The sequence below is a fragment of the Hypanus sabinus genome, chromosome 29, assembly GCF_030144855.1.
Source record: "Hypanus sabinus isolate sHypSab1 chromosome 29, sHypSab1.hap1, whole genome shotgun sequence".
NCBI classification, from domain to species: Eukaryota; Metazoa; Chordata; class Chondrichthyes; order Myliobatiformes; family Dasyatidae; genus Hypanus; species Hypanus sabinus.
The window spans coordinates 27,870,724-28,014,902 of record NC_082734.1 but is presented as its reverse complement, the minus strand read 5'-3'; the positions used below and the strand labels follow the sequence as shown (position 1 = coordinate 28,014,902).

Below are 144,179 nucleotides of genomic sequence, written 5' to 3'. Positions count from 1 at the left end.
CAAGAAATCGATGTTCATGCCATCAGGTTGGAGAATACCCAGACAGAATACAAGGTGTTTCTCCTCCATCCTGAGTGTGGCCTCATCATGGCAGGAGACTGAAATATTGGAATGGGAATGGGAAATTAAATTGAAATGGATGGCCACTGGGAGATCCCGCTTTTACTGATCCTCGGTGGATTGGAAGATTGCCTGCTTGCAGACCAGAGAACCTGCTATCTTCTCCAACACTGGCAGCCATGGATTTCCCCAGACCACGATCCCTGCTGCCGACCTCAACGGTTCTAACAATCTCAAGCTGATTTAGAACCTGGACTAGACGACCCCAGACATCTCGAAAGAACGTCCAACTCCAGCCTGGTCCTTCACAGAGAGCACATCCAGGCTGGGACTTTACACACTGCCACTGGAATCCCTCCACCCTCCCCCCCTCCACCACCACCACTCTGCGATCCCATGTCTCTCAGGTCCCACCACCAGCTCTTGGGGCCTCGGAGACTCCACCTTCCTTTCAACCCAATCCTCTCATCCTTAACTCTTCCACCCTCTGATTCCAGCTCTTAGTCACGCTGGGTCTTCACCATCTCCCTGACCTTTCCCTCTGTGAGGCAGAACATTCTGTCTGCAGTGAAGGCCTCACTTTTGTACCCCTGTGCCCACACCTCAGTGAGTTCTGCGCCCATCATGATTCTGAGCTCTTCTGCTGCTCCCTCTATCTCTGTGCCTACTTCTTTAGCAAGGACTCTCCAACCCACACTGCCGACCCCTTCTTCCATCTACAACCCTCCTCCTCTTCCTGGAAACCCCACTCTGATCTTCTGCCTGCTCTGGATCTTTTCATTGGTAACTCCTGACGAAACAATAACTGTCTCAACTCCACCATTCCTCTCTTCAGTTCCAACCTCATTCCTTCCAAACGCTCTACTCTCCATATTAATCCTAACCTTACCATCAAGCCTGCAGATAAAGGGACACTGTGGTACTGACCTCTACCTTGCTGAGGCCAGGTGACAGCTCTCAGACACCTCCTCTTACTTACCCCTCGAACAGGACCTCACTGAACAGCAGCAGGCGATGTCTCCCACACCATCACCAACCTTATTAGCTCTAAAGATCTCCCATCCACTGCCACAAACCTCATAGTTCCCTCACCCCGCACCTCCCATTTCTAACTCTTACCCAAGATGCACAAACTTTCCTGTCCTCGTAGACCCATTGTTCCTGCATGTTCCTGCCCCACCAAACTTATTTCTGCATATCTCAACTCAGTTTTATCCCTCCTGGTTCAGTCCCTTCCTGTCCACATCTATGAAATTCGCATGCTCTTGAGTTTTTTGAAGATATCAAGTTCCCTGGCCCTGATCATCTTATTTTCACTATGGATGTCTAACCCTATACACCTCCATCCTTCATCAGGAAGGCCTCAAAGCTTTCTGTTTCTTTTTGGATACCAGACCCAAAGTTCCTCTCCACCACCACTCTCCTCTGTCTAGCAATACTGGTCCTCACTCTCAATAGTTTCTCTTCAGCACCTCCCACTTCCTTCAAACAAGAAGTACAGCCATGGGCACTCGCATAGGTCCATGTCAGTCTACTGCCGTGATGAGGCCACATTGAAGTTAGAGGAGCAACACGTTATATAATGTCTGGGTAGCCTTCAACCTGATGGCATGAACATCGATTTCTTGAATTTCCGGTAATGCCCCCCCCCCCCATCATTCCCCATTCCCATTTTCCTCGCACATTATCTCTTCACCTGCCCTACACCTTCCCCTGGTGATCTTCCTCCTTCTGGTTCTTCCATGGCCTTCAGCCCTCTCCTATCAGATTCCCTCTTCTCCAGCCCTTCATTGACTTCTCAGTTCTCTACTTCACCACTCCCCTTCCTACTTTCACCTACTACCTTGTACTTCTTCCACCCTTACCCTCTCATCATTTTCTCCAGTCCTGATGAAGGTCTCTGCCCGATACATTGACTGCTTACTCTTTTCCATACATGCTGCCTGACCAGCTGAGTTCCTCCAGCATTTTGTGTGTGCTGCTAAGCCTAATTTATTATCAAAAAGTAGAAAGCACAGATAAACCACACAAAATACTATGTAGTCAGTTACAATGATGCCAGGGCTCACGGCTCTTGGTCTTGGTCACCACTTGATTGTTGCTGTCGTCGGGGGTATTCCGAATTCCAGCTCACTTGTGAAACCACAAGTTGGCTCCCAGGCACTGACCACCATTTCTAGTTTAGGCAAAGTCCGATGAACCCAGGGAAGGTACCCCAAAAATACAAGTTCCACATGTGAAGCTCTTTGTTCTTTTTCCTCATTTTACTCAGCCTGGTTTCTTTCATTCAAACCACAGTTGTTGATTAACACAGTGAGTAGTTGCTTTCCACTTGGTACTGTGTTTTCCAAACTCATTCCTACTGGGAATGTCGGTGTCCTTGGCGAGCTGAGAAAGCTTTAGGTAGTAAATAAAGTTCTGGGATTTCACATATTTTTGACCTTTAATACTGATGCTTGGCTTCAAGCCATTTTCACCATTGTGTAAAAAGGGAAGAAAAACTCCAAAGAAGCATCTATTATAGATTGGGCTGACATTTAGATAGAACATAAAGCACTTGAAAGATAGATGTACCATGGAGAGCATTCTGACAGCCGGCATCACTGTCTAGCATGGTGGGAGGGAGGGGTCTACTGCACAGGATCGAAAGAAGTTACAAAGAGTTGTAAAATTAGTCAGCTCCATGTTGGGTACTAACCTCTGTAATATCCAAAACATCTTCAAGCAGTGATGCCTCAGAAAGGCAATGTCCATTATTAAGCATCCCATCGCCCAGGACATGTCCTCTTCTCATTGTTATCACCAGGAAGGAAATACAGAAGCCTGAAGGCACACACTCAGTAAGTCAGGAACAACTTCTTCCTCTCTGCCATCTGATTGGACATTGAACCCATGAACATTAACTCGCTTTTTAAAAATATGTATAATTTCTGTTCTTGCAATATGTTTTACTATTTTTAATCTAACATACATATACATACACACTTACCGTAACTGATTTACTTATTTATTTCTTTTTATATTATCATGTATTGCATTGCACTGCTGCTGCTAAGTTAACAAATTGCAGAACACATGCCGGTGATAATAAACCTGATTCTGAGTTCTGTGAACAGCACAGTGCAGGCCCTTTGGTCCACGATATGCCACCAACCTTTTAACCATCTCTAGGATCAGTCTAATGCTTCCAATCATTTTTATCTTTCATCCATGCGCCTAATATTGTCTCAAAAGTCCTAATGTATCTCCTTCTAACATGTGTTCCACTCACCCACCACTCTCAATGTAAAAAAAACTACCTCTGACATTCCCTCTGTATTCTCCTCCAATTACCAGAGAATTATGCCCTCTCATATTAGCCATTTCTGCCCTGGGAGAACTGTATCAAAGCCTCTTTCTCCACAGGAACACAAACTGCCTTCAAAGGGAGGCACAGGTCCTAATGTCTACCCCTCTTCCTCGACAAATCTTGCCTGGCCCATTGTTTTCTTTGCTTCAAAAGGACCAACTCCCACTCTCTGTTTTCTGTATGGTTCTGTTCTATGTTCACACATCTTTCTTTCCACATGGCCTAAACTGTAGCTGGTTGCACTGAGCTTCACCTCTCTTTTTCTGCAGATTCCCCCATCTCCGGAACATCTGATATCTCTTCCCCCTCCTCCGCCCAGAATGTCACCTGCTTGTTAAATACACCACGGCAGAATTATCACAGCGAGCCGCCTCATTCTGTTTTGTTTTGCCTGCTGCACACCCTGTCAAACGGGACAGTGTGAAGTACAACTCACCCATGGCTGCCGATGTCTGTGACTTGGAGTTACAACCACGCATCAGTGCATTGCAGGAGGCATTTCTCATTTTTAAAAAACATTTGCAAGTAAAACAGGAGCGGGAAGCCCCTCAAGATTGTCCTGCTTTTCAATCTGATCACTGCTGATCTGCTGCTCTGTGCCAGTTCCATCACCTTTGATTCCCCAATTTCAAAAAAAAATTTAACTCCTCTTTAAAAACCTCTAATGATCAGGCTTCACAATTAAAAACTGAGCAATTCAAGCTAAAGGTTAGTGCATGAAAAATATGACACTTGAACTGACAGCATACTGTCCTGGTGAGGAAGTTTAACCATGTCACTGCCCAAACTGAACTTAAGACTTCATTTTCCTTGTCCTAGTTTCACCATTCCAACTGGGCAATTTTTTTTTAAGTGAACAGTATGGCCACCAAAACCCCTACCCCCCTCAGCCTAGAAGAAGCAAGAGGGGTGTTATCCATTCCCACAACCCCAGTCATTGTCGTCTGCTGTCATCAGGCAGAACAAGTGGATCAACTCGTCTCCACTGAAGGACTGACCGAGGGTGCAACTTTCCACAACCACTGAAGAAGTCACAGCACGTCAGCAGCAGCTCTGAATTGGTGCCAATCTCCAGCTTGGGTTTTTTTGAACGAAAGTGATGAAAGTGGGTACATTTATTATCAAAGTATGTAAACCAAATAAAATGGTTAAGATGGTGCTGGTGATCATGTGCGACAGCTTTCTGATGTCAAAAAGCTAAAAAGTCTGACTAAAAACATTACCTAAAGTACCTTTTTCTGAGGTAAATTGTGTTAAATTATCACCACAAACAGTGAAGGGGCAGAGATGGCAAGGTGAGTTCCAGGGATGGGCAGAGATGGTGTGTTGCAGAAACGTTGCAGATGGAGTTCCGATGCCCATACAGCTGGGCTGGGAGCGAGGTTGGATCAGCCTGGGCAGAGGAGATTCAGTGCCTGCACAACTGGCCCGTGTACGGGGTTGGATCGCTCTGGGCACTGAGCAGATATGAAGAGCTTGAGAGCAGCTTCAGGCTGGGTGGCAAAATATGGGCCCAGAGCAAGTTGCTGGGTGGTGTGATCTAGGCCCAGAGCCTTTCACAGCAGTGGTGCCCTGGTCCTAGTGCGCTGTTCAGACAATTTAAACACCAGCACATATCAGAGGCAAGAGCCAATTTTGCTCACTCTGTGCGACGTTCACCCTTCCCCAGGGCGCTGAAGCCTTTTGCTGTTCTGTTGATCAGTCAATTTAAACCTTGACTCAGACAGACTGAAAAGACAGGGGGTCAGTCCGGGTGAGAGCAGATTTCACTTGTTCCTCCCGATGGCCCTCTCCATGGCGCTGAGACTATGAAGACCACCTCAGCTGCTGTGCTCTGTGCCCACTAATATGATATAATGAGAAGCGACGCTTTGGGCCTACTCCAAGGTTTGGATCTGAGGCCTGTTTTGGTTTGGAACGCTATTGTTCGTTTCAATTGTTTGCACGATTTGTGGGGGTTTTTTGTTCTCTGTACATCAGATGTTGGTGGTTTGGTTTCATTTTTATTTTTCTTTAATTGGGTTCTTTCAGGCTGTTTGCTTTGTGGCTACCTGTGAGCAAGCAAATCTTTGACAGTACATGTACTTGAATCTTGAGAATACAACTCTTGAGATTTGTCCTCCAGCAGGCAGCCACTAAACAAAGAAACACTATGGAACCCATTGAAGAAAACATCAGACACCTAGTGAATGAAAAAACAGTAAGTTACACAGAAAATAAATTCATCGAACTCTCTTGGAGACAGCAAAGTACCAGATCGCTCAATCGGCCTGAAAACACACTATCAAAATGTAACTCACAGGTTCCAATCGCACACAGCTTACTGGTAGAATCATATTTCCAACTTGTGCAGAGAGCTTATGAAATAAGAGTTGGATGTTATGCTGCAACTTCACAAAAGGATGATTAGACTGAACAGGGAGCATTGAGTGCAGGTCCGGAAGTAGGTGGCTGTACAGGAAAAAATGCAGGGATATCCCAGGGTATTGCTTGGGCTGGAGGATTCCAGTTATAGAGAAAAATTGGATAGATCATATTTATTCCCTCTGCGGCAATGGAGGCTGAATTGTGACCTGATAGAAGTAGATAGAGTTATAAGATGCATAGTCAAGTATTTTTTTCAATATTGGGCATAGCAAGAGAAAAAGATGGCATGGGTTTGGTGTAAAGTTTTAAAAGAGATGTGAGGAGTAATATATTTAACACAGAATATTTTAGCACATTGAAATTTGCAGATGATACAAAGCCAGCTGGGATAGGGTGATGGAACATTACAGAATATGGACAACTAAGAGCAGAAAGGAGGCAGATAGTTTCTTTTAGGAAATGGTTATGTCACTGTTTTTACCAAGTGTGGTCAATCTCCGGCATTCTCGGCCCTCGGGGATTGTGGTGATGAAATCACGAGGTACCTGAAGAGAAGGTTAGACAATTTTTTCCCCCAGAGTTTAGAGAACTGAGGGCTATTGATCACATTGAGTGGGGGAGAACCTACTCTTGCTCCTACGTACATTTGTTTGAATGGTGGGCAACATTTTTCTAAAACATTGAGTACATATTGTTAGGGGATGAGGTCTTGGGATGCACAGCAGAAAATAAGAATAAAGATACACCAAGCAATGAGGAAAGAAAATGTTATGTAAGTCTTAATAAGGAAACCAGATGAATAAAGTCTTCTTGGGCTTCTAGCCAGGTACAGGTATTGATTTTAACTGATGTTTCAGTGATAAACTCTGCCATCTTCATCACGCATGTCTATATATACCCCTGTCGTCAACCAATCAGGTTTCTGCTGTCACAGCTTATTTACATTCGAATGCCAGTTCTGAATTAGAGCAAGACCTTCAACTTTGTTAAAATTCCTTTCCTCTAGTTTTATGTCAATGGCTTGCATCACCAGGCAGTCCCGAAAGCCATTGGAGGCCATTGCAAATGCAGTGTTGCATTGCTACCAAAGAAGAACTGGAATTCGATTATAAACAAGGTGGGACAGCAGAAACCTGTTTGGTTGAGGACTAACCAATCAGGAGGGAGGGACAACAGTGGTAAAAATGCCACCGTACTAGACGTGCATAGGCATCATCCCTGATGAAGATGGCAGAGCTAGTCACTGAAACGTCAGTTAAAATTGATACCTGTGCCCAGCCGGAAACCTTATAAGAGTTTCCTCATCATAAATGCTGGGAAAGCACTCGATCCCTTTCCAAGGAAATTGGATTTTGCATAAGGATACCCTTTTAGAGCTTTCATGAGGAAGCTATTAGTCACACTGCAGGTGTCCACAGACAAGGAATGGTACACATGTACTGGAGTCAGTGCAGTGTCTGAGTCCCAGGAAAGAGGATAGTTTCATGAAAATGTACATCTATGCTGACTAGAGTTTAGTAGAAATGGGACTTTATCTGAAAGGAGAAGATAGATAATTGAGTTGTCCACTTGGACTGAAACAAAAGGATCCCAATGCTGAATGGAAAATTTTTAGCAGATGCTCTGCAGGACTGTGCTATCGAGGATCAGATCTGCAAATAAAGGGATAGAGGGATATAGGGATTGTGCTCAAGATATTATGAGCATGGCTCATCAGAACAAGCCTGAGGGGCTACAATATCTGATCCTCATGTTACCTTCTGTCCCAAGTACCACAGACATTGCCAGCTTTACCCCTCCCTCTGTCCACCAGCCCGCTGCCCACCTCCCCCCACTTCATTCATCAGCACACTGCCCAGCTCCTCCTCCCCAACTCCCTTCCACCCACAAGCCCCCTCCCCACCTGGTCCATCAGCCCATCACCCCCTTGTTCAATCACTACACAGCAACAGAAAACAATGCTGAAATGGAAATCCACAAAGATGCTGGACTCTGGTCAAATTTCAAAAAATAACCAAATGGTAAACACTTTATTACGGCACATCAGGTTGATCGTAAATGTGGAAACCAAAGAAAATAGGTTGCCTGAATATAAAAGCTTTGCAAGAAAATTAACTGACTGCACATTGCCCCTGACACTCATCTCCTGAGATTCGACACACACACACACACATTTGTGTAGGCTCTCTTCAAGAATGATGTGATTCAACAAAAGTGCATCATAATGGCCACTTGCATAGAAGTTATTTTACAAGATTTCATTTTTAGCCATGCTAGAAGCTGAACATCTTTACACCATGGACTCCACAGGTTCCCTCCCCATGAGCAAGTGAAATCTTGTGGTAGAGACAAGCTCACAAGATAGTTGCAGGGATAATGGAAGTTCCTTAGGCACTCCTACAGAGACAGGGAACACTAATGAAGAGATACGACAGCGGCTTCTGATACTGTGTCACACTTGCTCAGTCACTTCCAAGCTCAACCAGTGGGTTGTTGATATCGAGGATATAACAACAGATTTGCTTCAAGTACATTCTTTTGAACGATAGACAAACTGAAGGCAAACTACCTGTTCACCTTATGGTTCAAACACTGCTGAAAATTCTCTCCATCATCTTGCGTCGCTCGGTTTTTAATGTTTCAGTCAGTGAGCAACAAGCTGGGTGTTGATAATATACAGCACTGAGCAGGGATGCCCAGCCAGTGGGCAGGAACATGCACAGGAGTCTGCAGTCTTCTGGGAGCAGCCCAGCAAAATGACTCGGGCCTTCAAGCTGCCTTCAAGCTCTCCTGCACACCTTCCACCGCAAGCAGCAATTGAACACTAAAAGAAAACTCCTACAATTCTGTCTGGAGAGGCCGAGGGCAGGGTCTGCAATGCGTGGGGGGAGTCAGGTTTGCAGAACCAACTCCAGGGTAGCAGAACTGGGCTGAAAGGGTGCAGACCTAGTATAGACAACGCCATGGCACGTCTTAACCAGGCAACGCCGGGAGTTACACTCGTCACAGCCTGGGATTCACTTGCTACTTGTACGTCCTTGTCAGCGATTCATTGATTCAATAGCAGCCAAAGCACAACATTGAGGAGTGACCACATCATGTGAATGGAGTTAGAGATGGGAGTAGAATTAGAACAAGCTATTGCAATGTAACCCAGGCCAACTTTATTTTATTCTCATATTTATTAAACTCTGTCCCTTTTTACCATGGAATCTAGCCACATAAGCAAGTCACGCTGTAATGACACTGTCTTAGCAGTGGTGGCCCTGTACCAGGACAATACAATGGATCGGTACACTCCATAATCAACATTGGCAGAAGAATGTACAAAGGACAAAGTTGACAAAGTGAAGAGTGAGCTGAGATTTTTAATTGCACATAGAATGTCATTTCCAGTCACCCCACTGGAACAGGATTAGATGCACCAGCATTAGGTTGGAACCGCTCTTTCTTTGGGTCTAGTGCTCACCTCACGGCATACAAATCTCCTCGGAACTAAGTGATTTTTAAAAATAATCAGTCAGCCTTAATGCCCGAGTGACCGGGTGGGCTACAACGTCCCTCTACACCTTCTCCCAGCCGAGATGAGTAGTTGGCATGGGTCCAAGTGCTGATGTATTTTTACTGGAGTTAGAGGAGGTGCAGTCCTGTGTACGACCAAGAGTGGGAATATACATAGTCCACGTTGAGCCAGTGGCCATAAAGCTCAACGTGAATCGGCACAAGCCAGTCCCAATAGTGTTACAACCACCAAGAAATTTGTGTTCACCCTCACGTTCCTCCAGCCTCTGCAACGAAACGAATTTGCTCATCTCCCTCCAAAGGATCCAAAATCACAGGTGCTTTTTAAATACTTCCTTTAAAGTGTTGGTGGGGAGGAGGTGGGTTTGAATTTGGAGTGCTCCTCGCCCGAAACTTTGGTGAGCATTAATACAACACTGGTAAAGGATGATTAAAGAAAAATAAAGACTTGGGAATAATAGACACTGGCAACCAACAAGGCTCCAACTCTCTCTGCCACTGACTCCCAGCTATAGTGGATTCACTTAGATTTCCTCGTTCTTAAGTTGGTGTGTCCTGCCCATTGCTACCCCCTCCCTCCCCAGATGTACCAACTTGGCGATCACTCCCACAAACCAAAAGAAATACCAAATCACAATCGCTCCGTGCAGTCTATATTATACAGCTAATTTAAATTTTTAAAACAACCACGTGGCGACCCACTCAGTCCTTGCGGAGGTTTTTCAGCCGTTTCTCCAGGTCAGCATCTGCGTCTTCCAAGACAGCCGGCTCTGCCTTTTTCCCGGCAGCGACACTGAGTGATGCTCCAGTGCTTGGCAGATCTAGAAGGCGAAAGGAACATCCTGGGGTTAGCTGCCTGGGGAATGGACCAGGCAAAAGACCTCTGACTGCTACAGCTGGAGATGACCTTTCCACTGTGATCAAAGAGCTCCAGAGACCAGAACTCTTACCCATCACACCCGCACTGGATACAATCCCAACTGCAGAGAGTTGACGCAACATTTAACCTGATATGCTGCTCTCCAAGAAAAATCCACGCTGCAATAGGTAATGGCTTTCAGATGAGACAACTGTCTGCTACCTCAGGTGGACATGGAGACCCTGGGGCTGCACTCAGAGGCATGGTCAGTAATTACTTCTCACAACCTATCTCACATTTACCCGTCTGATTCCCACACCTGGCTACTGTTTTAGTTATATTATCAGACAGAGCTTAACAAATGTTCACCAAAAGCAACCACAAGAGCTTAGACCTGCTATGCACTATTCAATAAGATCAAAGCTTATCTGCTGTTGGCCATGATACTTGCTGTCCATTATGCTTATGGTGTTTAGGGCAGCAATGAAGGATGCAGTCCATTTGGAAGGATTCTTCATTGCTGTTTCCATAAAAATTGTTTTTGGGCCAGTCTGGGTCATTCGCCCTGAGCCGAACCCACAAACCTGGCAGTGGACCACTCTTAGTCTAGCTTCTACCCTTTGACCTGTTTGGCATGGGTGACCCAACCAAGAGCCAAATCACAAGGTCCTGACTCTAGCCAACAAAGCTCTCCAGGTCATTGAGGCACACAAGTCTCCAAAACCCACGATAAGGTTGTGGTCCTCTTGGAGGGGTGCCCACAATATTTTCCTACTGAGTCCCATAACCCTAAATTCCTTTGACATCACTGGATATAAAGCACTCAGGCATATCCAGCAGTCTTGAAAGGGTTAGGGTTCAGGTGAGGGTTTTAATGCAGGTGCTCCTTCCCCACACCCCTCCCCCAGGGTCTCACTAATACACTGGACCTTCCTGCCTGTCAGGTAGACTTCACTGAACTGTGTATGGCTGTAGGGTACTCAAAAAGCAGGGAAGCAGACCGTTTCACCCAACTCCATGCCAAAAGGGTTGCCCAGTGAGCCATCCCATCCCGAGTTTGTCCTACAGCCCTCCATAAGGAGACAATAAATTTCAAGAGCTTCCGATAGAGAGAAGAAAACGGGTACAGTCTGCTCATTAGCTCGCCGGTTCAATGTGTCGGCTGCATGCTACAACATTATTCAGCTGGCTGAACCCACCTTTCACCCCTGTGATACTTACTAGACAGCTCATCAGTCAGGGTCAGTCCAAGTTCATCCAGGACCTGAGACACGATAGCATCACTGAAATACAAGAGAGATACACATGTACTAGTTTATTCTTGGTGTTCACTGTGGTGGGAGCAGAGATGTGGAGCCTGATGCCAAGATTTCTCTCTCTGCGGATTTGAGTTGAGAAACAACACTCAGTCCCTGAAAGAATGATGGTCATGCCCTCCTGCAGCTTCACCCAACTCCCCAGACAGGCATGCAGGCTGTTTAATCCCATCTGCACACAGGAACAGGAGATTCCATTCAGATCTCCAGCTTGTTCCCTCATCCCGCTGCAGCACGGCCGACTCAAATCCCTACGAAATGCTGGAGGAACTCAGCAGAGTCTATGGAAAAGAGTACACAGTCGACATCTTGTGTGTGTTGCTTTAGATTTCCAGCATCTGCTTGTGACAATCAAACTCCTTTCCTTTTACATTCCCCAGTACTCAGAGCCAGCAACCAAATCCACTAACAACAGACTCCCATTACCAACCTGCACACTGCACTGGAATCCATGGATCCCGCACCAGCCTCCACAACCCCCTCGACTTGAGATATGGAACTCCTCATGACCAGTCTCCAGCCTCAGATTTTGAGGAGGGGGGGGTAGGAAAGAGTACTATGTTTTCCTCCATCCAGCCTGTGTGAAATGTTTCCAGAAATTGCCCAGCCTAATGTTAATGATTTGCCTCTAAACTCCTCTCAATTACAATTTCCCACTATCCGAAAGTAGAGTGTTCCTATGAAACCTTTCATAAGCCGAAATGGCATAAAGCGAAGAAGCAATTACCATTAGTTTATATGGGAAAAAGTTTTAAGTGTTCCCAGACCCACAAAATACCCTACCAAATCATACCAAATAACACATAAAACCTAAAATAACACTAACATATAGTAAAAGCAGGAATGATATGCTGCTAGCAGAACCAATAGTAACATTGGCAGCTTTCAAGATTCTTTCTCTCAGTGTGTAAATAGTATGAATGGTGGACGCAGGCAAGTTCAACGCACAATGTCTTTATTTTGTTCACTATGATTGAAACACTTAATTACATCCAGCTTTATGCTAGCATAACACCCTTACGAGCTCTCTTAGGCTTTTCTGATACCTTAGGACACATCTTGCTTTCGTAAAAGCGAACATTCCTCTTCAGATTTCTTTTGGTTAGCGAAAACAGGTACTAATGTAGGTCTTTCGTAAAAGTGAAGTGGCGTAAAGCGAAGTTTCGACAAGTGGAGGATACTTGTACTGTAAACACCATTAGAAAGTACACAACTTACACAAGCTTAATATCTTTTGATCTTTCTGTATTATTGAATTGACTCTGTGTCCAAGTCAAGGATAATACATCCCTCTGACGCAACCACAGCCAAGTGCAGACTTAACCAAATTTCCACTGTTTTGGTTGCTGGTGATCTGGAGTTTCCTGTTTAACGAATTGCTGATGTCCAGCGTCTCACCCTATTCCAGGAGGCAGTAGCACACTCTGCCTGTTCCACTACTTTGTACTTGGGGCCTCAAAATAAAAGCTTTGTATTGCTAGGTGAATGTCTTTGATGATTAAGATTCATCCGCCACTGTCAGTAAAGTGGTGACAAACTTTTCATGGCCCGAAGCCACCGCAGTTCAATGCATGATGCAACAGAGAAAGCCCTGCAGCTTGGAAGGAACACAGCGATATGCTACACACACAGCTTTTCTGTGGGCATGGACATGCTTAAATCACCTTTCACTTCCCTGGGCATCAGCAACCCAGTCAGCTCTTGTTTTCCCCAGGCAGCTGATAACCCAACACTGACTCTCCAGGGAGACTGAATTTGAATCACAGTTGAAGGATAGAGGGATATTTCTGCCTCTATCACAAACAAACCCCTGCATTCATGGATCCAGTGCTATTGCAGAGCACCAGGTATTAGCAGAGTGACCTAGCTCCGAGCTTGCCTGCTGAGTACATGTGCACACAATGCCTTCTGTCAGTACTTTGACGAAGAAGAAAAAACTATTTCCAAGTCTGCTAACCAAGAGACAAGTTTAACAGAATCCTTTCAAAGAAGGATGGATGCATGGAGAGTGAATCTCTGTTGAACTGCCAGGAACAGGCAGAGCGGTATACTGTCCTCTGGAGCAGGGTGAAGCACTGGACATCAGTAGTTCTTAAAAAAGGGAACCAAAGTAGTGAACCACCACCACTGCTGGGAGTTTGACACATCTCAGAGCTCAAGTCCTGGCCAAGAGTGAAAGTAATCCAACAGCCAAAATCACCATCCAGAGGACCATGGCTGGCAGCTGTGTGGGAGCACAGTTCCCTAAGAAACATCAAAGAGTTCCCCAAGAAACACCACCCCAATTTGGAAATACATCCACATTCTATCATTGTAAATCCTCACAGCCATACCCAAAATTGCTGTGGGAACAGTTGCACAGGTTCTAAAAGGTGGGCTTACAACTGACTTCTCTATACCAGCTTTGTCAACATTACATCCAGAGATGAATAATAAAGAATCCCAAATTATGAAGCGGATTGCGCCTGCTCCCTGGACTCAAAAGTCACAACCCATGAGATACTCTACACTTACCTCTCTTCTTCGTCATCTTCATCGCCCATGGCATCATCAATGGCGTCATTCATCATTTCCTCTTTCATGTCCATGATCTCTGTCTGCTTCTCAAATTCCATCATGATCTTCTGAATCTGAGGCAACTTCAGCTGCAAGGAGAAGGAAAGGTCAGGACTTTGAGTGCAAGAAGACTCTCACCACCAGCTACAATTAATCCAAACCTTCAACAACGTTTCTCTGCAGTGACACGGAGATCAGGTTTGGATGAACAGGTCATTGAAACTGGAAGAGTTTTGATGATGATCGATCATAAAGAAAAAAATTAAGAAGGTGCCCGAGGATCAAAGAGAAGCTGGTGCTTAACGTGGGTGGAATTTGCCAGCACCCAGATGCCAGTTATGGTCACTGTTATAGAAAAGACATGGTCAAAATGGAAAGAATACAGAGAAGATTTACGAGGTTGTTGCCAAGACACAAGGGCCTGAGATATAGGGAGAGGTTGGCCTGGCTGGGTCTTTATTCCTTGGAATGTAGGAGAATGAACTTTATGGAAATGTTAGAGTGAAAGATAAGTGGATGATAAGTCTATCACAGGGTAGGAATGTCAAAAACTAGGAGGCATAGATTTAGCTTGAGAGGGGAAAGATTTTAAAGTGTTCTGAGAGGCAACTTTTTCCATGCAGAGGGTGGCGAGGATACGGAATGAGCGCAGGAAGTGGTTGGGTCAGGTACAACAGAGTCACTACAGCAGCAGCTACATGGAGGATGGGACCTGGAAGAATGCAGAAATTGGGACTAGCTAGCTAGGTATCATGATTCAGCACATAGCGCTCTCCCTCTTCCAAAATAACTCATCTCCTGCTCCTCACAGCTGTTGATGAATTATATTTTTAGCATTTTTTGAGGCTGTCAGGGGCTCAATGAACAGCCGCCAGTTAACTCTGCACTGCTACACTGTGCTACTTGTATGAGCAACCACGAAAGCCCTGCTCTCTGCATTCCTTTCCTCACGTTCTTCATCCACCCCTCACGACTCTTGTTGTCTTCAGTCACCAAACCCATTCCTCAACACACCAAAGAAAACCAGGAAATAGGAGAAGGACCTCCAAGCTGAGCCACCATTCCATATGACACCCACCCCCCCCCCCCACCCCCGTTGACCTACCCAGGTCTCGGTTCCTTCTCTCTGCCTGGTCCCCAATGTCCTCAATTGCCTGGTCTTTCAGAAGCTTGGCTGCTTCCTCTTTCAACAGGCCCAGTGATCCAGCCTCCACAGCCCACCAGGGTAGATATTTCCAGAAATTCATCACTCTCCAAGATAAAATTCCAACCTGCCCCCTAATTTTGTAACCATGACCCCTCATTCGAGACACTCCCAGTTACAGAGACATCTTTGCATAATCCTGCTGTGCCACTCCCCCCACCCAGGAGATTATGCACTTCAATAAAATCCTCATTGTTTCTAAAATCAGAAAAATATAGATCTAATTTCCCAAGCCACCCATGATAGGACAACCCTCTCATCCCAGGAATTGCCTGGTGAATTATTCATGGAACATCCCCAATGCCAGTTAATGCCTTCTTCAATAAGGAACTGATTCAGCTGTTTTCCTCGTCTTTACTACAGTATTTCACGACACACCCAACTCGCTTCACAAGCAAAACCTTACCTGTTGATTCATGGTAGCCATGGCCTTGGTGACTCCTTTCATGGCCTGGGCCATGGTGTTGTTTGATTTCAGAGTCTGGATCTTCAGTGACACGGCCTGGATGTTTGCCTTCATCATAATGAACTTCTTCACATAGCGACGCGTTCGCACCAAGTCTTTTGCCATTATTTTCACTGCATCCTAGGGTTTGGCAAAAGAATACCATTCATAGGTACTGTCGAGATATTCAGTCCAGAAACAAGCTGCCATTTCTTTCCCCACAACAAGACTTTTTTAAAAAATACTGTTGAATTTTAAGCTAAGTGGATAAAAGGAAAAACTTAGAGCACAAAACGAGACCCACGAAATCCAGCTCCTTCCTCCACTTTATTCGAGTCACTACTCCACAGCTCCAGTGACCCGCCCTTCAATCCCATACCGTTTGTAAGCTTTCCTTGTGACTCTGGCTTCCCCCACATCCCAAAGATTTAATTAAGTGGTAGAATGTGGGGAACACAAATTGGCATTGGCATTAATGTAATTGGGAGCTTGAAAGTCAGCACAGACTTGGTGGGCTGAAAGGCCTTGGTATGAGACTCCAAATCAAATCCCTTCACTGCACCCTGGTTTTCCTCAGTTACTCATTCAACCCCCTCTTACATGTTCCTCAGTTACTCATTCAACCCCCCTTACATGTTCCTCAGTTACTCATTCAATCCCCTCTTACGTGTTCCTCTACTACTTGTTTCAATTCTTCCCCAGTTCCACTTTGTCCACACTCAGTAGAGGACTTTCTCCTGACCTTTAAGTCAGATCTCATGGTAGCTACTACACTTAACACTCCTGGCTGTAGACTCCTCCACAGAACCACACCTTCATCAGCCTGCTGGGAGACCTAGCAAGGGTTTTACCACATCGTCCTTCAGCTCTCCCTTTTCCAGCCTGCATGGTCCACTAAGCGCTTAGTGCACGGACTGCACACCATCAGTACTGGATCCATAGCCACACAGAATGGAAACAGGCTCTTCAGCCCAACTGCTCCATGCTGACCACATTTCCAATCCAACCTAGACCCATTTGGCCCACATCGCACTGAACTTTTCTTATCCATGTACTTACCCAAGTGACTTTTAAATGTTGTTAATGTACCTGCCTCAAACTCATTCCCTCTATAGAATATCCTCCCAGGTTCCTCTTAATTGCTCCCCTCTCACACTAAACCCATGCCTTCGCTAATCTGGGCGAGAAACAAGAGTGACATGAGCAAAAGGGTTTTTGTTTTACACACTAGAGTGGTTCTGCTCAGTAAGGGAAGTTGTGGCAGTCAAAACGCACTGAGGTACTACTCCATCTTATTGGTCTCCAACCTGATTTCATCAATATTGATTTCTTCATCATCTGGTAACAATTCCTCTCTGTTCCTCCAATCCTTCTGACCCCTTTACCCCTTCATTCTCCACTCCTGCATCTTCAAGAACTGCCTGTCACCTTCACCTTCCTCTCTCTGGTTGTCCACCTCCTTCCCTTTATTCCAAAATCTACTAGAGCCATGGATTCCTTCTTCAGCCCTTCGCTGACACCAGGGCAGCATGGAGACGTAGTGGTTAGCTTTACAGTACCAGTAACCCAGGTTCAAATCCTGCCACTGCCTGTAAGGAGTTTGTACGTTCTCCCCTGTGACTCCGTGGGTTTCCTCTGGGGGCTCCGGTTTCCTCCCATAGTCCAAACACATACCAGTTAGTGGAAATCGGTCATTGTAAGTTGACCTGTGATTAGGCTGGAATTAAAATCAGGGCATTGCTAGACAGTGTGGTTCAAACAACTGGAAGGGCCTATTCTATGCTGTATTTCCATAAATAAAACTATCACCTCCCAGATTCACACAACACTCACCAGCTCATGCCCATCCCCCTCCTCCTACCCCTTTCATTCTGGCTTCTGCCCTCTTCCTTTCCAGACCTCATGAGGGGTCTCAGCTACTGTTCAGTTCCCTCCACAGCTGCTGCCTGACCTGCTGAGACCCTCCAACTGTGTTGCTCTTGATAATAAAGGATGTAATGTGTGAAAGAATGAGGAAGAATGGGACCAGATGGTCTCCGTCACGATGGGTGATGCTGCAATCACAAGGGCAGTCCTGCTGAAGGGTCTCAGCCTGAAACGCGACTGTCCTCTATTCCATTGATGCTGCCCAGTCTGTTGAGTTCCTCCAACATTTTGTGTGCGTCTCTTGTTTGCACACTGAATACATTTTCAAACTTCAGCAAATGTTTTTCCTCACACTTCTCTTCCGTGTCACCGACCCTTTCACTGCTCACACAGGCCTAACGATGAAGCCAAGATATCAGCTTCATCGTTATCCAATGGTTAAGTTCCCAAAGACTGGAAGGTCACCAATGCCTTTGCTTTGTTTAAGAAGAGTAGCAAGGACAAGCCAGGAAGCCACAGGCTGGCCAGCCTGCCATCAGTCATGGGAAAGTCACTGGGGGGAATTCTGAGGGGCAGTATCTTCTAGCATATGGATAGGCGGAGGCTGATTAGGAGTCAGCATGGCTTTGTGTCTGCAGTAAGTCATGTTTGATAATGTTTTTTTTAATTTTTGAACAGATAACTGAAAGGTTAAGGTAATGCATGTAATCCATTTGAACTTCAGTAAGGCCTTAGATTAAGTCCTGCATGCTAGGTTGGTCGGGAGGGTTAGGTTCCACAGAATCCTGGATAAGCTAGTTAGAGGGATTCACAACGGCTCGGAGGTAGGAAGGTGGTGGCACTGAAGGCTGTTTCACAGAATGGAGGCCAGTGACTAGTGTAATGACATAGGGAACCCTTATTACTCATTATTTCAATGATTTTGGATGTGAATGCTCAAGGTTAGATCAGTAAGCTTATGTATAATACCAAGCTAGGTATTGTTGATAGTGGAGGCTATAACAGATCACAGCGGGGTCTTGATCTGTTAGGGAAGAGGTTGAGGAGCAGCAAATGGATTTCAGTACAGGCAAGTGTGAGTTAGTGCAAGTTAGAAAGTCAAACCATTGTAGGACTTAGACGATGAATGGCTGAGTACTAGAAATGTGAGCAATAGAGTGTAATGGAATAGAGGGACCTGGAGCACAAGTGCACAGTTTGTTGAAAGTGGTATCACAGGTAGACGGTGGTGAAAAAGGCATTTAGCACCCTGGTTTTCATCAGTCAGAGCAATGAGTACAGGAGCTGGACATTACGTTGCTGGTGACGTTGCACTTGGGGAGGATTGTTTTCCTTAGTTTGTTATCGGAAAGACATGGTTAAACTGGAAAGAGTGCAGGAAAGATCTACCAGAGCATTGCCAGGACTAGCGCATCAGGGTTATGGGAAAGGTTAGCTGGGGTGGGTCCTTATTCCTCGGAGCGTAGGGGAACGAGGGGTCACCTTATAGAAATGTTTACAATCACGAGAGACATAGATGAATAGTAGAAGTCTTTCCCTAGGGCAGGAGAGTCCAAAACTGGAGAAGGGGACATAAGTTAATGATGAGAGAGAAAAGATTTTATAGGGTCCTTTTTCACATAGAGAATGGTGAGTACATGGAATGAGCTGCCAGAGGAAGAGAGTGAGACAGGTAGAACAGTATCATTTATAAGCATCTTGGATAAATACATCGGGGGGCAAGACTTAGGCAGACATGGGTCAAGTCCAAGAAAATGGGGCTAGCTGGTTGGACACTGGGGTCATTATAGACTCACTGGGCCAAAGGGCCTGTATCACACAGACACACATAATTCATGAAAACATAGTGGACTGAATTCGAAACTGGCTTGGCCATTTAAGTCAGAGTGTAGTGCAGGAGTGCAGGCTGCTATTCTCACTGAGGACCTGTGACCACTCGTGTTCCACAAGGATGAACACCAGGAGATTTTTTGTTTGTGAATGACCAGGATGAAAATGAAGATGGAGATCTGTGACCACTCGTGTTCCACAAGGATCAATGCGTAGAGTTTTTTGTTTGTGAACCACCAGTGTGAAAATGATTAGTAAGTTAGCAGCGACACAAAAATTGGCAGAGTTGTGGATAGCAGTCAAAGGATACAGCAGCATATAGACCAGTTGGAAATGGCAGATGAGGTGTATTCTGATGGAGGTCAAATGCGGTAAATGACAGGACCCTGAGGCATAGGTGCAAGCAGATGCTCAGTTTAATTCATCATCTTGGTTGGAGCAGACACCGTGGGCTGAAAGGCTTGTCCTTGTGCTTTTGTGTCTCTCTTACAGAGACATAGCTATTGATTACAACATCTGACAATATTAATGGCACCATGGTTTAGCTGGTAATGCAGAGGCTTGAACTCAAGTACTGTTGGGCCAAGAATCGTGATTTAAACCTGTGCATTGATGAAGCATTGCTGATGTTTCTCAATCACGATGACTTGAAGGGGTACTATTATTAGTAGAGCTCCCCAACACTCTCTGGATCTTACAGGGGTTCCCAAACTGGGGCCCACGGGCACCTCAGTTAGTGGGACGGGTCTATGGCATAAAAAGGATGGCAAGGTGCCCTGAAAGGTGGGCAAGGTATGCGTCTTGAGAGTGAGCATTTGACAGCTGTGGGCCTGTATTCACTGGAATTCCAAAGGATGAGAGGTGACCTATTGAATGGTGAAAGGCCTTGATAGAGTGGACATGAAGAGGATGTTTCTTATGGTGGGGGAGTCCAAGACCAGGAGGCACAGCCTTAGAGTAGAGGGATGTCCTTTCAGAATGGAGTTGAGGAGGAATTTCTTTAGCCAGAGAGTAGTGAATCTGTGGATTTCTTTGTCAAAGGCAGATTTGGAGGCCAAGCCTTTACGTATATTTAAGACAGAGGTTGAAAGATTATTGATTGGTCTGGACATGAAGGGATACAGGGAGAAAGCAAGAGACTGGGGCTGAGAGGAAAATTGGATCAGCCATGATGAAATGGCAGATCAGAGTTGATGGGCCAATTGGCCTAATTCTACTCCTGTATCTTATCAGATGTGTTCTTGATAGGTTTAGTGGGCTCAATTTTGCCCATTGTGTCCTCCCTTTTACCTCCAGATTTCACCACTGGTCCACACACCAGGTGCAATTTACAGTGACCCTCTGGACTGTGAGAGGAAACCCGAGCACCTGGAGGAAACTGACACAATTACAGGCAAATTCCACACACTCAGGTCACCGGGAGAGAGTGGCTCTCCCAGACGCAGCACTGCGCCTTCTGTCAGGAAGAGGAACACAAATCTTTTTATTCTGATCTCTGTTCTAAGTGATCCAGCCCGTCAGTTTACTCTCCTCTGGAAGAATTAGCTCCTGAAAAGGCTTTGCGCGCACATACCATCTGCCCCTGTTTGGCCATTTTCTTGATGTCCGCAATGATCTTCTTCTCCTGCTGCTCCAGCTTCGTTCGCTCGCGGTCCAGCTCCCTCATGGCCCGGTTCAGTGCCCGCTGGTTCTGCCGGAGCATCTCCTCCGGGGTCTTTCTTCTTCCGAATATGGCATTCATGGTGCTTCACTGAACTCTGGCAGAGGAAAGCAAAGAATATCAGGCTCGGCGTAGCTTACAACTCTAATCCCTCTTTTTCCACCAACAGCAGATTTCCAAGCCTGGTTACAAGTTTTCAAAGATAGCTACAAGCCCAGAAGCCCCAAAGGCTACCACCAGCCTTCCACAGAGCCTTGGAGGACCCCTATCACAGACTTCATTAAAATAGCAGCTGCAATACTACAAATCTTAAAAGCATCCATGTTGTTGATAATTATCTACCTTCCTTCACTTTATTTTTATTCCAATTATGCTTTATTTTTCCAGATTTTGAGCAGAATGAAGATATTATTAATACTTTAAGCTATGACCAGTCCTAAAGCAGCTGTTTTCTTTATCTTTCCAGGTGCATTTATTCTCAGCAAGTTCAAAGTAAATTTATTATCAAATAAACATACGTCACCATATACAATCCCGAGAGTCATTTTCTTGTAGGCATTCAAAGTAAATTCAAGAACCATATCAGAATCAATGAAAGATCAAATCACACCCAAGAGAACAGAGAAACACCAATGTACAAGACAACAAACTGTGCAAATAGAGTTTTTAAAAAAAACTTAAATAAACAATAAATATCAAGAACGTCAGTTAAAGAGCTCTTGACAGTGAGCCCATAGGTTGTGGAAACAGTTCAGTGAAGGGGTGAGTGCAGTTATTTCAGGAGCCTATTTTCAGGAGCCTGATGGTTCAGGGGTAAAAACGATTCCTGAACCTGGTAGCATGGATCCTGAGGCTCCTGTACCTCCTTCCTGGTGATAGCAGTGAGAAGGGCGCCCACCTGGATGGTGGGCGCCCTTGATGATGATGTGCTTTCCTGCGAGTGTTTCATGTAGATACGCTCAAAGGTGAGAAGGGTTGTACCTGTGATGGACTGGGCCAGATCCACTACTTTTTGTAGCTTTTTCTATTCAAAAAGGCATTGGTGTTTCTATACCAGGCCGTGACGCAGCCTGTTGAAATACTCTTCCCCACACATCTAGAGAAGTTTGTCAAAGTTTTAGACGACATGCCGAATCTTCGCAAACATCTAAAAAACGTAGAGGCGCTGTTGTGCTTTCTTTGTAACGGCACTTGCATGCTGGACTCCGGAGAGATCCTCTGAAGTGTTAACACTGGGGAGCTGCTGACCCTCTCCGCCGTTCAACCCCCATGAGAGGTTAAAAATATTGGTCAGAACAATATTGGTCAATTGATCAGAACAAGTCTTTAGTACTCGGCCATGTACCCTGCCTGGGCCGGAAGCTTTCCATGAGTTCAGCCTCCTGAAGGATACACTCAAGTCGGATCGGAGACTGAAAGCACTGGCCTGTGGCAGGTCCACAATGACTCCATTTAGAAGTTTCACTAAGCCCATTTGGGACATCAGTAGTGTACAGTTCCAAGGGTCGAGTGAGCCCCAAAGAAGACCCAAAGTGCTGGTAGGTCTTGCTTGCTCCATTATAACAGGATTCAAATGAATTTTATATATCACGTGCACTTCAAAAAATATGGTGAAATTTGTCTTAATAACCGACACAGCCTGCAAGCATTGCCAGTCATCCTGTCACCAACACACAGCTTGCTGGCAATGCTCCGCAGAACACAAGTAAGAAACCAACAGCAGCAAAACAAGCTCTATTCTTCCCACCAACACACATACACAGTCCCCCAACCCCATCTCTGCACTCCAGTCTCCAGCAGGTTTTTACAACAGATCAGCAGACATTGACAGGATTTACTATTTACTTCTACAGTCTGAAGAAGTATTATCCAGACGCCTGTTCACTCCTATCAGGCCACATGATCATTTAACCCAATGTTTCACACTGAAGACAGCCCCTCTGAGTGTGTAGCAGACAGTTATAACTGCAGTGTGACTACTGGCCAGACTTTGGTGCCCGAGTGTCTGCAGTGGAAATTGAACTGAAAACGTTCAGCAAACGGTGCAAATACTGCCTATCAAGTCTCCTAGAGTCGGGGCTCCCAGGCCAAGGGCTCAGGCCCAGCCCAGGACACAGTGAGACTGCCAAAGGAGATTCCCAGCAGATAAACACTCCCCCTCCCACCCCTAACCACTCGCTCTCTGGCCGGCACTTCCTCACTCCCACCACCTCTCCCTCGCCCCTTCACTTGGCCCCGTGCCCGCCATCCCGGGCCTTCAGGCAACCTCCGGGTTCGCTGCCTTCCGTTCCCCCGACCCCTGTCTCCACTCCACCGAGCAGCCCCGGAAAGCCTCAGTGCCTGTGGCACAGCGCAGCAGGATTGATGTTGTGTCGATTCCACCTTTACGACTGTAACTTTGTGGAACGAAATTCCCGCTGGATTTTCGAAATCCAGAACAAGGAGGCGGGCAAGTTCAGATTTATTCTGCAACTGGATCGCCATCTTGAGCAGATATCCCAGTTTTATCAATAAAACGCCTGAAGTATAGAAGACAGCTAATTAGTTAGCCAGGTCACAAACAACAGAAAATCTGCAGATGCTGAAAATCAAACCAATACACACAAAATGCTGGAGGGACTCAGAGGCCAGGGAGCCTCTACGGAAAAGAGTAAACAGAGAACGATAGAGGCCGAGATTCTTCAGGATATCTGTCAAAAGTTTATTCTTTTTTACAGATGCTGACTAGCTGCTGAGTTCCTCCAGATTTTTGTGTGTATTAATTTACCAGGTGTCGGACACCGTCTTGTATCCATCGTTCCCGTCTAGGACCAGGTGTCGAGCACAAAGTCGTCTTCCCCCACCCCACCGCATGGAAGCCGGCATGAGATACACTCTTCTGTCCCCCACCCCTTTCTGAAATTGGGCGTCGGACACTCTGCCCCTTCATCCACACCCCCACCCCCGACACACACCTTACCCTCTGTGATCAGGCATCAGGCGCATGTTCCTTCTTCACCCTTCCATTTGGGATCGGGTTTAGGGCACACGGTCCTCTCCTCACCACTCCTACCCCCGAGACCAGGCATCGACTCACCGTCCGCTCTCCCCTCGAAGTGTTGTATACACCTACCTTGGTAAGGCAGCAGCGAGGTGTAAATTGGTGATGCATCCATGCGCACCTCTGCAGGTGATATCGAACGGGACCTGTGAGTGTAGACAGAGAACGTCATATTTTCTGGGACAGAATTCCAGATGGAGAGATGAATCAGTCTCCGACTTCCCATTCGCATCTCCCACCTAACTCCCGATGTCTTCTTGTCCAAACCTTCCTGCCTCATACCTCAAACAAAAGAAAATCTGCAGATACCAGAAATCAAAGCAACACACATAGCTCTTCATTTTTTCCATCATCCATGTACCCATCTAGCAATACCATTAATGACCCCAAAGTGTCAGACTTTACCGTCATCATGGCAATGCATCCCACACGCCCACCATTCTCTGTGTAAAAAAACAATGTGCCTCTGATATTCGCTCTGTTCTTTCAGCTAATCACCTTAAAATTATTCCAAATCTTGTCATATTGTCGCTCAGTGAAAAATGGCATTGTCTGTGCATTCCATTTCTGACTCTTATCATCTTATACAATTCTGCCAATTCCCATCTCATTCTCCTACGCTCGAAGGAGCTGCCCAGCCTTCCCATACAACGCATGCTCCCTTACCTAGGCAGCATCATGGTAAATTTCCCCGTTAGCTTTTCTAAAGCTTTCATATCCTTCCTATAATGAAATGACCAGAACAGAGAGCAATTCTCCAATACGTTAAATGCAATAGGGGAAAATTAAGAGAAGTAAGCAGTTGAAGTTACTTGCTGATAATTTTCATTAAGACTGCACAGGAAGCGGCAGAAGCCACAATAAGAAGGTGGTGGCAAATGGAGGATTATAAATTGGAAGGTGTAAAGTGAAACTGGGAGATTACATTTTACCATGGAGAATGGGGTGGAGAGGGTAACCAGAGCGAGGCGAGAGGCAGGTGAAGAGAACGGGTCAGGCTAACGACAATGGTGAAAGGGAGAAAAGACAAAGGATGGATGTTGAAGTTTTTAGAAGTTAGAGAAATCGACAAGCATGCTACTGGGAGGCTACACAGACAGAAGATGAGGTATTGCTCCTCCAATTTGTGTTTGGCCTCTTCGTAGTGGTTGAAATGACCATAGGCAGACATGTCAAAATGGAATCGGGAAACCGATCTAATTCTGCCTACTTCCTTTCCAGGCCTAACGATGAGTTTTGGCCCGAAACGTCGAGAGTTTATTCCCCTGAATAGATTGAGGGCAATGTGATAAGAAGAGTTAGATTGATCTTAGAATAGGTTAAAAGACTGGCACGTCGTTGTGAACCGAATGGCCTGTTTTGTGGTGTACTGGTCTATGCAGGAAGAGAAATGCCCAAGGTTGCAAGGATAGGATTCCCTTGTCAGAGGTCACACAGGTGTAGAGCGTGATGAAGGATCTTCGTCGTAGAGGGCACTAAGTACCAGCAGCTGGAACGTTATGTCGCGTGCAGGTCTTCCCATCCCCATTAAAACGAGGGTGTGATTAATTGGAGAGAGTTAGAAAATATTAACGGAGACCTTTCTGAGACTGGATGGCTTGAGTTATAAGCTAGGACTGTTTTCCCTGGTGCAAAGGAAGCTGTCAGGTGACATGATAAAGATATATAAAGCCAGGAGCGGTGTAGATGAGTTAGGCCATCACAATCTGCATCCTGCATGCTTGGGGAGTCCAATTCTAAAGAGCACAAAATTAAACGGAAGTTTTAAAGAACCCGGGGTGGGGGGGGGGGCAAGTTGGTAGGGTGCATTAGATGTTGCACGGTGTGCTGGTGCAGTTGGGAAATTGAGCTCAAGAGCCACGAGCTGCTCTGGTCAGCTCTCCAGCTTCGGCAACATCTGTGCTCCCTGCGGTCGAAACCCGTCTTTTGTGTAGGACAACTAGAACCACAGACATTTCTCCAAGTGCGTTCTCTCTAGCTTCTGAAACATCTACAATATAACCCAGATTCTATACTCAGAGTCCTCTCCGATGAAGTGTCTTTCCACAGCCTGTTGAACTATGTCATTACCATCGGGGAACTTGCAGGCCATGATATCTCTATTCTACAACAGAGATCCCAAATAGAAGATAAATTATGAGCCCTTCAGCTCATAATCTACAGTCGACTAAAGAAACCGACTCCACGGTCTAAACCTTCCCTCCTACACAGACCATAGTTCCAGTTGATCCAGATCCTTGTGTAACTTCTGTCAAATTTCAGAGCTGATAGGATGGGAAATTACCCAACACGAAAGTGGGCAGAGAGATGGCGGATGCAGTTTAATCCTCAGCAGTGCTGGCGCTGGAGTTTGAACGGAAGGGAATGGGAGAGGAAACGTACTGAAAATGGAAATGCTCAATCATCCGATGAAGTTGGGGTTTTTTGCTTTGCTGCGTCCTTAGTTCTGAACTTGTGTGTGTGATTTTTCTCTCTCTCTTGAAAGAAGATTACATAATAGATTTCAGTCTGCGAATCTGACGGTTGGAACATGACAGAGATGGCATTACATTCGGGCACAGAGAGGATGTCTATGTATAACCTCGGAGAGGGACGGTAATGGGGAGTATGAAGTTGGGAGGGAGCTGTACAGGAGGAGTAGTGAGCGTCATGCCGCGGGACGGGTGATGAGAAGACCATAGCAGCAGGATCAGTCAGCAGAGAGGAAGCAATGTGAGAGAGGCAGTGCGGAGAGAGCGCTTCAGAAAAGGTGTAAGGAGGAAAAGGAATTGAGAAAGGGGCCATGGTGAAGGTGCGGGGAATTAAGAGTTATGGAGAAAAGGAAGGTAGGTGGATCTGAGTCCATGGCCAGATCAGTCATAATCATATTAAATGGCAAAGCATGCTCGACGGGCCAACGGCCATTTCTGTTCCTAATTCGTAGGTTTCGGGTGGGGAGGAGTTTCTGATGGAGACACATGAGTTATGGAAAAGGGAGTATTCACTATAAAAGGTATTCGAAAGTTTACTTTTCGGCTTCCATATGAATTACCTCTTTACTTCCTCTATGTCTCTATGTCCGGGTCTGACACTGAGTTGAAGCTCCCTCCTCACCTTCCCTCCAGACACTCTTGGGGTCAGGCACAGAGTGAAGTTCCCTACACACCATTCCAACACACACTCCCGGTGTCAGACCCAGGGTGAACCTTCCTTCACACCATCCCATCACACACTCTAGGGTCAGACATATGGAGAAGCTCCCTCATTTTCTGTCATCTCATACTCTTGGTGTGATACACAGAGTGAAGCCTCCTCAGCACCACCCGGATGTGCGAATGTCCTCGGCGGCTAGTCCGAAGAGTAGGACCAGCCAGTATATCTCACTCCCCAAGACACACAATGTTGCTCCATTGCACTGGGGCCGAGGCTCAGCCATAAATTGAGGGGGCTGCTCCCTTCAGATATTCCGAAGGGGGTTGAATCCTGCTGCAAGTTACGTGCGCCTTCGAGCAGACTGAGAAAGAAAATCTGCAATTCGGTTCAACAGGCGTCGAAAGTGATAGGTTCTCGCACCTCCCGACCCTGTTCAGCATCTCCCACCACAACCCCTCACCACCCCAAACTCGGCAAGGCCCTGATGGAGCAGGGGTGGGGAAGCCTTTGGCAGCTTTAATAGCAGCAGCCTTATGGGCAGAAACTAGCAACAAATTCTGTGAAATGTCCTTGCGGCTAATGAGCAATGTCAATAAGGAAGCAAAACTCGCAAGCTTGCAAGCTGAAAGTAAACTTACGATCTAAGTACGCATACATTGCCATATACAGCTTTGAGAATTAATTTATTGCAAGCACTTACAGGGAAAGTGCAAGGGAATTTTACTTAGACGTAGTTGTACAGCTGGAGTGTGAGGTAATAAAGGCGAATGCAGTACAATGAAGATATTGAGTATGTGGCCTGACTACACAACAAAGCTATTAATAAAAGTGATGGAAACGGGAGCTAAGTTTCATGGTTCTTTACTGGCAGAACTCCGAAATGGATACACACGTACAGATCAATAGGCGTCTAGTAGCGCATGCTCAATATGCGCCAAGTAGCGCATTCAACGACGTCTTTCTAAAACATAAAGTAGTCCCTCATTATACTGTTGGCTATATGGTACACTGCTCCCCTGTTATTTTAATAGTGTATCAACTGTTTTCTTAACTGGAACACTATGCTAAACAAATATGTTTACCCTTAACATACAACGCCTACCATTGGTTTATTTAGTAACTTAATAATATCGAATTATAACAAAGTAACGTGATAATATCAAACTATAACAATCGCTTTTTTTTACTTTTGGTCTAAGACCCATTTATAACTCAAGTCGCTAGTGAGGGTGGGGTGGGTGTATTCTCTCGATTGTCCGGCACTGAAACAAACAAATAGTTCTTCACTATATTGTCTGGAATAAATTAAACAATTCACAAATTGGCAGGTTCCGGCCATAGACAGTAGTCACGTCCATGTTGCAAAGATGTCGAAAAGCGAAGTGAAATCCGTGAAAAGGTGAATGGTATTCTTAAAAATATGCACAATCATCAAAGGTGAGGGTTGCAAGGAGCCCTGACACAGAGCCTTGACACGGAGATTTGGCTCATAGACTGAACACGGAGCTTTGACTCGGAGAGACGGAGTCTCATAGATAAACCTTGAAAATGGAGCTAAACATAGAACAAATGTTTCTAAGCGGTCGGGAAATGTAGTTATGTCACAGGAAAAAGACAAACGAACTGGCAACAAGTGGTTGTGACGCCGAGGTTCTTATACTGCGGTTCTTGATGGAAACCAGGTGTGACACCGAGATGGCATTGGAAAGTGTCTTCAAATAGTTTGGTCTTCAAGTCTATAAAGTGTTTGTTTTAATACAGATTTCCTTATTAAAGTCATGAAAATTTGACTTCTGAGGCTGGAGAGTTACGAAGATTTGTGCCTCCAAATTGCTAAGTGTTCTTGGCAGCATTTCGCCTCCGTATAATGAAGACTCCTCTGTGTAGCTGTCCTAGATATGTATGCATCTTGGTGTTATCACTTGTATTCATTACCCATATATCATTTGTTCCAACTGAGCTAATTACACAGCCAATCTTCGTATTCTCCTTAGATTCCAGATAGATAACCTGACTTTTATGATACCATCTCTTACAGTAATATACCTTTCCATCTTTTATTCGTGCTTCATAACTTTGTGCTGGCGATTCACCAGGACTGCTGGGAAGATGCTCAGGAGAAGGCGGAAATGCTGGTCTTTTCAAAGATTTAAGTTATTAAGAGTTCGCAGGTCTTCCATTATCTGTTCATTTGTTAACTAGCAATTTTACTGCGCAGGTGCAGGTTTTCGTCTTTTGTCTGGAATTGAAACAGGGTCATTGGGTCTCCTCTTTAGTATCCTAGTCATTATTGGTTTTACTTCTATTGAATATCCCGTGAGTTCCATTGTTAGCCTCTCATTCTCAATCATCTTTTTGCTTTCATTCTAACTCAATCTTTTTATATTCAAATTCTTTCACTGCTGCTTTCTTCTCTTTAATATAATTCCTTTCCATTTGTTCTATCCCCAGTTGCAGAAAAACCTCTGCATTTCGTATTGTTTCCTTGTACTTTTGATCTGGTTTATTCATCCCCTTTTCTGATACTTCTGCAAAGTGCCTTCCTGTAACTGCTGTAGCTGTTTTTTGAGAGATGTCAATTTCTCCTGGTACATCTGCTCTTTTACTTCCAGGTAGTCTTCATCACCTTGCTTATTGGCAATACCTGTCTCACTAGCATCCCACATATCTTCATCAGAGTCGTGGCCATGGATATTCCTTTTGTCCTCATTGTCGACGCTATCTCGCTCCTTCTCTTCATTATAATAGTTGACAATGGGTGAGAGGAGAGCTGCGGACATGCCCTCCCCCCGAGCAGCCCTCCTTTGTGACACAACTAATGCCTTGATGGTATACCAATTCAACTGGATTTTCCTTAGCCAGTCACGTCCCAGCAACGGTGGTCTTCCATTTCTAAGTATAGAGGTTCAGCTGCTGTGTTTTCTCCTTTAGGTCACTGTCACTTTAATTTTAACTTTGGGATGCACTCTCTGTCCTGTGTAAGTCTTTGGCAGTACTTCAGTTCGCTTCAGAGGTAAGTGCAAAATCAGTCGTTTATAGTCGTGTCCAAATACATTTTCAGTCTCACGCCTGCCATTGGAGGAGTGATGCATATTACTCTTCGATCATTGGTCTCTTTCACACTATGAAGATGGAGACAAGTCAGTTCACTTTGGTCTGAGTCGTTTTCATCAGAACTGCTTTCATTCTTTTTGTGTACATTGTTGTATTTTCCTTTCTAGGGTTTCTTTTTTTCTCTGTACTTTGTCCTTTTTTTGCTGTTTAAAAGCTTTGTACACTCCGCCAATCTAGCCCTGTATGCCACCATATCTGCATTCTTTGTCTTCAAAGCCACAATCATGAGGGTCATGTGATCTGTTCACACAACGGTAACATTTCTTTCCTTCACTTCTGTTCTGTGATATTTTATTTGTAGCATATAGCAGAGATTTTTGTTGTATCTCTGAAGCGCCCCGTGCTGCTGTTTCCCATGATATTGCAATGTTCAGCACCTCCTCTAATGCAAGGTCTTTTTCACTCAGGATCTTCTTCTGTATGCTTTCACAGTGCATGCCATACACTAACCTATCCCTCAATGCGTCCAATAGACCTGCTCCAGATTTACAAGGTTCTGATAGTTTGCGCAATTCAGCACAATATTCAGAAATGCTTTCATTTTTGCTCTCACTCCGTTTGTGAAATTTAAATATTTCATCAATGACCAGTGGTTTGAAGAGAATGGGTGAGGCTAACCAGAACAATAAATGAGAGAAAAGACAAAGGGTTGGTGTTGAAATTTTCAGAAGTTAAATATAATCGATGGGCATGTTGTTAGGCAGCTACACAGACAGAATATGAGGTTCTGCACCTGCAGTTTGCATTTGGCCTCATCGTAGCAGTAGAGGCAGCCATAGGCAGGCATATCAAAATAGGATCGGGAAACCAAACTGCCTCTGTTTCCATCCTCCAGACCTAACTAGTGTTTTGGCCTGAAACGTCGAGTGTTTATTCCGCTTAATAGACTGAGGACAATGTGATGGGAAGAGTTAATTGTTCTTAGTAAATGTTGTGAACCAAAGGGCCTGTATTGTGCTCTTCTGATCTATGAAGGGACATGTCCAAGGCTGCAGGGATATAATTCCCTGTCAGGAGTCGCACTGGTCTGGAGCGTGATGGAGCCACTACATCGTAGAGGATATGAAGTCCCAGGCTTTGTACAATACCGTGATGCGGCCACACTTGGAGTATCGTGTGCAGTTCTTGCCATCCCGATTACGAGTTCAGAAACTGTCTCCGAGATAGTGGTGGTGGGCGGAGGAGTTGGTGGACTTCCACCATGCAGAGGACGGAAGATGCTTGGACTTCCTGAAGAGGAACCGCGTTGTGAAGTGTGTAGAAGGCTGCAGTAGGTTACAATGGGACATTGACAGGGTGCAGAGCTGGGCTGAGAAGAGGCAGGTGGTGCTCAGTCTGTGAAAGTATGATGTGATACACCTTGGAAGGTGAAACTTAAAGGCGGAATACAGAATTAATAACAGGATTCTTAGTCATGTGGATGAACAGGGGCATCTTGGGGTCCACTTCCCTATATTGCTCAAAGATAGGGTGCTAGGAAGCTGTATGGTATGTTAGCCTTCATTTTTGAGGGAATGAGTTCAAGTGTTGTGAGGTGATTTTGCAGCTGTATAACACAGTAGTTCTATCATTCTTGGAGTATTACGTTCAGTCTGATATCCTTATTACGAGAAAGATGTACCTTGGTTTTTGTAAGTTGTATGACACGGTTTGCCGGGGAAGGCTCATTCAGAAAGCTGGTAGTAGTGAGATCCATGGAAACGTGGCTACGTATAAATCAAAATTGGTTTGTCAAAGGCAGTGAGTGATAGTAGATGGAGCGTATTCTGTGCGGAGGTCTGTGATCAGTGGTGTTCCGTTAGGGATTTGTTCTGCAAACACTGCTGTTTGGAATTTTTTTAAATGACTTCGATGAGCAAGAAGAAGAGCAGATTAGAAAGTCTGTGGACGAGATAAATGTTGACGGAGGCGTGGAGAGTGTATAAGGTTATCGTAGGTTATAATGGGACATTGACAGGATGCAGAGCTGGGCTGAGAAGTGGCAGAAGAATTTCAGTCCGGAAAAATGTCATTCTTCATTTTGGAAAGTCAATCTTAAGACAGAATACAAGGATAATACCAGGATCCTTAGCAATGTGGAGGAACAGAGAGATCTTGGGGTACACCCCACAGATTGCTCAAGTTTTTGTGCAATTTAAGACAGCGTATTACAAGTTATTCATCTTTAATCGGAGTTTGATTTCAAGAGCCACGGAGCAAAGTTGCAACTCTACTGTGTTTAGTTCTTTTTCTTCTTCTTCTTCTCCTCCTCCTCCTCCTCCTCCTCCTCCTCCTCCTCCTCCTCCTCCTCCTCCTCCTCCTCCTCCTCCTCCTCCTCCTCCTCCTCCTCCTCCTCCTCCTCCTCCTCCTCCTCCTCCTTCTTCTTCTTCTTCTTCTTCTTCTTCTTCTTCTTCTTCTTCTTCTTCTTCTTCTTCTTCTTCTTCCTCCATCATCCTCCATCATCCTCCTGTTCTTTCTCTACTTCTTTACCTCCTTCTCCTCATCCATCACCAACTGGGGCATAGGCCGCCGTCTACAACTCGCCAGATCCTGGGCCAATAGAAGGTTGATTGTCTATATGGCATCCGCTTTCAGTACAAGACTTCATACATCGTTGAGGTGAAGATCCTTCTTCTCCCTAGGCTGAGGCCTTTGGAGCTTCTGCTGGCGTTCCTGCACCTCTGTGTTTTAATGAGATAGGGTTGCTATACCCATATCCATGAAACATTGTCTGGAAAGAGCCTTCGTCATGGTCCTGATGATGCACGGAAGGACCCTTCGGCAGTTTAAGACGCAGCCGGTTTATGAACAAAAATAACCAACAACAAAATATGCGAAATTCTCCCGAGATGGTTGATCAAGTGCACCCTGGCTGTAAACAAGGAAGGGGAAATCCATCGCAGCTGGCTGGAAGTGCTCGCAAGCTTACTAGGTTAAAAAAATATTATGAATAGCCTCCTATGTTACCATATGCTGCGTTAAGATCCACTTTCTTGCAAGGATTTACAGGGAGAATGTAAAAGAGATTTGCATAGACATAGTTGTACAATTGTAATCTACAGTAATAAAGAGTATAGCACAATACATGCCATTATACCCACAATTTCCATTTAGCCGAACGATTCTCGTACTCCACGAACAATGTAAGCCTTCTCTCCCACATCGCTCTTCATTTTTTCCATCATCCATTTACCGATCTAGCAGTACCAATAATGACCCCAATGTATCAGACTTTACCATCAGCCCGGCAGTATGTCCCTCACACTCCCCACTCTGTAGGTAAAACAAATCTGCCTCTGATATTCTCCCTGTTCTGTTGTCTAATCACCTTAAGATTATTCAACTCGTATTAAATTGTGACTCTTATCATCTTATACAACTCTATAAATTCCCATTTCGTTCTCCTTCGCTCCAAAGAGAAAATTCTTAGTTCGTTTAGCCTTCACTAATCTAGGCAGCATCCTATGGATTTTCTGAAGCTTTCATATTCTTCCTATAATGAGATGACCGGAACGGAACATAATTCTCCAATACACTAAATGCTTTCTTATTTTTGCAGGCTTTCTTAGGTTTACGAGGTCGATATGCTAGCTCGACGCTCAACCCAGCACGGACGTCAAGCGTGCTAGGGAGTCGGCCCAATTCGAACTCTGAAGCCTTCACTCCGAACTCCGGTGCTGATGCCACCAGCAGTTGAAGTTCCTGGCTAATAATTTTCATTAAAACTGGAAAGGAAGCAGGAGGAGCCAGAATAAGAAGGTGGTGGAAACTGGAGGATTATAAGCTGGAAGGTGTGAAGTGAGAGTAGGAGATTACATTTGACCATGGGAGAATGGGGTGGAGAGGGTAACCGGAGGGAGCCGATGGGCAGGTGAAGAGAATTGATGAGGCTAACCAGAACGGTGAAAGGGAGACAAGACAAAGGGTGGATGTTGAAATTAGTGGGAGCTACAGAAATCAATAGGCATGCCATTAGGAGGCTACACACACACACACAGATAGGAGGCAATCTGTCCATTGTTGCTCCTCCAATTTGAATTTGGCTTCATCATAGCAGTAGAGGGGTCATAGGAAGAAGTATCAAAATGGGATCCGGAAAAGGAACTGCTTCTGCCTCCTTCCTTTCCAGGTCTAATGATGAGGTTTGACCTGAAACGTTGAGTGTTCATTCCCCTGAATAGGCTGAAGGCAATGTGGGGGGAAGAGTTAGGTTAAAAGACTGGCATGACATTGTTAACTGAAGGGCCCATATTATGTTGTACTGATCCATGTAGGAAGAGAAATGCACAAGGCTGCCGGGACATGATTCTGTGTCAGAGGTCACACAGGTCTAGAGGGTTCCTAAGTGTATTTGTCATAGAGGGAACCAGAAGTTGGAACATTTTGTCACCTTATACTATACCTCATGTTGCCGCACTTATGTGCAGGTCTTGCCATCTGCATTACAACAAGGCTGTGATTAATTGGAAAGATTTAAGAAAATATTAACGGAGATCTTAGTGGGACTGGAGGGCTTGAGTTATAAGGTAGGACTGAAAATGCAGGGACTGTTTTCCCTGGTGCGAAGGAAGCTGTCGGGTGACATGACAGAGGTTATTATAACCACGAGGAGCGTAGATAAGGTGGGCCATCACAGCCTATTTCCTGCATGCTTGTGGAATCCAATCCTGAAGAGCACAAACTTAAGGGAAGTTTTGAGCCCTTCTGCTCATAATCTCCTGCCGACCAAAGAAACCGACTCCACGGTCTAAACCTTCTTCAAACCATAGTTCCAGTTGATTCAGCTCCTTTGGACAATTTGGAGAAGGAAGTCTGAGAATCAGAACGGGAGTGCGGCGGGAGCCATTTTGATTTTTTCTTCTTCTCACCGGAGTTAAGAGAGGCGGGACTGCTCAGGCGTGTGACGTCGGGCAGTGAAGCGCGGAAGATTTAACAGGAAAAAAGTCTTTTACAGCGGGCAGCGTCGTTTTGCGGACAGCGGTGTGAGCCGGGAGCAGAGTGAAGGCTTAAAGGCTTTGGCTCAACGGACTTAGACAGAAACGGGAGAGGCAAGGTAGGTTTAGTTTTCAATTTTTCCTGTTATTTGAGGAAAGTGGGGATTATGAGTGTGAGGGCAGCTTGTTGTTCTCGGTGTCGAATGTGGGAGGTACTGGAGTCTCCTAGCCTCCCGGATGTCCATATCTGTGTAAGGTTCGCCGAGCTGCAGCAAACTGGAGCTGCAGCTCGATTACCTTCGTCTGGTCCGGGAGAGCGAGGAGTTTGTAGAGAGGAGTTACAGACAGGTGGTCACACCAGGGCCACAGGAGGCAGACAAGTGGGTCATGGTTAGTAGAGGGAAGGGGAAGATTCAGATACTAGTACCCCAGTGGCTGGACCCTTGACAATACTCCTGTCTGAGTACTGTTGGGGGGAACAGCCTGCCTAACAGAGGCCATGCCTCCGGCCCTGTAGCTCAGAAGGGTAGGGAAAGGAAGAGGAAGACAGTAGTAATAGGGGACTCGATAGTTAAGGGATCAGATAAGGGATTATGTGGACGCATTCAGGAGACCCGGATGATAGTTTGCCTCCTGGCGCCAGGGTCCGGAATGTTTCTGATCACGTCCAAGATATCCTGAAGTGGGAAAGTGAAGAGCCAGAGGTTGTGGTACATATAGGTACCAATGACATAAGTAGGAAAAGGGAAGAAGTCCTGAAAGGAGAATGTAGGGTGTTAGGAAGAGAGCTGAGAAGAAGGACCACAAAGGTAGTCATCTCGGGGTTACTGCCTGTGCCATGCGACAGAGAGAGTAGAAATGGAATAAGATAGAGGTTAAATGCGTGGCTGAAGGATTGGAGCAGGGGACAGGGATTCAATTTTCTGGGTCATTTTGGGGCAGGTGTGACCAGTACAAAAAGGATGGGTTGCACTTGAATCCCAGGGGAACCAATATCCTGGCGGGAAGATTTGCTAAGGTTACTGTGGAGATTTAAACCAGAATGTTTGGGGGGGGATGAAATTGAAGTGACTAGGAGAGAGGAGGTTAGTTCACAATTAAGAGGAAGCGAGTAGACAGTGTGTGAGGGAGGATAGGCAGATGATAGAGCAGGGGAGTGCTCAGACGGAAGATGTAGGGGAGAAGGAAGAAAAAGAAGATAGTGAAGTTGTTTGTGCCGTTAAAGATAAACAGATAGTAAGAGGTGGAGAATTTCGTAAATGCATCTATTTTAATGCTAGGAGCATTGTAAGAAAGGTGGATGAGCTTAGAGCATGGATTGATACCTGCAAATATGATGTGGTAGCTAATAGTGAAACATGGTTGCGGGGGGGGGGGGGGGGATGTGATTGGCAACTAAATATTCCTGGATTTCGTTGCTTCAGGTGTGATAGAATCGGAGGGGCAAGACGGGGAGGTTTTGCATTGCTTGTCATGGGAAATATTACAGCGATGCTTTGGCAGGATAGATTAGAGGGCTCGTCTAGGGAGGCTATCTGAGTGGAATTCAGGAATGGGAAAGGTGTAGTAACAATTATAGGGGTGCATTATAGACCACCTAATGGTGAGCGAGAATTGGACGAGCAAATTTGTAAGGAGATAGCAGATATTTGTAGTAAGCACAAGGTTGTGAATGTGGGAGATTTTAATTTTCCACACATAGACTGGGAAGCCCATTCTGTAAAAGGGCTGGATGTTTTGGAGTATGAAAAATGTGTGCAGGATAGTTTTTTACAACAATACATAGAGGTACAAACTAGAGAAGGGGCAGTGTTAGAACTCCTGTTTGGGAATGAGTTAGGTCAGGTGATGGAGATATGTGTTGGGGAGCACTTCAGGTCCAGTGATCACAATGCCATTCGTTTCAATATAATTCTGGAGAAGGATAGGACTGGACCCAGGGTTCAGGTTTCTGATTGGAGAAATTCTAACTTTGAGGAGATGCGAAAGGATTTAGAAGGTGTGGATTGGGACAATTTGTTTTATGGAACGATGTAATAGAGAAATGGAGGTCACTTAAAAGTGAAATTTTGAGTGTACAGAATCTTTATGTTACTGTTAGGTTGAAAGGAAAGGTTAAAAGTTTGAGAGAGCCATAGATTTCAAGGGATATTGGAAACTTGGTACAGAAAAAGAGAGAGATCTACAATTAATATAGGCAGCATGGAGTAAATCAGGTGCTCGAGGAATATAAAGAATGTAAAAAGAATCTTAAGAAAGAAATTAGAAAAGTTAAAGGAAGTTAAGAGGTTGTTGTGGTAAGTATGGTGAAAATAAATCCAAAGGGGTTCTACAGTTATATTAATAACAAAAGGATAGTGAGGGATTAAATTTATCCCTTAGAGAATCAGAGTAGGCAACAATGTGTGGAACCAAAAGAGATGGGGGAGATTTTGAACATTTTTTTTCTTCGGTATTCTCGAAGGAGAAGGATACTGAACTGTGTAAGATAAGGGAAACAAGTATTGTAGCTATGGAAACTATGATGAATAAAGAAGAGGAAGCATTGGCGCTTTTAAAGAATATAAAAGTTGATAAGTCTCCGGGTCCTGACAGGATGTTCCCTAGGACCTTAAGGGAAGTTAGTGTAGAAACAGCAGGAGCTCTGACAGAAATATTTCAAATGTCATTAGATACAGGGATGGTGCTGGAGGATTGGCGTATTGCTCGTGTGGTTCTATTGTTTAAGAAACGGTCCTAAGAGTAAACCTAGCAATTATCGGCCTGTAAGTTTGACGTCAATGGTGGGTAAATTAATGGAAAATATTCTTAGAGATGGTATATATAATTATCTGGATAGACAGGGTATGGTTAGGAACAGTCAACATGGTTTTGTGCGTGGGGTCATGTTTGACAAATCTTATTGAATTTTTTGAAAAGGTTACGAGGGAAGTTGACGAGGGTAAAGCAGTGGATGTTGTCTATATGGACTTCAGTTATGCCTTTGACAAGGTTCCACACGGAAGGTCAGTTTGGATGGTTCAGTCGTTAAGTATTAATATTGAAGTAATAAAATTGTTTCAACAGTGGCTGGATGGGAGACGACAGAGAGTAATGGTGGATAACTGTTAGTCAGGTTGGAGGCCAGTGACTAGTGGTGTGCCTCAGGGAACTGTACTGTGTCCAATGTTGTTTGTCATATACATTAATGATCTGGATGATGGGGTGGTAAATTGGATTAGTAAGTGTGCAGATGATACTAAGATAGGTGTCGTTGTGGATAATGAAGTAGTTTTTCAAAGCTTGCAGAGAGATTTAGGCCAGTTAGAAGAGAGGGCTGAAAGATGGCAGATGGAGTTTAATGCTGATAAGTGTGAGGTGCTACATTTTGGTAGGAATAATCAAAATAGGACATACATGGTAAATGGAAGGGCATTGAGGAATGCAGTAGAACAGAGTGATCTAGGAATAATCATGCATAGTTCCCTGAAGGTGGAATCTCATGTGGATAGGGTGGTGAAGAAAGCTTTTGGTATGCTGGCCTTTATAAATCAGAGCATTGAGTATCGGAGTTGGGATGTAATGTTAAAATTGTACAAGACATTGGTGAGGCCAAATTTGGAGTATTATGTACAGTTCTGGTCACCGAATTATAGGAAATATGTCAACAAAATAGAGAGAGTACAGAGGAGATTTACGAGACTGTTACCTCGGTTTCAGCACCTAAGTTACAGGGAAAGGTTGAACAAATCAGGTCTTTATTCTTTGGAGCGTAAAAGGTTGAATGGGGACTTGATAGAGGTATTTAAAATTATGAGGGGGATAGATAGAGTTGACGTGGATAGGCTTTTTCCAATTGGAGTAGGGGAGATTCAACCAAGAGGACATGAGTTGAGAGTTAAGGAGCAAATGTTTAGGGGTAACACGAGGGGGAACTTCTTTACTCAGAGAATGGTGGCTGTGTGGAACGAGCTTCCAGTAGAACTGGTGGAGACAGTTTCGATTTTGTCATTTAAAAAAGCAATTTGAACAGGTATACATAGAGGAAAGGAATGGAGGGTTATGGACTGAGTGCAGATAGGTGGAACTAGGTGAGAGTAAGCGTTCGGCACGGAGCAGAAGGGCCGAGATGGCCTGTTTCCATGCTGTAATTGTTATTTGATTATATTCTTGTTTAACTGTTGTCAACTTTCAGAGATGACGAGATGGGAAATGACCCATCATGAAAGTGGCCAACGAGATGATGGATGCTGTTTAATCCTCAGCAGTGTGGGCGCTGGGCCTTGGACAGAAGGGATAGGAGGAGAAACCATACTGAAGATGGAAGTGCTAGATCAGCCGATGAAGTGAGGATTTTTGGTTTTGCTGTGTCCTCAGTTCAGATCTTGTGTGTGTGTGAATTTTCTCTTTCTCTCGAAAGAAGATTACAGAATGGATATCAATATGTGAATCTGACAGCTAAAACATGACAGAAATGGCATTACATTCGGGCACTGAGAGGATGTCTACGTAGAGCCTCGGAGAGGGCCGGAGATGGGGGAGCAGGTAGCAGGGAGGAAGTGAGGAAGGAGAACTACAGGAGTAGTGTGCATCATGCCGGGGGATGGGTGGTGAGATGACCACAGCAGCAGGATCAGTCAGGAGAGAGGAAGCAATATGGGACAAGCAGCGCGCAGAGAACGCTTCAAAAGGGGAGTAAAGACAGAAGGGTATTGAGAAAGGGACCATTATGAGGGTGCGGGAAATTAAGGGTTATGGAGGAAAGGAAGGTAGGTGGATCTGAGTCCATAGGCAGATCAGCCATAATCATATTAAATGGCAAAGCATGCTCGACGGGCCGACTGCCACTCCTGTTTCTAGTTCGTAGGTTTCGGGTAGGGAGGGATGTGGAAACATGAGTTATGGAAAAGGGAGGGTTCACTGTAAACGGTATCAGAATTTTTTATTTTCGGCTTCAAACTGAATTAGCTCTTTACTTCCTTTATGTCATCCTATTGCAAACCTACGGATCAGACACTGAATTTAAGCTCCATCCCCCCCCCCTCATCCCATCACACACTCTTGGGATTAGACACAGATCGAAGCTTGCTCCACCCCATCCTGTCACACACTCCCGGTATCAGGCACAGAATGAACCTCCCTTCACACCATCCCATAACACACAACTGAGGTCAGACATAGAGTGAACCTCATTAATTTTCTGTCATCTCATACTCTTGGTGTGATACACAGAGTGAAGCCTCCTCAGCACCACCTGGACGTGTGAACATCCTTGCGGCTAGTCCGAAGGGTAGGACCAGCCAGGATTTTTCACTCCCCAAGGCACACAATGTCCCTCCATCGCGCTTGGGGCTAAGACTCATCCATACATTGAGGTGGCAGCTCCCTTCAGATACTCCGACGGGGGCTGAGTCTCGTTGAAAGTTCCGGGCTCCTTCGAGCAGACTGGGAACGAAAACCTGCAATTCGGTTCAACCAGCGTCGAATGTAAAATGTTCACGCACCTCCGCACACTGATCAGCATCTCCCACCACTACTCCTCGCATCCCCGAACTCGGCAGAGCCCTGATGGAGCAGGGGAGGTACCTTTGGCAGCTTCAACAACAGCAGGCTTATGGACAAAAACTAACAACGAATTCTGCGAAATGTTCTTGCGGCTAATGAGCAATGTCACGGGAAGCATCGATAAGGAAGTGAAACTCGCAAGCTTGCAAGTTCAAAGTAAACTTATGATCAAAGTTGGCATAATTACCATATACTGCCTTGAGATTTACTTTCTTGCAAGCATTTACAGGGAAAGTACAAAGCCAATGTGGTCCTGTTTGCCACAGTTTCTGCATCCTTTGTCTTTAAACCAACACTCTTCAGGGTCATGTGACCTGTTCCCACAACGGTAACATTTCTTTCCTTCATTTCTGTTCAGTGACATTTTATTTGTAGCATATTCCAGAGATTTTTGTTGTATCTCTGAAGTGGGTTTGATAATACTCTCAATCTTGAATGGTCCCAGGCAGCGAGGGGCGAGTTTCCTGGGTTCACTCTTGAGGAATGAGAGAAGGCGCGTAAATGGGAGGAGAACGAGTAGAGGGAAGGAGGAAGGGAGAGTAGAGATGGAGAAGGGAGACTGCAGGAAAAAAGTGGAAGAGAAGTGTGAGAGAATGGGGACACCGAATGAGGGAGGGTGGTGGTGGAGAGAGTAAGGGAGAGGAGTGGAAGAAAGTAGGTGTGAAGGAGATACGGAGGAGAAGCAGGGGACGGCTGAGGAGGGGTAGGTAGGGTGCACATAAGGGACAGACGGATAGAGAGAGTAAGATAGAGTGCCGGGAGAAATAAGGAGGAGAGTGGGGTGGGGAAGAGATGGAGAGAGAAGTGAGGAGTGGGAGAGACAGAGCGCAGAGAAAGGCACGGAAACAGGGGAAGGATATACCAGAGATTGAGAGAAATCGTACTAGGGGACCATTCAATAATCTTATAACAACGTGAGAGAAGCTGACCTTGAGCCTGGTGGGATGGGTCAATTGTAACTTCTGTACCATGGGCGGGGGGGTGGGGGGCAGAAGACAAAATGTACGGTATGGGTCGGGATTGTGATAGTACTGTAGATAGAATCCGTGGAGGTGGCACTGTTTTCACAATGTGCTGAATTATGTCCACGACATAATGTCCATTATGTCCATGACCTTCTGCGAAATGTTCTTGCGGCTAATGAGCAATGTCACGGGAAGCATCGATAAGGAAGTGAAACTCGCAAGCTTGCAAGTTCAAAGTAAACTTATGATGATCAAAGTTGGCATAATTACCATATACTGCCTTGAGATTTACTTTCTTGCAAGCATTTACAGGGAAAGTACAAAGCCAATGTGGTCCTGTTTGCCACAGTTTCTGCATTCTTTGTCTTTAAACCAACACTCATCAGGGTCATGTGACCTGTTCCCACAACGGTCACATTTCTTTCCTTCATTTCTGTTCAGTGACATTTTATTTGTAGCATATTCCAGAGATTTTTGTTGTATCTCTGAAGTGGGTTTGATAATACTCTCAATCTTGAATGGTCCCAGGCAGCGAGGGGCGAGTTTCCTGGGTTCACTCTTGAGGAATGAGAGAAGGCGCGTAAATGGGAGGAGAACGAGTAGAGGGAAGGAGGAAGGGAGAGTAGAGATGGAGAAGGGAGACTGCAGGAAAAAACTGGAAGAGAAGAGTGAGAGAATGGGGACACCGAATGAGGGAGGGTGGTGGTGGAGAGAGTAAGGGAGAGGAGTGGAAGAAAGTAGGTGTGAAGGAGATACGGAGGAGAAGCAGGGGACGGCTGAGGAGGGGTAGGTAGGGTGCACATAAGGGACGGATAGAGAGAGTAAGATAGAGTGCCGGGAGAAATAAGGAGGAGAGTGGGGTGGGGAAGAGATGGAGAGAGAAGTGAGGAGTGGGAGAGACAGAGCGCAGAGAAAGGCACGGAAACAGGGGAAGGATATACCAGAGATTGAGAGAAATCGTACTAGGGGACCATTCAATAATCTTATAACAACGTGAGAGAAGCTGACCTTGAGCCTGGTGGGATGGGTCAATTGTAACTTCTGTACCATGGGCGGGGGGGTAGGGGGCAGAAGACAAAATGTACGGTATGGGTCGGGATTGTGATAGTACTGTAGATAGAATCCGTGGAGGTGGCACTGTTTTCACAATGTGCTGAATTATGTCCACGACCTTCTGCAGTTTTAGGTGCAGAGCAGTTGCGCACCAAGCCGCCATGCGTCCCGATGCGCTGCACGTGACCAGTGATGGATTATGGGAAGGATAGGGAGGTTACAGACAGACCAGGGAGGGGTGTTCTATGTAAATAGTACACTAACGTGACCTGTTCCCACCTACAGAATCAGAATCTGAAGAGTAGGGACCCCATGGAGTATCCGAAAGACGCCATCCAGGATCTCCTCAAGGAAGAGGTTAGTGGGAGCAAGTGCGGGGCAGCAAGGAAAGAGAGAGGGTTCGGGGCGAGACAACGGGAGAGTGAGGAGGTAGAGCCGCGGAAATGGCGGAGGGTGAGGAGGAGAGGCAACGAAGGAGGTGGGAGCACCGAAACGCCTCTCTCCTCCCTCTCCGCCCAACCTGCGAGCTCCTCCTTCCCTGATCATTCAGCCTCTCCCTCCCTCAATACTCCTACAACCCCCTCCCCCACTCCTTTATCCATCACTCTCTATTTATGCTCCACACTCTCCCCCGATCCTCGTACCCGGCCCTCCGAATCCCCACCTCTCTCCAGCCCCGACAAGTAATCCATCTACATTTGTCCCCAGAACCCACTCTTCCCCCAACCGCCACAGCCCCTCCTATCCTGGCTATATTAGCCCTTCCCTCTGCAGCTCGATTTCCCTTCACTTTCCATTCCTCCCAGACTACCCGCCGAATCCTTCCCGCCCCCCCGTACTTCACCCCACTGACCCCTCCCGACAATACACTTATCTGCCGCTTCCTTCCCCATCCCCATCTCTCCTTCTCTCCCCTGTGCACATTGTCCCCGTAACTCGACCGGCCCACCAGCACCCAGTGCTCCCTTGGACAACACCCTCCCTCGGACCATAATGCAGGGAACTGTAGGTAGCTCTGGAGCGCAGCTCGGACAGTAGGAAGTGTTTGGGAGGTTTCTTCTGTTGCTTTTGCTGACCGCAGACCCTCCTCTTCCCCCCATCTCCGCAGGAGATACCCGGGATTCAGGTCCAGACGGCCGTCTGCAACTTTCGCTCAATCCCCAAGATGACCGCATTCCACCTGAAGGGCTTCACACAGCTGCTGGTACTGAGGGGATGGGGAAAAGGGGGTGGAGTGGGGACGGGAAGGACGTAGGAATGTCACGGTGACGGGGAGGTGCTGGGGGAATGGTGGGGGTCACGGAGAAGGATGGGGTGCTGGGGGAGGAGAAGGGCCACAGACGGGCTTAGAAGAAGGGGTTTCTGGGAGGCGGAGCTGGAGAGCCTAGGGGGACACGCCCATGATGACGCTGTTGAGATCGGCTCTCCTCTCTGTGAACAGCTGTGAACACGCCAGCCAGAATGGAGAACTCAGCCACAAGGCGATGGTATAGAACCCGGCCTGATCCTGGGCATGGCGAGGGTGTGAGAATGTTCAAGAATCCGACCCACCAGTCTCTGATACATTCATCAAAAAATCTCCCCATAGATCACTCATTCAAACATTCCCGCCTCTTCCTATTTACTCCCATCGTCCGCACTCCCAGGAGGACCCCACACTCTCACATTCACTCATTCATTCCGCCCTTCCGACGGGAGTCCGCCCTTTCACGTTGATCTCTAGTCTCCGCTCAGCGTTGGGATTTGTGTAACTCCCCACGCAGGGACAGACGGAGGTGCAAATCGACCCAAAGAACAAAAGGACCCTGATGGTCATCGGTAGCGTGTGTGGGCTGTTTATACTCCTCGTTCTCGTCCTCATCCGCTGAAAGTTTAGGGCGCTACGTCTCTGGGATGGAAGGAAGGAAGAGGAGGAGCGAGCGAGTGCTGCTGAAGGGGGCAACGAGAAAGGAGAGTTGCGCTGGGAGCGTCAAGCTGAGTGGGAGCACCGTCGGGATGTAACAGTGTAGGAGAGAGTAACGCAGGAAGGGCGGAAAGGAGGGAGTGTGGGATGGGTGATAAGGGGCAAGAAAGGATGAGCTAAGAGGTGGATTGAGGAGTGGATAGATCAAAAAGGGACGCTAGGAAAGACAGAATAGAGGGGCGGCAAGAAGGGAGAAAGGGCCGCCGGCGGGATTGCTTGGGCGTATGGAGCCCCTTATTGAATGTTTGTTTTGGAGGTAGGCTGGGATTGAATGCGCTCCCTCTGGGTCAGATCCTCACCCCCTGATTCCAGTCCTTCTCCTTGGTTCCCAGTGTAGATTCTTCAAGCGGACTTCCCCAGAAAGTTATGGCGGCGGGGTGCAAGCAGCCGGGAATCAGAAAATGATAAAGATGGATGGGAAGGTAGAGGCTTCGGCAATGGCCAATAACAACAAGGGACCGGCAAACTGCAGCTCTCCATCGCCCAGTGACAAGATGACACCACCTAATGGCGACGCACCGTTGACCAATACGGAAGCCTCCCTGTCTCTTTGATCCCCTTCCCATGCCCGTCCCTCTCTCTGTTAACCCTTACAATACTCCCGCGTCGTGCAACCCTTTTTCCCTTGCCCACTCCTCGGTTCCGTGTCCCCCCGCCCCCGTCTCGTTCTTCCTTACTGCATCCACACAATGGACTAGGGTCATATTGTCTTTGATCTGATAACTCAGCCATTCCACTTGAAGGGTGGGGGAGGAGAGGGGTTTGCCTGTTCTGTCAGGCAAAAGCGAACGAGTGGAGTGATGGAAACGGTCTCAGATAGGGGTAGAGGGGGCGGGCGGTTATCCTCAGTCTTATGAAGGCATGGCCGGTGAGAACCAGCTGGATGGGATGGAGAAATCAATGCCGAATGGGGCGGAGGAGGCCGCTCTCTGCTGTTCTAGAGGCTAAAAACAGTCCGTTGAGGGGCATCCTGTGGTAGTCCGAAAGAATCCTTCTGGACAGAACTGTGGAATATATCGTCGAGCCCCGGCTTCCATTTTCTCTGCCAGCCCTCCTACTTTCCCTTCATCCCTTCCTGTCTGTGAAGCCACTTCCACTTTCCAGTCCTCCCGTCTCCGTGACTCTCGCTTTTCCGGACTTTCCTCCTCACTGCCGTGACCACCATTATCAATCTATGCGCAACACTGCCACCTAGTGGTGCCTATTTTAATAATAGTGAGTGAAACGGCTGGGAAGATAAAGGGCGTGAGGTGTCGGGGTCGAGGATGCAGAAAAGATTTGTAACCAAGGGACATAGAGACCTTTGTGGAAAGAGATAAAATGAGTAGTATTTCAAGCATGAAGGACCCTGTAGCATTGGAATTGCCTTATAATTATTGATAGAGTAAAAAATTGACTCGCATACAGTCCATACAGATTAGATCATTACACAGTCGATTGAGGTAGAACTAGGTAATAACAGAATGCAGAATAAAGTGCAACAGTTACAGAAAAAGTTCAGTGCAGGCACAGAATAAGGTGCAAGGACCAAGCCGTGGTACTTTCCGAGATCAATTGTCCATCTTAATGCACTTGGGAACCAATTGATAATCATAACAGCGAGGTAGAAAGCAGAAGAAATTCTGCAAATGCTGAAAACTTCCAGCGATACACAGAAAATGTTGGAGAAACTCGGCAGGTCAGGCAATATCTATGGAGAGGAATAAACATTTAACTTCTCCGGCAGAGATTCTCCATTGATGTTGTCCTACGTGTCTTCAGTTGGAAGCTGTCCTCAGTATGGTGGGGCGTGATTCTGTATTTTCTGCCGGTGGGGAGGGGGAAAGGATGAAGTGAAAAATAGATTATTTTTCTTATTCTCACATGTGCCAAGCTGCAGCGAAAAGCTCATCTTGCATACTGTTTAGACAAATTCCTTGGCTGCAGCGAACACGTGGCTGGACTGGTATAGGATAGGAACTTGAGGCTCTGAACCCTCTGGACCGCTGATGTAAACAGAAGCCTGTGTATCGATCCCGTTTCTGAAGTCAATGACCAGCTCTTTTGTCTTGCTGACATCGAGGCAAAGCGTGTTGTTACAGCACCACTCATCTTTCAGAAGATGGCGTCAGCGGACCAATGGCGACATCCTCAGATAGTTCAAGAAACGAGTTCCTTTAACTTCTTTTGCGTCCTCTTTCGCGTCTTCTTTCAAATTTGGTTCTGCTATTGTTGGCGCCTGTGATCTACAGTTTAATAGTTTGTTTTCGGGCCGAATGAGCGATCCGGAGCCTTGTCTCCTTCCCCTTCTCCGATAGTCCGCTCTCTTCGCCAATCAGATTGCTTCCTCTCCAGCTCTTGACCTTCTTTACCCACCTGCATTCACTTATCATCTTCCAACTAGTATCTTTCCCCTTTCCGCACCTTTTTATTCTGGGATCTTCCAACTTCCTCCTCAGTCCTGAAATACAGACTCAGGTGAAATGTTGACTGTCTGTTCATTTCCATAGATGCTGCCTGACTGGCTGAGTTCCTCCAGCGTTTTCTGTGTGTTGTCTTAGATTGAACAGTGAGTGAAGCTCCCTCTCAATGTCTTGTCACACCTCGAGAAATGACCCCTTCACCACTCTCTGCATGGACTAACCAATTCATCCTCTGCCCCTTTTGTCAGCTTTGGAAGAGGAGCTCTCAAGAGTGAAACATGAGAGGGAGAAGATGGAGGAGAAGAGGAAGGCATTTGAGGAATGCAGGAATAAGGAGATCATGGAGCAGATCAAGAAAAGGTTTGAGGATGGTAAAATGTGCAGCTTGGAGGAGCTGAAGGAAGCCATGGAGCATATGAGGAGTGAGATGAAGAAATATAAAGTTGAAGGCAGGAACGAGGATGCAGAAAGGGCTCGACAGAGGTACGAATACCTGAAGAAGAAATATGAAGAAGCAACAGAATGGAGTTTCATGAAATTCATAAGGAGACTGCAGAGATTATTTCAGAGCAGGTAACTGTGGTAGGCGCTGTGGCAAAATTGTATCCATCGCAGGAAAGCAGTCAAAAAATGCATACATTTAGAAATGTGACCACAACACCAATCCTCCGACACCCCAGCAGCTTCCAACCACTCCCCTCCACAGTCTGATCAGTGAACTGGACCCCAAGTATTGTCCACCACACACATTCCACATCCATTCCCTAGCCGGATATCAGAGGCACATGCTGGAACATTTAAAGTGGGGTCAGATTCCAGATGGTGAATCTCAAAACCCCAGGGATGTGACTGAGCCAGCGAAAATATGTCCCACTCACTAAATCTCCTCACACAGCCGACGGACACTCTCACCCATGACTGACTCTCCTCACTGACTTAATCCCCTACCACAGTCCATGCACACTCACCCCCCTCACTAAATCCCCTCCCACACCCCACAGACACTCTCTCCCATCACTGACTCCTCCCCCCATCAAATCTCCTCCCACAGCTCATGGACAATATCACCAATTACCAACTCCCCACCTCCCACTGAATCACTTTGCACATTCCATGTACGCTCTCTGTCATCACCAACTCTTCCCCCCAACTCATTGAATCCTCTCACAGACTGTCTCCCTCATCACCAACTCTCCGACCTACTGTATCCCCTCACACAGCCCACAGACTCTTCTCAATTAGCAACACTCCCCACACACAGAATCCCCTCCTGCAGCCCACAGACACTCCCCCATCACCAGCATTTCCGCACCTACTGTAGCCCACGGCCACTCTTCCCCCCCCATAGAATTCCCTCCCAGAACCTATCTACATTCTCCCACACCAGCTATTTCCTCCACCCCAACCACTGAATACCTTCCCACAGCCCATGGACATAAAGCTCGCTCGTGCCCATTTCTTATCCATGTGTTTTCAATCCTCTTATATGCCTGTCCGCACTGTCCAAATTACCTGTACTATCAATTATAAGGAGCTGTGTTTGTCATTCATGGCACAGAATGTCAGCTCCCACGTCCTCCTTAACTGCTGGTTCGGTGTTCTGGGTCAACGGTCAGATCTATTCAATACTGACACTGTGTTGATAATGTGGCCTTCCTCCACTCTGCTCTGTGTTCTGTGGATCCCTCTTCACCAGCAGAGTTTCCTCCCAGAGCCTGATGGGAACCTTGTCAACTCCCTCTGGCTGCTACATTCTGACCACCAGCAATGAACAACTGGAAGATGAAAAGCAAGAATGGATAAACATTCAGCAGAGATGCGTGATACTGCAGGTGCTGGAATCTGGAACAAGCAGGAAGATGGAGGAATTCTTAGTGGGTTGAGTAGCATCTGTTCGTGGGGATGGGGGAGAAGGGATTATTGGTGCTGGGTCAAGATCATGTATTAGAACTGATGGAGGTGTCCTCAGCACAGAGTCTCAATCCAAAATGTAGAGAATTCCTTTCCTCCCACAGATGCTGTTTGACCCACTGAGTTCCTCCAGCAGGTTATTGCTGTATATAATTTAAGTGAATAGTTTTAGCTGATAGATTTGTTAAGTAACGTAGATGCTGCATTTAACCACAACATAAATGCATCAATAAATCAGTAATCTTTCCAATTAGCCAAACCAATGTAACTGCAATAATAAGAATCAGGATTATATATGTGTGGATGAATGTAGATATTGGATCCTCATCCCACCACTTGCAAGTGTGGATTTAAATACTAGCAGTTTGTATATACTGGTAAATCTATGAAACTTTTATAAAGGTTTGCTATGAAGCAAAAAGTTGCTCTCTATTGCATTTAGGGAGTAGAAGAATATGATGGCCATATCTTTGTAGGCAAGATTAGAGATTATTGGTTCAAGGCTTCAACTCTGAGATTCTTATTCTCCAGGTAACCATGAAACAAACCGAAATGCATGACCATACACTTCCCAGCACTATATCCCATCTGCCAATACAAACCCCATTTCCAGAAAAGTTGGGATATTTTCCAAAATGCAACAAAAACAAAAATCTGTGATGTGTTAATTTACGTGAACCTTTATTTAACTGACAAAAGTACAAAGAAAAGATTTTCAATAGTTTTACTGACCAACTTAATTGTATTTTGTAAATATACACAAATTTAGAATTTGATGGCTGCAACACACTCAACAAAAGTTGGGACAGAGTTAAAATAAGATTGAAAAGTGCACAAAATATTCAAGTAACACCAGTTTGGAAGACTCCACATTAAGCAGGCTAATTGGTAGCAGGTGAGGTATCATGACTGGGTATAAAAGTAGCGTCCATCAAAGGCTAAGTCTTTGCAAGCAAGGATGGGTCGTGGTTCACCCCTTTGTGCCAAAATTAGTGAGAGAATTGTTAGTCAGTTCAAAAGGAACATTTCCCAATGCAAGATTGCAGAAGATTTAGGTCTTTCAACATCTACAGTACATAATATTGCAAAAAGATTCAGAGAATTCAGAGGCATCTCAGTGTGTAAAGGGCAAGCGCAGAAACCACTGTTGACTGCGCGTTATCTTTGAGCCCTCAGGCGGCACTGCCTAAGAAACCGTCATGCTACTGTGACAATTATAGCCACCTGGGCTCGGGAGTACTTCAGAAAACCATTGTCACTTAACACAGTCCGTCGCTGGATCCAGATATGCAATTTGAAACTGCATTACACAAGAGATAGCCATACATCAACTCTATGCAGAAACACTGGCGAGTTCTCTGGGCCCGAGCTCATCTCAGATGGACTGAAAGACTGTGGAACCATGTGCTGTGGTCAGATGAGTCCACATTTCAGCTAGTTTTTGAAAAAACGGGCGTCGAGTTCTCCGTGCCAAAGATGAAAACGACCATCCCAATTGTTATCAGCGAAAGGTGCAAAAGCCAGCATCTGTGATGGCATGGGGGTGCATCAGTGCCCACAGCATGGGTGAGTTGCATGTATGTGAAGTTACCATGGACTCTGAGGTGTATAATTAGGCTTTTAGACAGATATATGTTGCCATCAAGGCGATATCTCTTCCCGGGACGTCCATGCTTATTTCAGCAGAACAATGCCAGACCACTTTCTGCGCAGGCTACAACAGCGTGGCTTTGTAGACACAGAGTGTGTGTGCTTGACTGGCCTGCTGCCAGTCCAGATCTATCTCCTATTGAAAATGTATGACGCACCATGAAGAGGAGAATCAGACAATGGAGACCATGGACTGCTGAGCAGCTGAAAGTCTTGTATCAAGCAAGAATGGACAAAATTTCCAATTGCAAATCTACTACAATTAGTATCCTCAGTTCCAAAATGATTAAAAAGTGCCATTAAAAGGAAAGGTGATGTAACACAATGGTAAACATGCCTCTGTCCCAACTTTTGTTGAGTGTTTTCCAGCCATCAAATTTTAAATTTGTGTATATTTACAAATTACAATTAAATTGGTCAGTAAAACTACTGAAAATCTTTTCTTTGTAATTTTGTCAGTTAAATAAAGGTTCATGTGAAGTAACATATCACAGATTTTTGTTTTTATTACATTTTGGAAAATATCCCAACTTTTCTGGAAATGAGGTTTGTACTTTGCCCATTTCTCTCATCTAAGTCTTTCTGCAAACTCCCTTCCTTCCTCATTTCAACCAGCCCTCCACTTATCTTTGTATTTTCTGCAAACCTGGCCACAAAACCAGCAATTCCGTCATCCAAATCATTGACATATAACTTGAAAAGAAGCAGTCCCAACATCAACCTGTGCAGAACACCACTAGTCATCGGATCATTACAAATACCTCCACAATCTGTTCAGCTACCTCTTTCAGAACACTGAGCTGTCGTCCATCTGGTAGAGGTGACTGATGCACCTACAGACCTTTCAGCTTCTCAAGCAACTTCTCCTAATTAATAGCAACTACACACATTTCTGCCACCGACACTCTCCAATTTCTAGCACAGTGAAGACAGACACAAAGCATTTGGTAAATATGTCCATCATTTCTTTGATCCCATTACTACATCCTCAGTGTCGCTTTCCAGTGGTCCGATATCCACTCTCTGCTCTCTTTTACTCTTTATACAATATATGTGAAAAAAATTGATATCCCCTTTTATATTATTGGCTAGCTTACTTTCATATTTTATCTTTTCACTCCTTATGGCTTCTTCAGTTCCCTTCTATTAGTTTTTAAAAGCTTCCCAGTCCTCTAGAATCACACTAGTTTTTATTATATGCCATCTCATTTACTTTTATTCTGTCTTTGACTTCCCTTGTCAGCCTCAGATGTGTCACCCTCCCTTTAGAATACTTCATCTTTGGTCTGCATCTGTCTGTACTATTACAAGGATCACCCCCTGTAATAATGATCAGAGAAGCACAGAAAGAATCTGTGATTGCCAACAAGTACCTTCATTGTCTAAACTGACAAGTACATGAAAACTAACAAATGAACAAGTGCCTGCTTGCACACACACTCAGTTTCCTGACTCTCCTGAATAGCCAAACAGTAGAAAGGGTCTACGCCGGACAGGTGTTCCTTGTAATCCCAATCCACTCTCCATGTGTTCCATGTAGGGTCTCTCACCCTTGTTCTGTGCTGGTTAATCTTCAAAGTTATCGCTGTTTTGCCTTTGAAAGCCTCTGCTTTTATATTCAATCCTTATCAGATGTTGCATTTCAGTGTCATTTGCTATTAATCATCTGACTGACCATCAACATCTTCTTATTGGTTCAGTATCTATTTCAAAGATTCAAAGAGCATTTATTATCAAAGAATGTATAAATTATACACCTTGAGATTTGATTGCTTACAGGCAGACACAAAGCAAGAAAACTGAAGAAAATAATTTTTTTTAAAGGCCATAACTACTGTGGTGAGAACAAGAAAATAAAACATACACGTACACACACCATGCAAACAATCGGAGCAAACGACGGCATTCCAACCCAGATTGAGTCCTCCTCCAGGTCCTCATGCCTCGATCGAGACAGAGCGTCCGCATCGACATTCCAGCTCCCAAGCCAGTACTTCAGGCTAAAATCATATGCAGCCAGGGCGGCTAACCACTGATGACCGGTGGCGTCCAGTTTCACCGAGGTCAGGATGAGGGTAAGCAGGTTGTTGTCCATCTGTACCTCAAACGTGGCCCCGTGGAGATAGTCACTCAGCTTATCCACCACCACCCTTTTCAATGCCAGAAACTCCGACTTGTAGGTGAGGTAGTTCCTCTCGGAGGGTGCCCTGATCCTGATGCAATTAGGCCCCTAACCTGTCCCGACTGGCATTGGTGTGTAGCACATAGGGCAATCAGGAGTCTGCAAAGCTAGCACCGGCATCTGAGTCAGCATCTCCTTCAGTGACTGAAAAGCTGCTTCACATTGGTCACCCCATCTCTTTCCAGAGGGCTCTGTCAGATTGAAATATTCTCCAACCTCCCATCCTTTCCTCCCTTTCCTTTCTGTCCCAGTGGAGGGTAGCCACGCAAAAGCTGGTTCGAGGGATGGCTCACCTTTGCATAGCCCTTCATAAATCTCCAGTAGTATCCACAGAACCCCAAGAATGAGTGCAGACCGCTCACAGTCTGGGGCCTCGGCCAGGTGGTCACAGCTGCGATCTTAGTCGGGTCTGTAACTACTCCATTCTGCGAGATTATATGTCCAACATAGCTAACAGACGTCTGGCAAAACTAGCACTTGTCCAGGGAAAATTTTAACCCTTCATCCTTCAGCCGGTTGAGCACCTTCATTAGCCTCGCTTCATGTTCTTCCAAGGTGGATCCAAATACTATCAGGTCATCCAAATATACCAGCACTTCAAGCAGGTTCATATCTCCCAAGGTTTTTCCATGACCCTCTGGAAGGTGGCAGGGCCCACCGATATGCACTGGGACATCCTTTCGAACTGGTAAAATCCCAAAGGGCATATAAAGGCCGTCTTCTCCTTATCCGCCTCACTCATCAGGATCTGGTAATATCCACTCCTCTAATCCAACACACTGAACCATTTCGCCCCACTCAGACAGGCCAGCACACCTTTGACCCTGGGGACTGTACACTGATCAACGACCGTGCAACTATTCAGGGTCCTATAGTCCACACACATGGGAATCTTCCCATTTTTCTTCCTGGCCATGACTATCAGGGATGCATAAGGGCTGCAGGACTCTGTAATGATCCCAGCTTCCTTCAACTTACACAAATGCTGCCGCACACGCTCCACATCTGCAGGGGCCAGTCGCCGTGTCTTTTCTTGAAATGGGGTGTCTTCAGTCACCAGGTTGGTGTGGCAAGTGCTTCTGGAACAGCCCATGTCAAACTCATCTAGGAAAAAACATCCTTCATCATCAACATCTTTTCAACCATCCTCTGCTTCCAACTCTCCAGCACAGGCAAGGCCCCAAAGTTAAACACCCCAGTGGTCAACTTATCCCTGTTTTCCAATGGCCCTCCCCCAGCGAGGCTCACGGGGGCACTATGCATCACTGTCACCGGGAACAAATGCGCCAGGGGCATCCCTTGTTTAAAAGTGACCTCACATTGTGGGGTGTTCCTGACGTTCACCACAACCTGGCATGCTTGTTCCACCTAGAGCTTCCGCAGCTCGGGTCTCACCAGCACCACAGCCGGGAATCTCAACTGCCCCTCGAGATCTTCCCAGGTTGTCCACTAAACAGGCTTCATGCTCAAGCACTCCAGAGTATCTGGGGATGCCCATCACTCTCGCTACTTCACCGGGTTGTACCACCCTGGGCTTCGACCGGGCACACCATACAGTTCCTCTTTCCAATGTCATGTCCCACCCGGTGCGACCACACACCTCCTTAAAGGCAGCTTGAAACACTGGGTGCACAGACAGGGTCTCCAAAAAGTCCTCACCCACCTTCTCCTTGCAGGCCGCCAGGAGGCTCCGCACAATAGAGGTGTTGGTCCCTACCAGAATTGACACACCTCCAGTCGCAACTGGGTCCAGGCAAACCAGCACCAAGGCCTCACGAGCCTCAGACACTTCCACCTCAGCCTCAAGGAACTCCAGCCTCACGGACAATAACCATCATATGGGTAATCACCAGCATTGATACCCCAAATTTCCAGGGCACTGAAGGGCATCAAGGGTAAATGGGACAAATACTGATCGTAGAATGACTGGTACAATAGCGTATCATAAACACGTAGTACACTGCAGATGTTGGGGTCAAAGCAACACGCTGGAGGAACTGAGCAGGTCGGGCAGCATCCGTGGAAATGAGCAGTCAACGTTTCAGGCCGAGACCCTTCGTCAAGACTGTAGAGGGAGGGGGCAGGGGCCCTATGAAGATGGTGGGGGGAGAGTGGGAAGGAGAAGTGCTTTCCATAGTGCTTTCCCTTTACATTCCTTCTTCAGCTTTCCTGCCTGTCCCCTCCCCCACCCCTTGATCTTTCCTCTTACAGGTTATTCACCTGGCAGCTACCAGCCTTCTCCTTAAGGCTCTGAAGGTCCCCTAAAAGTTCCACCGTGTCCCCCCTCAGACCAAACTCCTCCAATGCTTCTAGATACTTCTTCCAGGTGCCTCTCAGGCCTTTTACTACTTCAGCTGCCACCCCTCTCAAACTATCTCCGCCGCTTCTCTTCCTCAGGACACTGCCATTCACCCAGCAGCCGAGTGACATGTTCCATCGAGGTCTTATGATCATCCTCCCCTTCAGGGTGAGAGTCCACCCTGAGGAAATTCTTAACTTCTGGCGAGGGCCCACCGCTTTGTTCACCAAGGCTGACGCCAACTCCGAACATCCCCTTTCCATGGGAAAGGGGAACTAATTAGATTTTCCAAATCTGACCGCTCTCTTCCTTCATCCTTCAAAAACGATAGGACCCGCTCTCGAAAATCTCCGCGCCCAGCGGCTGGCAACTCCTCTGGTGACCCATCAGACCCTTCAAACCTTTCCTCCGTGACAATGTGCGCGCCCCATGGCCCCGCGTCAATGAGGTCACCGATAGACAGTGACAGTCCCAACGTCAGCACCAATCTGCGCTAACACAGAGCCTAAATCTCCCATTTTACCAATCGTTCTGCTTACGATTTTGACCTTATCGATAGCTCCAACCGTACTCAAACATCGAATTAACACTTCGTCTGAGGTACGCATATCCACCCCACTTAATACGCAGGCATGATTAACCGGTAATCCCTCGATCTCAGACCAGAATTCAATCTTATCCAAATCCATCTCCCCTCGTTTAAACCGGGGCAAATTACACCGTATCTGACAAATTCAAATTCAGATCCCGGACGAGAAACCCGACAAATGTAGCATCCGTGCCCCCAATTTACCCCCGTTCGCCTAGGGTGAACCGCCGTCGCCCCGCCAATAGTGCGATACTTCAGTGTAAATACGGTGTAATACCCCCCCCCCCACCAGTACACGCTCGCAACACAAATACCAGACAACACACCAAAGGCGAGTAAATAATTGCAACTTTATAGTTATTTCTTAGTGATGGGTTAGTAGAAACATAACCTAAAGGCGCCAAATCAGTAAGTTTATCAGTTTGTGCACATAATACGTTGACGCTCACGCATCCGGTTCCATCTACAACGACCTTCCGACCCTTCGCCCACCGTCCGAACGGCCGATGTCCAGTATCCGCCACCCTGAAACCGCTGTCCGCTCCTCACACGTCCGTCCTCCTCGCTCACCTCCCGAAAAGGACCACGAACTCCCGCTCAGCTCACACATACAAAATAGCATAACAATTCTCCATTGGTTAGTTACCCCCTTATCTGCCATCATAACCCAAACATTCCAGACACAGAAACCCATTACAGCATTGAGTAACGTTACAGAGAAGCTATTTCATTTATAACAATACAGAGAGGCCATTTTGTTAGCCTAAACTGTTAACACCACAGTTAATGGTACTGAGAGCCCATCGTTGCCTACGTGCAGGACAGGGGGATGGACGCCTGCCTGGTCAGCTTGAACCTGGAGAAAGCCTTTGACAAGATATCGCACACGTACATGGTGGACGAAAATGGGATTTAGAGAGGGAATCCGGAATTGAATCAGACTGCTCTAAACAGACATCTGTAGTGCAGTCCAGGTCAACGGGTGGGAAACAGACAGCTTCCCCATCAGGTCTAGAGTCAGGTCTGGCTGCCCTCTCTCCCCTGTCTTGTTTGTGTGCTGGATAGCACCCTTTGCCAAAGCCATCAGGAGGGATTAGGGCATAAAAGGGGTGACACTACCACGCTGTGGAGGGACCCAAGTCAAGACCTCCCTGTACATGGACGACGTCAGCGTCTTCTACTCTGATCCGAGGTCAGTTCGCAGGCTGTTCAGCATCTACGAACAGTTCGAGCAGACGTCGGGGGCCAGGGTCAACCACACGAAGAGTGAAGCCACGCTCTTCGGCAACTGGCCTGTCCGATCCAGCGTTCCCTTCACCATCAGGTCTGTTCACGTCGTCTCCACTCCCCGCTGCCCACGGGAGGACTGCAGTGAGGAGGAGTCAGTGACCACCACTTTGCACACTGTGGGTTCACGGAGAAAGTGTAGAGGAGGATGGAAGGGACGGTGTCGAGATTCATGCCCGCAGCTGCGAAACCGAGGACTCTCTGATCTACGGGCTGTTCCCGGGGACGCAAACGGAGGCCAACATCCGGTGCTGCTGGCAGATCATCAGCTCGGTGAAAGACGTTCTTTGGTCGGCCCGAAACTTGATGGTCTTCCAGCACATGGAGATGTCCGTGGCAGAATGCTGCCGATTGGCACATTCTTGGCTGCAGGAGTATGTGCTGAGGGACGCACTGAAACTTGGTGCAGCCACCACAAAGGCCCGGTGGTGAAGGACCACAGTTTAGAGTTCTTCTCCCACGGGAGTGGGAGCGGTAGGGTGGCGGGTAGTTTACCCCTCAACAATAGTATTTAAAGATGAACCAACATAGTGCCACCTGAGTGGCTGAAAGTGTGGAAATGTACAGAATTTAGAGGAAATGACTGTAACAGATTGAATGTCATTGAATGGTTTATTGTAAATAATTTTATTTTTGAATAAAGTGTATTTTGCTTAAAAAATTTCTGGCCACAGAACTGCCATTCAAAATAACATTCCCTTTAAATTCTAGAGACTGTTGTGTGTGAAAAGCCTAGGAGATCAGCAGTTTCTAACACACTGAAATCATTCTGTCTGGCACCAACAAGCATTCTCTGATAAAAGTCTTTTACATTAGTTCACATTTCTGACGTTTTCACTGAACAACAACTTGACCATGTCTGACCATTCTCTTGACCATGTCCGCATGCTTTTAAGCATTGAGCTGCTGCCACGTAATTGGTTGTTTATATATTCTTCGTATTATGTGGGTTTCCAGACCAACTGTACAGCCAAGGGCTTCAGTTTCCCCAGGAACTGACTGGAAAACTTGACCCATCAGGTCTGGGAGGTTCAAAATCAGTGATCAGCCCCATTGGTGGCCTGGTTCCTCACTGATTCAGTGACTGAAATATCGTGGAAGACTGAAACATTGAGACTGGAACCCAGTGACAGCAGATGGTGTCTTTGCTGACAGCCAGCTGCTGTCAGAGGAAGGTCCCTGTCCTCGAGTGATCCCTCTCTCTCTTGAAATGGGGGTTTTGGAGTAGCAACGAGGAAGACTGTAACATCGGAACAATGAGTTGCCTTTCTCTACTCTCGTTGTTGCAGGAGCAACTGCTCTCTCTCTCCCTGACTGGAGAGTGAGCCTGTCTGAGATACTAAAGTTCTGCCTTGTGAACTGTAGTTTGATGGAATCTGGATCCAAGGACTCTTTGGGTACTTCAGCTACTGCTTGTATAGTAGACGGACTAGGGGTGTCGGTGCTTCTGCTGGTGCTGTTGGTTGTGGGAGGGAAGCTTCAATTATTTTGCTGCTGTTTGTGTGAATGGAGTGGGAGGGGAGTTGCGGGATTGATATTTCTATCATTCTATGGGTCTTTATTTTTGTTTTGTGGATGTCTCTGAAGAGGACAAATTTCAGGTGATACACTGTATACGTACTCTGATATTAAATGTATTTTGAAATTTTGAACTTTATTTGCGTTAATAGACAAGTGTACCTGATAAATTGGCAGAAGATCAAGGAATGGCCCAGCCCCACCCATCTTCTAACCATCAATGTCAAGATCCTGGAAATTAACAACAACGTCTGTCATGCCCAGTCAGAAATTAGTTTTTTCTGAACTTGAGTCTATGAGGTCTTGGAAATGAAGTCAATTCTCAAGTGTGAGACTTACCATTCCCAGAACCAGCCAATAAACCTTCAGGGCAGTCCACCTTTGGTAAGAATATAAGGACCTGCCTTAAAACTTTCACTGTAACCTAATCAGTCCCCTTTCGCTGTAACCTTCTCAGGCCCTTTTTCTTCTTCCTATCATTGTAACCACCCAGACGAACACTCTCTCTGAAGGTAACATAATGCCCTCAGGTGCTAAGACTCCTCCATAACTCTATAAACACGTCAAGCCCTGTCACATCCCCCAGTGCCCTACCCCAATGGTTCTCAACCTTTCTCTGTTCATGGCCCACTTGTGACTTTCATTTATGTCTGTGCCCCTCCAAACCTGACAGTCTTCATTAGGTGCTTAAGTTTTTTAAAGTCAATTGAACTAATTTTTCATATGTCATCATATAACCATATAACAATCACAGCATGGAAACAGGCCATCTCGGCCCTCCTAGTCCGTGCCAAACTCTTAATCTCACGTAGTCCCACCTACCTGCACTCAGCCCATAACCCTCCACTCCTTTCCTGTCCATATACCTATCCAATTTTACCTTAAATGACACAACTGAACTGGCCTCTACTACTTCCACAGGAAGCTCATTCCACACAGCTATCACTCTCTGAGTAAAGAAATACCCCCTCGTGTTTCCCTTAAACTTTTGCCCCTAACTCTCAAATCATGTCCTCTCGTTTGAATCTCCCCTACTCTCAATGGAAACAGCCTATTCACGTCAACTCTAACTATTCCTCTCAAAATTTTAAATACCTTGATCAAATCCCCCCTCAACCTTCTACACTCCAATGAATAGAGACCTAACTTGTTCCACCTTTCTCTGTAACTTAAGTGCTGAAACCCTGGTAACATCCTAGTAAATCGTCTCTGCACTCTCTCTAATTTATTGATATCTTTCCTATAATTCGGTGACCAGAACTGTACACAATATTCCAAATTTGGCCTTACCAATGCCTTGTACAATTTTAACATTACATCCCAACTTCTGTACTCAATGCTCTGATTTATAAAGGCCAGCGTTCCAAAAGCCTTCTTCACCACCCTACCTAGATGAGACTCCACCTTCAGGGAACTATGCACTGTTATTCCTAAATCTCTCTGTTCCACTGCATTCCTCAATGCCCTGTATGTTCTATTTGGATTATTCCAGGCAAAATGTAGTACCTCACAGTTCTCAGCATTAAACTCCATCTGCCAACGTTCAGCCCATTCTTCTAACCGGCATAAGTCTCCCTGCAAGCTTTGAAAACCCACTTCATTATCCACAACACCTCCTACCTTAGTATCATCGGCATACTTACTAATCCAATTTACCACCCCATCATCCAGATCATTTATGTATATTACAAACAACATTGGGTCCAAAACAGATTCCTGAGGCACCCCGCTAGTCACCGGCCTCCATCCCGATAAACAATTATCCACCACTACTCTCTGGCATCTCCCATCTAGCCACTGTTGAATCCATTTTATTACTCCAGCATTAATACCTAACGAATGAACCTTCTTAACTAACCTTCCATGTGGAACTTTGTCAAAGGCCTTGCATACACTTTCACAGTGGTATCCTTTGTCCTGCGGGCATGGAATGAAACCATGGCCGAGTTACTTAATGCAATATTGCTGATGGTTTTTTTTTTTGTTGCGGTAGCTATCTGTTGTAAAAAATTAAAAAAATAAAAGTATATACGTGTGTTTGTGAGAGTGAAAGAGAGAGAGAAATGTTAAGAACAATACCATTTTTTGAGGAGGCGCTATACAAAATTAGTAAATGTTGAAGAATTATAATAAGTGTTATCTTAGATGAAAAGGCATCAGTATTGTTAGATCCCTGTAGATCTCAATTCCTGGTTCTTTATGGAGTTCAGTAATCAGCAAGAAATTTTAATTCAGTGATTCTTCGCTATTATTCATTTTTAAGTTTAAAAAAGATGCAGACTCAGTAGCAAGGCCCATGAGAGACAAGAGAAATTGAACCGATCCAGTAGCTTCAATGACAAGATGACACCTTTGAATAATTTATCACCTTTATACTTGAGATAATTGAAATTCCACAGATAACAGAATCCAATCAAAAGGAAATTTAAAAAATTATACTGTGTAGAATGTGCTAATGCATAGGCAACTAAAAATAAAAATGGTAAACCATTTGTAACAGATATAGGTAGCTGGTTTGTAACTGATATACTGCTTTCTGCCAGTAAGTACAGATGAACAACCACATACTCTGACAAATACATGAGTTTGTTAAAAATATAAATTGTTACAAGTACAAAGTATGGTCTCTTTTTAATGTCATAAATATTTTTAACATGCTACTACTTATGCAGATTTCTGGTGGGAATAAAGGTTGTGTACTCACCAAGAACAGTGCATCAAACTTCCGTTGAAAATATAGTTAAGTATTGGGGATTTAATGTAGTGATAGGTAGTGATGCAGTGGTGGACTTCATGTATTCTCGCCTCTCTGTAGTTTGGCTGTTTTTGACAGAATACTTGAGTACAGTAACTGCAGCCTTCATGTCACAGTTTAGAAGTATAATACACATGTTTAGAGGAAGGCAACCATGCTGACAGTGCATTCCTTTTTTGGTAAAGCCTCTACCCACCGGGTGAAGAGATCCATGATCATCAGACAGTCTCTGCTCTCCCTGCTTTTTGACGAGGGCCCCATGAAGTCCATCTGGATGTTTTGCCAGGGCCACCCCAGCAGTAGCTGGTTTGCTAGCCTTGCTTTTATGCCCTCCACAGGGTTATGCTGAGCACAAATATACAACAACAGAATTTCTCAATATCCCCATCCATCTCTAGCCAACACCAGTCCTGCCAGAAGATCATGATCCTGCTCTGCCTTCCCTGATGCAACACCCCTTGATATAACTTCAGTAGTATCCAGCACAGCGATTCCTGCTTCCCCTTAAGTCCAGCTCCAATGTGAACCTTCCTTTGCTCCCTTTCTCCTCTGCTTCCACCTCTTCGTGTAAGTTTACTAAACTGCCTTCAGTAGTTCCTTCCTGCACCCTTGCAATTTCAGTTGCTTCATGTTTGACTGCTGCCACCTTCACACTGATGTCTGCCCACTCATTTCCTTTCTGCTCCTTACTCTTCCCTTTCTGGTGACAGTTCAAGTCCTGCTGTCAGCCTCATGGATTCAAGCAATTCTTGTATTAAGTGCTCATACCAAATACCTGCCCCTGTTGATGTTACAAATCCTCGTCGTGCCCACACCATCAGATAATCATGCACCACCCCAAAGAAATACCATCTGCCTGTATATATATTTACTTGTCTGCCTTTACAGTAGCAGAGTGCTTTTGTCAGGGCCATCTGACTGCACCTGAGCTGACGAGCCTCCTGGCAATTCTCCTACAGCTAATTTCTCACGTTTCCTTCACCACATCCCATCCAGTCCATGGCTTCCCTTCTACAGTATGTACCTCTGAGACCCATCTAATAAAAAAATTCCTCTGCACCACCACTGTGTTGTAATTCCCTCCCTCATTGCTCCAGTGGAGGTGAGAGGGATGAACCACATCTGGTTACTCAAGTGCTGGTGCAGAAACAAGGGCTTTTGTGATCACTGTACCTTTTTCCTCATCTGGCCCCCATCTTACATCCTCCAGAGGGGAATTCCCTCCCTTAATTCAGGCCTGGATCAGTGCCACTAGTGCTGGGAACTCTGGTAAAGCGGCATGTTATTATGTGTGTACATGTAGAGCTTCAGATCCCAATGGCAATGCAGGCGGTTCACCCAGAACCAGAGGTGATGTTGGTGGACTGGGAGCATGGACCAAAAGTGTAGAGCTAGATGCCATGATGGTCTCCAGTTAATAAATCTGTTACTGTTTAAACCCATGCAAGATTTGTCTTTCTTAAAGAACAAATGTAACATGGTGTCAGAAGTCGGCGTGAGGTCTAAATCCGAAGTGTAACTGAATACCATGAGGGACTAAGAATCAGACATTAGATCATTAGAAAGTTTTTGACAAAATCAGGCCATTCAACCCAAAGCCTGTTCACATAGTGTGTTGAAATAACTATCAAGTTTAGATTTGAACGTCTCTAAGCGATTACTCACTGTGTAAAGAAATGTTTCCTGATGATGTCTGAAATCTCCCTTCAACCAGTCTCTACCTATGGCCCCATGACCTTGATGATAGATTAATTTTGAAGAGTAGCTGGATCCACCTTATTTATACACATAATGATTTTGAACACATCTATCATGTCTCCTCTCATACTTAGGCTGAAAAGATTTAATTATTTCAATTTTTCTTCATGGTTCATAACTTTCAGACCTGGAATGAGTCCAGTTGCCATTCTCTGAATGATGTCTAGTGTCTTCATATCCCTCACACAATACAGAGATCAAAATTGTACACCATATTCCAGGAGTGGCCACAAAAGCAACCTAAGGAGAACATTTCAAGATTTGAAACTCCACTGAGTGCATTATATAGCTTAGCATTCTATTAGCCTTCGTAATCACTTCTGTGCATTGTCTGGATGTTGATAGTGATGAGTCTACCAAGATGCCCAAATGCTTCTCATATCGTGCATTTTCTAACTCAAGACCCCCATTGTACATTTATATCCAATATTTCTACTTCCTATATTTCATACCTTAAACAACAACACACACAAAATGCTGGTGGAACACAGCAGGCCAGGCAGCATCTATAGGGAGAAGCGCTGTCGACGTTTCGGGCCGAGACCCTTCGTCAGGACCCGAAACGTCAACAGCACTTCTACTTATAGATGCTGCCTGGCCTGCTGTGTTCCACCAGCATTTTGTGTGTGTTGTTGTTTGAATTTCCAGCATCTGCAGATTTCCTCGTGTTTGTCATACCTTAAATTTCATCTGCCATTTAACTGCTGACATCTGGATTTTGATTACATCTAACTGAATTGATTCTCCTGCCTGAACATGATCAATGGCAAATAATTTTGTGTAATTGGCAAACCCTACCAGTTTATTTTTTATGTTTCTCCAAATCATTACTGTAAATTAAAAACAGCAGTGACCCCAAAACTGGTCCTGCGGAATCCAACTTTTATTGTCTTTTAGTTGTGAAAATGATCCTCTCACCGTACCTTGTTTTCTGTTTTTGAGCCAATTCTGTGCCCATTCTCACACCTTATCCTGAAGCCCTATCTCCTGTAATTTGATTATTAACCCCCAAAAAGCCTTTTGAAAGTCAAAGTAAATATATCAACTGCTCTATTGTTGTCATAAACTTTAATTGTATCTTCATAGAAGTTCAGCGTATTGGTAAAACATGATTTTCCTTTTCTGAACCCATGCTGGCTTTCTGCTAACATGCTTGTTCTTATCATCTGCTTTCCCAACTCATTCATTGTTATTATTTCCATTATTCTACCTACAATTATTCTACCTTACTGGTTTATAGTTACTAGTGTCAGTCCGATCACCTTTCTCGTATACCGGAACAGTGTTATCCCATTTCTGGTCCTTAGGGATTTAACCAGTCTTCGCTGTTTTTTGAAAAATATGTGGTAGAGCTTTGTACATATAATCACAAACCTCTTTAAGTACCCTTGGATATATGTTGTCTGGCCCTGGAGATTTATTAAGTTTCAGCCTTTTCAGTTGAAGTAAGATCTCACTTTCTAAGATCTCTAAGTCACTTAAAACAACCTTTTTTTTTCTACCCTAACTGGCATATTGTGAATAACTTTTCAGGTGAGTACTTCCACAAAATATGAGTTAAGAGAATCTGCTACATCCTTCTCTGCATAATGCATCACTCCACTATTATTCCTAATGCACTTAATTTCCCCCTTGACATTTCTTTTACTACAAATATTGAAAACAAAATCCCTTGGGGTAACTTCAGCATTGTCAGCGATATGTTTCTCAGCCTTCCTTTTGACAATCTGGATTTCCCTCTTGACCATAGCTCTCATATTTTCATATGCCCTGCAATTAACATCATTACTATATTTTTTCTATTCCTTCTATAGCTGTCTTTCCTTCAATAATTTTGAATCATCCATGTAGTTGATCTATTGTTTTTATTGCTTCCTCTGACCTTGGGTGTGAACATTTCCTGCACTGCATGTATTATCTCTCTAAATTGACCGCATTGTTTTTCAACTGACTCAACATCAACACTTCCTTCCAGTTTACTTTCTGAAGGCTTTGTCACATCTGCGCACACTTTGCCTTTCTGAAATTCAATTTAATGGCTTTTGTTGCTAATGATATACCCTCTCGAAAAGCTTGAGACTAATAATATTATGATCATTTGTCCTTAAAGGCTCGACAACTTCTGTACTCAAAATTCTATCCTGAATGTTATAGAATAGCAAATCAAGACAGGCCTCTCCTCTTGTTGGAGCATTAACATACTGGGTCAAAAAAACTAACTTTCAATAACTCAATGAATTCACTTTCCTGTAATCCCTGTGTTCTCCCACTCAATTTTTACAAAATTTAAATCTCCATAACATCATTCACAGAATTTTCTTTTTCTACTATTCTGCCAACCACCCTGAGACCAGACATTGTCCTTGTGTCTGAGTCTACGAAGCAGGTGGTGACGCTGGAGCTGACAGACCCATGGGAAGATCACTTGGCAGCAACTGCCAGCAGGCTGGATGGAGAGTGAGGTGTCTCCCAGTGGAAGTCAGTTATAGGGGACTTGCAGCCTGTTCCTTAGCAAGAGCCTTCAGCGATTTGGGCATCGAGGTAGAGGGGAAGAGGAGAGAACAATACCACCAATGCAACAGAGAGGGCCTCAAGATGGCTGTCACTCAAAAAAGGGGAGCAATGGAGTCATAAGTAGCTAGCCAGCTGGACATAACCTGGGGTCTGATCAGCCCTGGCTGGGTCACCTGGAGGAATGTGTGTGATGTTGAAAGACCTGAGACACCAGATGATTCCAGGAACATCACTGAAGATGTGTCCAGAGGCATCAGTAAATATATGCACACAGCAGATAGAGTTGTTTACTAAAATCACTATCAGCATTTGGGCATCTATAACAATGTTATCCATTTACCCTTACAGCTTTCAATTCTCCCCCAGATATCTTCACTGAGAGATCACTGGGTGCAAAGAAAAGGCTGGGAATATCAATAACTGTAGCGCTTCTCTTCCTGATGAACTTAACGTATTCTACGCAAGATTCGAACAGAAGAGGAGCAACCCGCCCCCTCCGGGTGAACCGGACATGGTGGCATCAAGATTCATCATCATTGAGGAAGACATTAGAAGAGCCTTCCTGAAGATAAATCCAAGGAAGGCAATGGGCCCAGATGGCATCCCAGGACGGGTTCTCCGGGCCTGTGCAAGCGAGCTAGCTGGAGTGTTTGCTGACATCTTCAACTGCTCCCTGCTTCAGTCTAAGATCCCCTCGTGTTTTAAGAAAGCAACGATAATCCCGGTGCCAAAGAAAAGCAAGGTGGCATGCCTGAATGACTACCAACCTGTGGCTCTGACATCAATTGCTATGAAGCGCTTTGAGCGATTGGTTATGGCACACATCAGCCATAACCTACCGGTCAACCTCGACGCTTTGCAACTCGCCTACCGGAGCAACAGGTCTGGTCCAGGTGTTCCTCCTTAGAACACCTGGATAATAAAGACCTATATGTAAGGCTCCTTTTCATTGACTACAGCTCTGCTTTTAGTACCAATCTTCCGAATCAACTGATTCCTAAGCTCCAGAAACTGGGTCTCAGCACTCAGATATGCAGCTGAATCTTCAACTTCCTCACAGACAGGATCCAGGCTGTAAAAATAGGGGACAAGCTCTTCTCTACAATGACTCTGAGCACCGGTGCCCCACAAGGCTGTGTACTCAGCCCCCTGCTGTACTCACTGTACACCCATGATTGTGTAGCCAAATTTCCATCAAACTCAATAGTTAAGTTTGCTGATGACACCACAATTGCAGGCCACATCTTAGTTAATGATGAGTCTGAGTACAGAGAGGCAATTAAGAACCTGTTCGCATGGTGCAAAGACAATACCCTATCCCTTAATGTCAGCAAGACAAAGGAATTGGTTGTTGACTTCAGAAGGAGTAGCGGACCGCATGACCCCATCTACATCGGTGATGCACAGGTGGAACAGGTCAAAACCTTTAAGTTCCTTGGGGTGAATATCACAAATGACCTGACTTGGTCTAACCAAGCAGAATCCACTGCCAAGAAGGCCCACCTGTGCCTTTACTTCCTGAGAAAGCTGAAGAAATTTGTCCTGTCCCCTAAAACCCTCACTAATTTTTATAGATGCACCGTAGAAAGCATTCTTCTAGGGTGCATCACAACCTGGTATGGAAGTTCTCCTGTCCAAGACCAGAAGAAACTGCAGAAGATTGTGAACATAGCCCAGCACATCACACAAACCAATCTTCCATCCTTGGACTCACTTTACACCACACACTGTCGGAGCAGTACTGCCAGGATGATCAAGGACAAGGCTCACCCAGCCAATATGCTTTTTGTTCTACTTCCCTCCAGAAGAAGGTTCATGAGCATGAAGATTCATACAGCCAGATTTGGGAACAGCTTCTTTCCAACTGTTATAAGACTGCAGAACAGATCCTGACCCAGATCTGGGCTGTACCTTCCAAATATCTGGACCTGACTTGGACTACCTTACTTTCCCCTTTCTATTTTCTAATTATGATTTATAATTTGAATTTTTGTTATATTTACTTCGATTTGTACTTCAGGAAGTGTGAAGCACAGAATCAAATATCACTGTGATGACTGTACGCTCTGGTATCAATTGTTTGGTGACAATAAAATATAATGGTAATGGTTTTGATTCATCTATCACAAGCTGCCTCATGTTTAAATTCTCTCTTACATATATGACTACTCCTCCACCTTTACGATCTTGCCTATCTTTACTAAGTACAGTATATCCTTGAATACTATATGCATCAGCATCCTTTGAGGTCAGCCAGGTTTCAGTTATTGTTATTATGTCATACTTATACACATACTATGAGCTCATTTATTTTATTCTTAGTGCTTTTTTGCAATTATACAGGCCAATCTTAATCTATTACTAGTGTGTCCCTTCTCGCAGAATACTGGCCACCTACAGCCTTCTGCATCGTCCATCCCCTGAGGTGGTCTGACTCTCCATCAGTTCCATCATACGGGTGGCACACCCACTGATAAAAACTGGGACATCTCAGTTCTCAACTCTACCATGATCTCTTTTACCACACCCTGGGTTGTACTCTCCATGGTCTCTTCAACACAAGGGGCTACTACCGAGGACTGTACCCTGCTGATGGAGCCCTCCCGCACCTTTGATGTGTTCTCCTCCTTCTCCTGACGCATGTTCTGAAACCCCATCATGAGCTCCTTTGGGCTTCCTGTCATCCCAAACGCATTTCCCAGTGCTTGCATGTAAGCAGCAGCAGTGGTAACAGGGTACTGGGACTTTACAGCTCTCAAAACGTCAGCAGCCCACCCGCTCAAACTCTCAAACAATCTCTGTCTTTTTACATTATCAGAGCACTGCCATTCATATAACAACTGACTGGTCTGCTCTGCCCAAGTCTCATATTCCTCTTCCCCCTTACTCCTCAGAAATGAGAACCTGGTCTTTGAAGTCTCCAACCCCAGCTAACGGAGACTCGACTTGCGATTCAGCCCGCTCTACTACACTCTTCTCCTCCTGGAGAGTATGGACAGCCCACGGCACTCCTCTCCTGAGGCCCCAATAGTATGCGACAGTTCCACTGCTCAGTGGTAGTCTGAACTAAAACAAAGTCTGTGCTAGCCATTTTATCAAATCTCTGGCCCACAATCGTAACTTTGCCTACAGCTTTAATAGTACTTCAAAATCGAATTAACAATTCTTCAGGAGTACAAATATCTACCCCACTCGACGCGCCTGCATTTGTTATTAGTAACCTCGTGGATGCACACCACCGCTCAACCCTGGCAGCAGCCATACCCACGTATGGTACTCACTTTACTGGACAATAGCTCAGCACTGACTTAAACTCACAAACCACTGGTTCAATGCTCAGGGCATCCAACAAAATCAATCCTGGATGAGCCCCCACAATTGTATCCCTCAGGTTTAGCTGGTGGCATTAGTCTAGGGAAGACAGTCTCTGGCCCCGCCAAATGTCTGAAATCTGGGATGCAAAACCTCCTTTTCCTTCCCTTCCGCTGGTCCTCCATTAAATTTCCCAGGGTTCATCGACTCCTGGCCCCATTCCAAGTCCACTCCTTCCTAGTATCTGTGACCTCTCCTTTCTGGCATCTTCTCTCTTCATCTTCCGCCAAACAAAAGATCCAGATCACCTTGGTCGCAGGCACACATCAGGGGAAAAAACACTCACTTCATTGGACGATGGACATTCCAAAGCCCTCCTTATCTGTAGCTATAACCCAAACATTGATGATACAGGGAAAAAAAACACATTACATTAGCAGTGAAACATTTCCCGGGGAATGCACCAGTCCCACCCTATTTCCTAGTTGAAGCAGTCCTCAATTCACTGAAGCATAAGCCTACCCAGTACATTAGTGTCCCTCCGGTTCAAATGCAACCCATCCCATTGGTACAGATTCCATCTGCTTCAAATGGCACCCCAATATCCCATAAACCTATGCCCCTCTAACATACATCATGATTTGAGCCACACGTTAAATCTTCTAATCTCCTCCATTTTACCTGGCATTGCACAGGAAGAACTTCTGAGAAGACCACCTTGTCAGTTCTGTCCCTAAGCTTCCCAACTAACTCTTTAAATTTGCCTGCCCTTCCCCATGTCATTTGTTCCGATGTTGACAATGACAACTGGATCCACCCCAGCTCTGGTCAGGAGCTTATCTACACATCCAGAGAGGTTTCTTACTTGGGCTCCAGGTAGGCATCAGACCATGTGAGACTCCATGTCAGTACACACCTGATTCTTCACCCCGCTGACAATTGAGTCCCCTGCTATCACAACTATCTATTTACGAGGTTTTGGTTTACGATTAGGAGCCTGTTGGGCTCCTCTGTTCTGCCTACCATCTCAGAGATTTCATGTTCTTTGCCCGGCATTGATAGATGTTCTAAATGGTTGAACACTTCCAAGTCTAGAGATGATGCACCCGGACAGTGTGCAGTTTATACCCTGCGCTTCCTTCCCACGGTCACCTACCTCTCTTTCTGGTCTGGAGTCTCAACCCGTGGTTCTCTTGGGGTGCACACTACCTCCCTACAGGACATCTGCCAATTCTCTACAACATCGCAGGTCAGCAACCCCCTTCTCACGTTCAAACAAACCTTGTTCCCGAGGTATCGGCTTAGCTGGCATTTCTAGCATATAAACTCTTCAGGGAGCAACTGTCCGCGAGTCCAAACACAAGGCAAGACTGGCATTGCAGAGGCTACATTATTATACCTCCGGGGGGGGGGGGGGGCGAGCGGGAGGGAGGGAATAACTACTGAAGATTAATGGTGTATCTGTTTTAATTCTTAAAAGTAAACTACTGTTTATACTACTACTTTGTTCCCTGGGTACCAGATAATGCCGCACAATTAGTGTGTGCTTGGACCTTCTAGATATGCGTCCCCTGATCGATTAGCATTTTCCGCCTGAAAACTATACCGCGAAGAGATTCTTCGTGCCGCCATGTTAGGCTTACAACAACTTCCCTACTATATAATTATATATAGTATAGTATATAGTAATTATAGGGGGATATCCTTTGCGACGCATGTAAGGCAACGAAACACAAGTTATAAAAGTAGCTGCGTTCAAAATTTAAAACTTAACAAACGAAAACGGAACAAACAAACGCTACAACCAAACTCTTTCTTACACTCTCACACTCAACCAATCAGCGCACACAGTATGCCAACACGAATAGCAGCACAACACGGAAGTTTCGGGAGAGAGAATTTCAGCAGTAAATTCCCCTTTCGATTGACTTTCGATTCTAGGTTCCGACGGAGAGAAGCTGCCGGCAAGAGAGCGAGTTGCTTCGATGTTCCGTGTACTCAGGTGAGAGAAGCATGAAATATTTTCTTACGGAAAATCTAAGTCAATGTTTCCTAACCTTTACTAGCCCATCTCCGCTCTAAAGCACTTTCATACTTGCCAACGTCCCTCTTTCCGGGCCCCAATAATGTAAAAACATGTTTTCCATATGCCAGCATGAGAAAAATTATTCTGCTTTAATTTTTTTTTATCTTTAAACCGAGATTACACAGAAACTATGCGCGGTACAGCAACATCAACATCAATATGATCCTTGAGCTTCATGGTTTTTAGTAAAATTTGAAATATCTGGTTCAAGCTGTGACAACAAAGCTTTAAATCCCCACGCCTAACAATGTCCAAGCGGTTTCTGTTTTTGTTTTGTGAGAGTATGCGGTTCACTACACTGAACTAACTCACTTTCAACAGGGTAGGAGGATGGAAATACAATAAAGAGCAGTTTGGCTCTTCTCCAAAGACCAGAAAACTTCCTGTCACAGTGAAACCACACAGCACAAAAGCCGATATTTTTGAAAAACATTTTTGCTTCTTCATCATTCCGGATTCCGATGGTATAGTGCAGTACAGGAGCGGTACAGTATAGGGACTCAAGTGATCCGAAGGTGCCTAGAGCAGGGATCCAAGTGAGGACTGGCAGGAAGTGAAGGGCAGGGGAGCTGTTCAGGAAGCAGAGGCGAGGCTGGTGGGAGTGGTCACATGATGCCGAGCTGGGTTAGGATCATTTCCAACTCCCAAATGGACACCATCAGAGGGAAGGAAAGGCGCCATCTAGTTCAGGAGGAGGTAAGAGCAGCAGTGGAGGAGACGAAAACGTGCAAGGCGGTGGGAATGAAGCAACAGGGAGCTTGGACAAGATGAGAGAATGTGGTTGAGAGGAAAGTGACATGGGCTGAGCTTTGGAAAGCCGAGCCACACTGCATCCAATTTCTCATCCAGGCAGTGTACGATGTGATTCCAAGCCCATCAAACCTGAACAGATGGGGCAAAAAAGAGTCATCTGCATGCCCACTGTGCTCCAAGAGAGGAACCTTGGAACACATCCTCAGCGGCTGCACAAAGTCGCTTGGTGAGGGACGGTACCGATGAAGGCATGATCAGGTCCTGAAGACCATCGCTGAAGTCATCAGTGCAGGAGTTGAGTGGGCGAAGTGGTCTTGACCCTCCAAGCAGGCCATTCCCTTTGTCAGAGCTGGGGAGCAGCCAATACCCACCAAAAGGGGTTCAGACAGGCGGTTCTGTGAAGGTGATCAGGAGTCCCGGATGGTAATTTGCCTCCCTGGTGCCAGGGTTCGGGACATTTCTGATCGCGTCCAAGATATCCTGAAGTGGGAGGGTGAGGAGCCAGAGGTCGTGGTACATGTAGGTACCAGTGACATAGGTAGGAAAGGGGAAGAGGTCCTGAAGCGAGAGTATAGGGAGTTAGGAAGGCAGTTAAGAAGAAGGACCGCAAAGGTAGTAATCTCGGGATTACTGCCTGTGCCACGCGACAGTGAGAGTAGGAATGGAATTAGGTGGAGGATGAATGCGTGGCTGTGGGATTGGAGCAGGGGGCAGGGATTCAAGTTTCTGGATCATTGGGACCTCTTCTGGGGCAGGCGTGACCTGTTCAAGAAGGACGGGTTACACTTGAATCCTGGGGGGGGACCAATATCCTAGTGGGGAGGTTTCCTAGGGCTACAGGGAAGACTTTAAACTAGTAAGATGGGGGGGGGGGGGCAGGAATCAATTTGAGGAAACTATGGGAGAGGAGGTTAGTTCACCAGTAGAGCAAGTAAGTAGACAGTGTGTGAGGGTGGAAAGGCAGGTGATGGAGAAGGGATGCGCTCAGCCCGAAGATGTAGGGGAGAAGAAAGAAAAGGATAATAAATTTGAAGGCATTGTTAGGGATGAAAAGAGAGGAGGAGGTGGAGAGTATCTTAAATGTATCTATTTTAATGCTAGGAGCATTGCAAGAAAGGTGGATGAGCTTCAAGCGTGGATTGATACCTGGAATTATGATGTTGTAGCTATTAGTGAAACATGGTTGCAGGAGGGGTGTGATTGGCAACTAAATATGGATTTAGTTGCTTCAGGTGTGATAGAGTAGGAGGGGCCAGAGGAGGAGGTGTTGCATTGCTTGTCCGAGAAAATCTTATGGCGGTGCTTTGGAAGGATAGATTAGAGAGTTCCTCTAGGGAGGCTATTTGGGTGGAATTGAGGAATGGGAAAGGTGTAGTAACACTGATAGGAGTGTATTATAGGCCACCTAATGGGGAGCATGAGTTGGAAGAGCAAATGTGTAAGGAGATAGCAGATATTTGTAGTAAACACAAGGTGGTGATTGTGGGAGATTTTAATTTTCCACACGTAGACTGGGAAGCTCATTCTGTAAAAGGGCTGGATGGTTTAGAGTTTGTGAAATGTGTGCAGGATAGTTTTTTGCAACAATACGTAGAAGTACCAACTAGAGATGGGGCAGTGTTGGATCTCCTGTTAGGGAATGCGATAGGTCAGCTGACAGATGTATGTGTTGGGGAGCACTTCGGGTCCAGTGATCACAATAGCATTAGCTTCAATATAATTATGGAGAAGGACAGGACTGGACCTAGAGTTGAGATTTTTGATTGGAGAAAGGCTAACTTTGAGGAGATGCAAAGGGATTTAGAGAGAGTGGATTGGGTCAAGTTGTTTTATGGGAAGGATGTAATAGAGAAATGGAGGTCATTTAAGGGTGAAATTATGAGGGTACAGAATCTTTATGTTCCTGTTAGGTTGAAAGGAATGGTTAAAGGTTTGAAAGCACCATGGTTTTCAAGGGATATTAGAAACTTGGTTCAGAAAAAGAGGGATGTCAACAATAGATATAGGCAGCATGGAGTAAAGGAATTGCTCGAGGAATATAAAGAATGTAAAAGGAATCTTAAGAAAGAGATTAGAAAAGCTAAAAGAAGATACGAGGTTGGTTTGGCAAATAGGGTAAAGGTGAATCCGAAAGGTTTCTACAGTTAAACTAAAAGCAAAAGGATAGTGAGAGATAAAATTGGCCCCTTAGAGAATCAGAGTGGTCAGCTATGTGTGGAGCTGAGGGAGATGGGAGAGATTTTGAATGATTTCTGCTCTTCGGTATTCACTAAGGAGAAGGATATTGAATGGTGTAAGGTGTGTGAAACAAGTAAGGAGGTTATGGAACCTATGACAATTAAAGAGGTGGAAGTACCGGCACTTTTAAGAAATTTAAAAGTAGATAAGTCTCCAGGTCCTGACAGGATATTCCCCAGGACCTTGAGGGAAGTTTGTGTACAGATAGCAGGAGCTCTGACGGAGATCTTTAAGATGTCATTAGAAACAGGGATTGTGCCGGAGGATTGGTGTATTGCTCATGTGGTTCCATTGTTTAAAAAGGGTTCTAGAAGTAAGCCTAGCAATTATAGACCTGTCAGTTTGACATCAGTGGTGGGTAAATTAATGGAAAATATTCTTAGAGATAGTATTAATAATTATCTGGATAGACAGGATCTGATTAGGAGTAGCCAGCATGGATTTGTGCGTGAAAGGTCATGTTTGACAAACCTTATTGAATTTTTTGAAGAAGTTACGAGCAATGTTGATGAGGATAAGGCAGTGGATGTAGTTTATATGGACTTCAGCAAGGCCTTTGACAAAATTCCACATGGAAGGTTAGTTAAGAAGGTTCAGTCGTTAGGTATTAATGCTGGAGTAATAAAATGGATTCAACAGTGGCTAGATGGGAGATGCCAGAGAGTAGTGGTGGATAATTATTTATCGGGTTGGAGGCCGGTGACTAGCGGGGTGCCTCAGGGATCTGATTTGGGCCCAACGTTGTTTGTAATATACATAAATGATCTGGATGATGGGCTGGTAAATTGGATTAGTAAGTATGCCGATGATACTAAGGTAGGAGGTGTTGTGGATAATGAGGTGGATTTTCAAAGCTTGCAGGGAGATTTATGCTGGTTAGAAGAATGGGCTGAACTTTGTCAGATGGAGTTTAATGCTGAGAAGTGCGAGGTTCTACATTTTGGCAGGAATAATCCAAATAGAACATACAGGGTAAATGGTAGGGCATTGAAGAATGCAGTGGAACAGAGAGATCTAGGAATAACAGTGCATAGTTCCCTGAAGTTGGAGTCTCATGTAGATAGGGTGGTGAAGAAGGCTTTTGGAACACTGGCCTTTATAAATCAAAGCACTGAGTACAGAAGTTGGGATGTAATGTTAAAATTGTACAAGGCATTGGTAAGGCCAAATTTGGAATATTGTGTACAGTTCTGGTCACCGAATTATAGGAAAGATATCAATAAATTAGAGAGAGTGCAGAGACGACTTACTAGGATGTTACCTGGGTTTCAGCACTTAAGTTACAGAGAAAGGTTGAACAAGTTAGGTCTCTATTCATTGGAGCATAGAAGGTTGAGGGGGGATTTGATCAAGGTATTTAAAATTTTGAGAGGGATAGATAGAGTTGACGTGAATAGGCTGTTTCCATTGAGAGTAGGGGAGATTCAAACGAGAGGACATGATTTGAGAGTTAGGGGGCAAAAGTTTAAGGGAAACACGAGGGGGTATTTCTTTACTCAGAGAGTGATAGCTGTGTGTAATTAGCTTCCTGTAGAAGTAGTAGAGGCCAGTTCAGTTGTGTCATTTAAGGTAAAATTGGATAGGTATATGGACAGGAAAGGAGTGGAGTGTTATGGGCTGAGTGCGGGTAGGTGGGACTAGGTGAGATTAAGAGTTCGGCACAGACTAGGAGTGCCGAGATGGCCTGTTTCCGTGCTGTGATTGTTATATTGTTATATGGTTTATTTGGTTAAAAGAACATCTGCAGGTATCCTGACCTCTGCAAGGGACTGGCAGCTGTTGATGAACCTCAAACGCAGCTGAAGTCCCCCAACCATATCGCAGCCACCACCCTGTGACCAGACATTGTCCTTGAGTCTGAGTCTACCAAGCAAGTGGTGCTGCTGGAGCTGACAGTCCCATGGGAAGATCGCTAGGAAGAGGCCTTTGAAAGGTAGCTCTCCAACTATGCAGGACTGGTCAGCAACTGTCAGCAGGCTGGGTGGGGAGCAAGGTGTTTCCCAATGGAGGTTGGATGTAGGAGATTCACAGCCCGTTCTTTGGCTAGAGCCCTCAGCAATTTGGTCATCGAGGGAGAGAGGAAGTGGAGAGCCATTTGACCTTATCCAGCTCTCCCGCATCTTCCACTGGGGAGAAAGTTACAACACGTACAAAGGCATACCTGATTGGCTGACACAACATTCCTAAGTTGGACAACATGGCTCTTTATCGTTAGCTAAAACAAAAAATACTATTATTAACAGGACACTCTGCTTTTGCAGAAAAGTGCTGAAATAAAACCTTGAGAACATGCCTCAAGTATGGCTCCAGCATCGACACCTTCAATCAGAATGGATGCATCAGAGATTGGTTCCAGAATCCTTCAGGAATAGCGTTTTGCCTTTAATACACTGATTGGAATGTCAGGCCAGTCTTTTACTAGGTCCCACCATATTGCTTCTTCTCCTCTGTTTGATTGAACGCTGACTTACTTTCCAAAGATTTTCCTGTCCCACACAGTCTTGCATGAAGTATCAATCTTTTCTATGGTCGTAAGGGTCCGGTCCGGTCCGGAATCCATGTTCCAGGTCTCAATCCAGTCCGAGTGCTCCAGACACTGGGTCCTGCAGTTGTCCCTCCCATCACCCGTGAACTAGTTAGGACCCTCCTGGCTCAAGGAGGCACACCTGTGACTCATTGAGCTGCAGTTGTTTATAAGGGGCCTTGGGACTGGGACCAGGTGGGTGGTCATTTTGTCCTGTATCCTGTTCTGCCCTGGTTGCCACCCAGCTTGAAATCCTGTTCTGCCCTGGTTGCTGGACTGTTCTGTATATGCTCCATCTGGTTGGTCTTGTTCCCCTGCTTCTCTTGCGATGGTCCTGCGTTTCTGCCTTATTCTCCTTGCTTGCACTGCCACGCTGTTGGTTGCCTTTCCCAATTTACCAGTGTATCACAGTACTCCTGCTGTTCACCTTGGACCCAGTGTCCTACCTGTTGCCTCCGTCGGGCAGGTCCAGCCAGACTGCCGCTGCCCGGCGGGGGTTCTGCACCCTCCTACCCGTTGCTTCCATCCGGCAGTTCCGGTCAGATTGCCACTGCCCGGCAGGGGTTCTGCCCCTTCCACCTATTGCTCCCTAAGCATTGTGCCCCGCACCTGCCCAGGTGTCCGCGTCTGGCCCAGGCCTCCATGTTTTCCGCCTGGCAGGCAGCCCTGCCTGGGATCCATGCGGCCTGTCGTAGGGACTCTTACCTTTGACTCCCTTCGATTCCCATGGACTGTGCCCCACACCTGCCCAGGTGTCCGCGACTGGCCCAGGCTTCTGTGTTCCTGCCTGGGAGGTGGCCCTGCCCGGGATCCCTGTGGCCCATCATAAGGAATCTACCTGCCTGCCTGCCCCGAACTGTAGGACCAGCCTGCCTGCCCGAACTCCGGGAGCCCGCACCGCTCTGTCTGCCTGACTCTCTATCTACCTGAACCCCAGCTCTACCCTTACATACCATGGCATCCCCATCCTGTCCTCCCCCTAGTACCTCAGTGTCTGCGTCCTGCGTTTGGGTCCATCCGGCCCCCATTCCTGACAACGGTTGCAGTAGAAAGTACTGGTCGCTCTATTGCCAAAACACCCTTTTCAGCAGCATTGCAGGTCCAACAGGTGGGTCATGGTTCCCAACATAGGTGTCATGTTTAGCTGAAACATTATCCAGTCAGATCAGCTTGAATGGTTTTCACCTTATTCCTCAAAATCTCTGTCTGTGGCATCAGGGGTCACTTTAGCCTCAGAAGCTACCTCTGAAGACATTACATAAGGAAATCTGCAGATGCTGGAAATTCAAACGCACACAAAATGCTGGTGGAACACAGCAGGCCAGGCAGCATCTATAAGGAGAAGCACTGTCGACGTTTCGGGCTGAGACCTATCATCAGGACTAACTGAAAGGAAAGATAGTAAGAGATTTGAAATCTCTTACTATCTTTCCTTTCAGTTAGTCCTGATGAAGAGTCTCGGCCCGAAACGTCGACAGTGCTTCTCTTTATAGATGCTACCTGGCCTGCTGTGCTCTGAAGACATTACTCAGCTTTCGGAAATGTTTCATTTCTCAGTCGTGTTTCCCCCTCTCTAACTTCTCTGAGTAACTCGGTAAAATATGGAGGAGGGTGCATCTTGTGGGTCATTCGAATACATGCAGCAATCATGTCACGTGACAGCGCTCCCTTCACAACTTCGTACACCCTCTAACAATTTCTCTCAGACAGTTGAATGCCCCTTTTGTGATACAAGCAGTGCAGCCAAAGCCCCATATTTGTCTTCCCCATCAGTTGCAGGCGTAACTCCAGAAAACATTTTCAGCCAATGAGAACTTCTCACATCGGACAACCCCTTTCCCTCACTTCACAGAAATGAGAACAACTTGACTTTAAAATCTTCACCATCAGCCACATTCCCCCGCCTCTCCAGAGATATGAACTGACCATGGCCCCGTCCCTACCCCACTGGGCAGCGCGACTTCAATCACGTCACTGGTAATCTTGTTGCAAGGGGGGGCACTGGGAGCAGACTCAAATGCAAGACACACACATTGAAGTACTGGGAACAGTACTAAGATGATCCAGAAAGCAAGAGAAGTCGAGTGGAAACGACGCTGGACATGGACATGGGCCCTGAACAAGACATGGACACCCGGCCTGGGCTAGGACTCAAACTAGGAAAGTGGGACCTGGACAAGAAACTCGTAACTAGGAGCCTGGACTAGGACTCCAAGCCAGAGACTGGACAGGGATCCAGAGCATGGGTCTTGACTCAGGCTCGGAACCCAGATACAGGCGAGGACTCAGGACTAGGATCAGACTAGACACAAGATAGTACTGGGAATACAAAGCCTTGGCTTGGACTGGACAAGGTTCTTGGATGTGGCTTGCAGCACAGAACGAGGAATCTCCAGCACCGGTCTGGGCAAGGAACTCCCGGGCTGGGTGAAGAACATGGACCGGATAAGGACACGAAGCTCTGACTTGGACAGGGCTGAAACACGATGCCTAGACTAGGTCTTGGAACAGAGGAACACAGCCTTGGACTTGAGCACAGGAACACAGAGCCGGGACCCTTTCTTGGAAACAGGACATACGGCCTGGACTTGTACACGGAACACAGAGCCAGGATCCCTTCTTCAGAACAGGACTTAGGGCTGGGGCTCCACACAGAGTCAGGAACCCTCCTTGGGGACAGGACGTAGAGCCGGGACTCTTCTTTGACACGGATGCTAAACACAGGGACACAAAGAGACAGTTCCAAACTCAATGGTAGATAGTTCCTTATCTTGGTGTGGCAAGGCTCTGGACTCACTCAGGTGGTTGAATTTGATGATGATACAGGCGAGGACACAGGCAAGGTTGCAGGCAAGATAGCGGGCAACAGTAACAGATGAAGGTTAGTGCCGAAGTAACTGTCAAGATACACTGCTGAAGTAATTGCCAGAGATTCAGAAGGGAGGGGAGAGAGATAAACCAGGGAATCCCTGGTTTGCAGAGGTATTTATGTGCCAGTCCAAATTGCAAATCAGGTGCCTCAATTAAGGCACCCAACAGAACAAGGGAAAAAACAGAAGACCTGGAATACGGATGAAATGGACCGGATCTGAACTGGAATACAGATTTCACGGACCGGACCATGACAAGTCTGGACTAACGCGACATCCATACCAGCCGATTGGTAAAAATACCATTCAATCAGTGTAACTTTCCCTACTTTTACAGAACACAGCACTCTAAGTAGCAGTTCATTGGGAATTTGAATATCGACCCTGCACACAACAAAAGCATTGCTTGAGGATATATTCTTTGAATTGCATCAAAAATTAAGCCCCGCAGCAACCATAATAAAGTACTTTAATTAAGATGCACCTCACTTTCCACAAGCACCAGTTTAAACACTGGCTTAGCACACAAATAAAGCACTTAATGAATCCTTATACAGTATTCAAGCATTCACACAGCATCCGAATGCCTGAAGACCCCTACAACTGTAACCCTCTCACCGGGTCTCGAACACAAACTTATAGAAAAGGAAAAGAAAATTAACTGGGCTGATTACAGTTCATCCAGTGCAATGTGCACGTAAACGGTGGAGCTCATTTCCAGAGAAGTCAGGGGTATTACTTTACTCATGCGCCAAAGACAAAACACTATTATTAACAGGACACAGTGATTTTGCAGAAAATTACTTAAATAAAAATACCTCACAGCACAGCAGTACAAATCTTAACCAGAGCATTACAATTAAATAATTTAGGACTGTGCAGATAGAAGATAGATAGACATAGAAAACAGAGAGAAGATTTGAAAGAGGTTTGTAAAATCTGCAAGGCTTTTTCCACTGAGGTTGGGTGGGACAACAACTAGAGGACATGGCTTAAGGGTGAAAGGTAAGCTTTCAGGGGAACATAAGAGGAAGCTTCTACACTCAGAGGGTTGTGAGAGTGTGGAATGAACTACCTGACCAAGGGGTACATGCAAGCTTGATTTCAAAGATTAAGAGAAGTTTGGATTTGTACATTGATAGTAAGGAGATGGAGGGCAATAATCCCAGTTAGGTTGATAGGAGTAGGCAATTTAAATGTCTTCTGCATGGACTAGGAGGGTCTACTCTGTGCAGTACTTCTCTATGACTCTATAACAGGAAACGCTTCAAACAAAAATTCAGTATATATTTAGGGGCGAGTAGAGTCAGAGGGGAAGAGGAAAAATGGAAAGCATCTATCTTTCGACATATAATTGTTAAAGATATTTTGGACATCTACAACAGCTTTCGAGTTGATGAGGCAAACTTTAAATCGGACACTCTGATGACAAAATTTGGGGAGAATTTTGTCCCAAGTAAAAAAATTATGTTTGAGAGATACATGTTCTTCTCCTATGAAAAGAAAGAAAATATTAGCTTTGACCAATATTTAGCTGGGCTTCACACACTGAGTTAGTCCTGTGACTTTGGAAACTTGAGAGACTCACTAGTCAGAGACAAAATAGTTTGTGGAATCCCAATAATAGGCTCAAAGAAAGCAATCGATATTCATGCCATCAGGATGGAGGATACCCAGATGAAAAAAAGTATTTGCTCCTCCACCCTGAGGGTGGCCTCATCTTGGCACAAGAGCATGTCCTGGATGGATTTGTCAGAACAGGAATGGGAATTGGAATTTAAATGTTTGGCCGCCAGAAAGTACCACATCTGGCATATGGTGTAGAGGTGCTCAATGAAGTCATCATCATATTTACAATGGGTCTCACCAGCAGAGAGGAGTCCACACCGGGAGCAGTGGACACAATTTACAAACTCAACAGATTTGCAGGTGAAGTGTTGTCTCACCTGGAAGGACTGTTTATGGCCCTGAATGACAGACAGACAGACAGACAAACATACTTTATTGATCCCAAGGGAAATTGGGTTTCATTACAGCCACACCAACCAAGAATAGTCTAGAAATATAGCAATATAAAACCATAAATAATTAAATAATAATAATAGGTAAATTATGCCAAGTGGAAATAAGTCCAGGACCAGCCTATTGGCTTAGGGTGTCTGACACTCTGAGGGAGGAGTTGTAAAGTTTGATGGCCACAGGCAGGAATGACTTCCTATAACGCTCAGTGTTACATCTCGGTGGAATGAGTCTCTGGCTGAATGTACTCCTGTGCCTAACTGGTACATTATGGAGTGGATGGGAGACATTGTCCAAGATGGCATGCAACTTGGACAGCATCCTCTTTTCAGACACCACTGTCAGAAAGTCCAGTTCCATCCCCCACAACATCACTGGCCTTACAAATGAGTTTATTGATTTTGTTGGTGTCTGCTACCCTCCCTCAACCTGCTGCCCCATCACACAACAGCAAACATGATGGCTCTGGCCACCACAGACAGAAGTGAGGGCAGAGATGTTTGGGCATGTGTAGCACTTGGGCCACTTGCAGGGAAACAAAATGCATTCAGGGAGATTGCTGGGGAGGGAGGAATAGACAAGGGAATCACAGAGGGAGTGATCCTGCAGAAATTGAAGGGGAGAAGATAAAGATATGTTTAGTGGTAGGATCCCTTTGAAGTTAGTAGAGGTTGCAGTGGATAATGTGTTGGATACTCTGGCTGATGGGGTGGTACGCAAGGACAAGAGGAATTCTGTCACTATTAGGGCAGTGGGAAAATGGGGTGAGCTTGGATGAAAGAGAAGTGGAGATATGGGTGAGGGCAGCATCAATAATAAAGGGAAGGAAACTCCAAATTTAAAAGGAGGAGAACATTTCTGATGTCCCAGAATGGAAAGCCACATCCTGGGAACTGATGAGGCAGAGGAAAAGAAACTGAGAAAAGGGAATACTATTTTTAAAAGAGGCATTTTTAAAATGAGTATAGAACAGTACTGCACAGAAACAGGCTCTTCAGCTGACAATGTTGTGCTGAACCAGCTAGAAAGCAAATCAAAAATACCCAAACACTAATTTCAACACCTCCTACCTACACCATGTCTATATCCCTCCATCTTCCTTCCATCCATGTACTTATCTAAATCTCTCTTAAAAACCTCAAATGTATTTGCATCCACCACACTCAGTAACAAACCTACACCCAACATATCCTTTGAAACTACCACCCTCACCTTCAACCTATGTCCCCTTTTTCAAACCTGTCTACTCCCTATCTCTTTTATATATGCCTCTCATAATCTTGTAAACCTCTGTCAGATCTCCTCCCAGCCTCCACCGCTCCAGAAAATTATGGTTGAAAATGCATAGGTTTATTAAAAGTATCGGTCGACTTTCTCTTCAGAGATGGAGATATTGAGATCAAGAAAGTGGAGGGAGGTGTCAGAGATGGACCAAGTGAATTTATGTGCAGTGTGGAAGTTAGAAGCAAAATAGATATAATTGCTGAGTTCAGCATGGGTGCACTAAGCTGCACCAACACAGTCATCAAAGTAGCGGAGGAAGAGTTGGGGAGTAAAATGGGCAAGGTTTCAAACATAAAACTGTTCTACATATTTGGTAAAGAGGCAGGCATAGCTTGAGCCCATACCAGTGCCCATAGCTACCCCTTGGGTTCAGAGAATGTGGGAGTTCAAAATTCAAAGTGAATGCATTATCAGAGTATATACATGTCACCACATGCAACCCTGAGATTATCTTCCTGTGAGCATTCTTAGCAAATCAAAACTTTTTAGCATACTGGCCTTCATCAGTTAGTGCACTAAGTTTGAACTGGATCATTACACTACATTTGTACAAAGCATTAGTGTGGTCACATGGAGTACTGTAAACATCAGGAACTGCAAACTGGAGAAGCTGAAGGAAATAATTTCAGGGTGAGGACCAGTTCTGTCAGACAGAGGAGGGAGATGGTGGAGGAGAATTGGATGGTTCTCTTGTCAAGAGACAAGCAGGGGGCTCTGAGACCTTCCTGATGGGGGATAAATATTTATTGACAGAGTCTCAAGCATGAATATTCCTGGAATTGGCAGTCACTCCGACCGAAATTGGATCCTGCCTACTGGAGTATGAGAGTTTCTGGAGAGTGGTGAGGATTTCCCAACGCATGTTGTCAGGTCTCCCTACAGTTGCTCCCAGTAGGCCAATGTGGTTTGCAGACATTCATAGTCTCCTGAGTTCATGATGTCTCAATCATGCTGTAACATGAGACATGTGGATGGTGGTTAACCCAAGTGCAGAGAAAGGAACAGAATTATTTCAGACTCAAAATAAACAAGATGATACAAACAAAATCCAAAGGCAAAATCATAAACAGTAGTACTACAAATGGAACTCCTATGATTGAGCACTGAGTGCTCAGCAGGAGGCTTTTAAGTACAGACCTTCCATGAAGGAATGTGGCAGGCAATAATTGGCAGTCTGAGTGTCTGAGGGACAGTGGCCGATAACCATACTCCAGGGAATTGGAGCGCTGGATCTTGGAGGCCTGCCGCTATTCAGTCAGGACCATGACAATATCACAACAGATCCCTTGGAGTGTGTAGCAGAAGGGTTCTTTGGGGTGTTATATTGTACAGCAGTAGACTCCCAGGAGTAATCCCGGGGTTTGGAGCTTTCTGTATTAAACAGATCACTGGGACTGCTTTAGAGGCTTGAATTTAATGCAGGGATCTGGGGACTTAATATGTTGAATAACAGATTCCCAAGAGTGAATTATAGGTCTTAATCTATTCCAGGTGTTCAGAGGGAGTAGATATAAATTAACAAATCCCCAGCAACGATGTGGAGGCAGGGATACAATACGTGGTATTGGGGGCTGGTATATACTATAGATTAACATTTACTCTTATTCAATCTGTGTGTGATTCTCTTGCTCTGACCTTGTAGCTATTTCTCAAATGGACAGTCAGATGACAACAAACAGAAGATGGGGAAACCCATGCCACTGGTTTATAACACAGACGGGAAGCTGCAGCTGAACCCAGAGGCTCTAGAGCTCCTCCAGTCCATCGAGGTTCCAATGGTTGTTGTGGTTATGGTTGGTGCTGTTCGTACAGGGAAGTCCTACCTCATGAACTGTCTCGCGGGAGATAAGAAGGGTAAGGGCAGTGGCTGTAAACTTCCACCTCTAACCTTTCATCTCTGTTTACTATCTGTCTTGCAGAAATTATCCTGAGACCAGGGACACAGAGCACACTTGTATTGTCAAGCTGTCAACAGTGGGAAATGTACTGGAGACATCCACTAGTGTCACATTGGTGTTCCCATCACTGTTTTGGACAATTGATCTAGAGAAATTTGAGGAACTTAAACTGCATGCTTGCCTCATATCTTGAATGCAGAGAACACACTGGTCTCATTAATAATGACTAGAGTTACTTGCTATAACACTGACACCGCATTGACCATCAATTGTCCTCTTTCACAAATTCTACAGCAATCGAATTTTATTCTTCCCATGCTCCCAACAATTCCTCTCAAACTCTATCCCTCACTCACAAATGAGGGATAGGATACTCACAATCTGCACATCTTTGTGCTATGGAAGATCACAGATCCACTTATGTTCTTGCAAAGTGTACCTCTCTGTCCCTCTCTGTCTCTCTCCCTCTGCAGGATTCTCAGTGGATTCATCTGTCCAGGCTCACACCAAAGGAATCTGGATGTGGTGTCGATCCCTCCCTCAGAGACCCAATGAGGTCCTCCTGTTGTTGGACACTGAAGGTCTTGGAGATTCTGAGAAGGTCAGTCCCTCCCTCTCAACTATTCCCCTCCTCAGAAGACTGGCTGCTTTCTTTTCAAATCTTCTTCTTCTTCTTCTTCTTCTTCTTCTTCTTCTTATTCTTCTTTTTCTTATTCTTATTATTATTATTATTATTATTATTATTATTATTCAAAAATACACAGGTACATCAAAGTAACAACACTTTCAATGCCTCAAAAAATTATCTTAAAGATTGAAAATTTTTGTGACTAAGAAAAACCCTACTAAGCAAGAAAAGTGAGAAAAAAAACCATAGAAAGCTTCTAAAAATAAACATCAAACTGCCAACAAGAAGAAAACATATATCAAAACAAAATTTACACTTAGATCGCGGAGGAAATCTATCAGTTAACTGAAATGATAGTAACGAGCAAATGAGCCCCATCTCTTCTCAAAATCAAATAAAGGTTCAAAGGTTTGACTTCTAATTTTCTCCAAACTTAGAGACAGCATCACTTGAGAGAACCATTGTGACAAAGTAGGAGCAGGTATGTCCTTCCATTTCAACAAAATGGCCCTCCTAGCTATCAATGTAACAAACACAATAACATGTTGGTCAGACAGAGAAATACCATGAATATTTTGAGGAATTATTCCAAAAAGCACAGTCAATTTATTAGGTTGTAAATTGATTCTAAGTGCTTTAGAAATTGTCAAAAAGACTGACTTCCAGAACGGTTTTAATATAGAACATGACCAGAACATATGTGTCAGTGTAGCTATCTCAGTTTTACATCTATCACAATACTTGTCAACATTGGGAAATACTTTAGAAAGTCTCTCTTTTGTCCAATGGTAACGATGCATAATTTTAAATTGAATCAGTGAGTGACAAGCACAGAAGAGTTATCCAATTTCAGAATCCGCATCCAATCCTCCCATATAAAAGTCAAATTGAGTTCTTTCTCCCAATCCTGTTTAATCTTAAGTAAAGGACACTTATCCCATTGTAATAATAAATTATAAATTCTTCCAATAGAACCTTTCATCAAGGGGTTCATATTCATAATAGTATTTAACAAGTCAGCCTCCAATATATAAGGAAAATTTCTTAAATATTTTTGTAAGAAAATGTCTAACTATGAAAGAGAATATTTATCGACTAATTGTTCAAAAGACATCAATCTGCCTTCTTTAAATAAGTCCAAAAAAGACTTAATACCTTTATTTAAGTCAAAAAATTGGATCACTCCAGGAAGGTTTAAAAAAGTAATTACGATAAATTATACTACTAAATATAGAATTAAAAAATTGCAGAACTGGAGCCAAATACGTAAAGAGTGATTAACCACAGGATATAAATTTAAATTAGCAACTTTAGCTAATTGTATAGGTAGAGCAACTCCCAATAACGAAGTTAAGTAAAACTGTTTCACAGCTCTCAGTTCCAGGTCTACCCAGATTAGCCGATCATTCCTATCACCCCAATATAACCAAAAGGACATATATTGCAAATTAAAGCCCAATAATACATTATTAGATTAGGCAAAGCGAGACCTCCGTCCTTTTTCAACTTTTGTATTTGACTTTTACTTATCCTTGGTCTTTTATTATCCCAAATAATCATCAGTTATCAACTGATAATAAGTTATCAACTCCTTTTTGATCGATTTTGGGTTGATCTAATTATGGAGGCATTTACACCCTGATAATAAAGAATATTCTTTCTTTTCGCATGTCCACAAAAACTATTCGAGGATTGATTATATTATAATTGATCCCCACCTTTTGCCTAATGTTAAAAACTGTGAATATGACGCTATTGCTATATCTGATCACACGCCTTTGAGTTTGTCCTTTGAATTTGATTATGTCATTTTTGTCCGTTCACCATGGCACGTCTCAGACTTTACTGCAAAACTCTGATTTTATCAGTTTTATTGAAAGCCAGGCAAAAGATTTTTTTCTTTTTAATGATGTAGGAGGTATGTCTAAATTAATTATATGGGATGCATTCAAAGCATTTTTACGTGGTTAGATTATTTCTTATTCAGCTAAACTCAAAAAAAAAACAGACAAAAGCAGAATTAGATAAAATTTCAAAACAAATTAAAGATTTAGATAATGTCTGTGCGGTTTCCCCTAATATTGACTTATTTTTGAAAAGGGTGGAACTTCAATCACTATATAATCTATTATTAACTCATCCAATCAAAAGTTATCTGCTTAAGTTAAAGAGCCTATTTTATTTGTTTGGAGATAAAAATAATAAATTACTTGCATTTCAATTAAAATCGGCTGGAGCCAAAAGGCAAATTTTGAAAATTCGTAGAAAGGATGGTACCTTGGCTGGGAATATGAAGAAATCAATAAGATTTTCCAAGATTTTTATACTGAACTTTATAAATCTCAGTCTTCAGTAGATTCTTCTGAAATGAATGCCTTTTTACGAAAGATTGATTTCCCTAATATTTCTGCTGAGGATCAAAAACTCTTGATGCCCAAATTACTGAATCCAAAATCCATAAAGCTATTTTTTCAATGCAATCTGGTAAGACCCGGGACTTGATGGTTATCCTGTAGAATTTTATAAAAGAATTTGGAAAACTGCTTTCTCCATCTATGTTGGAGATGTTTAAAGATTCTTTTGTGAAAATTGACTTACCCTCTACTTTCTATGAAGCTTCTATTACTTTAATCCTCAAATAAGGATAAAGATCCTACTGATTGTGCCTCATACAGACCTATCTCATTACTGAATGTTGATGCTAAGATTCTCTCAAAGATAATGGCCAATCAGTTGAAGAGTATTTTGGGTAAAATCATTTTTAAAGATCAAACAGGCTTTATAAAGGGTCGTTATTCTTTTTCAAATGTTTGGAGATTACTTAACATTATATATTCACCCTCTTCTAAAACACAATGTGTAATATTTTTGGATGCTGAAAAAGCATTTGATCGAGTTGAATGGAAATATTTATTTAATGTTTTAGAAAAATTTGCTTTTGGTATTAACTTAATAATTGGATTAAAATTATATATAAAGCTCCTGTTGCTACTATTGTCACCAATAACTGTAGGTCTCCCCTTTTTCAGCTATCACGGGGACAAGACAAGGCTGTCATTAAGTCCATTGTTATTTAACTTAATATTAGAACCCCTTGCTATTGCTCTTTGTGAAACTATAAATATAAATGGGATTTTTATGAATGAGACCATGCATAAGATCTCTCTTTATGCTAATGATTTATTGGTATATATATCTAAGCCTGAATAATCTATTCCTGCTTTGCTGAAATTATTTGACAAATTTGGAGATTTTTCAGGATATAAAATAAATTTTAGTAAAAGCGAATTACTTCCTTTAAATGAATTTGTCTCTATATACGATAATATTCCTTTCAAAGTTACAGATTCTTTTGGATATTTAAGTGTCAGAATTACAAAAAAAATAAGGATTTTTATAAAGCTGGTTTTCCTCCTTTAGTGGACTCTATGAAGTACTCATTTAGTAGATGGAGCCCACTTACATTTTCACTTGTTGGTCGTATTCATATACATTTGTAGTTAAAATGATGATTTTACCAAAATTTTTATATTTATTTCAGAATATTCCTGTTTTTTTGACTAAGAAGTTTTTTGATCAGATTGATTCTATTATTCTATCTTTTATTTGGGATAATAACAGAACACTGGTTTCATTACCATATGGGTAACCCACAGGAATGATCCACAAACCAGAGTTCAAATCCCACCACAGGCAATGGGGATGTTTAAATTCTCTCCACAATCTAGATGTGAAGTAAAAATTTATTAATTTGTTAACTAGTTAACATTTTAATCACGTACATGCTGAGCTTCAGGGAAGAATTCTGCCATCTTTTTCATTTGAACTGTATGTGATACAAGACCATCACCCACTCCGTTTCCTGTCCCACCCACACAATTCCCATCCCATTCTCCCGAATGAAAATGATGTTAAGGTACCACGACAGTGTGATATCCCCCAGCACTGTGGTGGTGAGCACTGGGCGAGGCTTCCCTTGGCCATACATCTGCCACTGGTGGTATTGACAGGAAGGATGCTGTGGAGGGAAGCCTCACAGACCAATCTCTGTAAACACCGAGCAGGAAATATCCAAAAATGGGACGGTTATTTATTAGACTGATCTCAGAGCAAGAGTTCTCACTAACTGTTCATCTATCCTACAAACTTTGTACGTGCAGGGAGACAGCAAGAATGATAATTTCATCTATTCGCTGGCTATCCTTCTGAGCAGCATCCTCATTTACAATGGGCAAAGAAACATCGACCAGCGATCCCTGCAAGACCTACAGTATCCTTCACTGGTGTCTCCCAGTCCTTCTCTTTCAGGGTGATATCTGTACAGTGACCAGTGTGTGTGTCTCTCTCTCTCTCTCTCTCTCTCTCTCTCTCTCTCTCTCTCTCTCTCTCTCTCATCTGCACAGCAACCGATGTCTCTCAATCCTACTGTCTTGGGGAGATATCGTATGCTGACAAGTTTTTCTCAGCCCCTGTCTCTCTCAGTGGGATATTGTATTGGTAAGTGTACGGGTGAGATGTGTGGATCTGAAAAATGGACACAGCAAGGCAATGGTTAACATTTAGAAATTTGTGGGTTTGTCCTGTTTTGAAGGTCTACCTGCATGTTGGGCAAATTGACCCTTGATATTAGATAAGGGTAGAACAATGTGATTCTTGGTCTACCTGATTAAATGGTCTAAAAGCAAACCAAAAGTGCTGATTTGTGTAAAAGTAATTAATCACCTTGTCTTTAAAGAATGTTTTTTTAACATTGTTTGGTTGTAAGATTAATAGAATACATTGTCCCTGAGGAGGCAGAGGCCAATTGCTGAAGGTCACCTGACGAAAAGGTTAAGGTCATGTAAATGTCGGATTGGATGCCTTGCCCCACCAGCTGGACTGGGAGGTGGTGATAGGTGGGCAAGTTCTTTCTTGGGCAGAGCACTCACCTGGGTCCCACCTTCAGGCCGAGCAGCTGAACCAGCACCGAGGACCTCCACCCTAGCAGGTCCACAGTTGATCGCCTGCATCAGGAACCACGCAGACGTTGCTAAGTATACTCGGCGGTGTAGACTACGAAGGGTTGCTTAAGTTAGCCCTACCTATTAGTGGTGTAGGTAGTGTACAATATAAAACATTTCTCACACCTCTTTATTTTCTTCTCTGTATTATCAAGCATCCACTTGTTATGGTTATATTTTTTCGGGTATCAGTTTTTGTGGAACAGATATTTGTGCACAGACACACATTTCTATGTCCCTTTCTTTTGGCATATATCTGTACACTGATCACTGTCTCTCAATCATAGAGTCATTGAGTTATACAACAGGGAAGGTATCCCTTTGGCTATGCTTGACCATACTGACTAAAATGTATTCTCAAGCTGATCCAGCACTTTCCCATATTCCTATGAATTCTCATCATCTTCATACCTGTCCACGTACTTCATAAATGTGTCTAATGTATGTGCCTTACCCACTTTCTCTGCTAGCTCGTTCAATATACTCAACATCCTTCATGTATACATAACCAATATCTCAGGTTCTTATTAATCCTTTCACTCTAACTGTAATACTATATCCTGTAGTTTTCTTCTCCACAACCTAGCAAACAAAGACCACTGACCCTATCAATGCCCTTCATCATTTTTATTACAGCTGTGAGACCACCCCTCATTCTTCTATGCTCCAAAGAATAAAGGCCAAGGTGTTTATCCTCACAGTTCCATGACTCCTAGACACATCCTTCAAAATGCTTCTTTGCACTCTTTCTGGTTTAATCACATCCTTACTATAACTGCATGACAAGAACTGTACACAGTACTCCAAGTGTGACCACATTAACACTTTGTACAATCATAGTGTAACCACCCACTTCAAACTTAGTTTACTAACTGATGAAGTCCAACATGCTAAAAACTTTATACACACCCCCGTTCTCTCTACTTGTGACTCCCTTTTAAGGGAACCTTGATCCAACACTTCAAGGTGCTTTTGTTATGTAGAAGTATCTAGATCCCTTACATTCAATGCAGAAGTCCTCCAATGATTAGTCCTTCCACAATATAACTCTATGTGCTTGTCTGAATTCCATTTCACATTCCTGAGCCCAGCTGACCAAGATCCCACTGTGCTTGCTGGTACTCATCTTCAATGTCCACTGTGACAGTGAAATAGTGCTTGAGAACAGTACACATCTCCAGCAGTTCCACAAACACATTTCCATCTTGGTCTTTCAGAGGCCTTATATTCCCTATGTTACTCTTCTTTCATTCATATATTTGTAGTGTCACTTAGAATTCTCCTTAATTTTACCAGCTAAAGTCACCTCATGCTCTGTTCTGCCCTCCAAATTTCCACACAGAGTTTACTCTGGCATTCTATATATGAGTTCAACGATTCACTTTCTCCCAGCTGCCTGTTTCTGAATCAAGACACCTTTTTCCACGATCAAATTTACAATAATCCTTGATATCCAGGATTCTCAAACAGCAGCAGCTTTGCCTTTTACTCATCGAGTCCCTCTTTCTCGGGGAGATATCTCCACAATGACTGGCGTCTCTTAGACACACTCTCTCTGAGAGGGAGATCTGTACACTGACCAGTGTCTCTCAGTAACTCTCTCTCAGGAGTCGATCTGAACAGTGACTGACATTCCTCACCATTTACCTGCCAACCTTTTATTCCTTTATCCTTGATGTTGCTCCCAGTTTTGTGACTGAACTGTCTAAGCGGATCCAGATGAAGGCCCAGCCCGATGACTGTGACAGTTGGGAATTTGTCCGCTTCTTCCCTGAATTTGTCTGGGTGCTCCGTGATTTGACACTGGATATGCACATTGATGGAAAAGATGTGACTCCAAATGAGTACCTGGAGCACAGCCTGAAACTGAAGGACAGTGAGTATGCAGCAATGCCAGTCTCTGAGGAGATAGGGAGAACTTGGAAAGGGGCCAGAGAATGGAGGGAGCAGGGTTGAATTCAATGTTTGAGAGGGTGGTGGAGGAAGGGGCAACCTCTTACATTTGAGAACCTCTTACACACTCCAGGGTCTCCATGGCCCATTCACATCTGTCATTCCCACTGACTCTGCATCCCCCTGCCCTGTTCACATTCACATTACGTCACAATTCCTTCCAATAATGATACCAAAGTACACCATCCTCTGGTTTGATGGTATAAATGCACCACTCCCACCCAGATGATGCTCCTTCCCATCAGAGTTTCATCCGATTGGCTGATTGCCACTGTCCCACACACCCCTCTCAATGAACATGATCCTCAACTACCCTATATGTCACATCATTCCCGTCTATGACAAGTCACCCATGACCCAATTACAATGGACGATGCCTCTCCCACACATCCTTTTCTTCACCATTACACCTTGCAAACTGTCTCCCCTCTATTTCCTTCCTGTCCTTCCACTGTTCCTCCCCACAGTCCTGGGGGTAACAGTTGCCTTGTTGGGAATGGGAGAGCAGACTCATTAAGTTATTCAGGCCTGATTCCTGGTTCTTTTTTACAGGTGAGACCAGTGAGCAGGACAAGGAATATAATGAACTCCGCAGGTGTATCCGCAATCATTTTCCCTCACGTTGCTGCTTTGCATTTCCCACTCCCACATTCCGGAAGAAACTCAAGCAGCTCCAGGAACTGGAGGACAAGGATCTGGATGGGGAGTTTGTTACAGAGCGGCAGAACCTCATCAATTACATTTACACCCACAAGAAAGTCAAGAAAGTTGTTGGGGGTCAGCTGGTCACGGGCAGGAGTGAGTAACCGGGCAAAACCTCACCATCTCTCTTCAGTATAACACACTAACCGAGCATGAGAAAATCTGCTGATGCTGGACATCCAAAGCAACACACACAAAATGCTGGAGGAGCTCAGCAGGCCAGGCAACATCTATGGAAAAGAGTAAACTGTCATCATTTCACACTGTGACTCTTAATCAGGACTAGAAAGTAAGGGGAGAAATCAGAATGAGTAGATTGGGTGGGGGGAGGAACAAGTATAAGGTGGCAGGTGATAGGTGAAACTGGAGGAGGTGGTGAAGAAGGGAGCTGGGAAGTTGATTGGTGAAAGTGATAAAGGGTTGGAGAAGGGGGAATCTGATAGGAGAGGAGAGAAGAGAATGGAAGACGGGAAAGGGAGGAGCACCAGAGGGAGGTGATGGGCAGGTAAGAAGAAAATCTATGAGTGGGAAACAAGGATAGAGAATGATGAATAAGATGAGGTTGGTAAATAACCAGATGTTCAAGAAATCGACGCTCATTCCATCAGAATGAGCACCTTCACTCTGTCTGCCCAAAAATGCGGTATTTCCTGGTGGCCACCCACTTCAATTCTTCTTTCCATTGCCATTCCAACATGTCAGTTCATGACCTTGTCTACTGCCACGATGAGGCCACGTTCAAGTTGGAGGAGCAGCACCTTATATTCTGCCTGGGTAGCCTCCAACCTGATGGCATGAATATCGATTGGATGTTTGTGTAACAGGCGTGAGTGAAAAGCAGGTTGGATCCAATTGGAGCAGCACCCAGCATCTGCAGATTTTCTCCTGTTTGTGATTTGATTACTACTCTGCGAAGTCTCTTCCAGGGTGCCAACCCTGGAGAAGTTTAAAACTTTACTTCGAAGTGAGTTCAGTGAAACCTTCTCTCACTGCTCCCCTTTGTGATCTCTGCTGCTCTCCAACACTTTAATCATATGCTTACCCAGACCATTCTCCTTGTGTTTCTCTCTCCCCTCTCCACCTTTGAAATCTACTCTGCAGCTTTTTTTCCCTCCAGTCCTACGGAAGGGTTTTAGTCTAAACGTCAACCTTTTCCATAGATGCTGCCTGGCCTGCTAAGTTCCTCCAGCATTCTGTGTCTGTTCTTTGGATATCCAGCATTTGCAGATTTTCTCTTGTTTGTGATGGGATCCAGTTGGAAGTCTGTATACTGGAATTGAATGGGAAAGGGGAGGGACCATTGGAATTGTGTTAAGTGGAAGTGAAAGGGAAAGGGTTGGGATCACATTGGAAGTGAGTACAATGGACATTTATGGGAAGAAGTTTGGATCCCATTTGTTGTGAGTACAATGGAACTTAATGTGAATAGGTAGATGGGAATGAGTGGGATGGTGTGGAATACCAGCATGAGTATAGAGGGTAGAAATAAATGCATGAAATCACTGCGAATGAATGGGAAGGTGTGGGGTCCCACTGGGAATATCAACTGTGGTCTTGAATAGGAAGGGTTGGAAGCATAGACTGAGTGGGATTGAGTGTATGAATGATGAGAGAGAATTGGAGGAGGTGTGATTCCATTGAAAGTGAATAAGAATATGTTGTGATGTGGAGAGTGGGAATTGAGGGTGTGATCAGATCCTCAGGCACTGACTTTTCGAAACATTCCACACAGGATTTGCTGAATTGACCAAGGCATACGTGAGCATGATGTCGGATGGGGTCCTACCATGTGTGGAGAGCAGTGTCGCTAAATTAGCGGAGGTGGAAAACCAAGCAGCAGTAAATGAAGCCCTGAAATTCTATCACAATGAAATGAAAAAAATCTCAGAACCTCATGATCTTACCATGAGCGGAATCATGGAGAATTACAGTACGAAGAGCATAGAGGCACTCAGTATCTTCCACAAAAGGTCTATGAACAACAACATTGACAAATACATCCAGCAGCTGGAGGTGAGCTGCTAATGTTCAGTGACTACCAACTGTCTCATCTCTGAACACCTGTCCCTGGACCCAACCCATACAGACATAGACTGAGAAATAGAGAGAAAAGATATATCATCCTGAAAGTGAGGGACTGAGAGACACTGGATAGTGCAGGTTACTCCATGACTTAGAGGGGCACAGAGACACTGGTTTGTATACAGATCACTCCTTGTCAGAGTACAAATTTCTCCCTGAGAGAGAGCAACTCCAAGACACAGTCAGTGTACAGATCTCTCCGTGAGAGAGAACGAATCAGAGATATAGTTAGTGTACAGATCTCCCACTGAGAGAGATGGACAGAGAGATACTGGTCAATGTACAGATCTCTCCCTGAGAGAGAGCAACTCAGAAATAAAGTTATTGTGCAGATCTTCCCCTTATAGAGAAGCACTGAGAGACACTGGACAGTGTACAATACTTGGTTTCCTCATTTATTGTACTTTTTTCCCTCACTTCTAGGAGACAATGAGATCCTCTTACATGTCTCTCATGACCAAGATCAAGGAAAAGTCTCAAGACCACTGTCAGGCACAACTTGAAGAAGTAATGGAATCAATTAAGGAAAACCTGACATCTGGACATTATCAGAAATCTGGTGGTTACCAGGAGCTGAAGAAGGATCTTGATAATTCCATAAAGGAGTATGAAGAAAAGACCAAGAACCAGATCGAGGTGTGTTATGGCAAGGCATTTAGTTTTCAATTCTCATAGCTTTTCCTTCCTCTGACTTACATGAATTCAGAACACTCCTCTCTCTGCCTCTTTCCATTCAGCCAACAAAAGTGAATCCAGTCTCTGTAATATCTGGAATGGGATTAACTGGGTAGATTGAGTCTGTAATCAGGAAACCAGTTATAGTGGCTGGTGGAGGAGATTCGGTGGTAGGATTTGTCAGTGATGGGGGTAGTGCCTTTGGGGCTGTGGGAGGAGATTCAGTGAGTGGAGAGTCAGTAATGGAGCAGAGTATGGGAGAATTCTTTCATCACTGGTTTTCAAAGCCATCCAATCTCTCCCTTAAAAAATCTTAACTGTGCTTCAGTGGAGAGAGTTCCAAGAGCCAATCCTGCATTGAGGGGAAAAAAATTATTTTCATATCTCCATTGATCAAGCTACCTGTTTATCTAACTCAGCTTTGCAATTCATGACCATCCAGTCCATTTGCTGATTCTGTGTTTTCCCACAGAAGTGAATAGTCCCAATCTGTCCTACCTACTCTAATAAGGTAATATGTCCTTCCAGGTATCAGTCCAGGAGCCCATCACTGAAGTGTTAGTGTTAAAGGAGACCTATACTGTCCATACTCCAGATGTAATCTCACCAAAACCTGATATATCTGTAACTAAAGTATTTCCCTTCCACTTTTGTTACACGCTCTATCTCTCCCTCTTACTGGCACATAAACATTTTGCAAATCTTGTACTACGAAACCCAGATCCCTCTACATCTCAGAACTTCATAAACTTTCCCATTTGGATAATATGCTTCTATTTGTCTTTCTGCCACAATGGTATTTTGCATTATCCCACATTGTGCTTGATTTGCCTGATCCTTGTTCATTCACAGAAAATATCTCTCTACTCTTTGCCACTGCTATGTGTCGGTCTTGCAACTTATCCTTGTGTCATTTAGGAAATAAATTCTGCCTTCATCCAGGCCACAATATAAATTGCACATAGTTTTCAGTTGCAATTTTACCAATTTCCTGTAGATTGGTAAGTTGAGTTCCCTTATTGCATATCAATCCCCAGCACTAGACATTTGATGATGAGAGCCTGTCTCTGGACTCTTGTGGATTGGTGTCATGGAAGAGAGTTGGATATGGATGATTGTATCTTCTCTTCTCTGTAGGGGTGGGCTGTCCTCAACAGTTTCCTGGAAGAGGAAAAGTCTCGTCTAGACCAGGTACAGGAGATGGACAACAAGCTGACAGAGGAACAAAGGCGTGTCTCTGGTAAGAAAATAAACAAAATGCTCAAAATATTCAGGTCAAGGAGCATCTGCAGATTTAAAATTAATTCTTCATGTCTGAAAACTTAAAATGTGAGACATTTCTGCTGAGTATTTCACCTCATTGTTCACCAGAAACATAGTGAGATCAGGGAGGGATGTGCTTATGTTCTTGGACATCTTCATATGAAGAAGAGCTTGGTGTTGGGTCTCGCGAAGAACATAAATGCAAGGCCAGAATGGCATGCCCAAGAGGAGTAGGTAAATTTGAGGCAGGAGTACGGGTCATCAGTGAGGAGTGGGTAATCCTTATTGAAGAGTTATAGATGCAGAGACAACAGAAGGCCTTAGCATGTGATGTAATTGAAATTCGAGCATAAATACTAACTCATTAATCCTTTATTGTTCACTGGTCATTTATGTTTGAAATGTATATATTAAAGGTCATTGCCCTATACTGTAATGCTGCCATGCAACCATAGAGCCATAGAACATTACAGCACAGAAACAGGCCTTTTGGCCCTTCTTGGCTGTGCCAAACCATTTTTTTTTTTTGCCTAGTCCCACTGACCTGCACCTGGACCATATCCCTCCAAACCCCTCTCATCCATGTACCTGTCCAAGTTTTTCTTAAATGTCAAAAGTGAGCCCACACTCACCACTTCATCTGGCAGCTCATTCCACACTCTCACCACTCTCTGTGTGAAGAAGTCCCCCCCCAATGTTCCCTTTAAACTTTTCCCCCTTCACCCTTAACCCATGACCTCTGGTTTTTTTCTCCCCTGGCCTCAGTGGAAAAAGCTTGCTTGCATTCACTCTATCGATACCCATCATAATTTTATACACGTCTATCAAATCACCCCTCATTCTCCTATGCTCCAGGGAATAAAGTCCTAACCTATTCAACCTTTCTCTGTAACTCAGTTTCTCAAGTCCCAGCAACATCCTTGTAAACCTTCTCTGCACTCTTTCAACCTTATTAATATCCTTCCTGTAATTAGGTGACCAAAACTGCACACAATACTCCAAATTCAGTCTCACCAATGTCTTATACAACCTCACCATTACATTCCAACTCTTATACTCAATACTTTGATATATAAAGGCCAATGTACCAAAAGCTCTCTTTACAACCCTACCTACTTGTGATGCCACTTTTAGGGAAATATGTATCTGTACTCCCAGATCCCTCTGTTCTACTGCACCCCTCAGTGTCCTACCATTTACCTTGTATGTTCTACCTTGGTTTGACCTTCCGAAGTGCAATGCCTCACACTTGTCCTCATTAAACTCCAACTGCCATTTTTCTGCCCATTCCTCCAACTGGTCCAAATCCCTCTGCAAGCTTTGAAAACCTTCCCCACTGTCCGCTACACCTCCAATCTTTGTATCATCAGCAAATTTGCTGACCCAATTTGCCACATTATCATCCAGATCACTGATATAGATGACAAATAACAATGGACCCAGCACTGATCCCTGTGGCACACCACTAGTCACAGGCCTCCACTCAGAGTAGCAATCCTCCACTAACACTCTCTGGCTTTCCCCTTTGAGCCAATGTCTAATCCAATGTACTCCCTCTCCATGTATACCTAGCGGCAGAATCCTCCTAACTAACCTCACATGCAGGACCTTCTCAAAGGCCTTACTGAAGTCCATGTATACAACATCCACTGTCCTCCCTTCATCCACTTTCCTGGTAACTTCCTCGAAAAAGTCTAATAGATTAGTTAAACATGACCTACCACGCACAAAGCCATGCTGACTGTTTCTAATAAGTCCCTGTCTATCCTACCTCTTAGTATGCCTTCCAATAATTTACCTACTACTGATGTCAAACTTACTGGCCTATAATTTCCCGGCTTTCTTTTTGAGCCTTTTTTAAACAATGGAACTTACATGAGCTATCCTCCAATCCTCCGGCACCTGACACGTGGGTATCTACATTTTAAATATTTCTGCCAGGGCCCCTGCAATTTCAACACTAGTCTCCCTCAAGGTCTGAGGGAATACCCTGTCAGGTCCTGGGGATTTATTTACTCTGACTTGCCTCAAGACAGCAAGCAACTGTTCCAATCTACGCTTTTAGAACTTCAACCCGAGAATCAGATCTATCTTTATCCATGATCAAGTTGAAATTAATGGTGTTATGATATCTGGAACCAATGTTCCCCTACACGCACTTCTGTCACCTGTCCTAACTCACCTCCTAATAGGAGATCTAATATTGCATCTTCCCTAGTTGGTACATCTACATATTGATTTAGAAAACTTTCCTGAACGCATTTCACAAACTCTAACCCATCTAGACCTTTAACAGTATGGGAGTCCCAGTCAATGTGTGGAAAATTAAAATCCCCTACAATCACAACTTTCTGTTTCCTGCAGTTGTCTGTTATCTCTCTGCAGATTTGCTCCTACAATTCTTGCTGACTATTGGGTGGTCAATACAACCCTATTAATGTGGTCATACCTTTCCTGCTTCTCACTCCACCCATATAGCCTCGGTAGACAAGCCCTCTAATCTTTCCTGCTGAAGCACTGCTCTAATATTTTCCCTGACTAGCACCCGCCCCCCCCCCCCCCACCCTTCATCCCTCTGCCTCTATTACGTCTGAAACATCAGAACCCTGGAACATTGAGCTGCCAGTCCTGCCCCTCCTGTAGCCGAGTTGCAGTAATGGCTATGATGTGTGTTATATATATATATATACATATATTCCATGTGTCAATCCAGGCCCTCAGCTCATCTGCCTTTCCCACAATACTCCTCACATTAAAACATACACACCTCAGAAGATTGTTACCACCACACACAACCTTACTATTTACGACTTTGCATGAACTACTAACATCATTTATTTTTACCCCCGTTCCACTATCTACTCTGGCACTCTGGTTCCCATCCCCCTGCAAATCTAGTTTAAACCCTCCCCAATAACACTAGCAATCCTCCCTGCAAGTATATTTGTCCCCTTCTAGTTCAGGTGTAACCCGTCTCTCTTGTACAAGTCCCATCTGCCCCGAAAGAGGTCCCAATGATCTAGAAATCTGAAATCCTGCCCCCTACACCAGTTTCTCAGCCACGTGTTCTTCTGCCAGAGCATCCTACTCTTACCCTCACTGGCACGTGGCACAGGCAGCAATCCAGAGATTACTACCCTCGAGGTCCTGTCTTTCAACTTCCTACCAAGCTCTCTGTACTCACTCTTCAGAACCTCCTGACTCTTTCTACTTATGTCATTGGTACCGATGTGTACCACGACATCTGGCTGATCACCCTCCCACTTCAGAATGCTGTGCACGCAATCAGAGACCGCCCTGACCCTGCACCCGGGAGGCAACAAACCATCCGGGAGTCTCTGTCATGACCACAGAAACTCCTGTCTGTATCCCTGACTATGGAGTCCCCTATCACTACCGCTCTCCTCTTCTTCCTCCCTCCCTTCTGCACTGCAGAAGCAGACTCAGTGCCAGAGATCCGGCTGCCAAAGCTTGTCCCAGGTAAGCCATCCCCCTCAACAGTATCCAAATCGGTATACCTGTTCTGGAGGGGAAAGGGCAGGTAGTGCAGGGTTCCCCGTGGCAATCTTGAGAAAGACTACTGAGAATGCATCTGTGATAGCTTTCTGAAACAGTGTGTTACTGAACCTACAAGGGAACATGCTATCTTTTGCTCATCCGGGATAATGGGAAAGGATAACGATCTTGTAGTTGGATGGACTTCCAGAGCCAGGAACAATGAAGCCATCCTTCAGTCTGACACCTGATGTGGAGAGGGTCCCTCCCCTGAGGTGTCTGAGGATTCCTCCACCACTGATCCTTTGGTTAGGATAGCGTTGGAGATGGAACAAGCTGGTGGCTCTAGGAGACTCGCTACAGAGAGAGGATTGCATGTGTCATCTATAAGTGGCTTCTCCCTGGAAGGGTGCAGGTACTTGTGTGGTTGGGGTGTGAGCTGGTCTCCATTGACTGTGAGAAAATGGACTGCTGTGTGTTCTGTGCAATGATTCCTCTCATCCTAGTCCTGCAAAAAGACACCACTGGCTACTGACTTCTAGCTTAGAAATGGCACAGCTCATGAGGTGTGTCCACACCATTCTCCAGTACACCTGGTGCTGTGTTAGGACCACCACCTGTTGTGGGCAGAGTTCATTCTATCACACATGTGGTCAGGGACCATGTACTGGCAGTTTAAAAACTAGCACTTTAATAGGGAAGGAGAAGTTGTTGTCCTTTGCATATATATTTGTAAAGAATAATCTGAGAAATATCTAAAAGATTACTTTTTTTAAAAAAACAGGTTTAACAGTGATGCCCATCTTTAAAGAATGGGATTTCCCACCCTCCAATTTTGATACTGACCTCACACTCCTCTCTTCCATTTCCCTAACATCTGCACTTACCCCATCTTCTCACAGCCTTCATAGTGCTAAATTCGACTTGTCGTTACCTACTACCTCATGATCCCCAAACACATCATTCTCCACACCTTCCATCATCTCCAAAGGGGTCCTACCAGTAAATATATCTTTCCCACCCACACTCTGCTTTCTGCAGAGATTGCTCCCTCTGTGATTCCTTTAGCCATTCAACCACACCCCCGCCCAAATAATCACCCTCCTGGCACTTATCCCAGCAAGCAACCGAAGTGCTCACCTGCCAATATGCCTCCTCCATCATCTCCATTCAGAGCCCCAGTCACTCCTTCCAGTTGAGACAATACTTCAGCTGCAAATCTGATGGGGTTGTCTATTGTGTCTGTTGTTCCCGATGCAGCATCCTCTACATTGGTGAGACCCGTTGTAAATTGGGAGACAGTTTTTCGAGCACCTCCACACCATCTGCCACAAGTGGGACTTACCGGTAGCCAAACATTTTAATTCTGATTCCCACTCCGACATGTTGGTCCATGGCTTCCCCTTGTGCCAAGAAGAGATCACCCTCAGGGAGGAGGACCAATAGCTTATATTCTGTCCAGGAATCCTCCAACATGATGGCATGAGTATCAATTTCTCCTTCTGGTAAACAAGTTCCCAACACTTCTCCCTCTATTTCCCCCCCCCCCAGCCATTTACTTCTTCTCACCTGCCTATTACTACCCCCTGAGTCCCCTCCTCCTTCCCTTTCTCCTATAGTCTGCTCTCCTCTCTTATCAGATTGTGTCCTCTCCAGCCCTTGACCTTTCCCACCCAACTAGCTTCACCCATCATTTTTCAGCTCGCATATTTCCCCTCACCTCCCCTTTTTATTCTAGCATCTTCCATCTCAGTCCTGAAATAGGGACTCTGGTGAAACATTGACTGTCTATTCATTTGTCATCAACACTGTCTAGCATCCAGAGGTGCTGCCTGACCTGCTGAGTTCCTCCAGCATTTATGTGTGTTGTCTTAGATTGGACAGTGAGTGAAGCTCCCTGTCAATATCTTGTCTCTCACACACCTCGAGATGTGACCCCTTCACCACTCTCTGCATGGACTAACCAATTCATCCTCTGCCCCTTTTGTCAGCTTTGGAAAAGGAACTCTCAAGGATCAAAGAAGAGATGGAGAAGATGGAGCAGGAGAGGAAGGCGGCTGAGGAACGCAGGGCAAAGGAGATCATTGAGCAGATCAGGAAAAAGTTTGAGGAGGGTAAAAAGTACAGCGTGGAGGAGCTGGAGGAAGCCATGGAGCATATGAAAAGAGAGATGGAGAAATACAGAGTCGAGGGTAGGATGGAGGATACAGAATGTGCTCAGAAGATATACGAGTACCTGAAGAAAAAACATGAAGAGACAACAAAATGGAGTTTCAAAAATTTCATACAGTATTTCATAAAACTGTTTTTCCATTCCTGAAATGCTTTTCGGGAAGACCTTAAGAAATTGGAGCAGATTTAGGCTCTTTGGCCCATTGAGTCTGCTCCAATTTTTAAGCATGGCTAATCATTTTTCTTCTTCTTAGGCCCATTCTTATGCCACTTCCCACCCCCATCTCACACACTACCTCTCCTCCTGGACACTCTCCCCCACCAAGTAGGGTCATGGACATTCAGCAGTTGTTGGACTCTGGAGCTACTGCTACCAAAGTATCTCCTGAGGTTCATTTTATGCATTCCCACATCAAGGTTCTAGACTCTGCCAGCTTTTTGGTAGCTAATTATACAAGTACTGTACGTCTCCAGTTCTTATCCATAGAGTATGTGTTTCTCTAATCCTCTCATATACCTGTCTACACTGCACCACAATTACCTGAAATATCAGGTCTGTAATTTTAAGGGGGTGTGTTTATCCTTGGGCAATTCATCAAACTCTCACTGCCACAGAATGTCAGCTCCACACCCTCTTTATCTGCTGGTTTAGCATTCTGGGTCAGTGGTCAGCTGACCCTGTGTTGATAATGTGGCCTTCCTCCACTCTGCTCTGTGTTCTGTGGATCCCTCTCTCACCAGCAGAGTTTCCTCCCAGAGCCTGTTGGGGAACTTGTCATCTCCCTCTGGCTGCTACATTCCCACCATCAATCCACGATTAGTGTGATTACTGGATCACACTAATTATCCAGGCAATAAAACTGACCACCAGCAATGAACAATTGGAAGCTTAAGTGCAGGAACAGATGTACTTTCAGCAGAGAGACGTGAGACTGCAGGTGCTGGAATCTAGAACAACAAACAGGAAGATGGAGGAATCTTCAGTGGGTCAGGCAGCATCTGTTGGTGGGGGTGGAGGTAAAGGAATTGTTGATACTGGGTCAAGCTCAAGTATTAGAATTGATAGAGATGTCCTCAGCACAGGGACTTGACCCAAGATGCTGCTTGATCCACAGTTCCTCCAGCAGGTTATTGCCTTTTATAAGTTGAGTGAATAGTTTTAGCTAATAGATTTGTTAAGTAACATAGATGCTACATTTAACCACAATATAAATTTATGAACAAACCAATTATCTTTCCAGTTGAACAAACCAATTATCTTTCCAGTGAGCCAAATCAATGTAACTGCAATAATAAGAATCAGGATATATACGTGTGGATAGATATTGGATCCTCATCCCACCAAATGGAAGTGTGGATTCAAATACCAGCAGTTTGTATATACTGGTAAATCTATGAAACTTTAATAAAGGTTTGGTGTGAAGCAGAAAATTATTCTCTGTTGCTTTTAAGACATTCTGGGAGTAGAAGAATGTGGTGGCCATATCTTTGTCGGCAAGATTAGAGATTATTGGTTCAAAGCTTCATTTATTAGCAAAGTATGTATGCAGTATGGAACCCTGAGATTCTTATTCTCAAGATAACCATGAAACAAACCGAAATGCATGACCATAAACTTCCCAGCACTATATTCCATCTGCTAATACTTTGTCCATTTCTCTCATCTAAGTCTTTCTGCAAACTCCCTTCTTTCCTCATTTCAACCATCCCTTCACTTATCTTTGTATTTTATGCCAACTTGACCACAAAACCAGCAATTCCGTCATCCAAATCATTGACATATAACTTGAAAAGAAGCAGTCCCAACATCAACCCATGCAGAACACCACTAGTCATCGGATCATTACAAATATCTCCACAATCTGTTCAGCTACCTCTTTCAGAACACTGAGCTGCCATCCATCTGGTCCAGGTGACTGATGCACCTACAGATCTTTCAGCTTCTCAAGCAACTTCTCCTTATTAATAGCAACGACACACATTTCTGTCATATACATATTTCAGTTATACATGTGTATACACACACACACACACACACACACACACACACACACACACACACACACACACACACACACACACACACACACACACACACACACACACACACACACACCAATCAGAGCAAATGACAACATTCCAGACTCAGTCTGGAATCCGCTCCCTAGAGCAGCCAGAGTAGGCCCACGCCTCAATCTCAGTTCTTCATCTCTCACAAACTCTCAGAAACGAGCAGTTCATAGCCTTGGTGCTGGAGAGAGAGGAATGAACACCACAGGGGAGCAAGCAAAATCAGCTGAACCCTCACCTCTGGTCCTGACACTTGAACTTCCCAGTCTATTTGGACCGTCGTTTAAAACTCTGAGCACTGGGTAGTATCTCGCTCTAGGACCCAGTTCCCAGCACAGCAACAACCTTGGGCTGCACAGGCCAAAGCTGTACTCAAGATCACAATATTGGCTCAGCAGTTGGATCAATCCAAACTCACACCCCGGTTAGGCATTGAAACACTTCCACATTGATTCCTCTCCAAATTGCTCACTCCAATTCCAACAGCGATACCAAACTCCAACTGCAACTTTGCCTTGGACAAGTTACACCCTGGCTTTGAAATATACATGCACACCCTTCCTTTCAATCAGCATCACCTCTTCACCATTTCATGTTTCCTAATTAAATCCAGTTTATTACATAGCACCAAATCCAGAACAGCTGATCCTCTAATGGGATTGATCATGAGCTGCTCCAGAAAGCCATCTCACAGACATACTACAATTTCCCTCACTTGTGATCCAGGATCAACCTGATATTCCCAATCTACCTGCAAATTAACCCCCCCCCCCCCACCCCAAGACTAACCCAACCTTGCCCTTTTGATGTTGCTGTTCTATCTCCCATTGTTATTTTTAGCGTATTTCCTGGCTACTGTTCTTAAGCCTATATACAACGCTTATCAGGTTCTTTCTACACTTACACTTTCTTAACTCTAGACACAAGGATTTTGCATGTTTAAGTAATGAAATTAAATCATTAGAAAGAGGTGACATAGGATCAGAAGTCAGAGCCACACTACCCAACTTCCTTACTGCCTGTGATTCTGATTCAATATGTATTCTCTGCTGTGGTAAGTGAATATCATGAAAAGGCCATGGATTGGTCACTGCACCTTTCCTAATATGTGATATGAATGCACCTATACCATAAGGTGAGGCATCACAGGAAAACTTCTCTGGACAGTGTGGATCATAATGCGTCAGTACAATGTCTCATGTCACCATTTATTTTAACTTTTTGAAAGGGGAGAGAAAGGTGAGAAGAGAGTGGAGGGGGAAAAGGGGTTGGGGAGAAGAGGGGGTAGAGGGGAGAAGAGGGGAAGGAGATGGGAGAAGAGGGGGTAGAAGACTAGGGAGGGGGAGGGGAAAAGAGAGTGGGGGGGAGAAGACGGGAGGTGAGAGGGAGAGAAGAGTGGGAGGGGAGAGGGGGAGAAGAGTGGGAGGGGAGATAGGGAGAAGAGTGGGAGGGAAGGAAGAGGAGGGCATGTAGGGAGAGAAGAGGAGGGAGAGGGGGAGAAGAGGTGGGAGGAGGGGGAGAAGAGGGAGTAGTAGGGGAGAAGGGTGGGGGATAAAGTACATTATGTAAAAGGATTAACACATTAGTTAAGCAAAAGCAGCCTGTGCTTTCTAAAGGAAATCGCTGATGATCAACAAATGTGCTAGGCCATGCTGAGCTATCTTTCTTCTCAGAGTCAGACAGCATTTCAAGGTCCTTGTTTCTTTGTGCAGTCATACGTAGAAATAGGACAACTCCAGCCTATCTGTGGATAAAGGCATTATACCTATGTAGGGCTTTACGTAGTACCGTTAACTGTGGTGTTAACTGTTCAGACTATCAAAATGGCTTCTCTGTAATGTTACTTAATGCTGTGATCGGTTTCTTGAGTGTTTGGGTTATAACTAGATAACGGGGGAACTAGCTAGTGGAGAGTTGTTATGCAATCTTGTACGTGTGAGCTGAGCGGGAATTCGCTGTATATTTCGGGAGGTGAGCAAGGAGGACGGACGTGTGAGGAGCGGACAGCGGTTCCAGGGCAGCGGATACTAGACGTCGGCGGTTCAGACGGTGGCTGAAGTCTCGGAAGGTCGTTGTGAATGGAGGTGTGAGCTCTAACGTATTAAAATTTCATGGGCACAAACTGATAAACTTACCTATTTGGCACCTTTAGGTTATCTGTTTCTACCAACCCATCACTAAGAAATAACTATAAAGCTGCAATTATTTTCTCGCCTTTGGTGTACTGTCTGGGTTTTGTGTTGTGGGGTGACAACGGTTCACCCTAGGCGAACGGGGGTAAATCGGGGGCACAGATGCCACACCTATTCTGCAATTTGTCTCTCGGTAATGACAAACACTAGTTAAGTCTGGCTTCAACTTGGATGTGTGGGGGTATCTGAAAACTATATCTCTTCTGGAAGGGGAATTGTGAGTTAGTTGGTGGATCGAGCAGGAACAGACACAGACTATTCCTGTTTAATCGACCAAAGCCCTGGGTGCTTTGAATAAAGAGGTTGTACTTATACGGTCTCTGAGTGAATTTATCCGGATTTGACTTCCACATTTGGCGCTGCGAGCAAGATTCCAACATAGGGACTGTGACACGGGGGCGGGCTGAGTAAGCGACAGACTGAACAGGTCTATGTCTATGATCGGTCTATGGAGACCGATCGGGCCCACAAAGATGAATTGTCTTTGTCGCTCCCTACGATACCAGTGTAAGTCTCTGCCCCGCATCTGGACCTCAACACAGGACTTTGACACGATCCGGATCAAATCTGCCGAGAGGCTCGTATAAGGTAGGACGATTATTTGATCATTGTACAGCTGACAAGTGCCGGGTAAAAGTTAAAATCAGGTTAGAGTTAAAGTTCAGTCAAGAAAAACCGGGAGAACTGAACAGTAAACACCGTGTCTGGTTAAAAAAAAGGATAAACTTGGACAGGTGGCAGAAGTCGGGTGAAATTTGAAGTCGTCTAAGAATTAAAGTTAGGTAAACAAATCAGGAGAATTGAACAGTAGATACCATGCGCAGGTATGGATTTAAAAGGTTAAAGTCAGGTCAGAATCAAGGTCTGGTAAAGACACCAGAGAATTGAGCAGTAGACACCGTGCCTGGTTAAAAGCCAAAAACATGGGCGTAATAAGAAGGTACAGGAACTTCACCAGGCAAAAAGTATGAGTAGTTTCATGATAAAGAGAGAGATCTACGTGTTTTAAGTGGTATGTTAGGTAAGAAATTGGGGACAAAGTGTGGCAATGCGGAGGGACTTGGGATGTGACAAGCTGTGACTCAGCCATAAAAATGGTCGGGAGAAAGATCAGTCATAATAAATGCAGAACCTTGACCAAGGAATGAAACCGAAGGCCAAAAGCGACAAATGCATTGACAAATGGGGAATGAAATATAGAATCTCAGGATCATGTCTGACTTGCTGACCCTGTTTGATGAAAGTGGTCACGATAAAGACTGGCGAGTAATAAGACCCCGGAGCCTGAAATTTCTCCGGGGTTTTTTGATACCGTGGGACGAAGGGTGAAACAAAGGGGGAGGGGGAGGACAGAGCCCCTATATCCAACCATCCCGCGAGGTGATACTGAAGAACGGATGAGCTCAGTCCCCGAGAAAAGTCCCCCGCCCGAACCTCAGATACAGTAACCTACCTGATTGATGCCAAATCCCAGGGCGCGGGAGCCAGATCAGCCGGCGGTTATCCCTGTCTATGCCCCATGGAAGCCACAAGACATGATCATGATAAAGAATCAGGCCCCTGACAGAAAGGAGAAACCGGCGCTTTTCGTACAATATGTGCGGAGCACAATTCAAATGTAAAACGCTACCCCGCAGGATCTTTTCGGAATTTGTTGCATGATATTACCTGCGGATGAGGGACGGAAATGGAGAGCAGAACTGGGATACCACACCTGGCAAGAACTAAGAGGGGGGGGGGGTTGCCAAACGATGAGGATCAGACCAACCAGCTAATCCAGGGCATGGAAAGGCCACCCCAACGACCTTATCCCCCTGAGCGAAAAAATACCCCCCCACCCCCAAGGAGCGCCCATGCCCGGGGGAAGCTCAGCCTGGACTGCGTTTTAAATGTGGCTGACCAGGACACTGGAAGACGAGATGGTCCTGCGGACAGCAGAGACTCCCAGTTTCAAACCGGACAGTCACCCCGTTTTCGTTATCTGACTCTGGAAAATGTTGCCCGTTGTAAGTAGCGACCCGCAAGTCCCAGCATAATCCTTCAGCTACCTAGAATTCAGCTTCCATTTATGATTGATACGGGGGCATCCACTTCCACCCGCGATCATGAGGTAGTGTCGGAACATGAATTCCTGCTTTCCTTGGCCGCCATTGCCCTCTTGGGGTTCGAGGGTTCTGAACGAACATACCAACGGACGCGACACCTATGGGTGAAATTTCAGGGTAGGCAGGTAACTGCGGCTTCTAATGTTACCTTACATCAGCCTGTAAATCTGCTCTCTTTCCACTCGGTGGAGCTTTTGTCCTCTTGACTGACACAACACCTCACTCAGGCGCGACAAAATCACTATGAGACAGCCTGACTGAGCAACCCGCTACTGACATTTTCTCACTGTTCCACTTCAAACCCGGCCACTTTCCTAACGTCGCCACCCCAGGTTACAAACGATTCTGAACACGATTTGGTGCTGCGAAATCAACTCCTCACCACAGCCCGCGCGGACTCCACCGACCAACCCCTACAGAACCCCGACATAACCTTGTGAGCAGATGGTAGTTTTTCCGTTGGCCCTCAAGGCCAGAGATGTTCCGGCTATGCTGTGGTCACAGATCACACGGTTCTCGAGCAGGCAGCCGTTGAACCGGCCGTGTCAGCACAAAAAGCAGAATGAGTTATTTGCCCTCCCTCGTGCCTGCATCCTCGCCGCCAACAAACGTGCAAGCATCCACGCTGATTCTCCATACGCCTTCGGGGTAGCTCATGACTACGGAGCGCTTTGGGAATGCCGGGGTACCTCGCCTCCTCAGGGCACCCTATTAGCAATGCTACGTTTGTACAGAATCTCCTCACTGCCTTGCAACTTCCAAAATCATTGTCAAATGATCTGCTCATACCCGTTAGACTGATAAACCACCGGTAACGCCATGGCTGATGAGGCTGCCAAAGCCGCAGCTCAGACGCTCGAAATGATAGTCCCATCGGGGCCACACTGAAATACGCTGCGCCTCTCAGACAGCACGGGTATGCCAGACATGCAAGCCGTACGTACCTTCCAGGGGGACGCCTCTGAGGAGCACGCAGACTATGGTCACAGATGGGCTGTAAGGAGGGTCCCGTGACGGGCATCTAGTACACCACTGCGGGACAGGTCTGCGTCCCGACCCAATTTCTACCAATCCTCCTTGATTATATACATACTTGTACTCACCTCGGAAAGGACGGAAGGGTAAGCAGTTTGCTGCAAACATGGTGGCATCCGAAATTGCAGCAAGTGGCAGCAAAGAGGGCAAAAGCACGTTTAATATGCCGTAAGAACAATTTGGGAAAGGGGACATCCTGTGTGGCGGTCGCCACTCCCCTACCTAGAGGCCACTTTTCATGTTTAAAAATTGATTTTATTGAGCTACCGAGAGTGCATTGTCACAAATATTGCTTAGTGATCATAGATGCGTTTAGTAGATGGATCGAGGCAATCCTTGCCATGAATAATACAGCCCGGATAGCAGTTAAAATACTGTTGCGAGAAGTGATCCCCCGCTATGGGTTACCAGAAATACTGAGCTCAGATAACGGTACCCACTTTGTAGCAAAATTAACTGAGGAAATCTGCAATGCCTTATCCATTAAACAACAGTTCCATCGCTCTCACCATCTCCAGGCCGCAGGTATACTGGAAAGGGCAGATGGTAAGTTAAAACAACAAATTGGCAAAACTTACGGAGGAAACGAGGCTTACTTGCTTAAAGGTATTGCCCTTAGCATTATTCCATATGAGGGTCAACCCCTGGGTAAAAAAAACGGACTGTCACCAGCTGAAATCATCTTCGGAAAGCCCCTAAGGACTCCATGGGGTTCCGCGCGGCTTCCCATTCTTGATATAAACGGACTACCTAACGAAGATTCTCCAAGCCTTACATTCACAGGTGTGTCAGGCATACAAGGACGAAGACCATACGACAAGCGAAGGCGACTACCCCAACATCGAACCCGAGGACTGCGTACTAATTAAGAACTGGAGCCGTGGTAAATTAGAACAACGAAGGAAGGGACCATTCCAAGTACTGCTCACCAGGCCCACGGCAGTCAAGTTGGAAGGACAACCGTGGTGGTCCTGACTGTAAAACATTATGGAGTAGGGGGGCTGTTAGGAACTCCACCATGTACTGGGCCGTTGTCTTTTTGCTTTCTTTTTGCATGGCTTCCAGTCAACTAGAGTCAGGTATAAGGGCGGGAGCAGTGGCCACCGAAGAATTGGCAGCTCCCCATCGGTTAAAACCATCTTTTTCCCAAGGCCCACGCAGGGAGCAATTCCCCAAGTGCATTGGCCAAAACATTCCCTACTCTCTGATTTTGCCCATAATACTCTTCTGTCCCTTTGCCACACTATGCCGAACACTAAGAAGCAGGGGGATGTCGGGTATGTGCGCAACTACCCTCGCATGGAAAGACTATGGTATAGTTGTCAGTGACCCCCTCAATTCTAGCGAGGAACTCTCACTTTGGGGATTCTTTAATGACATCCGGGGTAGTGTGGTCCAGAATTGCAAGGGGACTCCGAGCGATGCCAAATGTTAGCGTTTTGAAGGCTGGTACCTCAGGTCCCCATTGAATATAACCTCCTTCCCTGAAGCCTTTTGACAACACCGACGTGGTGGCAAATACAACTTGTTACTGTAATCGCCAGGGGAAAGTTTTCCTGGGGAACAGCATTTCCAGCATCTATAATTATAATGTTAATGGCGGACTTCTCCCTCGGCCTTTGAATAGCACCGATTGGGTTTGTGAGGATAAAGCCTACTTGTGGCTACCCGGGGAAGCGACCAATAGGTGGGACCGGCAGCTGTCCCAGAAGAAGTGGAGCCGGTGCTGTTATCTAGCTTACCGAGTCTCCAGCCTAAGGGTAGTGCCCGAGCTGCGGGACCACCCCCACTGACAGAGGCAGAAACGGAGAATCACGGATTCAGAGAGGTTCTGGATGATTGCCTTCCCACCTGGGCTAGGAACTCCCAACAAAGCATTAAGTTGGCAGCTGCCCTGGAGGAATTGGCAAATGAAACTGCCAGTGTTCTATTAGGCACTCAGACTCGGGTGGCTGAGGTGGTCACGGAAATGTTAGCAATCCAACAAACAGACCTACAGAATCGTATGGCTTTCGACTTTATCCTACCTGAGAAAGGGGGAACTTGTGCTATCATTGACACAGAATGGTGCACCTAAACCCCTGATGAGTCTACCAACATTACCTACCTCTCCGAGCAGGAGAGAAAGCATCAAGAAAGCAGGACAGGATTTACACGGGTTCACCAAGGGGTCTAAATGGTAGTCCTTTGAAGGCCTATTTGGTAATATGTGGGGCATGATATTTCATTATGGCCTAATAGTTGTACTTATCATTGTTATAATTACTGTTGTAACGCTGTTTTTAGCCACTGATGCTGCACTCGGTCGCTTTCTCTGTAAAAAAAAAGTACTGCTTCATTGATCATGTAATGATAAGAAGGAGGGAATGATAAAGTATGTAAAAGGGTTAACACGTTAGTTAAACAATAGCAGCCTGTTCTTTCTGAAAGAAACCGCTGATGATCAACAAATGTGCTAACCCATGCTGAGCCATATTTCTTCTCGGAGTTAGACAGCGTTTCAAGGTCTTTGTTTCTTTGTGCATTCAAGCACAGAGAGAGGACAATTCCAGCCCGTTTGTGTATGAGGCCATTATGCCTATTCTGCAATTTGTCTCTCGGTACTGTCAAGCAATAGATAAATATGACTCCAGCTTGGTATTTGTTTGTGTGGGGGGTGGGGGGGTGGTATCTGAATGACTATATCCATTCTGTAAGGGGAATTTGGAGTTAGTTGGTGGATCGGGCAGGAACAGTCACAGACTATTCCTGTTTGAGTGACTAACTGAGTAAGCCCCGGGTACTTTGAATAAAGAAGTTGTACTTATACAGTCTCTGAGAGAGTTTATCCAGATTCGACTTCCACAGGAGGGGTGTAGGAGGTGGGGAGAAAAGGGGTGAGGAGGGGGAGAAGAGGAGGGGAGGAGGGGTTTGAAGGGGGAAGGGGAGACGCGAGAGGTGGGGAGGAGGGGAGAAAAGAAAGGAGTGCTGAAGGGGAAGAGGAGAAGAGACAGGAAGGGGATGATTGGGATGGGGAGAAGGAGGGAGGATGAGGGGGAGAGGGGAGAAGGGAAAGGAGGTGGAGGAGGAGGAGGGGGAAGGAGGGGAGAAGGGAAGAGGAGGCGTAGGGGGAGGGGGGTCCATATGCATCAGTCAGGGTGAACCATGGATGTTGTCTCCTTGCTGTCTGGATATATAAGACTGGGCAGTATAACATAGACAGCAGATTATTGCCCATGTAGCAAGCACCCCCTCTCCATGCATACATGATATGTCAAGGCCAGGAGTTGGACTTGGTTGTCAGAGGCTGTTTGTGGTGCAAGCTATTGGAAGCATTTAATAGGTAGTGTGAGCGTATCCACACTACCACCCCCAGCTATAACAACTGGGGGGTATTTATGTTATAAATGTTACTTATGGTATACCATTACTCACTGAGATCTGATCCAGGGGCTTGGGGATTTTATATTAGAAATACAGATCCTCAGGAGTGGGTTACAGTCTGCGATATACAGTAATCCAGGAGCGTGAACCAGGAACTCTGGTCTCCAGAACCAGCTTGCAGGGAACAGGAACAGTATGTGTGACACCCTTCTGCCCTTAACCTTTCACCTTCAAGCATGCAGATCACAAAGAACAGAACTGGACTACAAAGCGGTGAGAGAAATGAGAAAAACATTTAATTGCTGAGACATTTTGACAGTTTAGTTAATGGATAGAAAAAGTAATCAGGAAAGTACAAAGTAGAACTTATGATCTGAGCACTTACATGTCATCACATACAATCTGGAGATTCTCTTCCTGGCGGGTACAGTATAGTTAGCAAATCTATAGAATGGTAACTGTAAACATCAGGGACTATAAACTGTAAACGAACTGTGCAAATGAAGATATAAATAAATAGTAATAAATAACAAGCGTGAAATAACAATAAAACGGATTCCTTAAATGAGTGTAGCTATCCCCTTTTTTTCAAGAGACACGAGACCAAGGGATCATTGGGAGACATGGGGATGTGCAATGGTTTCTCCCTGTTCTGGTTGTCAACGCAAACATTGAAGGCATTGAGCTCATCTGGAAGTGAAGCTCTAATGTCCACTATGTCACTCAATCTTTCTTTGTTGGAGGTTCTGGTATTCAAACCATGCCATAGCTGCCAAGTGTCCCTCATTAACTCCAGTCTCATCCAGAATCTCCACTTCACCAGATAGATGACTTTCCGCAGATCATACCTGCACCTCTTGTAGCATTCTTGATCTCCAGATTTGTTTGCCTCTGATCTGGCTCTCAGTAGGTTCTGGATTTCATTGTTCATCTAGGGCTTCTAATTGGAGAAAACACTGAAGGATTTTGCAAGGCCACACTCATCCACAACTGTTTTAATGAAGTCTGTAAAAACCCTGGTGTAGTCGTTCAGGATCTCGGATGAGTTCTTGAACACGGCCCAGTCCACTGGCCCAAGGCAATCTGCAACCGTTCCTCAAACTCCCAAGACCACCTCTTAGTTGTTTTGATCTCTGGAGCCTTGCTCTTTAGGCCATCTGTATGCTGGTATCAGCAGTACAGCCAAATGATCTGACTTGCCAAAATGCGGTCTCGGGAAGGAACGACTGCATTCCGTATTGTAGTGTAACAGTGAACTAATGTGTTAGGACCTCTAGTGCAACAGGTTACTTGCTGGTGATAACTGTGCAGAGTTTTCTTCAAACAGGCCTGGTGAAAGTTGCTGACCAGAGTTTGAAATGCGTCGGGATGGACTGTTTCCTGTTTACAGACCGCATTGAGCAGTTTCATAAGTGCCTGCTTATACAGTAGTCAGCCGCTGGTGGGATGAAAACTGCGGTCAGGATCCCGAATCAGGATTCCCGAGGCAAGTAGAATGGTCTGCATTTAATCATTAGTTGTTTTAAGTCAGGAGAGCAAGAAGGTGACATAAACCAACGTCCATGCACCGTCTAGAATTGACTATAAAGCATTCCCACCATCTATTTCCTTACCAGATCTCGAGGTTCGATCCATTCTGAAAATGGTAAAACCTTCTGGACGGTTGCTGTGTCCAGCGTGTTTGCCATCAACCAAGTCTCAATACAACAAAGAACTGAGATCTGTCAACAGTGTCAACAGTGGTTGACAAAGGAAGTCAGAGATTGTATAGCATTAAAGAAAAAGAAGTATGACAGGGCTAAGATGAGTGGGAATACAGATGATTGGGAAAGTTTTAAGGAACAGCAGATCTTAACTAAAAAAGCAATATGGAGAGAAAAAATCAGGTATGAGCTCAGTCTAGCCAGGAATATAAAAGGGGATAGCAAAAGCTTTTTTAGCTATGTGAAGAGAAAGAAGATAGTTAAGAACAATGTTGGCCCCTTGAAGAATGAATTGGGAGAAATTGTTATGGGAAACAGGGAAATGGCAACAGAATTGCCATACTTTAGATCTGTCTTCACCAGGGAGGACACAAGCAATCTCCCAGATGTATGGATGGGCCAGGGTCATAAGATATCAGAGGAATTGAGACAGATTGTCATTAGGAAAGAAACTGTGATGAGTAGGCTGGTAGGACTGAAGGCTAATAAATCCCCGGGTCCAGATGGTCTGCATCCGAGGGTTCTAAAAGAGGTGGCTCAGGAAATTGCGGATGCATTGGTAATCATTTTCCAATGTTCCTTAGATTCAGGATCAGTTCCTGAAGATTGGAGAGTGGCTAATGTTGTCCCACTTTTCAAGAAGGGAGGGAAGGAGAAAACGGAGAACTATCGCCCTGTTAGCCTAACGTCAGTCGTGGGGAAGATGCTTGAGTCCATTATTAAGGACGAAATAGTGGCACATCTAGATGGCAGAAGTAGGATTAGGCCGAGCCAGCATGGATTTACCAAGGGCAAATCATGCTTGACTAATCTGTTGGAGTTTTTTGAGGGTGTAACAAGGATGTTAGATGAGGGTAAGCCAGTAGATGTTGTGTACCTAGATTTTCAGAAGGCATTCGATAAGGTGCCACATAGGAGATTGGTGAGTAAAATCAGAGCTCATGGCATTGGGGGCAGGGTTTCAACATGGATAGAAAACTGGTTGGCAGATAGAAAGCAAAGGGTAGCAGTGAATGGGTGTTTCTCAGACTGGCTGGAGGTGACTAGTGGGGTACCACAGGGCTCTGTATTGGGACCACAGCTCTTTACGATTTATGTCAATGATTTAGATGAGGGCATTGAAAACTATATCAGCAAGTTTGCTGACGATACTAAACTGGGTGGCAGTGTAACATGCGAAGAGGACGTTAGGAGAATACAGGGAGACTTGGATAGGCTGAGTGAGTGGGCAGATACTTGGCAGATGTCATTCAATGTGAAGTTATCCACTTTGGAAGCTGGAACAAGAGGGCAGAGTATTGTCTGAACGGTGTCGAGTTAGGTAAGGGAGAAATGCAAAGAGACCTAGGAGTCCTAGTTCACCAGTCAATGAAGGTGAATGAGCAAGTGCAACAGGCAGTGAAGAGGGCAAATGGAATGTTGGCCTCTGTTACAAGGGGAATTGAATACAAGAGCAAGGATGTTCTTTTGCATTTGTACAGGGCCCTGGTGAGACCACACCTGGAAAATTGTGTACAGTTTTGGTCTCCAGGTTTAAGGAAGGACATTCTGGCAATTGAGGAAGTGCAGCGTAGATACACTAGGTTGATTCCTGGGATGGCAGGGCTGTCTTACGCAGAGAGATTGGAGAGATTGGGCTTGTACACGCTGGAATTGAGGAGATTGAGAGGGGATCTGATTAAAGGATTTGATAGGATTGAGGCAGGAAATATGTTCCAGATGTTGGGAGAGTCCAGTACCAGGGCATGGATTGAGAATAAGAGGTCAGTTATTTAAAACAGAGTTGAGGAAGAGCTTCTTCTCCCAGAGAGTTGTGGAGGTGTGGAATGCACTGCCTCGGAAGACGGTGGAGGCCAATTCTCTGGATGCTTTCAAGAAGGAGCTGGATAGATATCTGATGGATAGGGGAATCAAGGGATATGGGGACAAGGCAGGGACTGGGTATTGATAGTGAATGATCAGCCATGATCTCAGAATGGCAGTGCAGACTCGAGGGGCCAAATGGTCTACTTCTGCACCTATTGTCTATTGTCTATTGTCTATCTGAGTCTGATACAGCAGTCTTGCCATAAGATCATCAGTCTTATTTTCAAGTGACTCTACATTCGCCAACTAGATGCTCGGAAGAGGAGGCCTCATCTCCCTGTGCTTCAGCCTGGTTTGAATCCCGACTTTCTTGCCGCCTTCTCGGCGGTGGAAAGGACGTTGGCCCTTAAATGCGCCGCAGTTAACTGCTCCACATTTAACAGTCGAACGTGAGATCGGAAGATCATTTATATAGTTCCGTAGCCCGTCATAGTCCAGGAATTCTCATTAGAAGAGACAATGGGAAATAAAAGCAGGTGGAGGATATCATGGCTTCTCCATCATTCTACCATGGCTGATTCTTTTCTCATCATCATTCTTCTGCTACTCCCTGCAACGCTTAACCAATCAACAACCTGTAAATTTATGTATTAATACACCCAATAACTTGGCCATCTGTGATATCAGATTCCTCCTCATCTCAGATCTAAATGGAGATCCCTTTACATTCTCAGATCCTAAACTCCCCTGCTGAAGAAATAATCCTCTTGGTGTCCACCCTATCCAGCCTTTCAATATCTTGTATGTTTTACTGAGACCCCACCCCTCTCTGGCCTCCACACTGCCATTGAGTACAGGCTCAAATACATCAAACACTCCTCATATGTTATGCCTTTCAGAGCTCTGAGACCCAGGTGAATTTTTCTAATGTTGAGACTGATGAATTTTTCAATTCCAGCTGCATCAAAGGTTTGGAGGAAGACAGGCAAGCATTGGGTGATTCATAAAAAAATTGAGGTTTGTCTCAGAAAGAGTTAAGAGGGCAGGTGCCACGTGGAGTAGAACACTCAAAGTGCAACAAGCTTGAACGGGGTGGAGTTTGTAAAATGTATCTCAGAACTCTTAATTAGACACTGAACTAGAGGATTTAGAAGTGTTTCATTCAACAAAAATGAGCAGTATGATGCATCATATTGAAACACTCTTGGAACAAGAGGACTGCTTGATCCAATATTACATGATGTTTTATGTGCTAAAGATCAAAGGTAACATTTTGACAATTCTCCAGAAAAGATCTTTCTTGTCCCTCCAGGACAAAAATGGACAAAAAACACACCAAGCGTTTTTCACTTTGATGCCTGTTGCTCGTCTTTGTTGAATAAAACACTTCTATATCCATTAGTTCAGTGTCTCTCTGGTGATGTTATTCACAATACCTCACCTCTATTTGGAGGCTATGCCCTCTAGTCCTAGACTCCCCCACAGTGAAAAATGAACTCTAATTAGGGCTTCTTGTTCCAGGAAAGGCCAAACTTTAAGGAGGATCTAATCAAGTTGGGCAGCAAAAATGCCCTGTAGTTTGGAACTCTTTCTCCAATTACCTGACACTTCCCTGTTGTGGTTCTGCGCCTTCAATATTATCCCTAAAGGCTACCTAGAAGCTCTAAGCAGAGATTGTTTCAGATATTTCACCAACAAATGCATTGAAACACTCACACTACAATTATAACCAGTTCAATTCTCTGCCACGTTTGTGATACTTTGTGACATCCTAGTGACTGACCTAAACAGATCCAAGTGTGAGTGCTATCTTTAAAAATACTCACTCACTCAGACTGCTAAAGTTGCTGCCACACGATGGGTTATGGACATATCCAAACTGAGACCCCAAATGCTGTAGTTTGAACAGTTCCTGGAGAGGCACTGAAGCTAGTGGTTAGTGGGTATAGAAGAGTTTTATTCAGCAAAAGCATGCAACAGGCTTCATATTCAGACACTTTTGTAAGAAGGGGCCTACTTGATCCACTATTACATGACATTTTTGCAGTATATGCTAATAAACAAAGGGAACAGCAGGATGATTCTATAGTTACAATGTACCTACAATGCTTCCTTTGAATTACATATAGTTTCAAACACCTCATTCTTCACACCCACTCTCAAGTCACACAAGATCAATATTAATCCCCCACTAACTCTTGGCCACATTCATCCATATGCAGGCATCTGAGGTCTAATTGTTCTGAGTGTTACAACCATGGATTAGGCAGAACAGCCTGTACAGCAATTGTGCTCATAAATATACATGTGTCAGCTAATTATTATTTCATTGTAATAGTTTTTAACTCCATTTATTCTGTCGTTGTATTTGTCGAGACTTGGACACAGCAACGGTTCGCTGCCTGCTTGCATTCCGCCTTGCCTGAGAAATTGGACGGTCGAGTCAACAGACTCTGAAGACTAGTGGTGTTTGTTCCATTCTTAGTTGTTCTTTTCAGCTGCGGTGTAGGCTTTGTTTTCCATTTGAGAGTTATAGTTAACGGCCCTGTTTGGCCTAGCATTTATTGTTTTATTTTCCCTTTAACACTGTTCACATTAAAGCCTGATCTATTGACCTACTTCAATGTCTCTCACTCCACACTTGGGCCATATCTGAACCTTGTGACACTGAGCTGTCTTTTAATTTCAAACTGCAATCTACATTCAAATCTGGAATTTGGTCGCTGGTGAAATTAATATTTGCTATATACCCTAACTCCAGAATATACCAAACAGAGGAACATCCATTGAGAACAGAGATTATGAGGAATTTATTTAGGAAGAGCATGCTGAACTTGTGGAATTCATTGCCACGGGTGGCTGAGGAGGCTAACTCACTAGGTGAAGTAGAGATTGATAGGTTCTTTATTAGTCAGGGTGTGACAGGTTATGGGGAAAAGGCAGGAGAATGGGTTTGAAAAGGAAATGAATCAGCAATGATGAAATGGCAGAGAAGACTTGATGGGCTGAATGGCCTAATTATATTCCTATGCCATATGCTCTGTTAGGTTAAGAACTCTAAACATAGAACATGGAAAAGCACAACACTGTACGTGTCCCTCAGTGTTATGCCAAACTATATAAAGCAACTCCACAACCAATCTAATCCTTGCTCCCACATAGCCCATAACTCTCCATTTTTCTTACATTGATTTGCCTAGGAGCTTCTTAAATATTCATATAGCATCAGGCTCTACCACTGTTCCCAGCAGTGTGTACCACACTCTGTGCAAAATACCTCTCTCTGACTTCTCCCCTAAACCTTTCTCCACTCACCTTAAATGGGTGTCCTCTCTATCGGCCATTGCCACCCTGGGAAAAAGGCGCTGGCAGTCCACTCTACCTATTCCTCTCATAATATTATCCATCTATATTAAGTTGCCTCTCATTCTCCTTCACTCCAGTGAAAAGCCCTGAATCACGCAACCCATCCTCATGACATGTTGTCTAATCTAGGCAGCATTTCCTCTGCACCTTCCCTGAAGATTCCACATCCTTCCTATATTGAAGCAACAAGAACCAAATGCAATGATTTTACAGTGTGTAAGATGTTGGTGAAGTTGAATTTGGAGTACCTTGTGCTGTTGTCAACATCTATCTACATGAAAGGCATCAATAAGATTGAAAGAATACAGAGAAAATTTACAAGGAAGAATATGGCACCAGCGATCAATGCAACCAAAGATAACACCTTCCAGAAGGTTCATGAAACTGCTTCTTCACTTCTTTAATGTCTTCTTTTTCTTTCAAAGGTCGTTCTCCTATTGCTGGAGCCTGTCATCTATATGTTGGTGGCATGTTTTTGGGCCAATCGAGTGACCTGGCACTTTGGAGTCATTGAGAGATTTCGGTGAGGTGTGTGGCCTTGAGGGCAAGAAGCCTGGAGATGGGGTACGAGGCTATGATTGACTCCATTTCTCACTGATTAAAGCATTGAGAAAGATTGAAAACATTGAGGGCAAGAGCAGGAGGTGAGGGAGTGGGACTTTGGGACCTCAGTTATAGGGAAAGGGTGTGTTTTTTATTTTATTATCAGATTCCTTGTTGTGTTTTTTTCTGTGCTACATCAGATCCAGAGTTACAATTATTCTGTTGTCTTACACTTGGGGGAGAGGAGAATGAGGGCAAATCATGATATCCCTGTGTACTGGAAATAATATTAAACAACACTAAATCTTGGGAGGTACAAAATTATGAGAGCCACAGATAGGGTGAATGCTTGCAGGCATTTTCCCCCTCGGTAGGATGAGACTAGAACTAGAGGTCACAGGTTTAGGGTGAAAGCTGAAATATTTAAGTGAAATTTGTTGGGGATCTCCTTGACTCAGAGTGTGGTGTGAGTGTGGAATGAGCAGCCCACATATCCAGGTTCATTTTAGAGAGGTTTGGTTCGGAAGAGAGAGAGATATGGAGTGATATGGTCTGGGTGCAGGTAGATGAGACAATGCAGAAGACCAGGCCAGCATGGACTAAATGGAATGAAGTGATTTGTGATTATATGACTCCAATTGTGGTCCAAAATTGTGGGCTATCGATCTGCAAATTTACCTTGTGGTGTTTGAACTTAGTCCACCTACTAATGAAGTTTAACAGACCATAGGTCTTCTTAACCACCCGATCAAACTTATGCAGGAAATTTCAGGGATGCATGGACTTAGATCCCAAGATCCCTGTTCCTTCATGCTGCTAAGAATAAACTGGAGCAGGGCCAATTTTGGAGGTGTTACACAGGATGTTTCAGAGTTTGAGTGAGGTTGTTTGCTGGTAAAGAAATGACTGGCAAGAGGGAAGCTTTTTAAAGTGTAATATCAAGGTCCAGGGGTAGTGTGGCAAGGCTGGAAAACCGAGGGACCCCTAGATGACAAGAAGTGTTCAGGGTCTGGTTATACCTTAGGTTTACACAGTTGGAAAAAAGTGAATCCCTCAGCGATAAAAAGAAGTGTGGGAGTACACTTTAGAGAGAAAAGGTTAAGGAAAATTCCAGGAGATTCAACAGGTCTATTAAGAGCAAAAGGGTGGCTAGGGAGAGAATAGGTCTCCTTGAGGATCCTCATGGCTGTGTATGTGTGAACTGCAAGAAATGGACGAGATTTGTTAATGAATATTTATCATCAGTTTTTACTGTGGAGAAAATGGTGAGTGTGAAATAAATGAGAATATGAATGTTGACATCTTGGACCACAGTTGAATTATTGAGGAGTATGTATTGGAGTCCTTGGGGTGCTTTAAAATGGATAAACCCCAGAGCCTGACCAAGTGTATCCTTGGACCTTGTGGAAAGATTCAAATGAAATTGTGGAGGATCTTGTGGAGATGTTTGCTTCAGCTGTAGCCACAAGAAGATTGGAGGCTGGCTAACATGGCAAAGACATGGCAAGAGTTATAGACAGGTGAGCAGGATATCAGTAGTCAGTAAGGTACTTGAGGGGATTCTGAGGGACAAGTTGCATTTGGATAGTCAACGCCTAATTACGGATAGTCAATGAAACCTTGTGCATGGGAAGTAGTGTCTGACAAATGTCTTAGCATTTTTCAAGTTAACCAAGAGGATAGATGAGGATAGGGCAATGAATATTATCTACATGCTCTTTAGCACAGCCTCTGACAAGGTCCCGCAAGGCAGGCTAGTCTGGAAGATTCGATTTCCATTTTTCACCAGCTAGCTATTAGTCATTACTTAGGTTAATTAAGATAGAATTTGAGAGGTTGTGTTCCAGTCATACGAGATATTAATGAGACATTATTTGGAGTATTGTGTTCAGTTTCAGTCATTCTGTTACAGAAAAAAAACATAATTAAACTAGAAAGAATGCAAAGAGGTAGATAAGAATGCTGCCAAGGCTCAAGAGCCAAAGACAGAGTAAGAGGTTGTGTAGGCGAGAATGTTATTCCTCGGAACATAGAAAATTGAGAGGTGACTTTCTAGAGGTTTATAAAATCATGAGCGGCATGGATAAGGTGAATGGTCATGGTCATTTTCCCAGGGAAGAGGAACTAAAAACTGGAGGGCACATTTAAACATGGAAAACCTACAGCACAATACAGGCCCTTCAGCCCACAAGGCCAAACATGCACTTACTTTAGAAATTAGTAGGGTTACCCATAGCCCTGTATTTTTCTAAGCTCCGTGTACCTATCCAACAGTATCTTAAAAGACCCTATTGTATCCATTAACAACACTGTTGCTGGCAGCCCATTCCTTGCACTCACCACTCTCTCTGTAAAAAACTTACTCATGACATTTCCTCTGTACCTACTTCCATGCACCTTAAAACTGTGCCCTCTTGTGTTAGCTGTTTCAGCCCTGGGATAAAGGCTCTGACTATCCACACGATCAATGCCTCTCATCATCTTACACACATCTTTAAGTTGAGGGGTAAAAGATATAAATGGGACCTGAGGGGCAACTTCTTCACATAGAGAATGGAGCATTTATGGAAAATGCTACCTGCTAAAATGATTAGGGCAGGTATAACTATAACATTTGGAAAGTATTTGGTTAAGTAAATGGTTAGGAAAGTTTTAGAAAGATAAAGGCCAAATGCCATCTTTGAAGTACTGTTTACAGTTTTGACACCTTGTTTCAGAATGACATGGTTAAATTGGAATGAATGCTAGTTGCTGCTAACTATGAGGAGAGCTTAGCCAAGATAGGTCTTTATTCCTTGGAATGTCGGAGAACGAGGAGTGACTTTGTAGAAAGGTTTTCATTTATGTGAGGTGATTTGGATGATAACAATCTTTCCCCTAGGGTTGTGGTGTCTAAAACTAATGGAGTCTAACACTGAGGTGAGAGGGAAAAGATTTGAAAGGACCCAAGGAGCATCTTATTCACAGTGGAAGGTGGAAGGTCTGTATATGAAATGAGTTGCCAGAGGAAGTGGTTTGAAGTTACAACAGCATCGTTTAAGCAGCACTAACCCGGAGGGAAATGGGCTGAATGCAAGAAATTGGGGCCAGCCGGTTCGAGAATGTGATTGGCATGGACTAGATGGGCTGAAGGGCCTGAATCCATGCTGTATTGCAATGTCTCCATTGCCAAACTCTTCTTGTGTCTCCTCCTATCTCTCATAAATCCTTTATTGGCCAATGTATAATTTTCAGAAACTCTGGCTAATTTTTGTTTCATTTAAACTTTAAATATAATTCCTTCTTCCTGTTGACTAAATGTTCCAGCAGCTTTGTTCCTTTAGCTACCATCCTTTCCCTCTCTCTCAGTGGGACAGACCTATCTAGAAGCCAATGCAAGTGTTCCCTAAATAACCTTTACATTTCTACTGCACATATTTCTGAGAATTCCTGCTCCCAAGTTTCTGCCTATTGCCACTTGACCTGCCATTGCCCAGTTAAATACATGGGTCTTAACCTGAGACAGAGACTATTTATGCATCTCCATAGATGCTGTCTGACCTGCTGAGTTCCTTCAGCACTATATGTCTGCAGCTGGAGATTTCCAGCATCTGTAGAATCTCATGTATTTGCAAAAGCGAAATGAATTTTGCCTGAGCAAAACACATATATTACCACTTTCCTCAAAGATGCTATGTGATATCTTGTAATAAACAATTTTATGTATTTCATAGTCTTGATTATTCCACAGCCATTTATTTGATAGTGGCACTTAAATCTGAGAAGGTATATGTAGTTGCATAACAAAAAGTGCAGAGAATCTTAAGTATTGTTTTCAGAGCAATGTCTTCAAAAGCACTAAGTGGTAATTGCTTTTAATTAGTTGTAATTTATGTATCACATGCTGTAGAGTGTTTTGGAATCAGTTAGTTGAATGTGCATCTTGATTCTTTGCAGTTCCGTGCAGTTGTATAACAAAACTGCACATTCTGTTAACTAAATGAGGGTGTTGGACCAGAGCAAAAGCATACATTTCCACTTTCCTCAAAAATGCTATGTGATAACTTGTTATAAATAACTTTATCTTGTGCATCCTATGGTCCTGATTACTATACTATATATTTGATCATGACACTTATGCCGGAGATGTTATATCCAGCTGTCAATCAAAAAATTGCACAGAATCTAAAGTAGTATTCCCAGAAGTAAAAAGCATAAATTTCCAATTTCTTCAAAAATACTAACTTGGTTTAAACAGTTTTATTTTCTGTATCAGGAGTCTGATGGCTGTAGGGTAATACATTTTCCTGAACCGAATGGTGTGGGACTTAAGAATCGTTGCCTCCTGCCCAATGGTAGTAGTTAGGCTGGATGGGAAGGATCTTTGAAGATTGATGCTGCTTTCTTATGGCTGCACATTATGTAAATTTACTCAATGATGCTGAAACCTTTGTCTGTGATGGACATGGCTGTATCAAAAATTTCCTACAGATTTTTTTTTCCATTCCTGGGCATTGCTGTTCCCGTACCATGCCATGATGCAATTAATTAGAATACTGAACACTGCATTTACAATGATACTAGGAGGTTGTGAACTTTGTAGAATTTCTCCACTTCTGCATAAATATGACCTAAAATGTGACTAGATCTTCATGTAAGTCCTAAAACTAGATAAAGAGATCCAAATTAAATAAATAACACAAAATATTATACTTGCTCATTTATTTATTGAGAAAAATTATCTAATATCACATATATTTGTTGGAAAATGTACGTGAATGTTCACTTTCAATAACTGGTGTGTTACCCCCGTATACAGAAATAAATTCAACCAAACGTTTCTGGTAACTGTTCATCAGTCCTGCACATTGGCTTCGAGGAATTTTAGGCTATTCCTCCTTACAAAACAGCTTCAACTCTTGGATGTTGGTGGGCTTCCTTACATAAGGTGTTTGCTTCAGATCCTTCCACCTCTCTAGAGGATTTAAGATCTGGATTTCTACTTGGCCATTCCAAAACATGAATTTCCTTCTTTTTAAACGATTCTGTTGTTGATTTACTCTTGTCTTTCAGATCATTATCTTGCTCCATTATCCAACTTCTATTAAGCTACCCTGACAGGGTCCTGTAAAATGCCTTGTTACAATTTTGAATTCATGGTTCCCCCAATGACTGCAAGCTTTCCAGACCATGAGGCAGCAAAGTAGCCCCAGACCATAAGCGTTCCACCAAGCTTCACACTTGGGATGAGGTTTTGGTGTTGGTGTATATTACCCTTTTTCCTCCAAAAATAGCATTGTGCATTTCTGCCAAAAAGTTCAACTTTTGTATCAATTGTCTACAGAACATTGGCCAGAAGTATTGTAGAGTATCCAGTTGGTCTTTTACAAACTTGAGACATGCAGCAATGTTTTTTTTTTGAAGAGCATTAGTTTCCTCTCTAGTGTCCTTCCACGAACACCGTTCTTGTTCAATGTTTCACTTACAGTGCACACATGAACACAGACTTTAGTAAGTTCTAGAGATTTCTGCAGGTTTTTTGCTGTTATCCTTGGGTTCTTTTTCAACTCCTACAACATTGCATGTTGCACTCTTGGTGTGATCTTTGCAGGATGCCCACTCCTAGGGAGTACACCAATAATACTGAGTTTCATCCATTTGTAGACAATTTCTCGTCCTGTGGACTGATGAACCCTCAGGTCTTTAGAAATGCTTTTGTAGCCTTTTCCAGCTTCAAGCATTTCTACAATTCCTCTTCTAAGTTCCTGTGAAAATTGTTTTGATCGAGGAAGGGTGCACATAAACAGATCTTTCTTGAGAAGAGCAGGCTATGTCAGGAACCTGACTTGGTGTGTCTTTTTTTATAGGGCAGGGCACCTCTGGAACCCACACCTCCAATCTCATCTCATTGATTGGAACACCTGACTCCAAATAGCTTTTGCAGAGGGCATTACCCCAGTGGGCACAATTTTTTTCCAACAAATACATGTAATATTGAATCAGTCATTGCAATAAATAAATGAACGACTATAGTGTTTTGTGTCATTTATTTAATTTGGTTCCCTTTATCTAGTTTTAGGATTTATGTGAAGATCTGATTGCATTTTAAGTAATATTTATGCAGAAATAGAAAAAATTCTACAGGATTCACAAACTTTCTAGCACTATTGACTAGAGGTCTGTCAAAGTTTTTAGTGATATGCCAAATCTAAGCAAACTTCTTTGTACTTATGCATTGGTCCCAGGAAAAATCCAATGATATGTTTATGTCTCTAAAGGGCTGATCAGACCCAAACAATTTGAATATCCAGGAGCTGTAGTACTAAGCATAGAAGCACAACTGAATAACAGTCGACATTTCAGGCTGACACCCTTCATCAGGACTGGAGAGAAAAAGAAGAGAAGTCAGAGTAAAACAGCGGGAAGAAATACAAGGTCGCATGTATATGGCATCAGTTAGTCTTGTGAGACCATGGATCTGTGCCTGGAAAGTTTTCTTCAGGGCTCAGGCCTGGGCAAGGTTGTATGGAAGACCGGTTGTTGCCCATGCAGTAAGTCTTCCCTCTCCACGCCACCGATGTTGTCCAAGGGAAGGGCAAGGGCCGATATAGCTTGGCACCAGTGTCATCACAGGAATTGCCAGAACGAGATTGAAGACAACATCGGATGGACTTAGAGACTCCAACACCGGAATTGTCCTCAGGGTTTACACCCAAAGCCTTCCCCATGAGTGGGTATGGCCGCAAGGCAGCAGAGGTTTGAAATCAGAGTTTTCCCTCTCTACAAAGTAGTAGGTGATAGGTGAAACCAGGAGAGTGGGAGGGCTGGGGTAAAGAGCTAGGAAGTAGATTGGTGAAAGAGATACAGGGCTGAAAAAGGGGGAATCTGAGAGTACAGAAGAAAGGGAAAGGGCAGGAGCACCAGAGGGAGGTGATGGGCAGGGAAGGAGATAACGTGAGAAAGGAAAATGGGAATGGTGAAGGAGGGTGGAGGGGAACAATTACCAGAAGTTCAAGAAATCGATGTTCATGCCATCAGGTTGGAGAATACCCAGACAGAATACAAGGTGTTTCTCCTCCATCCTGAGTGTGGCCTCATCATGGCAGGAGACTGAAATATTGGAATGGGAATGGGAAATTAAATTGAAATGGATGGCCACTGGGAGATCCCGCTTTTACTGATCCTCGGTGGATTGGAAGATTGCCTGCTTGCAGACCAGAGAACCTGCTATCTTCTCCAACACTGGCAGCCATGGATTTCCCCAGACCACGATCCCTGCTGCCGACCTCAACGGTTCTAACAATCTCAAGCTGATTTAGAACCTGGACTAGACGACCCCAGACATCTCGAAAGAACGTCCAACTCCAGCCTGGTCCTTCACAGAGAGCACATCCAGGCTGGGACTTTACACACTGCCACTGGAATCCCTCCACCCTCCCCCCCTCCACCACCACCACTCTGCGATCCCATGTCTCTCAGGTCCCACCACCAGCTCTTGGGGCCTCGGAGACTCCACCTTCCTTTCAACCCAATCCTCTCATCCTTAACTCTTCCACCCTCTGATTCCAGCTCTTAGTCACGCTGGGTCTTCACCATCTCCCTGACCTTTCCCTCTGTGAGGCAGAACATTCTGTCTGCAGTGAAGGCCTCACTTTTGTACCCCTGTGCCCACACCTCAGTGAGTTCTGCGCCCATCATGATTCTGAGCTCTTCTGCTGCTCCCTCTATCTCTGTGCCTACTTCTTTAGCAAGGACTCTCCAACCCACACTGCCGACCCCTTCTTCCATCTACAACCCTCCTCCTCTTCCTGGAAACCCCACTCTGATCTTCTGCCTGCTCTGGATCTTTTCATTGGTAACTCCTGACGAAACAATAACTGTCTCAATTCCACCATTCCTCTCTTCAGTTCCAACCTCATTCCTTCCAAACGCTCTACTCTCCATATTAATCCTAACCTTACCATCAAGCCTGCAGATAAAGGGACACTGTGGTACTGACCTCTACCTTGCTGAGGCCAGGTGACAGCTCTCAGACACCTCCTCTTACTTACCCCTCGAACAGGACCTCACTGAACAGCAGCAGGCGATGTCTCCCACACCATCACCAACCTTATTAGCTCTAAAGATCTCCCATCCACTGCCACAAACCTCATAGTTCCCTCACCCCGCACCTCCCATTTCTAACTCTTACCCAAGATGCATAAACTTTCCTGTCCTCGTAGACCCATTGTTCCTGCATGTTCCTGCCCCACCAAACTTATTTCTGCATATCTCAACTCAGTTTTATCCCTCCTGGTTCAGTCCCTTCCTGTCCACATCTATGAAATTCGCATGCTCTTGAGTTTTTTGAAGATATCAAGTTCCCTGGCCCTGATCATCTTATTTTCACTATGGATGTCTAACCCTATACACCTCCATCCTTCATCAGGAAGGCCTCAAAGCTTTCTGTTTCTTTTTGGATACCAGACCCAAAGTTCCTCTCCACCACCACTCTCCTCTGTCTAGCAATACTGGTCCTCACTCTCAATAGTTTCTCTTCAGCACCTCCCACTTCCTTCAAACAAGAAGTACAGCCATGGGCACTCGCATAGGTCCATGTCAGTCTACTGCCGTGATGAGGCCACATTGAAGTTAGAGGAGCAACACGTTATATAATGTCTGGGTAGCCTTCAACCTGATGGCATGAACATCGATTTCTTGAATTTCCGGTAATGCCCCCCCCCCCCATCATTCCCCATTCCCATTTTCCTCGCACATTATCTCTTCACCTGCCCTACACCTTCCCCTGGTGATCTTCCTCCTTCTGGTTCTTCCATGGCCTTCAGCCCTCTCCTATCAGATTCCCTCTTCTCCAGCCCTTCATTGACTTCTCAGTTCTCTACTTCACCACTCCCCTTCCTACTTTCACCTACTACCTTGTACTTCTTCCACCCTTACCCTCTCATCATTTTCTCCAGTCCTGATGAAGGTCTCTGCCCGATACATTGACTGCTTACTCTTTTCCATACATGCTGCCTGACCAGCTGAGTTCCTCCAGCATTTTGTGTGTGCTGCTAAGCCTAATTTATTATCAAAAAGTAGAAAGCACAGATAAACCACACAAAATACTATGTAGTCAGTTACAATGATGCCAGGGCTCACGGCTCTTGGTCTTGGTCACCACTTGATTGTTGCTGTCGTCGGGGGTATTCCGAATTCCAGCTCACTTGTGAAACCACAAGTTGGCTCCCAGGCACTGACCACCATTTCTAGTTTAGGCAAAGTCCGATGAACCCAGGGAAGGTACCCCAAAAATACAAGTTCCACATGTGAAGCTCTTTGTTCTTTTTCCTCATTTTACTCAGCCTGGTTTCTTTCATTCAAACCACAGTTGTTGATTAACACAGTGAGTAGTTGCTTTCCACTTGGTACTGTGTTTTCCAAACTCATTCCTACTGGGAATGTCGGTGTCCTTGGCGAGCTGAGAAAGCTTTAGGTAGTAAATAAAGTTCTGGGATTTCACATATTTTTGACCTTTAATACTGATGCTTGGCTTCAAGCCATTTTCACCATTGTGTAAAAAGGGAAGAAAAACTCCAAAGAAGCATCTATTATAGATTGGGCTGACATTTAGATAGAACATAAAGCACTTGAAAGATAGATGTACCATGGAGAGCATTCTGACAGCCGGCATCACTGTCTAGCATGGTGGGAGGGAGGGGTCTACTGCACAGGATCGAAAGAAGTTACAAAGAGTTGTAAAATTAGTCAGCTCCATGTTGGGTACTAACCTCTGTAATATCCAAAACATCTTCAAGCAGTGATGCCTCAGAAAGGCAATGTCCATTATTAAGCATCCCATCGCCCAGGACATGTCCTCTTCTCATTGTTATCACCAGGAAGGAAATACAGAAGCCTGAAGGCACACACTCAGTAAGTCAGGAACAACTTCTTCCTCTCTGCCATCTGATTGGACATTGAACCCATGAACATTAACTCGCTTTTTAAAAATATGTATAATTTCTGTTCTTGCAATATGTTTTACTATTTTTAATCTAACATACATATACATACACACTTACCGTAACTGATTTACTTATTTATTTCTTTTTATATTATCATGTATTGTACCGTACTGCTGCTGCTAAGTTAACAAATTGCAGAACACATGCCGGTGATAATAAACCTGATTCTGAGTTCTGTGAACAGCACAGTGCAGGCCCTTTGGTCCACGATATGCCACCAACCTTTTAACCATCTCTAGGATCAGTCTAATGCTTCCAATCATTTTTATCTTTCATCCATGCGCCTAATATTGTCTCAAAAGTCCTAATGTATCTCCTTCTAACATGTGTTCCACTCACCCACCACTCTCAATGTAAAAAAAACTACCTCTGACATTCCCTCTGTATTCTCCTCCAATTACCAGAGAATTATGCCCTCTCATATTAGCCATTTCTGCCCTGGGAGAACTGTATCAAAGCCTCTTTCTCCACAGGAACACAAACTGCCTTCAAAGGGAGGCACAGGTCCTAATGTCTACCCCTCTTCCTCGACAAATCTTGCCTGGCCCATTGTTTTCTTTGCTTCAAAAGGACCAACTCCCACTCTCTGTTTTCTGTATGGTTCTGTTCTATGTTCACACATCTTTCTTTCCACATGGCCTAAACTGTAGCTGGTTGCACTGAGCTTCACCTCTCTTTTTCTGCAGATTCCCCCATCTCCGGAACATCTGATATCTCTTCCCCCTCCTCCGCCCAGAATGTCACCTGCTTGTTAAATACACCACGGCAGAATTATCACAGCGAGCCGCCTCATTCTGTTTTGTTTTGCCTGCTGCACACCCTGTCAAACGGGACAGTGTGAAGTACAACTCACCCATGGCTGCCGATGTCTGTGACTTGGAGTTACAACCACGCATCAGTGCATTGCAGGAGGCATTTCTCATTTTTAAAAAACATTTGCAAGTAAAACAGGAGCGGGAAGCCCCTCAAGATTGTCCTGCTTTTCAATCTGATCACTGCTGATCTGCTGCTCTGTGCCAGTTCCATCACCTTTGATTCCCCAATTTCAAAAAAAAATTTAACTCCTCTTTAAAAACCTCTAATGATCAGGCTTCACAATTAAAAACTGAGCAATTCAAGCTAAAGGTTAGTGCATGAAAAATATGACACTTGAACTGACAGCATACTGTCCTGGTGAGGAAGTTTAACCATGTCACTGCCCAAACTGAACTTAAGACTTCATTTTCCTTGTCCTAGTTTCACCATTCCAACTGGGCAATTTTTTTTTAAGTGAACAGTATGGCCACCAAAACCCCTACCCCCCTCAGCCTAGAAGAAGCAAGAGGGGTGTTATCCATTCCCACAACCCCAGTCATTGTCGTCTGCTGTCATCAGGCAGAACAAGTGGATCAACTCGTCTCCACTGAAGGACTGACCGAGGGTGCAACTTTCCACAACCACTGAAGAAGTCACAGCACGTCAGCAGCAGCTCTGAATTGGTGCCAATCTCCAGCTTGGGTTTTTTTGAACGAAAGTGATGAAAGTGGGTACATTTATTATCAAAGTATGTAAACCAAATAAAATGGTTAAGATGGTGCTGGTGATCATGTGCGACAGCTTTCTGGTGTCAAAAAGCTAAAAAGTCTGACTAAAAACATTACCTAAAGTACCTTTTTCTGAGGTAAATTGTGTTAAATTATCACCACAAACAGTGAAGGGGCAGAGATGGCAAGGTGAGTTCCAGGGATGGGCAGAGATGGTGTGTTGCAGAAACGTTGCAGATGGAGTTCCGATGCCCATACAGCTGGGCTGGGAGCGAGGTTGGATCAGCCTGGGCAGAGGAGATTCAGTGCCTGCACAACTGGCCCGTGTACGGGGTTGGATCGCTCTGGGCACTGAGCAGATATGAAGAGCTTGAGAGCAGCTTCAGGCTGGGTGGCAAAATATGGGCCCAGAGCAAGTTGCTGGGTGGTGTGATCTAGGCCCAGAGCCTTTCACAGCAGTGGTGCCCTGGTCCTAGTGCGCTGTTCAGACAATTTAAACACCAGCACATATCAGAGGCAAGAGCCAATTTTGCTCACTCTGTGCGACGTTCACCCTTCCCCAGGGCGCTGAAGCCTTTTGCTGTTCTGTTGATCAGTCAATTTAAACCTTGACTCAGACAGACTGAAAAGACAGGGGGTCAGTCCGGGTGAGAGCAGATTTCACTTGTTCCTCCCGATGGCCCTCTCCATGGCGCTGAGACTATGAAGACCACCTCAGCTGCTGTGCTCTGTGCCCACTAATATGATATAATGAGAAGCGACGCTTTGGGCCTACTCCAAGGTTTGGATCTGAGGCCTGTTTTGGTTTGGAACGCTATTGTTCGTTTCAATTGTTTGCACGATTTGTGGGGGTTTTTTGTTCTCTGTACATCAGATGTTGGTGGTTTGGTTTCATTTTTATTTTTCTTTAATTGGGTTCTTTCAGGCTGTTTGCTTTGTGGCTACCTGTGAGCAAGCAAATCTTTGACAGTACATGTACTTGAATCTTGAGAATACAACTCTTGAGATTTGTCCTCCAGCAGGCAGCCACTAAACAAAGAAACACTATGGAACCCATTGAAGAAAACATCAGACACCTAGTGAATGAAAAAACAGTAAGTTACACAGAAAATAAATTCATCGAACTCTCTTGGAGACAGCAAAGTACCAGATCGCTCAATCGGCCTGAAAACACACTATCAAAATGTAACTCACAGGTTCCAATCGCACACAGCTTACTGGTAGAATCATATTTCCAACTTGTGCAGAGAGCTTATGAAATAAGAGTTGGATGTTATGCTGCAACTTCACAAAAGGATGATTAGACTGAACAGGGAGCATTGAGTGCAGGTCCGGAAGTAGGTGGCTGTACAGGAAAAAATGCAGGGATATCCCAGGGTATTGCTTGGGCTGGAGGATTCCAGTTATAGAGAAAAATTGGATAGATCATATTTATTCCCTCTGCGGCAATGGAGACTGAATTGTGACCTGATAGAAGTAGATAGAGTTATAAGATGCATAGTCAAGTATTTTTTTCAATATTGGGCATAGCAAGAGAAAAAGATGGCATGGGTTTGGTGTAAAGTTTTAAAAGAGATGTGAGGAGTAATATATTTAACACAGAATATTTTAGCACATTGAAATTTGCAGATGATACAAAGCCAGCTGGGATAGGGTGATGGAACATTACAGAATATGGACAACTAAGAGCAGAAAGGAGGCAGATAGTTTCTTTTAGAAATGGTTATGTCACTGTTTTTACCAAGTGTGGTCAATCTCCGGCATTCTCGGCCCTCGGGGATTGTGGTGATGAAATCACGAGGTACCTGAAGAGAAGGTTAGACAATTTTTTCCCCCAGAGTTTAGAGAACTGAGGGCTATTGATCACATTGAGTGGGGGAGAACCTACTCTTGCTCCTACGTACATTTGTTTGAATGGTGGGCAACATTTTTCTAAAACATTGAGTACATATTGTTAGGGGATGAGGTCTTGGGATGCACAGCAGAAAATAAGAATAAAGATACACCAAGCAATGAGGAAAGAAAATGTTATGTAAGTCTTAATAAGGAAACCAGATGAATAAAGTCTTCTTGGGCTTCTAGCCAGGTACAGGTATTGATTTTAACTGATGTTTCAGTGATAAACTCTGCCATCTTCATCACGCATGTCTATATATACCCCTGTCGTCAACCAATCAGGTTTCTGCTGTCACAGCTTATTTACATTCGAATGCCAGTTCTGAATTAGAGCAAGACCTTCAACTTTGTTAAAATTCCTTTCCTCTAGTTTTATGTCAATGGCTTGCTTCACCAGGCAGTCCCGAAAGCCATTGGAGGCCATTGCAAATGCAGTGTTGCATTGCTACCAAAGAAGAACTGGAATTCGATTATAAACAAGGTGGGACAGCAGAAACCTGTTTGGTTGAGGACTAACCAATCAGGAGGGAGGGACAACAGTGGTAAAAATGCCACCGTACTAGACGTGCATAGGCATCATCCCTGATGAAGATGGCAGAGCTAGTCACTGAAACGTCAGTTAAAATTGATACCTGTGCCCAGCCGGAAACCTTATAAGAGTTTCCTCATCATAAATGCTGGGAAAGCACTCGATCCCTTTCCAAGGAAATTGGATTTTGCATAAGGATACCCTTTTAGAGCTTTCATGAGGAAGCTATTAGTCACACTGCAGGTGTCCACAGACAAGGAATGGTACACATGTACTGGAGTCAGTGCAGTGTCTGAGTCCCAGGAAAGAGGATAGTTTCATGAAAATGTACATCTATGCTGACTAGAGTTTAGTAGAAATGGGACTTTATCTGAAAGGAGAAGATAGATAATTGAGTTGTCCACTTGGACTGAAACAAAAGGATCCCAATGCTGAATGGAAAATTTTTAGCAGATGCTCTGCAGGACTGTGCTATCGAGGATCAGATCTGCAAATAAAGGGATAGAGGGATATAGGGATTGTGCTCAAGATATTATGAGCATGGCTCATCAGAACAAGCCTGAGGGGCTACAATATCTGATCCTCATGTTACCTTCTGTCCCAAGTACCACAGACATTGCCAGCTTTACCCCTCCCTCTGTCCACCAGCCCGCTGCCCACCTCCCCCCACTTCATTCATCAGCACACTGCCCAGCTCCTCCTCCCCAACTCCCTTCCACCCACAAGCCCCCTCCCCACCTGGTCCATCAGCCCATCACCCCCTTGTTCAATCACTACACAGCAACAGAAAACAATGCTGAAATGGAAATCCACAAAGATGCTGGACTCTGGTCAAATTTCAAAAAATAACCAAATGGTAAACACTTTATTACGGCACATCAGGTTGATCGTAAATGTGGAAACCAAAGAAAATAGGTTGCCTGAATATAAAAGCTTTGCAAGAAAATTAACTGACTGCACATTGCCCCTGACACTCATCTCCTGAGATTCGACACACACACACACACATTTGTGTAGGCTCTCTTCAAGAATGATGTGATTCAACAAAAGTGCATCATAATGGCCACTTGCATAGAAGTTATTTTACAAGATTTCATTTTTAGCCATGCTAGAAGCTGAACATCTTTACACCATGGACTCCACAGGTTCCCTCCCCATGAGCAAGTGAAATCTTGTGGTAGAGACAAGCTCACAAGATAGTTGCAGGGATAATGGAAGTTCCTTAGGCACTCCTACAGAGACAGGGAACACTAATGAAGAGATACGACAGCGGCTTCTGATACTGTGTCACACTTGCTCAGTCACTTCCAAGCTCAACCAGTGGGTTGTTGATATCGAGGATATAACAACAGATTTGCTTCAAGTACATTCTTTTGAACGATAGACAAACTGAAGGCAAACTACCTGTTCACCTTATGGTTCAAACACTGCTGAAAATTCTCTCCATCATCTTGCGTCGCTCGGTTTTTAATGTTTCAGTCAGTGAGCAACAAGCTGGGTGTTGATAATATACAGCACTGAGCAGGGATGCCCAGCCAGTGGGCAGGAACATGCACAGGAGTCTGCAGTCTTCTGGGAGCAGCCCAGCAAAATGACTCGGGCCTTCAAGCTGCCTTCAAGCTCTCCTGCACACCTTCCACCGCAAGCAGCAATTGAACACTAAAAGAAAACTCCTACAATTCTGTCTGGAGAGGCCGAGGGCAGGGTCTGCAATGCGTGGGGGGAGTCAGGTTTGCAGAACCAACTCCAGGGTAGCAGAAGTGGGCTGAAAGGGTGCAGACCTAGTATAGACAACGCCATGGCACGTCTTAACCAGGCAACGCCGGGAGTTACACTCGTCACAGCCTGGGATTCACTTGCTACTTGTACGTCCTTGTCAGCGATTCATTGATTCAATAGCAGCCAAAGCACAACATTGAGGAGTGACCACATCATGTGAATGGAGTTAGAGATGGGAGTAGAATTAGAACAAGCTATTGCAATGTAACCCAGGCCAACTTTATTTTATTCTCATATTTATTAAACTCTGTCCCTTTTTACCATGGAATCTAGCCACATAAGCAAGTCACGCTGTAATGACACTGTCTTAGCAGTGGTGGCCCTGTACCAGGACAATACAATGGATCGGTACACTCCATAATCAACATTGGCAGAAGAATGTACAAAGGACAAAGTTGACAAAGTGAAGAGTGAGCTGAGATTTTTAATTGCACATAGAATGTCATTTCCAGTCACCCCACTGGAACAGGATTAGATGCACCAGCATTAGGTTGGAACCGCTCTTTCTTTGGGTCTAGTGCTCACCTCACGGCATACAAATCTCCTCGGAACTAAGTGATTTTTAAAAATAATCAGTCAGCCTTAATGCCCGAGTGACCGGGTGGGCTACAACGTCCCTCTACACCTTCTCCCAGCCGAGATGAGTAGTTGGCATGGGTCCAAGTGCTGATGTATTTTTACTGGAGTTAGAGGAGGTGCAGTCCTGTGTACGACCAAGAGTGGGAATATACATAGTCCACGTTGAGCCAGTGGCCATAAAGCTCAACGTGAATCGGCACAAGCCAGTCCCAATAGTGTTACAACCACCAAGAAATTTGTGTTCACCCTCACGTTCCTCCAGCCTCTGCAACGAAACGAATTTGCTCATCTCCCTCCAAAGGATCCAAAATCACAGGTGCTTTTTAAATACTTCCTTTAAAGTGTTGGTGGGGAGGAGGTGGGTTTGAATTTGGAGTGCTCCTCGCCCGAAACTTTGGTGAGCATTAATACAACACTGGTAAAGGATGATTAAAGAAAAATAAAGACTTGGGAATAATAGACACTGGCAACCAACAAGGCTCCAACTCTCTCTGCCACTGACTCCCAGCTATAGTGGATTCACTTAGATTTCCTCGTTCTTAAGTTGGTGTGTCCTGCCCATTGCTACCCCCTCCCTCCCCAGATGTACCAACTTGGCGATCACTCCCAAAAACCAAAAGAAATACCAAATCACAATCGCTCCGTGCAGTCTATATTATACAGCTAATTTAAATTTTTAAAACAACCACGTGGCGACCCACTCAGTCCTTGCGGAGGTTTTTCAGCCGTTTCTCCAGGTCAGCATCTGCGTCTTCCAAGACAGCCGGCTCTGCCTTTTTCCCGGCAGCGACACTGAGTGATGCTCCAGTGCTTGGCAGATCTAGAAGGCGAAAGGAACATCCTGGGGTTAGCTGCCTGGGGAATGGACCAGGCCAAAGACCTCTGACTGCTACAGCTGGAGATGACCTTTCCACTGTGATCAAAGAGCTCCAGAGACCAGAACTCTTACCCATCACACCCGCACTGGATACAATCCCAACTGCAGAGAGTTGACGCAACATTTAACCTGATATGCTGCTCTCCAAGAAAAATCCACGCTGCAATAGGTAATGGCTTTCAGATGAGACAACTGTCTGCTACCTCAGGTGGACATGGAGACCCTGGGGCTGCACTCAGAGGCATGGTCAGTAATTACTTCTCACAACCTATCTCACATTTACCCGTCTGATTCCCACACCTGGCTACTGTTTTAGTTATATTATCAGACAGAGCTTAACAAATGTTCACCAAAAGCAACCACAAGAGCTTAGACCTGCTATGCACTATTCAATAAGATCAAAGCTTATCTGCTGTTGGCCATGATACTTGCTGTCCATTATGCTTATGGTGTTTAGGGCAGCAATGAAGGATGCAGTCCATTTGGAAGGATTCTTCATTGCTGTTTCCATAAAAATTGTTTTTGGGCCAGTCTGGGTCATTCGCCCTGAGCCGAACCCACAAACCTGGCAGTGGACCACTCTTAGTCTAGCTTCTACCCTTTGACCTGTTTGGCATGGGTGACCCAACCAAGAGCCAAATCACAAGGTCCTGACTCTAGCCAACAAAGCTCTCCAGGTCATTGAGGCACACAAGTCTCCAAAACCCACGATAAGGTTGTGGTCCTCTTGGAGGGGTGCCCACAATATTTTCCTACTGAGTCCCATAACCCTAAATTCCTTTGACATCACTGGATATAAAGCACTCAGGCATATCCAGCAGTCTTGAAAGGGTTAGGGTTCAGGTGAGGGTTTTAATGCAGGTGCTCCTTCCCCACACCCCTCCCCCAGGGTCTCACTAATACACTGGACCTTCCTGCCTGTCAGGTAGACTTCACTGAACTGTGTATGGCTGTAGGGTACTCAAAAAGCAGGGAAGCAGACCGTTTCACCCAACTCCATGCCAAAAGGGTTGCCCAGTGAGCCATCCCATCCCGAGTTTGTCCTACAGCCCTCCATAAGGAGACAATAAATTTCAAGAGCTTCCGATAGAGAGAAGAAAACGGGTACAGTCTGCTCATTAGCTCGCCGGTTCAATGTGTCGGCTGCATGCTACAACATTATTCAGCTGGCTGAACCCACCTTTCACCCCTGTGATACTTACTAGACAGCTCATCAGTCAGGGTCAGTCCAAGTTCATCCAGGACCTGAGACACGATAGCGTCACTGAAATACAAGAGAGATACACATGTACTAGTTTATTCTTGGTGTTCACTGTGGTGGGAGCAGAGATGTGGAGCCTGATGCCAAGATTTCTCTCTCTGCGGATTTGAGTTGAGAAACAACACTCAGTCCCTGAAAGAATGATGGTCATGCCCTCCTGCAGCTTCACCCAACTCCCCAGACAGGCATGCAGGCTGTTTAATCCCATCTGCACACAGGAACAGGAGATTCCATTCAGATCTCCAGCTTGTTCCCTCATCCCGCTGCAGCACGGCCGACTCAAATCCCTACGAAATGCTGGAGGAACTCAGCAGAGTCTATGGAAAAGAGTACACAGTCGACATCTTGTGTGTGTTGCTTTAGATTTCCAGCATCTGCTTGTGACAATCAAACTCCTTTCCTTTTACATTCCCCAGTACTCAGAGCCAGCAACCAAATCCACTAACAACAGACTCCCATTACCAACCTGCACACTGCACTGGAATCCATGGATCCCGCACCAGCCTCCACAACCCCCTCGACTTGAGATATGGAACTCCTCATGACCAGTCTCCAGCCTCAGATTTTGAGGAGGAGGGGGGGGTAGGAAAGAGTACTATGTTTTCCTCCATCCAGCCTGTGTGAAATGTTTCCAGAAATTGCCCAGCCTAATGTTAATGATTTGCCTCTAAACTCCTCTCAATTACAATTTCCCACTATCCGAAAGTAGAGTGTTCCTATGAAACCTTTCATAAGCCGAAATGGCATAAAGCGAAGAAGCAATTACCATTAGTTTATATGGGAAAAAGTTTTAAGTGTTCCCAGACCCACAAAATACCCTACCAAATCATACCAAATAACACATAAAACCTAAAATAACACTAACATATAGTAAAAGCAGGAATGATATGCTGCTAGCAGAACCAATAGTAACATTGGCAGCTTTCAAGATTCTTTCTCTCAGTGTGTAAATAGTATGAATGGTGGACGCAGGCAAGTTCAACGCACAATGTCTTTATTTTGTTCACTATGATTGAAACACTTAATTACATCCAGCTTTATGCTAGCATAACACCCTTACGAGCTCTCTTAGGCTTTTCTGATACCTTAGGACACATCTTGCTTTCGTAAAAGCGAACATTCCTCTTCAGATTTCTTTTGGTTAGCGAAAACAGGTACTAATGTAGGTCTTTCGTAAAAGTGAAGTGGCGTAAAGCGAAGTTTCGACAAGTGGAGGATACTTGTACTGTAAACACCATTAGAAAGTACACAACTTACACAAGCTTAATATCTTTTGATCTTTCTGTATTATTGAATTGACTCTGTGTCCAAGTCAAGGATAATACATCCCTCTGACGCAACCACAGCCAAGTGCAGACTTAACCAAATTTCCACTGTTTTGGTTGCTGGTGATCTGGAGTTTCCTGTTTAACGAATTGCTGATGTCCAGCGTCTCACCCTATTCCAGGAGGCAGTAGCACACTCTGCCTGTTCCACTACTTTGTACTTGGGGCCTCAAAATAAAAGCTTTGTATTGCTAGGTGAATGTCTTTGATGATTAAGATTCATCCGCCACTGTCAGTAAAGTGGTGACAAACTTTTCATGGCCCGAAGCCACCGCAGTTCAATGCATGATGCAACAGAGAAAGCCCTGCAGCTTGGAAGGAACACAGCGATATGCTACACACACAGCTTTTCTGTGGGCATGGACATGCTTAAATCACCTTTCACTTCCCTGGGCATCAGCAACCCAGTCAGCTCTTGTTTTCCCCAGGCAGCTGATAACCCAACACTGACTCTCCAGGGAGACTGAATTTGAATCACAGTTGAAGGATAGAGGGATATTTCTGCCTCTATCACAAACAAACCCCTGCATTCATGGATCCAGTGCTATTGCAGAGCACCAGGTATTAGCAGAGTGACCTAGCTCCGAGCTTGCCTGCTGAGTACATGTGCACACAATGCCTTCTGTCAGTACTTTGACGAAGAAGAAAAAACTATTTCCAAGTCTGCTAACCAAGAGACAAGTTTAACAGAATCCTTTCAAAGAAGGATGGATGCATGGAGAGTGAATCTCTGTTGAACTGCCAGGAACAGGCAGAGCGGTATACTGTCCTCTGGAGCAGGGTGAAGCACTGGACATCAGTAGTTCTTAAAAAAGGGAACCAAAGTAGTGAACCACCACCACTGCTGGGAGTTTGACACATCTCAGAGCTCAAGTCCTGGCCAAGAGTGAAAGTAATCCAACAGCCAAAATCACCATCCAGAGGACCATGGCTGGCAGCTGTGTGGGAGCACAGTTCCCTAAGAAACATCAAAGAGTTCCCCAAGAAACACCACCCCAATTTGGAAATACATCCACATTCTATCATTGTAAATCCTCACAGCCATACCCAAAATTGCTGTGGGAACAGTTGCACAGGTTCTAAAAGGTGGGCTTACAACTGACTTCTCTATACCAGCTTTGTCAACATTACATCCAGAGATGAATAATAAAGAATCCCAAATTATGAAGCGGATTGCGCCTGCTCCCTGGACTCAAAAGTCACAACCCATGAGATACTCTACACTTACCTCTCTTCTTCGTCATCTTCATCGCCCATGGCATCATCAATGGCGTCATTCATCATTTCCTCTTTCATGTCCATGATCTCTGTCTGCTTCTCAAATTCCATCATGATCTTCTGAATCTGAGGCAACTTCAGCTGCAAGGAGAAGGAAAGGTCAGGACTTTGAGTGCAAGAAGACTCTCACCACCAGCTACAATTAATCCAAACCTTCAACAACATTTCTCTGCAGCGACATGGAGTTCAGGTTTGGATGAACAGGTCATTGAAACTGGAAGAGTTTTGATGATGATCGATCATAAAGAAAAAAATTAGGAAGGTGCCCGAGGATCAAAGAGAAGCTGGTGCTTAACGTGGGTGGAATTTGCCAGCACCCAGATGCCAGTTATGGTCACTGTTATAGAAAAGACATGGTCAAAATGGAAAGAATACAGAGAAGATTTACGAGGTTGTTGCCAAGACACAAGTGCCTGAGATATAGGGAGAGGTTGGCCTGGCTGGGTCTTTATTCCTTGGAATGTAGGAGAATGAACTTTATGGAAATGTTAGAGTGAAAGATAAGTGGATGATAAGTCTATCACAGGGTAGGAATGTCAAAAACTAGGAGGCATAGATTTAGCTTGAGAGGGGAAAGATTTTAAAGTGTTCTGAGAGGCAACTTTTTCCATGCAGAGGGTGGCGAGGATACGGAATGAGCGCAGGAAGTGGTTGGGTCAGGTACAACAGAGTCACTACAGCAGCAGCTACATGGAGGATGGGACCTGGAAGAATGCAGAAATTGGGACTAGCTAGCTAGGTATCATGATTCAGCACGTAGCGCTCTCCCTCTTCCAAAATATCTCATCTCCTGCTCCTCACAGCTGTTGATGAATTATATTTTTAGCATTTTTTGAGGCTGTCAGGGGCTCAACGAACAGCCGCCAGTTAACTCTGCACTGCTACACTGTGCTACTTGTATGACTGAGCAACCACGAAAGCCCTGCTCTCTGCATTCCTTTCCTCACGTTCTTCATCCACCCCTCACGACTCTTGTTGTCTTCAGTCACCAAACCCATTCCTCAACACACCAAAGAAAACCAGGAAATAGGAGAAGGACCTCCAAGCTGAGCCACCATTCCATATGACACCCACCCCCCCCCCACCCCCATTGACCTACCCAGGTCTCGGTTCCTTCTCTCTGCCTGGTCCCCAATGTCCTCGATTGCCTGGTCTTTCAGAAGCTTGGCTGCTTCCTCTTTCAACAGGCCCAGTGATCCAGCCTCCACAGCCCACCAGGGTAGATATTTCCAGAAATTCATCACTCTCCAAGATAAAATTCCAACCTGCCCCCTAATTTTGTAACCATGACCCCTCATTTGAGACACTCCCAGTTACAGAGACATCTTTGCATAATCCTGCTGTGCCACTCCCCCCACCCAGGAGCTTATGCACTTCAATAAAATCCTCATTGTTTCTAAAATCAGAAAAATATAGATCTAATTTCCCAAGCCACCCGTGATAGGACAACCCTCTCATCCCAGGAATTGCCTAGTGAATTATTCATGGAACATCCCCAATGCCAGTTTATGCCTTCTTCAATAAGGAACAGATTCAGCTGTTTTCCTCGTCTTTACTACAGTATTTCACCACACACCCAACTCGCTTCACAAGCAAAACCTTACCTGTTGATTCATGGTAGCCATGGCCTTGGTGACTCCTTTCATGGCCTGGGCCATGGTGTTGTTTGATTTCAGAGTCTGGATCTTCAGTGACACGGCCTGGATGTTTGCCTTCATCATAATGAACTTCTTCACATAGCGACGCGTTCGCACCAAGTCTTTTGCCATTATTTTCACTGCATCCTAGGGTTTGGCAAAAGAATACCATTCATAGGTACTGTCGAGATATTCAGTCCAGAAACAAGCTGCCATTTCTTTCCCCACAACAAGACTTTTTTTTAAAATACTGTTGAATTTTAAGCTAAGTGGATAAAAGGAAAAACTTAGAGCACAAAACGAGACCCACGAAATCCAGCTCCTTCCTCCACTTTATTCGAGTCACTACTCCACAGCTCCAGTGACCCGCCCTTCAATCCCATACCGTTTGTAAGCTTTCCTTGTGACTCTGGCTTCCCCCACATCCCAAAGATTTAATTAAGTGGTAGAATGTGGGGAACACAAAATGGCATTGGCATTAATGTAATTGGGAGCTTGAAAGTCAGCACAGACTTGGTGGGCTGAAAGGCCTTGGTATGAGACTCCAAATCAAATCCCTTCACTGCACCCTGGTTTTCCTCAGTTACTCATTCAACCCCTTCTTACATGTTCCTCAGTTACTCATTCAACCCCCCTTACATGTTCCTCAATTACTCATTCAATCCCCTCTTACGTGTTCCTCTACTACTTGTTTCAATTCTTCCCCAGTTCCACTTTGTCCACACTCAGCAGAGGACTTTCTCCTGACCTTT

At 44.7% G+C, this 144,179-nt stretch overlaps 3 protein-coding genes across 3 annotated transcripts in view; 1 reads left to right on the top strand and 2 right to left on the bottom strand.

Annotated features, from left to right (window-relative positions):
• Nucleotides 1–7,772: 7,772 nt before the first annotated feature.
• Nucleotides 7,773–21,130, bottom strand: LOC132383164 (charged multivesicular body protein 2a). The gene is made up of 5 exons (XM_059954036.1): nt 20,948–21,130; nt 15,640–15,819; nt 13,988–14,118; nt 11,379–11,440; nt 7,773–10,119 (listed from the first exon to the last, which is right to left on the bottom strand). The coding sequence occupies exons 1-5, from the start codon at nt 21,113–21,115 to the stop codon at nt 10,001–10,003; spliced, it is 660 nt and encodes a 219-aa protein (XP_059810019.1). The 5' UTR covers nt 21,116–21,130; the 3' UTR covers nt 7,773–10,000.
• A 49,720-nt stretch (nt 21,131–70,850) lies between these two features.
• Nucleotides 70,851–110,954, top strand: LOC132382709 (guanylate-binding protein 1-like). The gene is made up of 14 exons (XM_059953162.1): nt 70,851–70,937; nt 83,463–83,551; nt 84,352–84,563; nt 85,081–85,208; nt 89,396–89,505; nt 91,924–92,111; nt 92,741–92,986; nt 94,623–94,903; nt 95,396–95,608; nt 96,785–96,887; nt 102,397–102,694; nt 108,314–108,428; nt 109,416–109,592; nt 110,763–110,954. The coding sequence occupies exons 2-14, from the start codon at nt 83,532–83,534 to the stop codon at nt 110,952–110,954; spliced, it is 2,283 nt and encodes a 760-aa protein (XP_059809145.1). The 5' UTR covers nt 70,851–70,937; nt 83,463–83,531.
• A 24,568-nt stretch (nt 110,955–135,522) lies between these two features.
• The window catches only part of LOC132383166 (charged multivesicular body protein 2a), a 13,370-nt gene continuing 4,713 nt past the window's right edge, over nt 135,523–144,179 (bottom strand). The window contains exons 2-5 of the mRNA XM_059954037.1: nt 143,395–143,574; nt 141,741–141,871; nt 139,129–139,190; nt 135,523–137,869 (exon numbers count right to left, since the gene is read on the bottom strand). Of these exons, the coding sequence (XP_059810020.1) occupies nt 137,751–137,869; nt 139,129–139,190; nt 141,741–141,871; nt 143,395–143,574 (492 nt within the window). The 3' untranslated portion in view covers nt 135,523–137,750. The remainder of the gene's footprint in view (nt 137,870–139,128; nt 139,191–141,740; nt 141,872–143,394; nt 143,575–144,179) is intronic.

Coding starts and splice junctions, on each gene's coding strand:
- LOC132382709 (XM_059953162.1), top strand. CDS start 83,532: ATGAGAGTTTCTGGAGAGTG. Junction 85,209..89,395: donor GTCTTGGAGATTCTGAGAAG/GTCAGTCCCTCC, acceptor TTGTACGTGCAG/GGAGACAGCAAGAATGATAA. Junction 89,506..91,923: donor CGATCCCTGCAAGACCTACA/GTATCCTTCACT, acceptor TGTTGCTCCCAG/TTTTGTGACTGAACTGTCTA.
- LOC132383164 (XM_059954036.1), bottom strand. CDS start 21,115: ATGAATGCCATATTCGGAAGAAGAAAGACCCCGGAGGAGATGCTCCGG. Junction 15,820..20,947: donor TGGCCAAACAGGGGCAGATG/GTATGTGCGCGC, acceptor GCCAAACCCTAG/GATGCAGTGAAAATAATGGC. Junction 10,120..11,378: donor CCTGACTGATGAGCTGTCTA/GTAAGTATCACA, acceptor TTCGCCTTCTAG/ATCTGCCAAGCACTGGAGCA.